Source organism: Natator depressus, chromosome 15 (genome assembly GCF_965152275.1).
Source record: "Natator depressus isolate rNatDep1 chromosome 15, rNatDep2.hap1, whole genome shotgun sequence".
Classification (NCBI taxonomy): Eukaryota; Metazoa; Chordata; order Testudines; family Cheloniidae; genus Natator; species Natator depressus.
In genome coordinates, this window is record NC_134248.1 from 2,255,309 (window position 1) to 2,358,473 (window position 103,165).

The 103,165-nt window shown below is 52.6% G+C and overlaps 2 protein-coding genes across 4 annotated transcripts; one reads left to right on the forward strand and one right to left on the reverse strand.

Annotated features, from left to right (window-relative positions):
• Positions 1 to 231: 231 nt before the first annotated feature.
• On the forward strand, positions 232 to 23,376 carry RASL10A (RAS like family 10 member A). The gene is given in 5 exon segments (XM_074972518.1): positions 232 to 280; positions 283 to 446; positions 20,979 to 21,033; positions 21,036 to 21,099; positions 22,870 to 23,376. Coding segments are annotated over 5 exon segments (603 nt in total). The 3' UTR covers positions 23,141 to 23,376.
• A 9,816-nt stretch (positions 23,377 to 33,192) lies between these two features.
• On the reverse strand, positions 33,193 to 69,544 carry GAS2L1 (growth arrest specific 2 like 1). Of its 3 annotated transcripts, none has more exons than XM_074972621.1 (6): positions 69,132 to 69,280; positions 67,377 to 68,051; positions 49,980 to 50,087; positions 43,610 to 43,706; positions 42,496 to 42,928; positions 33,193 to 36,324 (listed from the first exon to the last, which is right to left on the reverse strand). In XM_074972621.1, the coding sequence occupies exons 2-6, from the start codon at positions 68,025 to 68,027 to the stop codon at positions 34,665 to 34,667; spliced, it is 2,949 nt and encodes a 982-aa protein (XP_074828722.1). In that variant the 5' UTR covers positions 68,028 to 68,051; positions 69,132 to 69,280; the 3' UTR covers positions 33,193 to 34,664. The 3 variants fall into 3 exon arrangements, with proteins under 3 accessions (XP_074828722.1, XP_074828721.1, XP_074828723.1); XM_074972620.1 differs by lacking the exon at positions 69,132 to 69,280 and adding an exon at positions 69,296 to 69,544 and having other exon boundaries at positions 33,194 to 36,324; XM_074972622.1 differs by lacking the exons at positions 49,980 to 50,087; positions 69,132 to 69,280 and adding an exon at positions 69,296 to 69,544 and having other exon boundaries at positions 33,194 to 36,324.
• Between the last annotated feature and the right edge of the window lie 33,621 nt (positions 69,545 to 103,165).

Consider the following 103,165-nt stretch of genomic DNA (forward strand, 5'->3'; position numbering starts at 1 on the left):
CGCCGCTGGCAGCAAGTCGGGGCCTGGGGCGGCCTGGCGGATCCGCCGTGGGCACTGAGCTCTGCGGAGACACGTCCGAGGAGCGGCCGGCTGGGCTCGGGCGCTGGGCTCGAACTCCGGCGGCAGCCTGCGGGAAAGTGTCCTTGGGCCGGATCTAACCCCTACCCCCAGCAGCCTCACCTGGCTCCCTGGTCGGGGCAAGGGCGCTGCCCGAGCTACTGTGCGTCGATCATGGTGGAGACCTTGAAAGTGGCTGTTCTTGGAGCCCCAAGGGTGGGGAAACCGCCATCATCCGCCAGTTCCTGTACAACGACTTCACAGACACATACCGCCCCGCGGGGCCCTGGGACATCGACAGACCATCGCTCATCTACAACGGAAACATGTACGGCATGAAGATCATGGACGTCCCCTACTTCGCTGCCTTCCCAGCAGACAGCTCTCCCGTAGGAGCCCTCTGCCGCCCAGCCAGGCGGTGTGCGTGGGTGGGACGGGGACTCCGTGCGCCTGAGCTCTGCCCAGGCCCGCCGGCGGGCGTTGTTGGAGCCATAGGCAGATATTAGAGATGGACTCGCTCTGCTAGGTCCTATCTGGCCCATCCCTCCCATGGTCTGGTGCACGGGTTTCCTGAAGCATGTTTCAAGTGCTTTGTCCAGCCTGGTTTCAAGTGTCTGGAGCAACAGGGTTTCCGTCCCTTCTTGTGTAGCTAAAAGGGAAGAGTAGGTTGGGGGTGGCCGGGAGAGCAAGGGAGGCTGGTGGAATTGGGGATGCCCTTTGCCCTCTCCATCTAGACCCACCAGAGTATGTTCTGCAGCACATACATTGTAAGTAAATGTTCTTCTCAGGCTGGATACTAGCACACTAAGCCAGGGACTACAGTGTCTCACATCACCTTTCTTTTCATGTATTTAAAGTCACTCTTCTCCATGTAATTCATACCATTCAACCAAATTCTTTCTCCCTTACACTTCCTACTTGTCCTGATGACCTTGTAATCAATCCTTAAGTGGAGAAGTCCTGGACAATACTTTGTTCCACCCTACTTCAGCTTCAGAGATTAAACAAGAACTGCAGTCCATGTGGGTTCATGGGAAATGCTGTCATCCGTGGAGATTATTGACATTACTGTTTTAATATGAAGTTCACTATGTGTTTGGTTCCAAACAGTAGGGAAAGGTGGTTGTTTTGGGTATGAATGAACAAATCCTAAATTCGCTTGCCAAACAGGGATGTGCTGAATGTTTGCCATATCAAATTCCTGTACCAAATGGTGTGTGGCAAGCATTCACCTACACACACACATGCATACAAGCTGCAAAGTCACATGTATTACTGTTCCTATCATTAACCCTTTGCTAAATTTACTCACTTTACAACTCATCTTGCTTTGAAAAATCACATCCTAAGGGTTCAGCACACATTCTGGGCAGCATGTAAAGTCATTTGCCCCTACACACACACTCCACAGTCCAGCACACCTTTTAAGAGGACAGTGAGGATCATATCAGCAATTTGAGTGCACAGAACAAGCAACCAGACACCTTGATCCAATTTTCAAATACTTTGGGTGTGTTCGAGGTCCATTCTGGATGAGAAAAACTAGATGAGTGAAATCATAAAACACAACTTTGATGACTGCATTCATTCAGATTCACGGCTAAAATGGTTCTGAAGACAGAATTAGCAGAGTAAAGAACTGCACAGGGTTCAGGTGTCAAAATCCCCCTGGACAAATTGATCTGTAGGATAACATTGGCTAGTCTATTGATCTGTAGGATAACATTGGCTAGTCTATTGATCTGTAGGACTATATTGGCCACACCATGTCTGATCTTGCAGAAAAAAGAAGGCAAATTACTCTGCAACCGAAGGACCATTTGGATCTCGGTGAATAGAGATGAAACAGGGAGGTCGAAACACATAGGAACCAACCCCTACTCGAGTATCAAAGAGTCACTGCACTCCTCGCCTTGACAAGCTGCTTTGTGAAACCCGCGTCGGCGTGTTCAGAGAGAGGCAGTCGCACCTGAGGAGTCGTCCCTTTGGTGTGCAACTACTGCATGGCTCCACAGAGATTATGGGCCTGAGCTGCCCATTAAAAAGCTCTGCAGGGTTCCAGAGTAACTAGTCACAGCTGCTTGTGTAACTGCCCATCCCAGTAGGCATGATCTTGTAGGCCTCCAAGACTATGGCAATAAGTACAGTGTAATTGGCCCCACATTCATCACTACCTTCAGGCCTGCTTGAAAATCCTTCCTCTTGCCTTGCCTGCCCATTCAGACAAAGTTATCCTCCTGAAACACTCAACAACTTGGCTGGCTGACTGACCATCTCACTAGTTAGCTGGCCATGTACTTCAGGGATCAGCTATGTTGCCCTTCCTCATAGTAAGCAGCACCTGCACCACAAGCTGTTGATCCCAATGGATGGGTTTACTCACGGAGGAAGGCACTGCTCAACAGGGAGGGTTGCAGCATCAGCCCCCTAGAGATTAGACATCAGGTTTCATCTCTGTTTTACAAACAGCACTCACTGAAAAGCAGCCACCCCTGGGGTGACAGGCAGTAATGGTGCCAAAGCAGGGAGATTTTCTGGGGCAAACCACTTTTCTTTTAAGCAAAGTGTCTTGAGCTCATAAACACACAAGCAGAGCAAAACTAACCTTCTGGTCTTAAAGTCCAAAACAGCCCCTGTGATAAGCTTCTGGCACTCTTGTTCTCTCTCTCAAAGATGAAGGGCTTTCAGACACAGCCAGGAAGACAATCTGCCATGCTAAGGGGTGTGCTCTTTCTATCTGTCTGCTCCACTTACTAATAGAGGACAGTTTTCCTAGCCCATGACATTTTTTTGAGATTTCAAAAATGTCCATTTCACATCAGAGCATGGACTTGAACCTGGGTCTCTTAATGATGATCGATTGGCAATCCCTCGATTCCAGGGTGATCTCTACCACTGATTTACATATGGGTCCTGAGACAACTTGAACCTGGGTCTCTTGCAGCCCACATAAATGCCAGAACCACTGGGGGTTTGGCTGCTGTGGAGTGCGTATCTCTCAGTGTCTGCTGTTGGAGCTGTTCCACTTGGTAAAATAAGTAAATATTCATTGGGCCTGAAAGAAAGAGAGAGACAGACTCTACAGCCTGGCTTGGAGGAGGAACACGTGAGTGTCTAACCAACTGGCTCGTCTGGAGTGGATCTGTCTCTGGTTTTGACCAGACATTCCATCCTGGACCTGAAAAACCTTCCAGATGAATGTTTCATCAAAACTGATACGTTCCTGTGGAAAGTTACACTTTTGAACAGATCAGCATTTTCCAAGGAACAAAACCATTTAATCATAAAAAGCCTGTCTCTAGTCCCTAAGCCATCAAGCCAGTGCCCCGCCTGCCTAACTGCAGGGAGAGCCAAGAGAATGCAGAAAAGTACTAGCCAGGTACATCGTCCCTTTGTAAGAATGACCTCGACGTGTTGAAATATTCGAAGGGCCAGTGACTGGTGCCTGAAATAATGGTAGATTACAGGCGCTTTTTACAGCTGCTTTAAAAGATCCACTCCCAAAAGCCAGCGTGCTCTGCTTTGCAGGCTAACAACATGATTCATCCTGGGCTGCTTTAAGGAACTAGCTGGAGCATTCACAGAACCTTTAGCAATTATGGAAGAGAGCTCATGGAGGACGGGTGCGGTCCCAGGGGAGGGGAGAAGGACAAACCTAGCACCTATCTTTAAAAAGGGGAACAAAGAAAACCTGAGAAATTATAGACCAGTCAGCCTAACTTCAATACCTGGAAAACCACTGGAACAGATTATGAAACAATAAATTTTAAGCACCTAGAGGATAACAGGGTTATAAAGAATAGCCAGCATGGATTTGTCAAGAACAATCATACCAAACCAACCTAATTCCCTTCTTTGACAGGGTTACTGGCCTGGTGGAAAGAGGGAAAGCAGTAGATGTGCTAGATCATGATTTTAGTAATGCTTTTGACACAGTCCTACATAAGATTCTCATAAGCAAATGAGGGAAATGTGGTCTAGATGAAATTACTATAAGGAGAGTGTACAACTGGTTGAAAGATCTTTAGAGTAGTTATCAATGGTTCACTGTCAAACTGGGAGGGTGTATCTAGTGGGGTCCCACAGGGGCAGTCCTGGGTCTGGTATGATTCAATATCTTCATTAATGGCTTGGACAGTGGAGAGGAAGCTTATAAAATTTGTGGATGACACTAAACTGGGAGGGGTTGCGAGCACTTTGGAGGTCAGGATTAGAATTCAAAATGACCTTGACAAATTAGAGTACCGGTCTGAAGTCAACGAGATGAAGTTCAATAAAGACAAGTGCAAAGTCCTTCACTTAGGAAGGAAGAATCACATACACAATGACAAAATGGGGAATAACTGGCTACGCAGCGGTACTGCTGAGAAGGATCTGGGGGTTCGACTGGATCACAAAATGAATATAAGTCCCCAGTGTGATGCGAAAAACGCTGATATCATTCTGGGCTGTATTAAGAGGAATGTCGTTTGTAAGACCCAGGAAGTAATTGTCCTGCTCTCCTTGGCACTGGTGAGGCCTCAGCTGGAGTACTATGTCCAGTTCTGGGCATCACACTTTAGGAAAGACATGGACAAATTGGAGAGAGTCCAGAGGAGAGCAACAAAAATGACAAAAGGTTTAGAAAACCTGAGCTGTGAGGAAAGGCTAAAACCCTGGGCCTGTTTAGTCTTGAGAACAGACGACTGAGGGGGACCTGATAAGTCCTCAGACATGGAAGGGCTGTTACAAAGAGGAGGGTGATCAATCGTTCTCCATGTCCACTGAAGGTAGCACAAGAAGTAACGGGCTTAATATGCAGCAAGGGAGATTTAGATTAGATATTAGGACACTATTAGGAAAACTTTCTAAGCCTAAGGGTAGCTAAGCTCTGGAATGGGCTTCCAAGGGAGGGTGTGGAATCCCCATCATGGAAGGTTTAAGAACAGGCTGGACAAACACCTGTCAGGGATGGGCTCGGTTTACTTGGGCCTACCTCAGCACAGGGGCTGCACTTGATGACTTCTTGAGGTCCCTTCCAGCCCGACATTTCTGTGATTCTATGCCACATGCTTGATTTTAGTCCACCAAGTCTTATGTCTTGACTGATGGTTCAATAATGTAATGGTTTATTTGGCCCCATCTAGGCCTTGGTGTTAATGTTTTCGTCAGAGAGGTGCGGGGGACATTCATTTCCCCATAGATGCAGTATTGTTTCTGACTCTCTGACTGCAGCCCTTTGATCTGCTCATGGATGACTCTGCAGCACCGAGGGGTCAAACTTTGAGGTCTTTTAGAAAATGGGATCCAGGGAGAGAAAACAAACTCCACACCAAAGGGCTTTCAGGGAGTGTGGGTTCTGGCAGATTTATCTCCTCTCCTGGGCCCACTGCAGAGTTTGTTGTTAAGTTTTGAATCATAAAGAATGTTTTAAATCAACAGCCCTGTGAAGTAAGCACTTGGGTAGAGGTGAAAACACAACTGCACAACATACACACACAAGAACAGATTTTTCAAAAGCACAAAGGGCAGCTATGTGTTCAGTTCCCATTTGTGCTTTTGAAAATCTCCAGAGAATACACCTGTGCACACAAACAACACACCTCTACACATGCAAAGGCACACACAACTGGACACTGTCAAATTAGGCCTGAATAAAGACTGGAAGTGGATGGGTCACTACAAAAACTAATTTCCCTCTGCTGATAATCACACCTTCTTGTCAGCTGTTTGAAATGGGCCACCTTGATTACATTGGCCTTATTAGCACTACAAAAGTGATTTTTCCTCCCTTGGTATTCACCCTTCTTGTCAACTGTTGAGAATAGCCCACTTCCACCTTAATTGAATTGGCTCGTTAGCACTGACCCCCCCACTTGGTAAGGCAACTCCCATCTTTTCATGTGCGGTGTATTTATACCTCTCTACTGTATTTTCCACTCCATGCATCTGATGAAGTGGGTTTTAGCCCACGAAAGCTTATGCCCAAATAAATTTGTTAGTCTCTAAGGTGCCACAAGGACTCCTCGTTGTTTTTACAGACAAACTTGTGTGCATTCGCATACGTAAACATAAACATACCCCTGCACCCCGGTGCTGCAAATGTAAATACTTCTTGATTTCTGCAGAAACCTGTAGGCTTCTGATATGTGGGTCCCAGAAAGAGTCTTTCCGAGGACAGGATTTTATAGTGCGTGCTTACCAGCTTTAACAAGGCAATAGATCGTTACCGAAGACAATGTCATACATCAGTATGTCCCACATCATTCTAAATGTTTTCAAACCATTTCAGCCATCAGACTTCAGTGAGGCGTTTTACTCATCCCCAAATCTGCTACTTTATCCAAACAGAACAATGGCAAACATTCAAACAGCTCTGCCTGGGCATTAACATAAGTGCTGGAAATTCTATGAGCATTTCTAAAATAATAATAATAATAAAAAATCTGCTTTGCAGCTTACGTAGATGGTCCCACCCTGGCTTCCGTCTAGTTAGTTCACTAAAAGAGAGGTAAGGGTGCTAGCACAGCTGCACAAGGCTGCCTCACCCCCTGCTATGTATTGGCTTGTGCCACCCATACTGAAGCCTGCATCGTGCTCTCCTCACTTCTCTTTCTAGCAAGCTCGAGTACAGCTAGCATGCGTATGTCAGACACAAGCTGCTAATCACAGCTGCAGGGCAGACTTAACCTAAGGCCCTGCTTTCAGTGGCTTGTCACCTTCTGAGACTACCTTGCCTTTGAGGCTAATATTTCTTCTGTTTGTTCTCAACCCTTGGAGGCCAGAGTCCCTGAGCTAGCCTTGAAGATACTGGGGACCTACTGGGTCAAGGTTGAGGAACATTGATGGAAGCATGAGTCTCAAATAAAGCCCACTGAAGTCCAGGGGAGTCTTCCTGTTGATGTCAGCTGACTTTGGCTCAGGCCCTGTGTACCTGCACGGGTGCTGCACCCACGGTGTACTTGCACACAGGCCGCCAGCCTCCAAGGGTGAATTTCACCAGCACATAAATCCTTCTAATGGAAATGATCAGATACTAATGCAGAGAGTGGACTAGATGATACATCTGAGGGAAGGGAGCAGAAGAAGACTCCACCGATTGGAAGACATGAGATGCACTGTCCTAGGGATGGGGTTCCACGACCACCACTCCCAAGAGGAGGAGGAGGAGGGTAGTGGTGGTCAGGGACTCCCTCCTCAGGGGGACTGAGTCAGCCATCTGCCATCCTGACTGGGAAAGCCAAGAAGTGTACTGCTTGCCAGGAGCTAGGATTCACAATGTGGTGGAGAGACTGCCAAGACTCATCAAGCCCTCGGATCGCTACCCCTTCCTGCTTCTTCATGTGGGCACCAGTGATCCTGTCAAGAATGACCTTGATGGATCCCTGCAGACTACATGGCTCTGGGAAGAAGGATAAAGGAGTTTGAAGCGCAAGTGGTGGTCTCGTCCATCCTCCCTGTGGAAGGAAAAGGCTTGGGTAGAGACCGTCAAATCGTGGAAGTCAACGAATGGCTACGCAGGTGGTGTCGGAGAGAAGGCTTTGGATTCTTTGACCATGGGATGATGTTCCAAGAAGAAGGATTGCTAGGCAGAGATGGTCTCCACTTAATGAAGAGAGGGAAGAGCATCTTCGCAAGCAGGCTGGCTAACCTAGTGAGGAGGGCTTTAAACTAGGTTCACCGGGGGAAGGAGACCAAAGCTCCTGAGGTAAGTGGGGAATTGGGATACCAGGAGGAAGCATGAGCTGGAGAGCTCAAGAGGGGAGGACTCCTGCCTCATACTGAGAAAGCAGGATGATCAGCGAGTTATATTAAGTGCCTATACATAAATGCAAGAAGCCTGGGAAAAAAACAGGGAGAACTGGAAGTCCTGGCACAGTCAAGGAATTATGATGTGATTGGAGTAACAGAGACTTGGTGGGATAACTCACATGACTGGAGTACTGTCATGGATGGATACAAACTGTTCAGGAAGGACAGGCAGGGCAGAAAAGGTGGGGGAGTTGCATTGTATGTAAGGGAGCAGTATGACTGCTCAGAGCTCAAATATGAAACTGCAGAAAAACCTGAGAGTCTCTGGATTAAGTTTAGAAGCGTGAGCAACAAGGGTGATGTTGTGGTGGGAGTCTGCTATAGACCACCAGACCAAGGGGATGAGGTGGATGAGGCTTTCTTTAGGCAACTAACAGAAGTTACTAGATCACGGTCCTGGTTTGCATGGGGGACTTCAATCACCCTCATATCTGCTGGGAGAGCAATACAGCGGTGCACAGACAATCCAGGAAGTTTTTGGAAAGGGTAGGAGACAATTTCCTGGTGCAAGTGCTGGAGGAACCAACTAGGGGCAGAGCTCTTCTTGACCTGCTGCTCACAAACAGGGTAGAATTAGTAAGAGAAGCAAAAGTGGATGGGAACCTGGGAGGCAGTGACCATGAGATGGTCGAATTCAGGATCCTGACACAGGGAAGAAAGGAGAGCAGCAGAATACGGACCCTGTGTGACGATGTGACGCAGCAGGGAGGGGGGAGTGTTGACCTGGGAATGTGCCCTGGGGACGGGAGACCTGAGAGCCTGTCACCTGAGCCAGGAGGGGGAGGGGGAGGTAACACCTCTGCCCAGGAATGTGGAGGGAGGCTGCAGCAGGGAACCTGCTCGGTGGGTTTAGTTTCAGTTTGGGGCTGGGTGGAGGAACACAGGGAACCCCAGGGCTGGGGTCTAAGCTCCCTGCTCCCCCAGAAGGACTTCACTGAGGGGTCCTGGGTGTCCCCACAAGCTCTGTTTTGGACTGTGTTCCTGTTGTCCAATAAACCTTCGGTTTTACTGGCTGGCTGAGAGTCTCAGTGAATCCCAGGAAGAGGGGTGCAGGGCCTGGACTCCCCCACACTCCGTGACAACTGGTGGCAGCGGTGGGATCTACTGCACCCCGTGAACGGCGCTTCCTGCAGTAAGTGACTGGGGAACAGTAAAACGAAGGGGGATTGACGGGGACCAGGCGTGCTGAAGATTCAGAGAGAGACAGTTTCAGGGGGCGGTTAACCCCTGGGAGTGTGTCACCAGAGAGAAGGACTTTTGCAGTAACAGGGTCCCCCGGGGGATTGCAGCGAGCGGTCCCAGGGGCGGAGGAGTCTGCAGCTCGACCCTGGCAAAGAGGTGGTGACCTCAAGAAGGACTGGCACACTAGGGGCTTTTCCTGGAAACCGTGGACAGCTGCCCGGCCTGCGAGTGGCCAGCCGGGAGATGTACGCTAAACGCCTTAAGAGCGACCTGGTGGAGCTGTGCAGGCAGAGGGGGCTGCGCGTCGGGAGGTCCACCAAGGAACAGCTGATTGCCCAGCTGGAGGAGAGGGATCGCTTGGATGACCCGATCCCTGTCCCTGAGGGAAGCCGCCCGGCGGACGCAGCGTGGGCCCTGGGGCCTGACCAGGCTGGGAGGGGTCAGACTGCTGCCCAGGACACCCCGAGACCCTTCCTACCTATGCCTGGGGGAGGGGTTGTGGGAAGCCCAACGAATACCGAGGGCCCCCTGACCCCAGCAGCCAGCAGGGGATCCTCCCAGCGGAGCTCCCCATCCCTGGAGCGGATGCGGCTGGAATGGGAGAGGGAGAGGAAAATGAGGGAGCTGGAGGATCATGAAAAACAACGTCAACATGAGGAGAAACAACGTCAACATGAGCAGGAGGAGAGGGAGCGTCAGGAGAAGGAGAGGGAGCGTCAGGAGAAGGAGAGGGAGCGTCAGCATGAGCAGGAGGAGAAGGAGAGGGAGCGTCAGGAGAAGGAGAGGGAACGTCAACATGAGCAGCAGGAGAAGGAGAAACAAAGACAGCATGAACTGGAGCTGGCCAGGCTGAGGAGCAGTGGGGCCCCGGCTGCGGTGAGTGAGGGGGGACCCAAGACTGCAAGGAGCTTTGATAAGTGCTTCCTGGCCCAGCGGAAGGAGGGGGAGGACATGGATAGCTTCCTGACGGCCTTTGAGAATGCCTGCGAGCTGCACAGGGTTGACCCTGCAGACAGGCTCCAGTTCCTCACCCCCTTACTGGACCCCAAAGCCGTGGAGGTCTACAGCCGGATGACAGGGGCAGAGGCAGGGGACTATGAACTGTTCAAACAGGCCCTGCTCCGTGAGTTTGGGCTGACCCCCGAGATGTACCGGAGAAGGTTCCGGAGTCAGCGTAAAACGCCTGAGGTCACCTACCTACAACTGGTCAACAGGATGCAGGGATATGCCCGCAAGTGGACAGCGGGGGCCCAAACTAAAGAGGACCTGCTTGACCTGTTTGTACTGGAGCACCTGTATGAACAGTGCCCTTCCGACCTGAGGCTGTGGCTGGTGGACAAAAAGCTCGCGAACCCCCAGCATGCAGGGCAGCTGGCCGACGAGTTTGTGAACAGTCGGTCAGGGGGTAGCCGGGAGGAGTCCCAAAAGAACAGGCCCCCCCCGATGCAGAGAGAGAGTCACCATGGGGCCTCCCAGCGGGGAAATAGGGAGAACCCCCTCCAAAGGGGAACGCCTGGTGTCGGGCCCCTCCGACCCGTTCGGGGGGACCAACGTGACCTGAGCTGCTATCACTGTGGCCAGAGAGGCCACGTACGGGCCCAGTGCCCCGGGCTCAGGGACAAACTGAGCAGACCCAACCTACCCAGGGTTAACTGGGTAGGGACTCAGCTGGACGAGGGGCAGGCGACCCAGGAAAGGGGGGCTACCAGTTTGCCACCTGCTCAGGAGGGAAGAGTACCCCCAGCCAGCCCCGCCAGAGGGCTGGAGGCTCTGGACTCAGGGTGCTCGGTTTACAGGGTGGGTGCGGGGCTGTCCCTCCGGAGAGAGTGCCTTGTTCCCCTGGAGGTGGATGGGAGGAAGGTCAATGGATACTGGGATACGGGCGCGGAGGTGACGCTGGCCCGGCCCGAGGTGGTGGCCCCAGATCGGGTGGTGCCCAACACCTACCTGACCCTGACGGGGGTGGGCGGGACCCCATTTAAGGTGCCCGTGGCAAGGGTACACCTGAAATGGGGGACCAAGGAGGGCCCCAAGGATGTGGGGGTACACCACCATTTGCCCACTGAAGTTTTGATGGGGGGAGACCTAGAGGACTGGCCAAGCGACCCCCAGACCACCCTGGTTGTGACCCGTAGCCAGAGCCGGCGAGGGGCACTGCGACCTGACCCTGGGGAGGGTACCACACTGGAGGCGCGAGACCCTACTCGGGTGGGGAGGGAGCGCCGAGGGGCACGGCTCAGAGAGGCTGCGGCCTCAGACCTGGCCACGGAGGGGGAACCGGGCCCCATCCCTTCCCCAGCCGCTGAGTTCCAGGCCGAGTTGAGGAAAGATCCCTCCTTGCAGAAGCTCAGGGACCTGGCCGACCTCAGTGAGGGACGGACCATGAGGAGAGGCTGCCAGGAGAGGTTCCTGTGGGAGAAGGGGTTCCTGTACCGAGAATGGGCTCCCCCAGGGGAAGGGGAGTCCTGTGGGATCAGGAGGCAGCTGGTGGTCCCCCAGAAGTACCGCCGCAAGCTCCTGTCCCTGGCCCATGACATCCCCCTCGCAGGGCACCAGGGAATCCGGCGCACCCGGCAGAGGTTGCTACAGAACTTTTACTGGCCCGGGGTCTTTACCACCGTCCGGCAGTATTGCCGATCCTGTGACCCCTGTCAGAGGGTGGGGAAGGCCCGGGACAAGGGGAAAGCGGCGTTGAGACCTTTGCCCATCATAGAGGAGCCTTTCCAGAAGGTGGCCATGGACATCGTGGGGCCTCTCAGCAAGACGACCCGGTCGGGGAAGAAATACATTCTGGTGGTGGTAGATTTCGCCACCCGCTACCCCGAGGCAGTGCCCTTAGCTTCCATTGAAGCAGACACCGTGGCAGATGCGCTCCTGACCATTTTCAGCCGAGTGGGGTTCCCCAGGGAAGTCTTGACAGACCAAGGCTCCAACTTCATGTCGGCCCTGCTCCGGTGCTTGTGGGAGAAATGTGGGGTCCGGCATGACTGGGCCTCAGCGTATCACCCCCAGTCCAATGGGCTGGTGGAGAGGTTTAACGGGACGCTAAAGATGATGCTGAAAACCTTTATGAACCAGCACCCGCAGGATTGGGACAAGTACTTACCTCACCTGCTGTTCGCGTACAGGGAGGTGCCCCAGGAGTCTACCGGATTTTCGCCTTTCGAACTGTTATATGGAAGGAGGGTGAGGGGCCCCCTGGACCTGATGAGAGACGAGTGGGAGGGGAAGGCCACTCCCGATGGAGAGTCAGTGGTGGAGTATGTCCTGACCTTCCGAGAGAGACTGGCTGAACTCATGGGCCTGGCCAGGGAGAATCTGGCCAGAGCCCAGAGGAAGCAGAAGGTCTGGTATGACCGCACGGCGCGGGCCCGTGCCTATGCCACCGGGGATCAGGTGATGGTTCTCATCCCCGTGAGAAAGAACAAACTACAGGCCGCCTGGGAGGGCCCGTTCAAGGTCGTCAAGCAGCTCAATGAGGTAAACTATGTGGTGGAGCTGTCGAACCGGGCCCACCACCGCCGGGTGTACCATGTGAATATGATGAAGCCATATTATGCCAGGGGGAATGTGGTGTTAGCTGAGTGTGGTCAGTGGGAGGAGCAGGGAGATGACCCTTTAGTAGATCTATTCCCTGGGACCAGAGCTGGTTCCCCCCTGGAAACAATCCCCCTCTCGGATCAGCTCACCCCTGCCCAGCAAGCCGAGGTCAGGGGGGTGCTGCATCCGTACCGACAGCTGTTTTCCAACCAGCCTGGACGCACTAATCTGACTGTCCACCGGGTGCAGACAGGGTCGCACCCGCCGATAAGATGCTCCCCCTTCCGAGTCACAGGGAAAACTGCTCAGGACCTGGAAAGAGAGGTCCGGGACATGCTGGCTTTGGGGGTGATCCAGCCATCGGCCAGCCCTTGGGCCTCGCCGGTGGTGCTGGTCCCCAAAAAGGATGGGTCAGTCCGGTTCTGTGTGGACTATCGGAAGCTCAATGCCATCACTGTATCGGATGCCTACCCCATGCCCAGGCCGGACGAGCTCCTAGACAAGCTGGGAGGAGCTCGGTACCTTACCACCATGGACCTTACAAAGGGCTACTGGCAAGTGCCGCTGGATGCAGATGCCCGGCTGAAATCGGCCTTTATCACCCCTCTGGGGCTCTATGAGTTTCTGACCCTGCCTTTCGGCCTCAAGGGAGCGCCGGCCACCTTCCAGCGCCTGGTGGACCAGCTCCTGAGGGGGATGGAGAGTTTTGCCGTGGCGTATATTGACGACATCTGTGTCTTTAGCCAGACCTGGGAGGACCACGTGTCCCAGGTTAGACAAGTGCTGGACCGACTCCAGGGGGCTGGGCTGACTGTCAAAGCGGAGAAGTGCAAGGTGGGGATGGCTGAAGTATCTTACCTGGGCCATCGGGTGGGGAGCGGCCGCCTAAAGCCGGAACCGGCCAAGGTGGAGGTGATCAGAGACTGGCCCGCTCCCCACACCAAAAAGCAGGTCCAAGCCTTTATTGGGATGGCAGGATACTACCGAAGATTTGTGCCCCACTTTAGCGCCATAGCCACCCCCATCACTGAGCTATGCAAGAAGGGGAAGCCAGACAAGGTGGTCTGGACCGAGCAGTGCCAGGAGGCTTTCCGGGCGCTGAAGGAGGCTCTGGTCAGTGGCCCAGTTCTAGCAAACCCAGACTTTGACAAGCCCTTTGTGGTGTTCACCGACGCCTCCGACACGGGACTGGGGGCGGTGCTAATGCAGGAGGATGAAAAGGGGGAGAGACACCCCATCGTGTACCTGAGCAAGAAGTTGCTACCCCGGGAGCAACACTACGCGGCCATCGAGAAGGAGTGCCTGGCCATGGTGTGGGCCCTCAAGAAACTAGAGCCCTATCTCTTCGGGCGACACTTCACCGTGTACACCGACCACTCTCCCCTGACCTGGCTGCACCAGATGAAAGGAGCCAACGCCAAGCTCCTGAGGTGGAGCCTGCTCCTGCAGGATTACGACATGGACGTGGTCCACGTGAAGGGAAGTGCCAACCTGATAGCGGATGCGCTGTCCCGGAGAGGGGGCCCCGAACTTCCCCAGGTCACTGGTCACAGTGACCCCGCTCAGTTCAGTCTCGAAGGGGGGAGAGATGTGACGATGTGACGCAGCAGGGAGGGGGGAGTGTTGACCTGGGAATGTGCCCTGGGGACGGGAGACCTGAGAGCCTGTCACCTGAGCCAGGAGGGGGAGGGGGAGGTAACACCTCTGCCCAGGAATGTGGAGGGAGGCTGCAGCAGGGAACCTGCTCGGTGGGTTTAGTTTCAGTTTGGGGCTGGGTGGAGGAACACAGGGAACCCCAGGGCTGGGGTCTAAGCTCCCTGCTCCCCCAGAAGGACTTCACTGAGGGGTCCTGGGTGTCCCCACAAGCTCTGTTTTGGACTGTGTTCCTGTTGTCCAATAAACCTTCGGTTTTACTGGCTGGCTGAGAGTCTCAGTGAATCCCAGGAAGAGGGGTGCAGGGCCTGGACTCCCCCACACTCCGTGACACCCTGGACTTCAGAAAAGCAGACTTTGACAACCTCAGGGAACTGATGGGCAGGATCCCCTGGGAGAATAACATGAGGGGGAAAGGAGTCCAGGAGAGCTGGCTGTATTTTAAAGAATCCTTATTGAGGTTACAGGGACAAACCATCCCGATGTGTAGAAAGAATAGTAAATATGGCAGGAGACCAGCTTGGCTCAACAGTGAAATCCTTGCTGATCTTAAACACAAAAAAGAAGCTTACAAGAAGTGGAAGATTGGAGAAATGACCAGGGAGGAGGATAAAAATATTGCTCAGGCATGCAGGAGTGAAATCAGGAAGGCCAAATCACACTTGGAGTTGCGGCTAGCAAGAGATGTTAAGAGTAACAAGAAGGGTTTCTACAGATATGTTAGCAACAAGAAGAAGGTCAGGGAAAGTGTGGGCCCCTTACTGAATGAGGGAGGCAACCTAGTGACAGAGGATGTGGAAAAAGCTAATGTATTCAATGCTTTTTTTGCCTCTGTCTTCACGAACAAGGTCAGCTCCCAGACTGCTGCACTGGGCAGCACAGCATGGGGAGGAGGTGACCAGCCCTCTGTGGAGAAAGAGGTGGATCGGGACTATTTAGAAAAGCTGGACAAGCTCAAGTCCATGGGGCCGGATGCACTGCATCCGAGAGTGCTAAAGGAGTTGGCGGATGTGATTGCAGAGCCATTGGCCATTATCTTTGAAAACTCATGGTGATCGGGGAAGGTCCCGGATGACTGGAAAAAGGCTAATGTAGTGCCCATCTTTAAAAAAGAGAAGAAGGAGGATCCGGGGAACTACAGGCCAGCCAGCCTCACCTCAGTCCCTGGAAAAATCATGGAGCAGGTTCCCAAGGAATCAATTTTGAAGCACTTAGAGGAGAGGAAAGTGATCAGGAACAGTTAGCATGGATTCACCAAGGGCAAGTCATGCCTGACTAACCTAATTGCCTTCTATGACGAGATAACTGGTTCTGTGGATGAGGGGAAAGCAGTGGACGTGTTATTCCTTGACTTTAGCAAAGCTTTTGATACGGTCTCCCACAGTATTCTTGTCAGCAAGTTAAAGTATGGGCTTGATGAATGGATTATAAGGTGGATAGAAAGCTGGCTAGATTGTCGGGCTCAACGGGTAGTGATCAATGGCTCCATGTCTAGTTGGCAGTCGGTATCAAGCGGAGTGCCCCAAGGGTCGGTCTTAAGGCTGGTTTTGTTCAATATCTTCATTAATGATCTGGAGGATGGCGTGGATTGCACCCTCAGCAAGTTTGCAGATGACACTAAACTGGGAGGAGAGGTAGATACGCTGGAGGGAAGGGATAGGATACAGAGGGACCTAGACAAATTAGAGGATTGGGCCAAAAGAAATCTGATGAGGTTCAACAAGGACAAGTGCAGAGTCCTGCACTTAGGACGGAAGAATCCCATGCACTGCTACAGACTAGGGACCGAATGGCTCGGCAGCAGTTGTGCAGAAAAGGACCTAGGGGTTACAGTGGACGAGAAACTGGATATGAGTCAACAGTGTGCCCTTGTTGCCAACAAGGCCAATGGCATTTTGGGGTGTATAAGTAGGGGCATTGCCAGCAGATCGAGGGACGTGATCGTTCTCCTCTATTCGACATTGGTGAGGCCTCATCTGGAGTACTGTGTCCAGTTTTGGGCCCCACACTACAAGAAGGATGTGGAAAAATTGGAAAGAGTCCAGCGGAGGGCAACAAAAATGATTAGGGGACTGGAACACATGACTTATGAGGACAGGCTGAGGGAACTGGGATTTTTTAGTCTGCAGAAGAGAAGAATGAGGGGGGATTTGATAGCTGCTTTCAACTACCTGAAAGGGGGTTCCAAAGAGGATGCATCTGGACTTTTCTGTGGTAGCAGATGACAGAGCAAGGAGTAATGGTCTCAAGTTGTAGTAGGGGAGGTTTAGGTTGGATATTAGGAAACACTTTTTCACTAGGAGGGTGGTGAAGCACTGGAATGCGTTACCTAGGGAGGTGGTGGAATCTCCTTCCTTAGAGGTTTTTAAGATCAAGCTTGACAAAGCCCTGGCTGGGATGATTTAGTTGAGGATCGGTCCTGCTTTGAGCAGGGGGTTGGACTAGATGACCTCCTGAGGTCCCTTCCAACCCTGATATTCTATGATTCTATGATCATAAGAAACCCCTTAACTGACCCAGAGTCTCGACTGACTGTACATCTCAGTCAGGCTTCCCTGGCTCGGCAGCTGCTTTGACCCCTCCCAAACCAGTGGTGGGGAGAGGGGACCTCCCCTTTGGCTGTGAGTTTTAGTGGTGGTGTTGTTTGTTTTAAAATTGGAAATCAGTGTGAGAATCCATCATGCCTAGTGAGTAAGTAGGCTAGAAAAACCCACTGCTGGGCACCAGCCTCAGAGCCAGAGCAGAGTTGGGGGGGAATGAAGGGCTGGTCAGCAGGAATGAGGGAAGTGGAGCCACCACATTAATAGACATAAAGGCCTTACTTATTAGCAGGCCCTGGTGGGGAAAAACAATGCACTAAAATGGTTTGCATGGGGCTATCATTCTGTCTTCCACGTGCCTGTGAGATGAACAAACCATTCCAGCTCCATTCTCATTGTTAGCCCCCCTCAGCAGGATTATTGCTTCATTATGGACATGCAGGGAAAATAACTCTCTTCTTTGCATCTGGGGCATAGGAGGTATTTTCCTGCTCCCACTGGGGCTGGAGCATGTTTCATGGCTCTGATTAACGGGAGGCTTTCCCCATTCCCCGAGGAGCTGCTTTATTATTATAACTCCTTTCAGCAAAATTTGAGTCCTTCTCTGATCCTTCACTAAAAAGGCTTCTCCACAAATAGAAACACCATGGCATATGGCAGAGGGATTTGCTTTACCACCAAGTTTATTAAAATATATACTTGTTTTCTTCCAGGTATTTGCTGCAGTGAATGTCAATGCACAAAAGCAAGCTGGAGTTTGCCTTGCATAGCTTCCTCTGAGGGTGCAGGATGGGAGGTGGGTTATGCCCAGCTGGGTGCAAGGGCCAGCATATACCTGTCTGAACTCCAAAGCCAAGCTGTGTCTGTTCAGTACCTGAATGGGAGACCTCACAGTGGTGCTGGTGCGTCAGTAGATGGCGCTTTCACCTCTCAGCTGGTCTGGAACCAGCTGGGCACAGGGGCTGCTGTGGAAGCAACAGATGGATGAGATGTAGAACTGAGCCCCTGGCTGCTTGTGGTCACTACAGATCCCCTAGTTCTTGCTCTAGGAGCTGGCCTGTTAATCCTGACGTCCTGGGCTGTCTACACTCTGCCTCTCTGAAAGCCACCTGCAGTTTCATTGGATACAGGATTCTTCTACACTTCCTGTCCTAAACTGATTGTGATAGTGCTGTGTTAATTAACCAGCTGTCATGATCCACCCACCAAGTGGCTGCATTTCAGTAGTGGCTGTTGCGATTCCTGGACCTAGTCTGTAAAGTATTCAGAGACTCTTGGGTTAAGAAAATGCAACAGGCAGCATTGTCGTTCCACAGAAGCCAGGGGAGGTGCTGAAGGGACCGGGGTTGGGCTGCTTGCCGGAGCGGCAAGAAGAGAGCAGGCTGATGAAATGGGAGCTGGGGCGGGTCACTTCACTTCAGGTCACTTCTAGATGCAGCCTCACAATTCCAGCTATGCCCAGAGGAAGTTATTACCGGGTTTCAGGGAACAGACGGTTACCCTGGCATTAGGCACCTGTGGGAAGCAAAAGCCTGAATTAGCTGCAAACCAGAGATGTGTATGTATCAGCCATCTGCTCTGTGCCTTCTGCGGGGAGCTGTCTGGGAAGAGGAGGGTCGGACTCGGAAGGGGCTCGGGCCTCTCCCTGCAGGCTTCGTCGCACACGCCGAACTCAAATGACGACTCACGTTTCCTTTCATTGTCACTGTCATTGTCACTGTTTTCAGGCATTGGAGGCCATTTGACAGCTAGGAGAATAGGGCCTGTATGCCCCCACTCTTGCGTATTTCCTTAGAAGGCAGAGACTGGCCTGACCATCAAGAATGGATGGAAACCGGGTGTCCAGGCATCCGAGCTTAACTTGGCTTGGCAAGGGGCCATGGGGGCAGCAATGTTGATAAGCAGTGGCCAGCTGCCCCTTGTGATGAAGGGAGCTTGGAGAGGGGCAGGAGCCCCCCCATGATTCTGCTGCCCCCAAAACCCCTCATCACACCGACCCAGAGGTGAAAGGCCCCTTACACAGGAGTGATGCCTGAGATCCCCACTTGGGCCTTCTGCTCTCTGCTAGTCCCAGGGCCCTTCACCTTGGAGGTGAGTGGAAAGGGCTCCCACCACGAGGGGACAGGCTTCAGGCCTATGTGGCTCATTTGGCAGCAGGGGCTGGAGAGCCAGGGCATACAGCTTCCCAGTCAGTGACTAGACTCTGCCTGGCTTGATGCTGGTCCTGTGCTCCCTTCCTCGCTCTAGGTTTATTTAAAGGGTCAATCTCTTCCTCATGAGGTCACCCATTTAGTAGCCTCCTCCTTACCCCATCATGGGAAATGCTCTTGAAGAGACAGGATAATGCCCCCAGGGCAATGGCTCTCAACCTTTTGCAACCCTCTGTGGGTCATGCCCCTCAGGCTGAGAATGCCTACAGAGAGGAGAAGCGTCACTGATTGCAGAAGGTTAGACTTGATAACCCATATGACACTTCCCAGCTTCTACTTTCCATGGCTCATCCCACTGCTCTTTTGGGAAGCTGAGTTTTGTTCTGCATTCTGGTTTCCCATCCTTTCTCTGTGGTGATAGGATGGGCCATGCTTAGGGAGATGTTCTCCAGGGCCCAGCTGAATCCATTTCTATGGTTGCAATGCCCCTTGAATTGTTTCCCAAAGTCAAGAAGGACAGGCAAGCTAGGCCAAGTGAGTTCCAAGCAGTCTGTGCCCCATAACACACTTTCCTGGGCAGCACAGACAGCCCTAGTCATGATCGTTGAAAGAATTAAAGGCAACATCATGCTGAGTCTTCATCCATCCAATGAAATTTCTGATTAAAAGCACTGGTTTGAAAGTAGATGTGCATTTCTCATCTCTTCCCCTGATCTTCAAGGAGCCTCTAATTGAGTTTGAGTTGATTTCCTACCTTCTAAGCCACCATCAGGGAGAATATTCTCTCTGAAGAACCTGATACATCACAGTTGGTAGTGCCTCTTACTGGAGCAGCTTAGACCACCTGATGCTCCTGGGGTTGGGGTTTGCGTCACTGCACGTGGCCACCTCTAAGCACATGGGCGTGTTTCTGGGCAAGAAAAAAACCAATTGAACTCAGCTGCTGTGGCATGTAGGCCCGGATTGCATTTGGAGCCGCCCTGTTCAAGGGTGCAGAGTTAGATTCACAAAGTGAGGTTTTTTATTAACAGCTAAAGCCAACAACATGAGCAAACTGAAAAGGAACATCCTAACTCCTGCCACGCGCCCCTGACGCAACCCCCTCTGGCAAACTCAGCGGGTGTAAATCAGTGCACAGGTCCCCAACTGGTGTGATTCAATACTGATTTATACCAGTTGAGGCCTGGAGCCAAAATCATTACATCATCAGAACAAACTTTCATTGACTGAACACATCCCTGAGGGCAGAAAACTTTTATCTAACAATAAAGCAGGGTGACGTTTTTCAGACCGAACAGTGTTTGCTGGAAACAGCTGATGTGACAAACGTTCGATGGGAATGTATTGATTCCATTGAAACTTTGGGAAGCCAGGCAGGCAGGTCGATTGGTCAGGTGTCCTGGCTGGCTGGCTGATGGGTGGACGGCCTGACCAGCTCCATGGGTGGCCTGGTCGCCAGCCCTGCTGCCCAGCTCCTGAGCATTGTGGCCACTGGAATTTCTGGGATGTTGACATGTTGTTCCAATAGGAAATGAAACATCGACACCCCAGAATTTCCCAGAAAACGGGACTTCCCCTTTCCAGCCAGCTCTGATAGCAACTCCTGAGAGCAGCTCAGTGGTTGGGCAGGTGTCCCAAACATGCAGGTAGGTGTGGGGTTTGCATGCACATGCCGCTGTGACAGAGTAGGGAGGGGAGCCCAGGGCAGGGGTAGGGCACTCTCATGAGTCAATAAGGGAGTGGCTAATGGTTCCCCCGCCCCACCCCCATGAATCGCAGCCTGGGACCATCCCCCTGCCCTGGGCAATTCAGTCTCCAAGCAACACCCACCCCCTTCCCAACGGCCCCCGACACTGATGGGTGAGAGGGTCTAAGCAATCCAGGGCTCCCACACTGCCCACAACCCTCAGCCGTCCTTTCTGAGAGCTGAGGAGATCTTGGTCTCCTCCCCTTTGCTTGTTGAAGCCTCCCTGCCCCACAGTTGCCTTGCAGGGTGGGGTGGAGGCTGATGGGATGGCTCTCCTGCCCCCCCTCCCCCGAGCAGCCTGCACTCTCCCTCCCCCAGGAGTGGTCGGACCTGAAGTGCCATGGGCTGAGGAACACCAGCGCCTACGTGCTGGTGCCATCTGCAACCCCGAGAGCTTCGAGTACGTGAAGATGATCCAGCAGCAGATCATGGAGAACAGGTGAGTGTGGGGTGGGAAGTGGGGAAGCAGCTGCCAGCCAGGGGCTGGGGAAGCTGGGTGCCCCCCATGGCTCTATTTGAGCTCCCAGAGGGAGTGGGGGAAAGGGAAGGGACACAGATCCCAGGAGTTCCTCAGTGCTTAATTTGAAATGAAAAATATACCGGGGCTCATTTTAGCACCCGGGGCGAGCAAGCATATTTGCACCCCTAGAGGTAATGGGGGGGGACATGCAGAGTCACATGTCATCTGTCGCCCCCCCCCCCTTGAGTTCTGCCTTCCATTTAGCACAGAGGTTTCAAACCAGAGAGGACCTGTGCATGCTGCCTGGGGGGGCACAACCCTGGAACTGCTCAACTCATGCCTCCCGCGGGCAGCCCCTCCCTCCCAGAAAGCAGCAGCCCCTCCCTACAGCTTCCAGCTGTTCCTCCGGCTTCTGCCTCTCCCTGCCTGGCGCAGCTCGCCGGCTCAGCTGCCCCGCAGGGAAGGGGCCCAGCCACCCCATGTGCCCAAGCAATCGGGGGAGGCATGTCACTCTGCATGCCCCCCACAAGCCTCCCCTCCGTTTCAAACTGTCGTCTCCTGCCAGAAACCAGTGGGAAGCTGCTCTGGCCCCTGGTTCTCTGCACCGCGGGAGCTGGGGTGCTGCCTGGCTGCCCTCCCTGCCCAACTTCCCCACCGGCAGCCCCCACCCCCCCAGCACCTGCTATGATCAGCTGTTTTGTGGCATGCTGGAGAGGAGAGGAGCAGGGATGGGGCGCACCTGGGGGAGTGGGTTGAACTGGGCGGGAAGGGGCAGGAAGAGGCGGGGGGGGAGCTTCCGGAAGGACGGGGGCAGAGCAGGGGATTGAGCACCCCCGGAGCCCAGAGGAAGCTGACACCTGCTCCCCAAGCCAGCTGCCTCTGCACAGCTGGGCGCTCCCCAGGCCAGGTGGCAACACAGCTCTGAGCTCTGCCCCAGCGCGCTCCCAAAGGAGCCTGGTACTGGCCAGCAATGCCCTCTGGAGCCGGCCCCTGCCTGCAGAGCCTGGCTGCCAGGAGATGTTCCTCAAGGCACTCGCTTGCCACTGCCCAGGTGCTCCTGGCTCTGCTGCCTTCAGAGCTGGGTGGCTGGAGAACGGCGGTTGCTGGCCGGGAGCCCCGCGGTGCTGTGGCTATGAACTGCTAAGCTTAAAAGTGCTGGGAAGCCCTGGCACAAAATAAGCGCCAGAGATCCTCTTCCTGGGGTGACGCCACCAGCCCTAAACTCAGAGGCTTCTGATCTCTGCAGCCGGAGACCTGGCCAAAGCTCCCTTGTCTGCATCTAGCTCCAGGGCAGATCCATCTCCTTGGTCAGGCTGGCCGTGGGCCGAGACTCAGACGTCAGAATTAGCTCATTCACTTTGGGCGCTGGGGGATCACAGGTGGGTCCCGCAATTTATGGGGGGTGCAGATACTCCTAGTTCACCATCCTGGCTGGAGGAAAGAGGAGAGAAACTCTGGCTCCAGGAGGGGAGGTGGCTCTGTTTGGACAACAAGCTAGAGTCAGATGAGGGCGGTTGTGTAAAGACCTGTAAATAACAGCACATCACGGCTGGTGCTGAGGCCAGCTGGGGATGGTAGTGGGCAGGCCCCTAGCACAGTTTACACTGGCTACTGGAAGTTCTCTCCTCCCCCTCGCCAGGGCTGGCCACAGCTTTTGCTTGGGGTAGTCAGTCACTCCCCATGAGGCGTCTCTCAGACTGCTCCTGCCCCATGCAGCACTCCCTGATCTATGGGTCCTTTCTCCCACAGGGCAGGTGGCACCCGGGAGGCCCCCATCATCATGGTGGGGAACAAGTGGGACCAGCAGAAGCAGTGCTTCATGCCGCGTCGGACGGTCTCGGTGCTGGTGAAGAAGAGCTGGAAGTGCGGCTACATGGAGTGCTCTGCCAAGTACAACTGGCACGTTGTCCTGCTCTTCAAGGAGATGCTGAGCAGTGTGCTGGCCCGGGGCTGCAAACACCACCACTCCACTGTGCGCCTCCAGGGGGCGCTGCGCACAACCAGATGCAGCCTCATGTGAGACATGCTGCCAGCCACCTCCAGGGGGTGCTCCCTCTGCTCTGGGCATAGAGTGGGGGCGGGTTGGGAACTGGTTACCCATCGCCACCTGAAATGGGCTCTGTGTGCAGAGGGGACCCTCCCACCACCACCTCGCCTCTCCTGGCGCCAGGGGTTCCACTGTGTCATCGTTCTGGGCACCTGTGCCCCAACTTCTCAGGGACTGAGCACATGCTGCAGGCTCCAGAGCAGATGAGAATGGGGATGACCTGAGCGTGGTTGTGGTCCTCCTTATTTAAATGTGAATCCCAGGGCTGGCTTATGGTGCTGATGCGGGGCAGTGCAGGGGGGTGCTGAGGTTGCAGATATGATGGGGACAGAGAGTGGGGGGAGATGTGATCTGCTCACCCCCCTACCCTAAAGCCTCCATTGCTGAGTGCTGTAGCACCCAAAGGAGCTCAGGTCAGGTGCACGAGGGTTTTTGTGGAGAAAATCCCTACGAGGGAAAGTCTGCAGGGACTGAGCACATGCTGCAGGCTCCAGAGCAGATGCAAACAGGGCTCCATAGCCCCCCAGACACATTCCTTAGCTGTGACCATTTGGCCATCTGGTTTTAGGCCCATGTTGGGGTGAGGGGCAAAATGTTTTCAACAAAACTTTCTTTTACAAAATGTTGCAGCCTTTTCAACCAAACCAAACATGAGAATTTTGGTCAAAATGTTTCCTTATTTTATTAAACAATTTTTTTAATGTTTTGGTTCATGGGGGTGGGGAAAAAAAATCCCCGTTGCTGCCACTGCCCCTCCCCGCAACCCTCCCCTCTTGTTTGCTGTTGGAATCAATGAGGGGTAGAGCAGGAAGCCAGTGGACATGGCTTTTCTCTCCCTTCACCCCGACCAGTTTGGGGGGAAATTTTCGAAAATTATGTTTGAAAATTTCTCAACAAAATAAAATATTTTGTGAAAACCTTCAGTTGAACCAAACAATGGGTTCATTTCCTGTTAGCAGGTTTATGAAATTGACGTGCCCGGTGGGGAGCAGCTCCGGCTGCTGTGTTGGTGAGATCTGGTTCCCAGCAGCCGCAGCACGCTCAGGGCTGCTCTTTGGCCAGCGGGCCTGGCAGTGTCAGTGGTAGCCAGACAGAACCACATAGCTCCCTCCCGCTCCACCTCGCCCCACCCCAGTGACAGCACCAACCCTGAGCTTCCTTTCTTCCTGCGGAACTGCCTGCCAATATTCTTTTGGAGGGACAATGGGGTGATCAATGGGGAGCCAGGGCATGGAGCGTGGATTGCTGGTGCTGTGCTGGGTGGCTGGTAAGATATGAGCTCCTCCAGCTCCTCGCTTCCCCTGACAAAATGAACTTTCATGCAGCTGTTTTAAGGGCTGCTGTGTGGACTGTAACTGCTGTATGAGGCCTCGGCCTGGCCCCCTGTAGCAGGGATGGGGGAGGGATAGCTCAGTGGTTTGAGCATTGGCCTGTGAAACCCAGGGTTGTGAGTTCAATCCTTGAGAGGGCCATTTAGGGATCTGAGGCAAAAATTGGGGATTGGGCCTGCTTTGAGCAGGGGGTTGGACTAAATGACTGCCTGAGGTCCCTTCCAACCCTGATATTCTGATTCTATAAAAACACATGCCAATGACTTCCTAGTCCATGACTTGCTGGCCAAAGCTGAATAGTTCAGGCCCACGTGCACTTATCTAAAGCCCATGTGTGGGCTAAGCAACAGGGGCACCACTTCAGATTGGAGGAAGGGCACAATTTTAACCATGATTCCAGAGGCTACTTAGGCACCTGAAAACTCCAATTGTTAGCAGATAATAACTTAGCAATTGGCTGACAGGAGCACTGATTCCAATTCCTATATAAAGAAAACAGTCAATAAATATTAGACCCATTCAGCTCTAATACTAACATGTACTGACATCTTGTGTCAAGTCATTTAAGGACCCAGGTTAGGTTTGAAATTGCAGTGTAGGAGCTTACTCCGCACTGCGGCACTGGAAACAGGTGTAGAGATGTCTGGGTTACTTTCTGTTCCTTCGGCTACTCACTTTTTGCAGTTCAACAAGCTTGGAACAGATCATCGAACTTTTGGAAACATCCTACTAGGGCAAGGCCCCTGATTGTATACGGCGCCTGCCTGGGGCTCTAGGGGTGTCACCCCACTACAAATAACAGACGAGAAACTGGCTTTAGACAGGAGTGAAACTTGACCCTTTCAAGTCACTTTCACAGTATTGCCAACCCCAAATGTTCAAAAATCACGAGTCAGGGTCACCAAAATCAGGAGATTGGCTTAAAACCATGCGATCATGTAACTACACTAGATTTGGGTTCTTGTTATTGGCCTTCCACTTTGTGAGCCCTTAGGGTGCCTGGGGGTCATGTTTGGATGCTGTCTCCTCAGCCACAAGGGCTAGAAACTTCCTTTTCCTTTAAGAACGAAGGCTGAAATCATCACATGTCACTTGACTCCAGGAGCTGGGGCTTTAAGGAAAACAATAATTATCCTGAGACTCATGAGAGTTGGCAAACCTGCTGTCACTTCTGTTTAAAGCCTAGTGACTCTCCAGAAGACCCTTAGGGTATGTCTACATTTACCATTTAAAGCGCAAAAAGTCTCTTTTCTGTGCTAAAACCCTGGAAGCGTCTACTTGTTAATAGAAAAGGAGTACAGACTAACACAGCTGTTACTCTGAAACCTACACTTGTTAATGATTTTTTGCGGTGAAACTCAGAACTTTCACGGCAACAAGAAAACCACCTTCACGAGGGGTGTTCTGCTCTTACTGTTGTTCTTTTTGCACTGCTGTGAAAGTGAAGACATGGTCCACCAGCGTAAACACCCTTTGGCCTCCGAAGGATATCACACAGTTCCAAAAGTGACCACTCTGGCCAGCCTCTCCGCTGCTCAGACGCATGGACGCCCGCCCCTCCCCCTGTAAGCCCTGGGAAGTTTGACGCTCCCTTTCCGGGGAAAGCAGGCGGACAGCAGGAGGGTTTTAAAAATAATGTCATGGAAGGAACCAGAAAGTAATGGGGCTCCTGAGACATGACGCAGGGCAGCAGGGAGCACTGAGCAGGGACCCAGGATGCCTTCTGCTCACCCCCGTCCCGCGAGAGCTGCCCTACAGTGCTGCTCATCCGCGCTGGCCGTGTTGCTAGTGTAAATGCTCTCTGCCGCCTGAGGAGTTGAGGGGGTGCACAAACCAGCCTTTACTTTCACCTGCCCCCTCCCGCCAGCAGGTCTCACAGGAGAATATTTCAAACCAAGCAGCAAGAAAACTTCACATTTTAAAGTTAAGGAAAAAATTTCATTTTCTGAGGTATATCAGGGCTACTGCAGTCAGGAAAGGAAACTAAACAGGCACGCAAAAAGAAAAGGAGGACTTGTGGCACCCTAGAGATGAAGTTGCATCTGATGAAGTGAGCTGTAGCCCACAAAAGCTTATGCTCAAATAAATTTGTTGGTCTCTAAGGTGCCACAAGTCCTCCTTTTCTTTTTGCGGATACAGACGAACCCGGCTGCTGCTCTGAAGAGGCACGGGCACTCTGGGCAGCTCTGCCTCTTGAAAAAGAGTTGGAGGGTCAATTCTTCTAGTCCTTAATCAGGTAAAACTTCTGTTGCCATCAGCACCACTACTCATATATATGAACGTGCTTAATAACCGGACACTTCATACTTAAATATCTGAGCCATCTTAGCCGGGGCTCCACGCTTTATGCACATTGGTTCAGTGACTACATTTTCTGGCGTCTGTGCTGAGCACACAGATGGGGTCCAGTGAATAATACAAATCATGACAATAATCGTCCACGTTATGGACTCTCTGGATGCAATTTCTGTGCTTTGTTCTGGAATTGGCCTGAATTACAGCTGAAACCCAAAGAATCTGATGTATAATCACATCTGATACTCACATGGCGCTTTCTAATTCCTTCCCTTTCTCGAATGCCGAACAAAAAAATGACAAAACAAAATGGTTTTCAGTTAAACGTGCTGACAGCAGCCATTGCTGTACAACCCAGGATGGGGTAGCACCTGCCACCCTTGGGGGTTACGTGCTCTCCTCTCCTCTGACTCATTCTTTTGCTTTCTTCATCCTTCCAGACCTCTGTGCTGATTTTCATGCTGTCAACCATGACAGCCTTCCCAACTTCCTGGGACACAGAGAACTGCCACCTTGGTGTGCTCCCATCTATCAGAGGCCGCTCTTTGTGCGGCATGCAGCAGAGAGAGGCTGGTCTAGTGGATAGGGAGCATAGGCAGTGTGTGAACCCACGGCTGGGGGAGGCTAGCCCCACCCCGTCTGCCTGAGGATCCCCCTTCCCCCTCTCCGTCAGAGTTCAGAGGGCTCTGCCCCAGGCTAGCACTCCCCAGCCCGGGCGGACGGGTGGCGTGGCCCCAGCCCCAGCCGGGGCCACCGCCCAGGGGACTAGAGCCACGCTGAGCGGGAAGCAGAACTGGGGGCAAAGCGGGGGGGGGGGGGGGAGTGCCTTAAGGACAGAGTTTCAAAGCTTTTTAGCACCCAACCAGGCATCTAGTGGGGGGTTACAACTCACCGAACCTTCCTGGTACTTTTGAAAATCCCACTAGGCGCCTAAATACCTTTGAAAATCTGGCCCTAAATTTCTGTACAATGAGCATAACAGCCCTGCTCTACCACAGCGAGGGGCTGCCGTGCAATGGGTTAGCCATTGTGATGTGCTCAGCTACTAATGTGATGGGGCCACATGCTAGCTCTCCCTTAGTTTTGGCCCTGTCTTTTCACCTCCCTCCCTCCCCATCTCCCTCCCTGCTGCCTGTAACCTTGGCCGTATGCCTTCTGAGTCCCCTGCATTTTGGCTTCAAAGCCCCCTGCCCATTCCTGTTTTGCAGGCTCATCTAACGACTTTCAGCTCCTTAATTTACTTATCAGCCCTTTCTTAGCTGTTTGTAAACAGCAACCTGACTCCCTGCCCCCGGGGCACAAGCTGGGAGCAGCACCACTCTGCCGCAGAACTCACCTGCCACCCTCAGTTAAAAGAGCCCCCGAGGGCTAGGACTACCCCACCAGGTGGCCCCCCCCCATCTAAGGTACAACTAATCAGGTGCTGCTGAAGCCGTGGCACGGGGTGGCACACTAAGCCTGCCATGGGCCCCGCCCAGGAGCCCAGCCTGGTAAGTGCTGTGGGGGATTTGGGTTTTTTTGATGTTTTGGTGTGCCCCACAGCCAGCGTGCTTGTGGCCAAGCAGCAGGGTGTGCTGAAGGGAAGAAGGCAGAAATCTCTGCCGTGATGCAGGTGGGAGCTGGGCGGTGGGGAGGTGGAGGGGCTGGCTCAGACTGTACATGGGACATTGCCACGACAGCTGCCAGTTGTGGGGCTGGGCAGCAGGTTCGGCGGTGCTGTTAATGCAATGGGCCAAGGCCGTGGTGGATGTCACGGCCCAGCTCACTGAATGCACGCTGCTGCCACTGCGGCTGCTTTGCCTCCACCCACCTGCAGAACCCACTCTCGGGCACCCCCCTAATCCCCGGGCTGCAGTCATGCTTGCCACAGCCAGCAGGGGGAGCCCGTGTGTGAGGTCACAACAGCTGGAGCCCAGGAGGCACCATGCGGGTGCTGCATGGTTCCTAATGGTGCATTTTTCAGCCCTGAGCCTGCGAAAGCAGGGCAGGCTGGCACACAGGGCAGGGGAAGGGACCGTGGCACACTCTGCCCACCCGCGCACTAGAGCCAGTAACAGACATGCCCACTGCGAGAGCACCTGTTGTCCTGAATGAGCCCAAAGCACTGCCCAGCCAACAACTCTGGTGCAAAGACACGCTGGGCTGAGGCAGGGCACGGAGCAGGAATCACTGAGGCCTCTGCCGGGCGGCCACAGCTTTCAACCCAGCCAGGCTAGACGCCAAAGCCGCCAGAGCCGGCGCTGGCTGGTTGCGAAGGTGATGGCCTGACGGAAAGCGGTTCAGGCCCAGGGTGTGGGGGAGGGTGGCGGCGTAGGGGAAACCTTCGGTGCGCCATCTTGAAATGCCCAAACAACTGGGAATCCATCTCGGCTGCCCTTCTTCCCCGCTCCTCCGGAGTAGGTTCCCACCCTCTCTACCACGTGCCCTGTGAGCTGCGCCGTAACGGCCGGCCCAGCGGAGGGAAGAGGCTGCCCTTTGGAGTGGCAGAGTCTGGCGGTGCGGGCCGGCTGCTGCAGCCATGGGCGAGCACAGCGGGCACCTCAGAGGAGTACGCTGAGCACCGCACTCGAGTCATTGCTGGGGCAGAGCCGTCAGCGCCGGACCCCGAGGTCCCTCCTCACCTGTGGGTGCCACCTTCCTGGCTGAGGCCGGAGCTGTCCTAGCGTCGCGAGGGGCCTCGGAGCTGCAGGGCGGGGGCGTGGTCCATGGAGCCTCCATCCTCGTCCCTGGGCCCCATCCTAGGGGAGGGAACGTACCCGCCATCACCGCACCCTGCCGGGCCTTTACTCACCGTATAGCACCCGTTGTGGGGCCTCGCTTTGCCTGCGTTCCGAGTCCTTTGGTTCACCTCGGCTTCCCCGCGCTGCCAGCGGTTGGTGGTTTTAATAACTACCCTGGTTGTTTACACCCCCACAGCCTAGCTGGGTAGTTTTTAAGGGGCTAACAACAGCCCCGATGACAGATGCGGGTATGGGGACAGGCCTCTAGATTGGTTTCCACAGCGGGGCAGACTGACTCTCCCTTTGGCCGGGGGCTGGACTCGCCTTCCAGCTGCCTGTGGCTCAGTTTGGGGTGGTGCTGAGGGCAGAGGTGACTGAAGGGGTTGGGGAGGGGAGGGGTGCGAAACCAAATGTACTGCACACTGCACTGAACACGTTCCCCAGGGGGACCCTGGCCAGGGGAGGGGGGATGCGGGGTCATGGGGCCTTGGGGCAAGGCAGCATGTCATAGATAGGCAGGAGATATTGAGACCGGGGCAGGGGAAAGCATCTCTCATTCTCACTAGGAGTAGCTGCTCCCAGCCTTGGCCTGATCATGCTCCCCAGCCCGATTCTGGGCAACTGGTCCAGATCCTCCACTCTCGCGAGTTCAGCCCCCCTCCCCAATATTCCCATTGCAGGCCCCTCCCTCCACCAGGCTGGACATCCAGCCCCTGTGGTCAGGCCCTCACTCCTCCTAAGGGCTAGTCTCATGCTCTGCTCCTCGCCCGGGAGCCAAACTGCTGCACTTTCGGGGGAAGAGGGGGAGCATCAAACCCAGGAAAACTGCTACCGGAGCCGGGTGTGTTTGTCTGCCTTGACTTGTGGTATACGTTGGGGGGAGGGCTGTTGTTCTGGGGCCCGCTGGTTCCCTCACTGCTGTAGCACACCTGGCACTGAGCCAAATGGGGCTTGGGCATTGACTCCCCGCAATTTCCAGGGCCTGGCTTCCAAAACCAGAAATGAGGGCTGGGGCATCCCACCTTGCTTTGGGGGATGTAATGAGATGTTGGTTTGCAATATACTCTTCAGCCACTAGCTGTGTGCCGGACACAGGCCATGTGCACCCTGGTTAACAAAGGAGACAAGACTGGGACTTGAGTAAGGTGGAAGCCCTATTAGATTGCAGGGGGGGAGTGGGGGTGGCTGTAGTTTTTGTTTGTTAATCGCTCCTGTTTAAGGATTACTCTGGTTCAAAATAGGGGGTGAGGAGATAGCACAACCAGCTGGTGGAAAATTTAGTTGGCTTATCAGGAAAATGCCCCTAAAATGGGATGGCTTGGATGGGGGGAGGGGAGGGCACAGGCTGAAGCCCCATCCTTGGGAGAAAAGGCAGGGGCAAGAGGCATGGTGTTTGGGAGTCATTACAAAAGCCAGGATGTTAGGTACAAGGATTCCCTCGCGCCTCTTGCCCTTTCAAACATTAGCACAGGCAGAACGAGCTTCTCATGGTCAAAACAGCCAGGGCAGCAAGCACAGCTCACCCTGCCCCTTGACCCCGGCACTGCTGCTCTAGGTGTGCACACCCCCAAGGCACAGCGCCAAGAAAGCTTTCCTAATAGCGCAAACTGCCCCGCCCCCGTGAGCTACCTGCTGGGACACAACAGCACTTGTTTTACAATGTGGGGGGGGAAGAACTGGGGGTTCCAAACCCGGCCCTCCAGCCTGGGGTGTCAGCTACAGAAGGGGCCAGGTAGCTGGGGCTGGGCTCTTGGGGTCTCCCCCTCACCTTGTTGAAGATGAGGGCAGCTAGTCTGATAGTCAGGCCCAGCTGTTCTTCCCTCTCTGGGAGGGCACAGGAGGGGACCTGACCCATGGAACTTGTGTTCCCATGGCCACGTAAGAAGGGTCACCTTAGCTGGCCCCCGTCTCCCTCCCACCCCCAGGGGACTCGTTCCACACTCCAGCTCTCGGAGCAGCAGTTGGATCACGGGCTTAATAGTAGCATCCACAACTCGCCTTTCCGAGCACAGGAGCGTGGTGGAAGGACCTCTACCCACTGTCCAGCGCCCACTGCCCCTTGCCAGTTTACGTTTTAAAAATCTCCTCTCGACCTAGGACTGCCAAGGCAGGACTCAGGGAGGCAGAAAGCTGGGGTGGGCCAGGAGCAGCAGCATGGGACACGTTGGGCAATTGGCCTGCATCAGGCAGGACCCTCCTGAGATGCTGGCCTCTATCCCAGCAAGTAAATCCCCCCGCGCCTCCCCCCACTCCATCGCTTTATTTTTTGCTGTAGTTCTCGCCTCTGGCCAGCAGAGACCATTGTTCTGAGCCCTGGAAGCAGCCAGCCCTAGTGCTGCTTCCCCCTGGCAGGGACAGAGCCCCGGTGAGGAGGAGAAGTTGGAACAGCACCTGGAGGGGATGGAGGAATGACATGGGGGATTATCCCCAAAGCTTCCAGCTCCCTCGGGATGGAGTATGCCCCCTCCCCCCACAACACGGATGGCAGAACAATTTGATGGGTGGGAGGGGCGGTAGATTTGGAACATGGCTGAAGCTTGCCTAGATTACACCTTTAGGGTTGTCCTAGGGCCAGTTCTTCCAGCGCCCTGCCAATATACAAACCAGGACAGACAGGACAGGGTCATTATTTTTATTGGCCTTAGTCCTTCTACGGTCAGTTCCAGCTCTACGTTCCTAGGGCTGATGACATCGAGGGAAGCAGCAGCCTATGCAGAGTAGTTATATGTACACAGACACTCAATATATTATCTATAAATACAGATGTTATTAACAAACATACAGTACGTCAGGGTCAGTTAATGCTGGGAGGCCCAGTAGGTGCTTCCGAAAAGATGTGCAATACAGTTCGCTAACCCTCCCTCCACCCCGCCCGCCCCAAACCCAGAGGCAATAGAAAACAACCCTAACTCAAATAAAGTCCAACTCCACTGCCTTCCCCTCGGAGACTCTGCTGTGCAGCTCAGTCCCTCTCTGCTACAGCTCAGAGGAGGTGTGCCCCATCCACTTCACCCTCCCCCACAGCGATCACAACCCTGAAGAATGGCTACAGAGCCTCTTGGGTTTCAGTGCAGAATGATGGGGTGCCCTGAGCTGGAGATCAAAGCACTTTGGGGGTCAGAAGACCCAGAGGACATCTGAGGGTGTTCAATCCCAGACCCCCACAACAATTCTGGTCTGAAACCAAGGAAGGTCTAAGACCCCCAGGCATCACAGAATATCAGAGTTGAACGGGACCTTGGGAGATCATCTAGTCCAAGCCCCTGCTCAAAGCAGGACCAATCCCCAACTAAATCATCCCAGCCAGGGCTTTGTCAAGCCTGACCTTAAAAACCGCGAAGGAAGGAGATTCCACCACCTCCCTAGGTAACCCATTCCAGTGCTTCACCACCCTCCTAGTGAAAAAGATCCATCCTCTAGACCTAGGGGCGTTCCAAAGAGGATGGCTCTAGACTGTTCTCGGTGGTAGCAGATGACAGAGCAAGGAGTAATGGTCTCAAGTTCCAGTGCAGGAGCTTTAGGTTGGATATTAGGAAAAACTTTTTCACGAGGAGGGTGGTGAAGCACTGGAATGTGTTACCTAGGGAGGTGGTGGAATCTCCTTCCTTAGAGGTTTTTAAGGTCAGGCTTGACAAAGCGCTGGCTGGGATGATTTAGTTGGGGATTGGTCCTGCTTTGATGAGGGGGTTAGACTAGATGACCTCCTGAGGTCCCTTCCAACCCTGATATTCTAGGATTCTCTTTGGAACCCCCTTTCAGGTAGTTGAAAGCAGCTATCAAATCCCCCCTCATTCTTCTCTTCTGCAGATTAAATAATAATTCTTCAGCCTCACCTCATCAGTCATGTGTCTCCAGCACCCTAATAAATTTTTGTTGCCCTCTGCTGGACTCTTTCACATCCTTCTTGTAGTGTGGGGACCAAAACTGGACACAGTACTCCAGATGAGGTCTCACCAATGCCCAATAGGAGGGGAATGATCATGTCCCTCGATCTACTGGCAATGCTCCTTATACATCCCAAAATGCCATTGGCCTTCTTGGCAACAAGGGCACACTGTTGACTCATATCCAGCTTCTCGTCCACTCTAACCCCTAGGTCCTTTTCCGCAGAACTGCTGCCTAGCCACTCAGTCCCTAGTCTGTAGCAGTGCATGGAAGTCTTCCGTCCTAAGCGCAGGACTCTGCACTTGTCCTTGTTGAACCTCATCAGATTTCTTTTGGCCCAATCCTCTAATTTGTCTAGGTCCCTCTGTATCCTATCCCTTCCCTCCAGCGTATCTACCTCTCCTCCCAGTTTAGTGTCATCTGCAAACTTGCTGAGGGTGCAATCCACGCCATCCTCCAGATCATTAATGAAGATATTGAACAAAACCAGCCTTAAGACCGACCCTTGGGGCACTCCGCTTGATACCGACTGCCAACTAGACATGGAGCCATTGATCACTACCCGTTGAGCCCGACAATCTAGCCAGCTTTCTATCCACCTTATAATCCATTCAGCGAGCCCATACTACTTTAACTTGCTGGCAAGAATACTGCGGGAGACCATGTGAAAAGTTTTGCTAAAGTCAAGGAACAACACGTCCACTGCTTTCCCCTCATCCAAGAGCCAGTTATCTTGTCATAGAAGGCAATTAGGATAGTCAGGCATGACTTGACCTGGTGAATCCATGCTGACTGTTCCTGATCACTTTCCTCTCCTCAAAGTGCTTCAGAATTGATTCCTTGAGGACCTGCTCCATGATTTTTCCAGGGACTGAGGTGAGGCTGACTGGCCTGTAGTTCCCCGGATCCTCCTCCTTCCCTTTTTTAAAGATGGGCACTACATTAGCCTTTCTCCAGGGCTCCGGAATGTCCCCCTAAAAGCCAATTCACTTAAGAGATCTCAAGTAAAATCAAAACCACCCAGCTGCCCAGCCCTCCTCTGACCCCGGGTCTGGCCCCGCAAATGGAAGCTCCATCCAGAGGTATCTTCAAAAATAAAAAACTCTGGGGCATCTGGCCGCCCACCCCTTCCCAGCAGCAGCAGCAAGGCCAGGGCCACTACAGCAGCACATCCAAGGCAGCAGGTGTGGGACATGGGGATCTGGGAGCAACAGTGGGGAATGCTACAGGCTGGTCCCTCCATCTTGTACGAGTGCTACCAGTCCATCATGCCCAGGCATCCTCGTCTGGCCCTCTTGGCTCCATCTGGCCCTGCGGCGGCTCCATGAAGGAGGAGAAGACGCTGTGAAAGGCTCTCCAGGGCTTGTGCTCAGATGGGCGCTTGGGAGGGCTCCCCTTGGGTGAGGTGCCGGACGTCTTGTAGCTGAGCGGCGTGGGTATTTTGGAGGGCTTCTTATCTGGCTGACTGTCTACACGTGGCTTGGCCTTGGGCCGCAGCTTCAGCTTGTAGATGGAAGGCACTCGGCCTGGTTTCTTCGGGGACTTCTTTTGTCTCAGCACCACCTCCTGTGTCTGGAGTACATCCGGCAATCCATCTAGGGCTGTCTCACCAACAGGCCCCACCACAGAGTCCCCCTCGGTCTCCGTCAGCTCATCTGGGGCCGAGGGCCCCAAGTCTGTGTCTGAGCCTGCAAGCTCCAAGATGGTCCAGGCCGCATCCATGCCTGGACTGGAGACCTCTACTCCCTCGGCCACCTCCTGGAGGTCATTCAAGGCTGTGTAGTAGTTACTTTCATCAGAGGAACTCGAGAGAGCTGGCTTCCTCCAGCATGTGGCCGGCTCCAGGGCCACGTGGGAGTTCCAGCCAGAGCCATTCTGGAACTCAGTGTGGGCTGGGATACAGTTGGAGGCCCATGGGCGCTGGGATGCGGGGTTCCTCTTGGGGTCATCTTTGGGCCGCTCACCGAAGTCTGCCTGGAAGCCGTGCTTGCTGAAGAAGTTCAGCGATGAAGAGGAGGAGCTGGAGGAGCAGTAGGCAGAGTCAACGGCCCCTGGGTCTGGTGTGGTCTGCTGGAGTTGCCCCGCATCGTGGGCGCAGCCCAGGGGCTCCCCATCATCCCCGGCCAGCTCGATCATCTGGGAGTTGGCCAGGAACTCCTCCTCCAGGCACCGGTACAGCTGCTGCTCCTGGCTGGGGTCTAGGCACAGAGGGGTCCGGAAGCTCTGTGCCAGCTCCTCCAGCTCCTGGCTGAAGCTCTCAGACAGCTGTCTGGCCTGGAGGGTCTCCCCAGAGAGCCGCTCCCTCACAGGGACCCTTGGCTCAGTCTCACCTGCCTGCCACTGCCTCACAGACCCCAGCGTCTGCTGAGGTGCCCGGATTGAGGGCTCTGCCAGTTTGTTGGCTGGAAGGGACGCTCTGTGACTGGTGGGCGCAGGGCTCCTGGAGCTCACCCGAGGGAGGTGCCTGCGAGTTGGGCTCGTGGTCCTGGGGGTGGCTCGGCCAGAGTCTTGGCCATTCTCCTTCACCTTGTTGGCCCGTGCCCAGGAGTGCTGCCCGTCCTTCCCTCGGCTGATGAGCAGCACTGGCTCCCCGCCACCTCTCCCCTGGCTCCGCGGTCTGGGGCTGGGCCTGCCAGGTCTGTTCACCAGGCGAGGCCGGCTCCGCTCCTCTGGCTCTGCCCTCCTGGCCCCCACCGATGGCCTCAGCTCCAAGAAAGCCCCGCGCTCCCGTGACTGGCTGCGGCTCGAAGGCTGACTCTTGGAGGCCCCCTCGGGCATGTGCCTCCCCACCTCCTTCCTGCGTGCTGTTCGCAAGGCACGGTCCTCGCCACACCTCCTGCCCAGGGTGCCACTCTGCGTGGATGACGTGGAGGAGTCACTGTCTCCGGAGAGGCGTCTGGCTCTGGAGGGCAGCTGGTCTCGAAGTCTGGAACAGAGGGGAGGACAAGAAGGAAGGGAGGTCAGCGCCATCTGTGGCCAGGGCTGGGGAAAGGCACTGCATGAGGGGAGGGAGAGAGCCTGCTGGAGACAATACATTTCACTGCCCGTCAGGGGCCTCTGCTGCACAGGCCCCAGCCCCCTGGCTGGTGGCACCTCAGGAGGGTCCAGCACCTGCATAGCGGAGATACAAAGCTCCCTCCCCAAAGCTGGGGGTGCTGGGATCTGTCATTCTGACCCAGGCCCCAGCTCTGCCTTGGACTCTCGGCTCCTAGGGCTCACCTGCCGAGGGCAATGCAGCAAGCCGGGCTAGAGTTGGCCTGAGACCAGAATCGGGCCTGGCCGCAGAGCTGGCTGGAGGCTGGTGCTGCGTCAAGCCCCAGCTCGCACAAGCTGAACAAGAGGCCTAAGTGCTTTAGCACAGAGTTGCCAGGCGAATAGCGGCACCATCCCCCACCCAGCCCTCAGGAGGGCAGCCTCCGGCTCCACAGCAAAATCCGGTTCTCAGATACATCTGCCGGAGCTTTTCCCCTCCCCAGTTCCCCAGCCGGCAGCACAGAGCCCAGCCTCTCCGTCCTGGGCTACCAAACTGCCCCGCGGAGCGCTTCGTTCTCAGAAGGGAGAGAGAGAGGCGCCCCGGAATAACAGCAGCCCCTTCTCTGCTGATCCCTCCCAAGTGGAGCCAGCCGCATCTCACAGAGCCCACTGTCCATTCCAACACAGCCCAGGTCACCTGGATGCAGAAATCAAGTGCTCCACATTCCAGCCTGGGGAGGTTTTCCCCTGCTATGTTAAATGAGGCACATTTCCTTTCCTACCCAGGATTTAAACACAGGAATACAAAGGATGCAACATAACACAGCTAATCTTCCTGGGGCAAAGCCTTAGCCACTGTGCTTTCCTGACTTCCAATTCCTCCGTCTTACACTGAATCCCCCATCCACGCACCTTTCTGATTTATCCAACTAGCAGCACGTACAGCCTCCATCTGCAGGGCCCCCAGCTTGGGGAGGTTAGGGCTTTTGTCACTAACAAATGCTTCTAACTAAGCAGCCTTTAAAACTTTACTATTACATCAGCACCCAACCAAGATCTGGATCATTGCGCTAGGTGCTGTACAAACAGCTACGTGAGGCAGATCCTGCCCCAAAGAGCTTACAATCTAAATAGACAACGGTGAGAAGGGAAACTGAGGCATAGAGAGGGGATGCGACTCAGCCAAGGTCATCCCACAGCTCAGTGGTAGAGCCAGGAGTAGAACCCAGTCCCAGCCCAGCATCCTGTCCATGGGACCACACTGCTCCCCAGACAGACTCATAGCCTTTAAGGCCACTGTGATCATGTAGTCTGACCTCCTGCACATTGCAGGCCACAGAACCCCACCCACCCTCTGCTGTAACAGAGGCCTCAAATCCTGATTTAAAGACTTCAGGTTACAGAGAGTTCACCATTTACGTGAGTTTAAACCTGCAAGTGACCCAGGCCCCACGCTGCAGAGGAAGGCGCAAAACCAGCATGTGCACAGCTACTGACAGACACTTAACCTACAGGCTCTGAGTTCTGGTTTTGCCGGCCGGTGCTTTTGAAGAGGTGTGTGTGTTGGGGGGTGCAGGTGGGGGCACTCTGCCAATTTGGGGGGGGGCTATTTTCAGCATATTTATACACTTCTTTCATATTTAGTTATTGAATGGGTCTGTCATTGGTATCTTTACTATTTTAATAATGATTCAGTTGTTATGAACCACATAATTACCTTATCATGAATTACAGTATATTAAAATCATGGCAATCCCAAGCTGTCTTCACTAATGTCCCAGTTTAAAGACATTACGTCTCACTAGCTTTCTGGATGAAACGGTCAGCAATGTTATTCACATCTAGTTCCCTGGTATTGTCTTGATGCACGTTAAGGACAGCTACATATTCAGTTGGGTCTGTCCCATTGATGACTGGGGATAATTTGTAAGTCTTCTGAAGCTGGTGAATGAGCATTCCGCAGTTCAGGATCACACAGGAACAGTGAGAAGGATTCTTATGAATTTGCAGTACTGTGTGTGGAAGTAAGTATAACGTTGTGTAAGGGGACATGCTGGATACATTGTATATGAGAGGGCATGCCAAAACATGTTACAAAGTATCTGAGGGAGCACACGTAGGGACAGTTAGCTTTTGAATGGAGAAGCAATTAAGATAGAGCCAGCACGTCTAAGAAGCAGGCATCAGAATGGAAGGTGTGAAGGGCAATTAGTTAAGTTAACTGGAAGCTGTTAAAGGAGATTGTTAAGAGTGGCAGGTAATTGAAGATACGTGACTGGTCTCAGGGATCTCAAAGGGTGGTGACTAAAATCTTTTTTCTTCTTTTGTCTGTAACCTCTCTGTAACTTGTTCTCCAAAAAACTGTATAAATTAAGAGACACAAGCCCCACTCGGGGGGCTCACTTCTAAATGTATTAGCAGAGCAGCTTTGCTAATAAAACAGAGTGGTCTGATAAATTGTGAGTCTGAGTCAAACTTTGACATCTGGAAACATCGTGCTTCCAGAGTACTGCAAATGACTGCAAGTTCTCTTTCTTGAGTGGTAACAGTTAATTTAGGCACCATCATTTTGTATGGATAGTTGGGATTACGTCTTCCAATGTTCGTTACTTTGCATTTAACATTGAATTTCGTCTGCCATTTTATTGCCCAGTCACCCAGTTTTGTGAGATCCCTTAATAACTCTGCCCAGTCTCTTTCGGACTTATCTTGAGTAATTTTGTATCATCTGCAAACTTTGGCACCTCACTGTGTACCCCTTTTTGCAGATCATTTATGAATATGTTGAATAGGACTGGTCCCTGTAAAAGCCACTGGGAACACCGCTATTTACCTCTCTCCAGTCTGAAAATGGACCATTTATTCCTACCCTTTGTGTCCTATCTTTTAACTGGAGTGCCTGGCAATGCTTTCAGGATCATCTACGCATGCTTAATTTAATGACAAGCCTTTTGTTATCTTAATCACCCTGCCTCTGTTTATAAACAAACTCCCTGCCCCAAGGGTAGACCTTGTGAGCAGCACAGAACTCATCACATTCCACGCTCCAGCTCTTGCTCCTGGGTGTTGAGCACCCACTATTTTTCCCTGTGGGTGCTTGAGCCCCGGAGCACCCATGGATCTGGCACCTACGACTTAATCCACCTCCTCCAAACCTGGCTTGCTTTGTAAAGCTGAAGGAAGCTATCAAACAAGCCAAGTTTTAAGTCATTCACTCCAGCTATTTTCGAGTCCCGCCTCTGCAACTGTTCTGAATGGCACATGGAGTATTTTTATCCCACGCTCATATAACTCCTTCAAAAATAGGTGAGCTCAAGCTTTCCAGAAACGTTCACCTTGGAGCTGGGGGGGGGGGGGGGGAAATTCAGCCCAAGAGGAATTCTGATTTGGAGAAAGTTTCTAGCAACAGGAAAAGGAAAACTCATTTCAAGAATGCCTACTTCGATAGAGTCCCCTCTCGGCTAGGTGCTATTTAATACAAATACCTTGGCGGTAGTGATCTCTAACATCCCAGATTGCACGGGTGAGTCTGTCTTAGACACACACACACAAAAACAGGAAGCCAGCAGGCTGATCCTGAGCAAAGCTGATAACGAGAACTAAGAATAGATCTACAATGCAAGTGAGCTCCTGGCTGGTGGGGAGGAGAGCACTTGGTTTCATGACACTATAAACTTCCTGTGGGCCCAGTATTGTGGAAGCCCTGCCATGGGTGTCCCTTGGGGCCAGGGGCTGGATTCACCAGTGGGCAGTCAGAGCACAGCACTCCCAACCCCAGCACTCCAGAATGATGAGCCAGGCCCCAGACCACCAGGAACTGGCTCTGAAGTCACACAATGCTAAGAGAGAACATGTCTGGGCTCTTCCTTTGTCTTCTGATGTTAAGCCGTTAGGGGTCACATTTTCTAGCTTCTCTGCCACCATGGGGACTAGAAACTTGGTTTTACGATCAAGTGAAAGCCAAGATTCTCCCCTCACATGCTGACTCCCGGAACTAGGCCTTGGAGAGAAACCCCAAATCTCATAAGAGAGGGGGCCATGCAGAGGTGGTGGACCCGGCCCCTGGTCCCACTATCCCTGTGCCCTGGGAATCCAAGATACACTGCCATGGCTTTGTGCCCACTCTGATGGGATGGCAGGTCCTCTAGTACAGTGCTTTTCAAACTTTTTTTTTGGTGACCCAGTTGAAGAAAACTGTTGATGCCCATAACCCAGTGGAGCTGGGGATGAGGGGTTTGGGGTGTGGGAGGGCTCAGGGCGGGGGCAGAGGGTTGGGGTGCAGGGGTGAGGCTGCAGGGTGGGGCCGGGAATGAAGGGTTCAGGGTGTGGGAGGGGGTCAGGGCTCTGGGGTGGGGCTGGGGAATGAGGGGTTTGGAGTATAGGAGCGGGCTCCAGGTTTGGAGGGGGTTCAGGGCTGGGGCAGGAGGTTGGGGTGTGGGAGGGGGTCAGGGCTCTGGGCTGGGGGGATGTAGGAGGGGGCTCTGGGTTTTGTGGGGGCTCAGGGCTGGGGCTTCCTGCCTGTCCTGGCAGTGAGGACCGCGCTGCACCCTGGAAGCGGCCAGCAGCAGGTCCAGCTCCTAGACGGAGGCATGCAAGCGGCTCTGCCCGGCTCTCACCCGCAGGCACTGCACAGGTAGGGACTAGCCTGCCTTAGCCGGGCAGCACTGACAACGGGACTTTTAACAGCCCGGACGGCGGTGCTGACCAGAGCCGCCGCAACCCAGTGCCAGACATGCCATGACCCAGGACTGGGTCGCGACCCGCAGTTTGAAAACCACTGGCCTAGAGAGCAAGGCACTGTGGGCGTGTCCCATGGGATTCTCTTTGGGGCAAACTGGCCTGCAGTTGCAAGCTCCAGACATGGAGGGGGCAGGAGGGTGATCCTGGTTCAACACACAGCTGAGTTAAGGGGGTGTCTCATTGCTCAAAAGGGGAGCAGAGAATGATGGTCGGGGCAGCAAAGGGGGGCAGGCAGCTCCTGCTGGCCATGTGGGGGGCTAGAAGAGAGAACGCACCCGGGGAGCTTCAACGCCCAGCTCCGAACATCCAGGGGAAGGTTTGAATCTGCATCTAGATGTCTCTGCCTTGCCTCGGGACCGAGCGGAGCCTCACCAAGAGCCCAGGAGCCAGACCCACAGGGTCGGAGCACGTTGCTTTCAAGAGGCCAACGGCCCCTCCCTTCCCCAGCAGCCCGCGCGGGGCTGGAAGGTGCCCAGGGGGAGCGCTCGGCCTCGAGAAATTGTTATAGTTTGGGAAGTGGTTGCCATGGTGGCCGGCAGCTGCTCGCCTCCCGCATCCTGCGGCGGTTCCCAGGGCGTGAGTCAGTGGCCGGCTGGCTGAGCAGGCTGGTTGGGGAAGGAGCATCTCTTCCTCTGGGAGGGGCAGGTTTTCCCCTCTGACACAGAGGCCCTCCTGCCTACAAGGAGCCTGGAGTCCCCCCTCCCCCAAGTAACCACCCCAGCCCTACCTACCCTATCTTCCCCAGAATATCGGGGTGGCTGGGCAGCCACCATGTCACCCCCACCCACCCTGCCCCAGCCCCTCCTCCAGGGCTGGCAGCAAAATGTGCCCAGAAGACTGGAGATGCTGCATCGCTCCTCCCCTGAGAGGGCCAGGCTGGGGCCCAGACACACCCCTGGGAGCGAGGCCCCCTGATGCCCCAGGGTTAGGGAGGGGCAGAGCCATTTGCCCCTGGACAGCGCAGGGGATTCTCAGTGCACAGAGATGGGGAGTGTGAGTCTGCCCGTGGCACAATGGGGCGGCAGTCTATTACCTTCAGGAGCTGGGGGGCACCCTGTCCCAAGACACGCCATGTGTGGGTCTCACTGCCCCGCAAGGCAGGGGGTGAATCCTGGCTGTATTGCACGGGGGGAGAGAAGATCCCCAGCTACATCTGTACTCTGGGGACATAACTTGCGCCTTGCCCACACCCACAGCCTCTGCCAACTCGGGGGCATCGAAGGACACCTCCCTACCAGGCATTTTCCTGTTCCATTCCCTGGGTATGAACACACCAAGAGCCATTTCTCCCAGATCCCCTAAGTTTTGCCAAGTCAGCTGGCCTAAGGATGCAGAGACGGGTGGAGGGCGCAGTGCCTGCTTGGCATCACCTGGAACATGCTACCTGAGAGTGGTTGAAGCTCTCGGCTCAGATACGTCGCGGTGGGCCAGTGGTGTGGAGGTCCTCAAGGGACTGGAGGAGCTCTGGCCAGATGAGGGGACTGTGCCAGCCCTTGGGGGGAGCCCTTCCAGCTTCTCCTGCCTGGCATGCGATGCCACATTGGGGATCTGCCTCGAGGAGTCTGATTGGACAGACAGATCTCCTGCTCCCCTGGCCAGACGGCCAGACCGGTCCATCTTGGCCTGGGTCAAGTCCCCACCAGCTGAGAGCCGCTTATCCACTGTGCGGAGGGTCTCCGTTGGCCGGTTGGGGTTCATGCCTTCCGAGTGGCGCTGGGAGCTGGGGCTGGCAGCTCGAGGGCTAGGAGAGAAGCTGCCAGGAGCTGCCATCTTCTGAGGGGAGATGCCCAGGGCACGTGTCTGCATTAGACGATGCGCTGTGGAGGGAACACAGTCATCAGCATGTCGGCTCAGGGAAGACGCTGCAGTGGAGCTCACGGGGGCCTGGCCGGGATCAATGGGCTCCTCACACTCCCCATGACCCTCCCTCAGGACGGCTGCTAACAGGCAGCCATCCCCTTCCCCGCTGGGCCTTCCTGCTGCCTCCCCATCACCTCGTCCTGCTCGATCCTCCAGCGCTGCAAGCTCCAGTGGATGCCCCCAGCGGATGAGGAGAGCTGTACGTGTAGCAGGATTGGGCCAGAGACGAAGCCCTGGTCCCGGAGACCAGAGGGAGCATGAAAGGGAACTAGCCTTGGGAAGGAGCTGGTGCTACTGGCGGGGCCAGAGCCTCTGCCATGGAGGCCAATGGTCAGTCACAAGGGGTCGCTATTGCCGCGCTGCAAGGTCCTCTCCTCTCAGGCCAGCATGGGCCAACCAGGCTTGCCTCTGTAGGCTCGGAGGAGCAAGGTGCAAGGAGCAGTAACCAACTAAAGGGACTAGGGGTGGTAGAAGGGTCTGCTGCAGTGTCCCAAGAAAACTCATCCACAAATGAGGCTCCCTTGGAAAGGAGTGAAAGTGACTGGCATGCACTGTGAGTATGGGGTGGGGGAGTCTCTCTGGCCCCTGCCCCTCTGGTAACTTGCTGGAAGGGACGAGTCCTCTCCCCACACACTCACAGAGGGAAGCGCATCGGCAGGGATCGTGCTTGTCCAGATAGTGCTCCAGGGTATCCCATCCACCACCTACTCGCACCATCACGTGGCTTCTCAGCACCTGGCAGGGCACCAAAGAAACAACGCCCGTCAGGGTCATTGTGGCTCAGTCAGCTGGCACACCCACGCCTGTCTCGCAGCAACACTGCTCCCTCTCTCTCCAAGCAGGCCTGCGGTGGCACTAACTCACTGCTTACAGTATTACTATGTCTGGTTTTACCAGCCAGACTTTAGAGGAACCATTACATCCACTGCAAACATGCAGCCACTTCTGGGGTGTAACCTGGCAGCGCACAGCAACCAAACATAACACTGCAAAACAGGAAGTGCAAAAGAATGCTGTATCCAATTAAAGCTGCAGCAGGAATTTAGGGAGGTAAAATGCGATGACTCAAGCTAGAATTTAGCTGGGGCACTACAGTGATTATTTCTATAGTGTTTTATGTTCAAAGCACTTTATAATCATTTAACTAATTAACCCTAAATTATACTTGCCTATGTCACAGCACTATTACCGTCCCCTCTTTACAGAGAGGCCTCAGTTTCCCTCACTTGCCAAAGGCCACACAGTGAAAGAGTAGCAGAGTTGGGACTAGAACCTAGGACCTCCTGAGTCCTGCAGACTGTACTGCCTCTTGGCACCTCGAACAGCACAGCACCCGCTAACACCATAACAGGGCATTGGTTCAATGCTGACACCTCAGCACCACTTGGGTGTCCCTTCCAGGTCACCCTTCCACATGCTGACCAGGCCCAACTCTGTTTAGCTTGTGAAATTGGATGAGATCACAGCCACAGGTTGTTAGAGCCACCAACACCTAGCCTCGCCGGATGGTAATGCTCTCGTTTAAATAACGCCTAAAGTCTCAAGGAAAAGATCCCTGATCACGGTGGTGTTACTACACCTGTCCTCCCCTGGTCTTTTTCAGGGTGTGGAGGAAACAGCTTGGTTCAAGATTTCACTTCCTGCCATGCATTCCCCACTGGAAATCCCCATCCTGTTTGGGCTATTACAGTCGGTTACTGTGGGGAGGGCTGGTTGTAGCTCCCGCTGAGCTGTCAGCAGCAGCTTTGCGACTGCCTGTTATACAGGGTCACCCTGCTTGGCTCTCCCCACCATCCATTCACTATACCAAGCATTAGGCTTGTTCTACAGATGGGGAAACTGAGGTATGAGGTGAGTAGTTGAGCGAGTGACTTGCTCAAAGCCACAGAGGTTTTCAAATCCCAGCTCTGGCACAAAACTCCATAAGCTCTCGCTCCCAGTCCTGAGTTCTCACCACTAGACTGCACTTCTTAGTCCTCCCCATACGTAGCTACAGAGACCTGCGTTTACATGTACTTTCAGCAACAGGACCTAGGGCCACCTACAGCAAGGAGGTCGTGTAGTTAAGGCACCGAACTGGGACTTGGCAGATCGGTCTTCAATTCCCAGCTCTCCACCACTGAGTTCTTGTATGAGCTTGGGCAAGTCACTTCCCTCTCTGTGCCTCAGGTCCAATCTGCAAAAGGGGAATAATACTTCCCTATGTCCCAGGAAGGTTGCAAATTTGCTAATATACATAGATTCCAAGGCCAGAAGGGATCATTGAGTCTGACCTCCTGTATCACACAGGCCAGAGACCTGCCCCAAAATAATTCCTGGAGCAGAGCTTTTAGAAAAACATCCAGTCTTGATTTAAAAAAAACTGGTCAGTGATGGAGAATCCACCACAACTCTTGGTAAATTGTTCCAATGGCTAGTTACTCTCACTTAAAAATTTACACCTTATTTTCAAAATGAATTTTTCTAGCTTCAACTTCCAGCCATTAGATTGTGTTAGATCTTTCTCTGCAAGATTGAAGAACCCATTATTAAATATTTGTTCCCCATGTAGGTATTTATAATCTGTCATCAAGTCACCCCTTAACCTTCTCCTTGTTAAATTAAATAGATTGAGCTCTTTGAGTCTATCACTGTGAGGCAGGTTTTCCAATTTTTAATCACTCTCGTGGCTCTTCTCTGGCCCCTATTCAATTTTTCGACATCCTTGTTCAACTGTGGGCACAGGACGGGACACAGGATTCCAGCAGCGGTCGCACCAGTACCAGACACGGAGGTAAAACAACTTCTCTGCTCCTGCTCACAATTCCCCTGTTTATGCATCCCAGGATCACATTAGCTTTTTTGGCCACAGCTTCACAGTGGGAGCTCACATTCGGATAATTATCCGCCACAAGCTTTTTCATAGTCACTGCTCCCCAGCAGAGAGTCCCACATCCTCGAAGTATGGACTGCATTCTTTGTTCCTAGGCATATATATTTACAGGTAGCCGTATTACAATACTTTGCTTTCACCCAAGTTTACCAAGCACTCCAGCTCTACCTGAACCAGTGACCTGTCCTCATCATTATTTACTACTACCCCAATTTTTGTGTCATCTGTAAACTCAATTCTATATTAATCAGGTCTTGTATCAGCCACTCCATTACCTGGCTGGGTGCAACATCAGGCTGACAGGCCTATAATTACCAGGGTTGTCCCATTTTCCGTTTTACAGATTGGTACACCATTAGCTTCCTTCCAGTCTTCAAACCCCACAGTGCTCAAGGAGGCCAACATGAACCCTGATATAGGGACTTGCTGGACTTGAGATGCAAATACTTAGTGCGAGTGCAAGGGCAGCTGCAGCTCTCAAATCTGCAGAATTGCTAGAGCTGAAGTTTTTAACTACCCATGTTACGTTTGCAGTTCAGCTTCAAGGGCCAAAGACCCCGTTTCCCTGAAGAACAGGGTCCCCAATGAACCAGCACTACGTAAGTGGACTTGTTTCTGCAGCACATAGGATGCATTACAAGTATGGGAGGGCCAGCTGCTCTCCAAACCCCAAAAGCCAGGGGTCACTCAAAGCCTAGTTCTCCTCCCTTAAACTCACTCCAGGTGCCCCTGGCTGTACTGTGCGCTGCAACACCAAGACTCCACTCTTAGGAGACCCCGTTAAATGTGTCAGTGGGGAGGGAGGCATTTCACTGCCAGGGGAAATTTGCAACCCCGTATCCTGCAGGTGCCCAGATATTTCAACTCCTCCCCAAACAGCTCAGCACTCCCTCTGGGATGGGGCATGCCCTGATCTCAGAGATACAATGGTGGATTTGTGAATAACTAGTCCCAGGGATTAGGAAATGGAAATCCCATTTGAAATGAGAGCCCGCATGGTACCTTAACTACAAGAAAGGCTAGTCATTCTCAGCCCATGTATTACAGAGTGAGAAGATAATGCAGTGATGATCTAAACCTATACACAGTCAGAACCAGCATCAAGAGACAGAAGAGACTGGAAAGGAAACACTGAGACAGGAGGGATGGGGGGCGGGGGGAACATAAGAACGGCCATACTGGGTCAGGCCAAAGGTCCATCCAGCCCAGTATCCTGTCTACCGACAGTGGCCAATGCCAGGTGCCCCAGAGGGAGTGAACTTAACAGGTAATGATCTAGTGATCTCTCTCCTGCCATCCATCTCCACCCTCTGACAGACAGAGGCTCGGGACACCATTCCTTAGCCATCCTGGCTAATAGCCATTAATGGACTTAACCTCCATGAATTTATCTAGTTCTCTTTTAAACCCTGTTATAGTCCTAGCCTTCACAACCTCCTCAGGCAAGGAGTTCCACAGGTTGACTGTGCGCTGAGTGAAGAAGAACTTCCTTTTATTTGTTTTAAACCTGCTACCCGTTAATTTCATTTGGTGGCCCCCAGTTCTTATATTATGGGAACAAGTAAATAACTTTTCCTTATTTACTTTCTCCACACCACTCAAGATTTTATAGACCTCTATGATAAAGAGAGAGATAGAAAGAGAAAGATAGGAAGCAGTGTGCTTCAGACGACAGGGAACTGGACTTGGGAGTCAGGAGGCCCGCGTTTTATCGCTGGCTCTGCCACTGATCTGCTGTGTGACCTTGGACAAGTCATTTAATCCCTCTGTAACTTTGTTTCCCCTTCTGTAAGAGCTTTTCTCTGTCAAGTGCTTTGGGTTTTTTGAAAGAGATAACTACGGTCTTGTCGACAGTGGGATTTTAGCCATCAAAGCAAATCAGGTCTACGCTGGATGCGGGCTTGGACCAGAGCAGATACATCAGTGGCTAAAATCCTAGACAAGAGTTACTCTGACAGGTAGCAGCCATCTGAAGATCAAGCTACCGTGTGACTCAACACCCCAAGCTAGGGACTTTAGGTCTCAAAAATCAGGGTTTCTGCCATATTAACAGAAAAGTTTTTCATGGCGGTTCAAAAGTTTCCATGAAGACTCTTGACATAAATATATCCCTGCCTTGTGCGGCAGCCTAGGCCAGGGGGTCTCAATCTTTCCAGAGTACCGTATCTCTTGCAGGAGTCCGATTTGTCTTGTGTAGCCCCAAGTTTCACCTCCCTTAAAAACTACTTGCTTACAAAATCAGACATAAAAATACAAAAGTGTCATGGCCACTATTACTGATTATAAAATAAATTAATTGGAATACAAAATGTATTTACAGTTCAGTGTATAATATATAGAGCAATATAAACAAGTCACTGTATGAAATTTTAGTTTGTACTGACTTTGCTAGTGCTTTTTATGTAGCCCGTTGAGGCAAGTATCTCGATGAGTTGATGTACCCCCTGAAAGACCTCGAAGTACCCCTGGTTAAGAACCACTGGCCTAGGCAAATGTATGGGAGGAAACTGACCACCAAACAAGACACTAACCACTCTCTTCTCCTCATCCAAACTGAAGGGCAAAAAAAAAAAGGGGGGGGGGGTAGGGGAGGAGAGAGAAGTATTTAAGATTTGGGATAGTCTCACAGGTTTAATAATTTCAGGTGTTGTGAATAATGCAAAGAGGGTTTTATTTAAAAAATTATCAGTTTGAGAAGTTATTTAATGAACCCTAAATTAGTACTTATTATTTGTATTGCATTAGCACTTGGCTGTCTTGGAGATGGCAGGTGCATTGTGCTAGGATCTGTAGTACCGGATGGGTATTTGCTCAGAGATTACACTCTCTAAACAGACAAAACAAGGGGCAGGAAAAAGGAAATGTCACTATCCTGATTTTATAGGTGGTAAACTGAGGCACAGGGAGGGGGCACGGGGTTTGCTGATTTCTACGTCCAGAATCCCAACTCCTCCAGAGGCCCTTCCTGCCTTTGATACTCTGTATCCATGTGCGGGGGCCGGGCATAGCTTTTGGGTTCTTGTGGTTCCGGCCCTGAGCTGGGTCTCAGAACATCTAGGGCCCATTCCCAGCTCTGCTACAGACTGTGTGTGTGACCTTGAGCTGTGATAATGTTCCTGCTGGGCAACGCACCTACCCACTCCAGCCCATGAAATGCAGAGATGGAGGCAGGAAGGGGACTGGCCTCATGGGAGAAGCGGCCAGCCTTCTCCTGGCACGTTAGGCATGGACTGCCAGAGTGCAGGCCCCTTCTGGGTTGGCATCGTGAGGCTTGGGTATGTACGGCCCTAACCCAGCCAGCTCTGATGGCCATCAGCTGTGAAGAGCTCTGCTCATGCCAAGAAGGCAGCATGGCACCAGAACCCTTAGAGGCCTGTACCCTGTGATCTCCTCTATTCCAAGCTGCTGAAACAGGCCACTCAAGCCCAGTGTGCTAACATTTCTCCTGCTGCCCCCGAGCCACATCACCCTCAGCATCACTGCAAGCTCTAATGCCAGTCAAAAAGGCAATACTGGGCAGCACTGGGGAGGAAATAAACCTGGACGCGGTTAGCCATGTAGAACCAATGGCACCTTTCCAACTACTGCAAATCAAGTGTTTAGCAGGACAGGGGATCGTGGCCAGCAAAGAACCACCACATGAACTATGACCAGGCTAAGAGATCCCATGACAAAGACAAAACTTCAAGTGTCATCTGGCATCCCCCTTAGTCCAGCAGCTACCAGAGCAGAACAGTAACACGGAGCACTTGATAGCTGCTACGTGCGGTGCAGATACTAACCAACCCTCACAGCCTCTCCCCAGGAAGTGGGTTGGGTATTAGGATCCCCACTGTTGGGCTCATAGGACTGGCAATTTGCCATAAGGTCACCAAGCGAGCCCACGGCAAAGCTGAGATTAGAATTTAGGAATTCCTGGCTCCCGTCCTCTGCTCTGGCCACTAGACAACACTTCCTCTCAATGAAACAGAGCCCCCCATGCCCACAACCTCTCATAGCGATGTCTAGGAAAGAGAGGAGGGAGACTGGCATTCTATTATTGCTGGGGACCAGCTAGTCCTCGACAGAGAAGAGACAGGGGTGTGGGGAGAAGATGGGGCGGATTAGAAAGGAAATGGGGCTGTGGAGGATCTTACTCGAACAAAGATCAGCGCGTTGCAGTCTCCCACTTTATATTTACCCTCTGAGACTTTGATCATGGGAAACTGAGAGGGACAGGTACAGCAGCCCAGAATCTCTCGCACCTAAGAGAAGGAGGAAATTAAAATATTAAGGGTCAGTGCCACATACAGGAGATGAACCCCCAGCCCACAGCAGAACCAGGAGGTGACTGGACTCCCAGCTATACACAGCAAGAGTCTGTCTTCTTGAGTGACACCCAGAGCCACCATCAAGAGCAAGCCACGAGCACCCCCAGGAGGGCCACAGCCCCGCACCCACCTGCAAGTGACTCTGGCTACAGGCCTTGGGCGGGAGTAACCCAGGCTGATTTCGGAGACCTGGAGCAGATTGCGGATGTGGTGCCGGGGAGGAAAGGGAGCCAGGTCGGGTTTCTCAGCTTGCCTGGATAGGACTCTGGGTTCAGTCCGTGGGCGAGGAGGACCCAGGCTGGCAGGCCACCTTCTTTTGGACAGAGAGTTCTTCTAAGCAAACAAAGCAGTGCTGTACCACCCTGGCGCGGGCACGGTGATCTCATGCTGAACCACCCCAGCGCTATCACTGTACCAGGGAGCCCATGTTAGCCATGGTGCGCGAGAGGGTTACAAATCTACTACCTTCTAGTAACCCAAGGGGCATATCGGAGCCCCCATTACCTCAACACCTTGAATGGATTCACCCTCCCAGCAGCCCAGGGGCATAGACAGGGCTATCACCCCCTTACACAGACAGGACACAAGCAGAGACTCAGGGAACATCTACACAACTGGGCCGGGAGGGGCTATTTAATATTAATTTTTTTTTAAATGGAAGTTGAGAGTCTCAAGTAATCACAGGACTCCGAGAGCTGGGGCTTTAAGTAAAGCATCAAATATTGGGAGACTGGCACTTAAAAAAAAAAAAAAAAAAAACACGGTAGAGTTGACGACACTGCATCTGTTGTTTGGGAGCCTGGCAAGCATGCTCAGCACTTTCCATGCCTTCTCATACAAATTGCTTTGGACAGCAGCACAGACATTGTGCCCCTAGTTCCCACCACTTACACTTTCTCTCACATACTCACACAGGGCCCATTCACGAGCCCCAGCAGGGAGGGAGGGAGCCAAAGTTAAAGTGCTCAGCAGCCAAACCCAGCACACAAATACAAGTTTAGAACAGATAAAAAGGCAGAGATCCTGCAGCTTCAGCTCTTTTGCTCCTGAACAGTTACAAAAAATATTAACCTCACAATAGGTGGAAGGCAGCCAAGCAAGCCAGGGACAGCCAGGAATGGGAAATGGACACATTGTGCAAAGTCTAGCGCCTCCTTTATGAAAACTGCCCTTGATGCATTAGCTCTGGTGACCCTTGGACGCCTTGGTTACGCCAAGCTGAAAGGAGTGAGTTCCAGGAAGGCTTGTGTGGGGACAAGGTTCCCGGAGATCCAGCTCTCCATTTCATTCCCTTTCCGCCCTCCCCCCAGGCTCTTGAGGAATCATCCCCAGTCGCAAATCGATCTATTTCCAACCCATCTGGTCTCTCCGTGCTACTACTCACCACAGCCACATTGGTCACTGCTCCGTTGGGAGGCCACTCACTCAACAGTGGCTTGCAAATGATTCTTTTAATTGGGTTGGATTTTTCCAGCTTCTTCATGCTGGATAATCATAGGGTCGTTCAGCTCATATTTGCTCTTAGAGATCTCAGGACAGGATGGCTCGTTTCCCCTGCTTTTGCTTTTTGGGAGGATGTCAGAAGATACACAGTCTGAGCTCTTAGATGCTGTCCGAAAGGGCAACAGGTGCTGTATTGCTAACAAAGGCCTTGTCTACACGCAGGCTTCAATCCAATATTGGCCACTCTTGCCCTGTTATCAAAGATCTCACCGTATTTGATGTTTACTTAACACTCAAGCTCCTGGAATCCCGTGATTACATGAGAATCTCAGGTTCCAGTTAATAAAACAAAAATGTAAGTTTCCAGCTGTCAACGTGTCGGAGAAAAAGTTTGAAAATGTGATCTGGATGTGACCCAAAGGCTCCACAAACCAGGAGGCAAAGACACAGGCCACAATATTTAAATAACTGTATGACTTTCAAGACAATCTCAGGGGCTTTGGAGACCCCAGCTCAGGATTTTGGAACACATGGGGACAGCAATCCTGTAAAATCAATTTAGCTAGACTAGTGCAAACTGGTGCCACTCTGCTTTCAGTTAGCTTTAAACATATCCATAATTGACTCCCGCTATCTCGAAATAAGGCACTCACACCAAAGTAAGTGTGTCCACACAGGGGCTGGCAGCAGGTTAAGTACGCTGGTTTAAGTGCAGTGTTCTCAGGCAGATGAGCCCAGTCACCTTTAAAGTGCCCCAACCACCAGTACCTGGGGATTTTGAGCTGGAAGATGCAGTTTACCTAAATCACTCAGCTAGGAAATGGGCCGAGTTCAAACAAAAACACAGATAAGAGAGCAATCCCACCGCAGGAAGGGCCTCTGTCTCAATCAACACAGCCTGCCATCAAGTGTCTGCAGCAGGTTCTCTGATTTACCCTGGCTACCACTACTTCCTGGTGCAACTTCCCCTGGGAAAATGTAAGGGACAGCAACCATCATTGCCCAGAAACTGACAACCCCTTGGGAACAGATAGTGGCACATGGAGGAGAGGGATTTTGTTGCTAATTAGCAATGCAAAGCACTGAGCCTGACTCCATACTGTCATGCTAGGGCACGTGGCATTCCAGTGAGACTGGACAGGACCTATGGAGTCCCTCTCGCCTCAGGACTTGCAAACCTCTCCTCCATCTGGAATCCCAGCTCCCAGAGCTCAGCACCGGGGAGGGACAGTTCCCGCGGGGGAGGAACAGCCAGCCAGCACTGCCGCCCCGCTCCTGCAGCCCAGAGTAGAATTATTGCGAGCGCTGGTGGAACCATTCCCAGATTGGCCCATATGGGGAGGGTGGAGCATCTGTCCTCCAGATGGAAGTGTGCACCACGGGGCTGATTGATCACCACCGTGACAGCTGCATTCCACTAGAACAATGGGGGGAGTTTTGTCTGGTACTTCCCCCACTGAAAGGGCTCCCCGCAACAGGAGAGAGCTTTGCTGAATTCAGAAACCAACTCAGCTCTCGGACCACAGCCTTGTCTACACCGGAGCCTCCAGCCAGTGACCTGTAGCGGATCTAGTTGCACCAAGGCGGAAGGGCAGAGTCCTGCTAACGCTACCCAGGGCGCCAGGGAAGGTTACCGCTGCTTGAAACCAGGGCAGGATGTGCTGCTACAATCTGGCTCTTAGCACCCTTGCTGGTTTGCACTACGGGTTGCTGTCGGTTCACTGAAATCAGGGCAACCCCAGCAGAGGTCAGGCCGTAGCTTTCCTGTCAATTTCTGCATGGTACACTAAGCAAGGTGGAAGGGAGGGAGAAACTGTTGTTGTCCTATTTTTAAAGGCTTGGCAGGTGCAGGGAGGCCACTGGGCGGCTGTGCGAGTACCTAGATTGACAAAGCTTCACTGCTGAACACAGGATATTAAGAGACAAAATCCCCTGTCAAGCTCCATCTAATCCCCCGTGCTGCAGAGGGCCGCAGCTGGATGTGGCGAGCTGTGGGGCTCCAGGCCACCCCCAGCCCAGCGCTCCCTCTCCACAACGGAATTACGCTGCAGCCGGCTCAGCCCACACATGTGGCACCGCTGGCTGGCTGGGCGTCCTCCGGGAAGGCGAGCGTCCCAGCACTGCCACGGAGACTGGCCCTCAACAGCTGTCGGCTCCGGGCCAGAGCCAGAGCGTCAGGGAGAGGCTGGTATTTATAGACCCTTCGAGACAGATCCCAGAACCCAGGGTGAAGTCTGCTGTCATCTTCCACACGGGGGGATGGAGCGCTGTGACATGTAACACAAAACAGATTTCTTACCACTCAGATCAAATGGGACCAAAATCCTCCTGGCCGCAGGCAGCTACAACTTAGCCCCAGCACCGTGTATGAATTAACGCAGGGGGCAGCTTGTGTCCCACAGAGCCAGGAAGTTCAGCAGAGAGGAAGGGCCCATGGCGGGGCGGGGGGGGGGGGGGGGGGCGCCTCTGTACCACCTCAGCAGCTGGGCTGATGCAACACAGTGGGATCCGTCCTCCTCTCCTCTGGGGAGCTCCACTCAGACCAGGGCCCTCCTCCCTCTAGACTGCAGCTCTTCGGGATCATTCACTTCAGTCCCAAGAAGAGGGTTCTTCCCCACTACCACCCGCTTCCCATTCCCAGCCACTTGCCCACTGACCTGCGGCAGTGACAACCGGACTTGGATTTCCCAGCACGTTCTGTGGGGGGGGCGGGTTGTCACAACCCCCGAATGCAGATCTGCTTAGCCAGAAGGTTCACAGCCCCTCCACCCCCTGGCAGCATCTGGGGTGCGAAGTACATGGGAACATCACTGGGGTCTGGCCCTACTGCCCCCACCCTGGCAAGACTCAGCCGTGTTGGCAGAGTTCTACCTGCAACTTCTGGTTCAACTCCAATTCCAGGGGCCACCCTCTGCCCTGAGCCAGTTACCATGTTTGCTCAGGTCTAATAGCCAGACGGGGCTCCCTTCGGAGCCCATAATGCTTCTAAATTAGATTGTTGACAGTCTGAGGAGCAAGCCATGAGCCAAGGCGAGGACCACTTGGGTGCCCAGACAAACAGGCGCAAGAGCCTGAATGCCTAAGAGATCCTCGTCCCCTGAGGGATTGGCTTAGTACTGCCATCCCCAGGCTGGAGACCCCTGGGAGCATGGACTCCTTCCCTTCAGCCAAGGTTCCCACATGAAGTCATAGGCAATTTCCTGTCTGGGACTCTTTCAGCCGAGACCCTCAGCCTTTGATGCCAGAGGAACCAGTTGCTCTGGAGGATGTTAAATAGCTCGTGGCTCTTCCCACACAGGCCCCAGTGACCTTGGTGAGTGGTCACCCTCACGCATACTAGTGTGCTGCACTCCACCCCAGAGCTGGCTGCTTTCTCAGTAGTGCAGCATGTGTCTCGCCAGGTGGGGAAGGAGCCAGACCTGTCACACTTTCCATGCTGTAAATCCAGAGTACCTTTTCCAGCTTAATGAAGGTTTCATGGTGACAAACTCAGAGTACAATTGGCTGCCAGGAAGCAGTGATTTAGCTACTTCCACCTGGCAGAGACACTAAACCCGCCTCCTCCCCCACAAGGGCATGAGACTCACTGCAAAGGGAGAGCACAGAAGGAAAGAGAGAAGCCCAGGAACTGTCACTTTGCCCTGGGTACCCAGCTCCCTCCCAGCCACTCTCAGGGTGGCACAGACTGAACGGACCCCCGGGGCCAGCAAAGCAGAAGGGAAGAGAGGAGCTGCTAGTGCAGGGAAGCAGCAAGATGCACCTAGTAAGAAGGATGGTTTCCAGCACCAGAGGGCATGGTCTAGCACCATCGTCTTGGCCCTGTAAAACGCCATGTGCCCTGCAGGGAGAAGGAGGCTCGCTCTACAGGAACTCAGCGTTATTCAATGGGAGTCAGCCAGCAGGGTGCAAAGGATTTTAAAGGGTCAGGATGGGTTGATTTCACAAGCACAGCTCTCCCGGCCTCCATTTTCCACTTTGCTTGAGCAGGGAGAACGGAAAGGGTCATGCAGGTCACCAGACTGATTGCTCTGGCAACCTGGATATACCAAGGCAAGGGTGATCATACCCCACACTGGAAAGGGGGCTTGCACGCACACATCCCCCGACGGTGCTGTGAATTCCATGCCAAAGCAAAGGGCACTGCGAGTGCAGTGGAAGCAGGGGAGCCAGTCCTGGACGTCTCAGCCCAGAAGCACAGAGTGGGGAAGGAGGCGGGGGGGGGAACAGCAATTGTGACAGGGCACGTGTCAAACAAGGGAGTCATTGAGGGGGGGCTCTGAACTGTCCCTCTCCCACCCCCAGTACAAAGATCCCAGCTATGGAGGATCCAGTTTCCTAAAGCATCTAACGTATTTAGAGGGCACCAATCAGCACAGCATTGGGGCACTGTGAAGCCAAGCAGGTGGGAGAGGAGCCGCAGGAGCCCGAGTCACCTGCAGGACTCGGGCCAGAGGAAGAGAATCCCCAGGAAGAGAGACTGTGGCTCAGCTGGGGACAAGAAACTCCTGCCACCTTCCCTATCCCAGGAAGCACCTGGTTAAGGCGGAGGAACTGACGCAAAGCCGTCCTTCGGGGCAAGGGGAAAGCAGGACGGCTCACCTCACCGGGCTCAGAGACATCTGAGAATGGGAATGAGCGACAGGGGACGGATCACTTGATGAGGACCTGTTCTGTTCATTCCCTCCGGGGTACCTGGCACTGGCCACTGTCGGAAGACAGGATACTGGGTAGACGGACCTTTGGTCTGACCCAGTCTGGCTGTTCTTATGTTCAGACATGTGAGCGCTGCTTGATGGTCACCCTGAGAGAGGTGGGACAATCCTGCAAACAGCAGGTGGGTTCAACATCTGGAGCAGCAGCACCCAGTACTGGAGCCAGCGTCCAGGGGTGGGACTAGAACCCCCAGCTGGGCTAACACAGGCCTGGAAAGGACCTCCAAGAGGGGAGCGTCCAGTCCCCTGCTCGCGCAGGCAATGCCGCCATTTCATGCCATGCACTAACTTCTCAAATGCCATCTTAAAATACTGGCGCCACAGCGACGCTCTAGGAGCGGAGAGCACGACCGTAACCTCCTCCACCAGAATCCAGGGCAGACGGTCAGCGGACAGCCGGTTAACCTCATCAGTAAATGGGCACAAGTCTCCTGTGACGGCTGGGCACTGCTTCCCCCAGCCCCAAGCAGCGCGCCCAGCTCTGCAGCAACCTGTCAGCACACAGGCAGGTAGAGCTCTTTGGCCCTGGGTCACAGTCCTGATCCCTCGCTCCACAGCCGCTTGCTAAAGCGGGCTGTGTTTATCCGCAGGGTGTTAACGGCTCTGCTGTTCTCTCACCATTCTTCTGCCAGTGCCACATAACCAGCTATCCCGCTAACACCACCTCCTCGAGCTCCTTTGCCCCCACCTACCACCCACGGACTCTCCATTCTGCTTTCCCCAGCCACGCAGCTGCCAGCTGATGGCTATATTTGGGAAGGCAGTTTGAAACATGTCTGAATCTCAATGGAGAGAGAGAGAGCGCGCAAAGTTTATGGCACAGATTACGTAGCAGCCTGCCTCGCTCTGCCCACAACCTGGTGGGCTTTCTAGGGCACCTCTATAAATCAAAGCCTTTCAGCTCAAAAAACACTTTACCATGCAGCGAAGAATTTACCCATCCCCATAATGCACCCACCTCTGGAGTAGGTCATGGCAGCCTTTTAACAGCACACAGCAACACTAGCTGACAGATGAAAATAGGAAGCGCAGAGGAACGTGATCACCAGCTGAAAATGGAAGTGACGATCTGGGAGCAGTGCATTTAGTAGGCAGAGTTTGGTAACAGATTACCAGAGCTTGAGGCACGAATCAGAATCAAATTCCCCACCTGGAGGCGGTGAAGAACGTAACATCTAATGTAGGTCTGAAAAGTGGGCGCGCACAGGGGCTGAGCAAACTGCAGCAGCTTTAGCTCATCTGGAGAACGTGCCCCACAAAAGGTCTGGACCAACTCCGACCCCGCCCGCACTTCAGACACTCAGGTGAAGATGTCAGACACAGGACACTCAGTGAGTGCTACCACACAGCTCAAAGGCAGCTCGAGCTGGAGCCAGACGGATTTTCTCCCAGTCCTCAGGGAGCCAAGTTGCTCTACATTAAACCCTCCATCCTTCCGTAAAAGCCACATGAGCAGCACCCACCCTCGCTGGAAGGACCCCGCCCGCCTATGCAGCAAGGCCCAATTCTGTAGCGATCCCTCCCCCCAGGCAACAGGCTGGACAGGATCAGTGTGTCTCTCCCAGCTCCAGCCAGGCACCTAACCAAATGCAGCCTGATTTTCACAAAACCGGAGCCCCCCTACGTCCCACCAAAGCCAATGGGAGCTGCTGAATGCTCAGCACCTTTCACAGCCCCGCCACTTCGGTGAGGTGCCCAGAGAGAGAGTGAGGCGCTCACCTTTGAGCCCGCAGGGTTTGACAATCAAGCACATACAGATCAATCATAGCCCAGCACGGAGGTGCTCTGGCCCACCGCATGGACGCTACTCGGGGACCACCGACACGCCCAGGAGTGCGCCTCTCACGGCAAGATTTGACAGATGGGTCCGACCCACCGAACTCAGATCCAGGCTTCTCCAGACTCGGACAGCACCTCACTGCAGTCCCCCAACCCTTTCTTTCTTCCTTTTCCTCTACCTGTCTCTGTCCCTCCAACCCCAAACCTCTCCATTCAGTCCTCTAATCCCCTTCCTCTCTTCCTCAGTCCCCCCCCCCCCCCCCCCATCACCAGCAAGTCAGCTGAGGCCGGGTGGCAGAGCTGGTTCCCCTTGTAGCTTTGCCTGAGCTGGAGCCCCTGCATGGTGAGAGCGATGAAGGCCACTGAAGAGGCCTGGCACAGTGCGTGCCCAGTGGCCCTGCAGCAGCCATACACCACATAGGGCAGAGCTCCCTATGGCCTATGCTGCATTTACAGTTTCACCAAGCAGACACTGGCTGCCACTCCATCATGTGTCATTTCCCGGGGCCCAGCACATGCTCTCCAACTCCCCTCTGGAGCCCCCAACCCATCCCTCTCAAGCCTACAGCTCTCCAGCCCAGTAGCATTGCGCTGGATTACCAAGCAGGTCTGGGACAGGAGGCTAAGCAAACCCTTTCCTGCGAACCTGAGGCACTCCACCTACTCCAGTGCAGGCTGGGCAGCAAGAGAGCGTTCTTGTCACCCGGCCTGCGAGACAGACATCGGGTTTTCCTGGAGCAGAACAGTGATGCCAGGTGCTGCTGGCGCCCAGGGCTTTTCTGTCCACAGTAACAAGGACGTGGGGTCAGCCTGCCAGGTGAAGCATTCTGCCCCATCAGTCATACTGCCCCTTTCCACAGTAATACTCCCCTTTCATTGCGTGGGCTCTGCAACCCCCACTGCAACGTAGGTACTATCCCCATTTTACTGACAGGGGAAACTGAGGCACTGTGGGGCTGCAACCTGTCCGTGCAGTGAGTTCTGACTCCCACCGCCTGTGGTAACCACTAGAGAACGCCACCGTCTCCAGCTGCTGCTTGCTGAGACTCTCAGGACTAGAACAGGAGCGAGCATGAGCAGACACACAGGGTCAGTGGCTGCCGCGAGGTCTGTACACACAGCTCTGGGACTGGAAGCAGCCTCCTGCAGGAAGCTTGCTCTCTGCTCCACGCTCCGCCCCACTTCTCATGATGCCCATAAAAGCCCCGGGCATGTCACACGGCTGGTCATTACAAAGCAGAGAAAAATGTATTTAGCCAGCTCTGCTTGGAGGAGGCTTCTTTAAATCTCAGCACAACAGCATGGCCACGTCTCCTCTGGGAGCACAGACGGGCAGGGACGCATTGAAACCCCGTTCGGTCACCGTAGGCAAAACCGTGCAGCCAGCCGTACTCTGATCGCTCCTGCTAGCCTGGGGGTGGATCACCCCCTCCCAGACCCCTACCCTGGCCTGGGGGTGCAGTCACATCGTCGCACAGCAAACACCCCTTTAGACCTCCCCCCCGCCCCTGTGAAAGAAGTCAGCCAATGAGTGGCCGCAGCAGCAGAAGTCCCCAGTGTGCTCCAAGGTCACCCCCCACCCCAGCAAGCTGGAGACTTAACGCGGAATGGGGGCAGGGAAAGGGTTTACATTAAAAAGGTCTTTGAGATTAGGGAGTCAGGGGAGGTCAGGTTCCCCCTCCTGCTCACCAAGGCTCTGATTAAATGATGTCTCAGTAATCCAGACACACACACCCCCTCCTCCTTGGGACTTCAGGACTCACCAACAGCAAATGGAAATGGGCACACGGGCGGACTCTCAGCTCGTGCTGTCTGCTGGGGGCACCTCTGCTCCAATCATGCTGCCAGCCCTGGGTCTCCCGTCTCCTCCAACGTCCCCGTCCCCTTCCCCTATTCCGAGCCCCTCCTCTACTTCTCCCTCCCTAGCCCCCTGCCCCCCACCTCCCTCCAGGCTGTATCAGACCCAAAGCCAGTGCTGGAATGCAGCTGCCAGGCTCTGGGCTCCCAGCCCGAGGGGAGCTCCCCAGCCCAGCCATCCCCTTCACAAGCAGAGCTGGGATGCCTGCTCGAGCTGCTGGGGCTCAGTCTAGCCTCCAGAGTGCTCACGGCCTAGTGCCCGCCGCAAAGGGCTCAAGGGAGAGAGCAGAGGCCTCAGCGATCTCTCACCATGGCCACCTCAGTGCCCTTGCTCCTCTCTGTGCACTGCCAGTCTGCTCTCTTGCACTGACACTTGGGAAACTGCCCCATCTCTCTTGTGGGACAGCAGTGCAGAGCTGGACTTCCCCAGCTGCAGTGCACCTCCACGATCATGGGGCCTGGGGACAGCCAAGGCTGCTGGGTGCCCCTGGGGCAATACCCTGTGTCGCTGCTGCCCCCTCACCATTTTCCTGTGCCCCCGCTAGCCGTGCCCTCCTGGGAGCTGACCCGACCCCACCAAGTCCAGAAGGGATCTTGTGTGTCAGTCCTCCAGAGGCCAGGCCAAGAGCAGCCCAGATGCCTCCTTAGCTCAGTGGAAGCCCCCTTGGAGCAGTGGAACCCGGGGCCCCATGGGCATGACCCAAACAGCACACTCCAGACCAGGGACCTTGCATCTCCAGTGGCCCACTGTGGCTGGCAGGTGGGCACAGCGGGACAGTCTGTGTAGGGCCTCAGAACCCCATGCAGGCCTAGCACGGCTGTGCCGACCATGCTCCTGGATCTCCAGTTGCCCCATCACCAAGACTCTCGTACGAACTGGCTGTTGGAGCAGCTGCGAGCTCCTAGCGCACACAGCTGCCAGGTCCTGAGCCAGCAGCCACTGGCTGGTAGAAAGGCTATAATCTCACCCTGCCCTTTAGAGAAGAAAAACATCTTAAATTGGTGCGGAGACAAGAAGTGGGGAAGTCTCTAAGGGAACACTGAAATAGACGGGAAAGCAGAGCCCTACCGCCAGGCGTGGAGTAAATAAATTGAGGCCCTCACTAGACGACCAGAGTTTGCTGCCCTTTCCTGCTCCTGAAGGCCAAGATCGCCTCATCTGCCTCATGAGGTTCCTCTCCATGCCTGTTGGCAGGGAAGCAGCAAATATGGTGCCCAGACTAGACACAGCACCCTCTCCTGCTAAAGAAAGCTTCTTTCCCACCAGGCCTCAGGGTACCCCCACTTAGCAATGCCAGGCGCTCCCCCTTGGCAGCAGGTTCCTACGCCTACTGCCTGCTGCAGGATGGCCCTTCGTGGGGAGTAGGGGAAGAAGACTGCCAGCCAGCATTGAGCTCCACAGGGTCGCTTGCAGGGCCCCAAGAAAAGCCTGCCACCACCTGTGGGTGGCCGTCGCATCACCATAGAGCCAGGAGGCTGATGACTGTCTCGTCATCGGGGCAGGGCCTCATGGTCCCGTTACCCAGCCCCCAGGTGTATTCCAAGAGGCGGCAGATCTAGCATGGGCAATGGGAAGCCAGTGTCCCGTTCCCTAAACACTGCACTTCTGCTCCCCACGGCAGAGAGGCGCAGCCCTCCTGCACTCGCTGCATGCCTGGCAAAAGCGGCACACACACACCAGTGGCAACAGCGTCTGTGGGCGGCCAGAGCGAGGCCGCAGCACGCACAATGCCATTAAACCCCCACCACCGCTAGCCACCAGCCTCTGCCGCAGCCCAGCTGCGTTAGCCCTGCCAGCCATCCCCCCGCAAGGCCGGAAGTTGCTAGAGGGACATCAGCACAAACGCACAACCCACCATTACAACTATAAAACACTTGACAAGGAGCAACTCCGGTCGCTTGGCCGGCTGCTCCCCAACCCTGCAGCGAATGGAAATCGGGTGAGGAATCAACAGGATCCATGGTGCTTTCGGCTGGGAACAGGAGGCAAGACCCAGCAGCTCAATCTGGAGCCAGACAGATTTTCTCCCAGTCCTCAGGTTGAAAGCACGTTGCTCTGCATCCCTCCATCCTTTCATACTAGCCACATGACAGCACCCACCCTCACTGGAAGGAACCCCGCCGGCATATGCTGCAAGGCCCAATTCTGCAGCGATTCCCCACTCCCAGGCAACAGGCCAGACAGGATCAGTGTGTCTCTCCTAACTCCAGGCAGCTTCATTACACCAGTAGAGAGCAGAGCTGAGGGAGGAAACAGCAGCTGGGACATGGTTTCCTTAAACCCAGTATTACATGGCCCAGCCCAAGCCTAAGCCTCAGAGGAAGGATGGTCCAGTGGTTAGGGTGCTATCCTGAGATTTGGGAGACCAGGGCTCAATTCCCTGACCTGGCACAGATTCCCTGTGTGACTTGGAGGGCATCTCTCTCTCTGGGCCTAAGTTTCCCCTCTGTACTCTGGGGAGAACAGCCCTGTCCCACAGGGGTGTGTAGGGATACATCCATTATAGATTGTGAAGTTCTTGATACAGCGGTGATGGGGGCCAGAGAAGAACCATAGATACACCCCACACCCTGCAAACATGCCCTGCAGCAGCTGGCATCCATTTAAGCCCCTCCCAGCACCCAGAATGCACCACATCCCACCGAAGCCTTATCAGCGCCCAAGAATACACTAAGCAAAGTCACTGCCAACAAAGAGAGGAGCTGGAGGTTCCCGGGTTATGGCTGGGCAGGCGGAGAGCGGTGATCACTACAACTAACGGGCTAGGAGGCGTGCACATCCTGTCACAGCTGCCGCTGGCCCTGCCGCGAGGATGGGCGTCTCATCCACCCACGGTGTCTGGGCTTTGACTGCAAGCTCTGCCGAGCAGGGGCTGTCATCTAGGATAAGTCAAGGGGGCCCAGCAGAGTTGCTACTATAAGGACAGGACTCCATGCCCAACACCCTGGGTACAGGCCCAGCAGCAAGGGCCGACCCCTCTAGGGTCAGATGAACAGTTCCATCCCTGCTTCATCTCTAGGGGAGTGCATGGCGCGACCCCAGGGATGGAGCTCTAAGGTCCCACCCCTGCCCTCACTTGCTTCTGCAAATCTCTCGAGCGGAGAAGCCAGGGTGGAAAGCTCACAAGAGAGCAGGCTTGCACCCACCATGCCCTCCTGCTTGCAGCCTGGCTGGGAAAGCCCTGGCGAACAGCTTCCCCGTAGCATTTCTGCTTCTGACCAGAATCAGGAAGTACCCAGCCTCACGTGGGAGCAGTGGCATTTGGCAGCTATTAGATCACAGGATTTGTACAGAGACAGATTCCCGAGTGGAGACTGCTTGGATTCAAGGACAGCTCCTCTTAGCCCCCAGCCCAGGAGCCGCCAGATGGCAGAGGACATCAGTGTTCCACTCCTGGCTCTAACACCAGCTCAACCTTTCACCATGCTCAGGCCTTGCCCTGTGCCTCAGTTTCCCCACTGGGCCGGGAGGGTTGATTGCTGTCTCTGCAGATGTCAAGTGCCGAGGCCGAGCCACGCGCAGGCCCAGGAGCGGAGCAGGGCGCAGGGTTGCACTTGGAGAGCAGCATTAACAAGCTCTGGGTGTGCCGCAAGCACATTCCCTCCCCAGTGAGTGAGACTCGCCATCCCGGGCCATGCCAGGTGAGAGCATCACAAAACCCCACGGGCTGCCCCGACCTCGCCGCTCTTCCTGTCCACGCCCCAGCTCCTTCCAAGCACCAGTCGGGCCGGGTGGCTGCAGTGCTGGGGACGAAACCTTGGGCTGGGATTTGACTGTCCCAGAACTGCCAGCAGTCCCGGGAAACTGCAACTGCCATAGCTACCCTCATCAGCTGGCCCTCCCGCCCCTTCCCACAATGCAGTGCGCTCTGGTTAGAAACAGCCCCAAAGCCCCCTGTTCCCAGCAGCACTGCTAAGCACTATGGGATAGATGCCTTGGGAGCTCCAGATTAAGGAATTTTGGGGCCCTGAGTAATATGGAAATTGGGGGGCCCCGCACCTTTCATAAACTAGACAGCAAAGCACTCACCACATATATCCCTGCCCACAGACCCCAGAATGCCCCCCTCCCCACCCTACACACAGGCCCCCAAATGCCTCTCCCACTTCACATGTATCCCACTACAACCCTCCCTTAACTCCCATGTATCCCCACAGCCCTGACATACACCCCACTCACTGCAGTCCCCAACATCTCCCATTACTCACCCCACTGCTCCCACCATCCCCACCACCCTTCAACATTCCCCAGCCTCCCAATCCTCCCTAACTCATGCCCCCAAAGGGCCCACTCACCCCACAGCCCACCAACAACTCAGCCCCAACCCCCAGGACCTGCCTGGACCTTCACCAGCACAGTGCGCGCCCCCATCTCAGTGCTTAGCTGCTGTCCCAGGCTAGAGTGGCTGGACCCCATGCAGCCACCCAGCAACTGTGTGTGCCCCCATCGCTCCCTGTACTCACATGGCCCAGTGCTGCTCGGGTTTGATCCACAACAGACGAGGGGCCAGGCCACACTGAGCCAGCAGTGTTATGAGCTGGCGCACGGGTCGCAGTGCTGCTCAGTTCTGGGCTCTCTCCCCTGGGATGCGGGCCCCAGGCCAGCACACCAAGTGCACATGGGTTAATGTGGGCCAGCCTGGAATGCCCAGGCCCACATCAGAACAGTGCTGTCAGGACAGAGGGCCCCTCACACTACCAGAGCAGCACAGAAGGCCTTAAACCAGGTGGAACCGGCCCCCCTAGGATTCCTCCTACACAGGGACTTCCCCAGGGCAATCCAGGCTCAGCACCAGCCCAACTTCCAGCCCTCAGGTAGGGGTCAGCCCTGAGGAGCAATTCACTGAGAATCAGGCTCAGCCCCCCGGGTGTGACACACAGACCCACTGCAAGGGGGAGAGAAACCAGGGTTTCCCCAGGCTGACTCCCCTGCACCAGCCGCCTCCTCACTTAGTAGGGCCTCTCCCACGAGCAGGCCCCAGAAGTCTGCACACTGCTCTCCCTGCCTACAGCCCCTGCACAGCCACTCCCTGGTTTGCTTTGTGAAATGGGCGTGGCGCACCTTGGGAAGAACTGGAATTTCTGCATGTTTCCCCTTGAGAAGCTATAAAGCAAACTCCGGGTCTAAAAATAAAGCCAGTGATTTATCCAAGGGCTTAATTTCAGCCTGTGTACTTTGGGAGAGAGAGACTGCTTCGGCAACCACAGGGCCAGCTCTGAAAGCAGCATTCAGGACCTGCAGCTCCCGGGGCTGGGAGATACTTAGAGATCTCCGTTTGTCATATTCCCTCGGCTTCTGGCTCCAGCAGAACCCCACCAGCCCCTGCTTTCCACCCTGGCCCGGCACTAGGCTTCGAACAAAGCCCAGGCTGGGAGAAGAGCTGTTTTCTCAAGATGGGAAAATTTGTGATGAAGCTGCAGCTGAGCAGAGAGAATCCGACGACAAGGGTCTCATCTCCCAGGGCGGCCCTAGGCCTCCATTAGAGACGGGCACTGGCCGCACGGCTCTGACCCACAGCCTGGCTTTGCCAGAGCTTGCTGGGATGTCAGGATGTTCCCATCAGTGGGTGCCAGGAGTCCCTTTTGACAACTAATAAATAAAGCAAGCAGCAAGATCAAAATCCTCACAGATAGAAAAGGTACCAAGGGAACCAGACGGGTGATTACACACGTCAGATTTTCCTCTAAGGGGAATCACGTCCCTCACCCACACGGACAACTTTCCGGGAGGTATCTGGCTTTGCTATTGGACCACTTTGCCCTTTCAACTGAGCACACCCCCGGGTGGCACGTTAACAGCTTTAGAGCCTGCAGCCCTTGTCACTGGCTAGAATGAGACCTACTCGCCCCAGGGGCGGAGAGGTGGCGAGGAGAGGAAATAGTACTGGCTCCCTATACGAGCCCATACTCCAGCATGGTTGGCCCTCTTTGCTACATTTGACTCAGCAGTGAAATAGTTAGAGACACCGAAGTCAACTTAAAATGTGGCCCAAAATGGCAATCCTGAAAAAAGCTTTATAAAAGCCCAGAGACCAACAGAAATGCTGCCCCACTCAACACACGCTCCAGTGGAAAATGCTGCCTTTGTTCCACAAGCCAGTCCCTGCTGCCTCAGGCACCCAAACCCAGCAGCAAGAAGAACTGGGAAGCCAAAGAGCCACCTGCACTGATGTCCAGCGTCTGAGAGAGGGGAAAAAAGCAAACAGACCACAGATAGCACATTTCACTTTCACTCATCTAAGACATCATTAGTCACAGAGACAGGAGTTTGCTTTCAATGCATTTTTAAGGTGGCACTGCCCCTTTACGGATGCTGACACTTTGTCATCAGGTTTCAGAGTTAATGCCACAGGGAGATGGATGGGAGAAATTCACGGCAGAGCGGTTTCTAGCATCAGGATCCGCCAGCGCTGCTTTGGAGCCCATGCAGAATGACTGCTTCCCAGACATAAGGGGTTAACAACTTAATTTTTAAAGACAGTGAAAGTTTAAACCCTGCCAGAACCATTGGTGTGGCCAGAGAATCACCGGTTTGGTACATCCCCACATACCAGCTCAGTCCAACACCCATCCCCGCAGACCGGGTGGTGGCACCGCACACTTCCCCGATGCCCCACTCGGCTGCAACCACGGCTCACGCTTGGCCTGGCACACCCATCCCTGGGACGGGAAGGCTCAGTCAGTGCCATGGACTACCCCATCCTCTCTGCCCAGCGGGCCAGTCACAACGGAGGTTTGTTAGGATGCAGACAACTCCTGCCCTCCCCATTCCCATTTCACATGGGTCACCACAGTGCCATCAGAGGGGCAACTTCTCACCAACAACTGGGGCCAGTTCCATCTGCCCATTGGAGGTGGAAAGCCCTATGCTCCCCCATCACCAAAGCCTCCAAGCTACACAGCACTCCAGCCTCCATATTTGGAGAGATCTCTGTTCGAACTCTTCCCCCGTGCTATCCGAGGTCTGCCTGCCATGATCCTCCTCAGTTATAACTTAGATAATTTTTTCACTTCAAGGTCCAAGAGACACAGACACGGTTTTCATCTCGAGGCCAAAAGACCAAAAACGTCAAGACACTTGATCATGGCCTTGGATAGGCCAAGAGACTACTTAATACACCACGTGATAGTCCCCTTCCCACCCTGGGGCCAGCACATCTTTGTGGGTGGGACTGGGGACCAGATGGGAGAATGAACCAGGCCTACAGATGCTCTAAGCAAAGAGAGTAGAAATAAATTGGGGTGCGAGGAAATGTAACCACTGGTGGGTGGAGAGAACCAATGCCTTCCAGTTACCTCCTCCCCATACAACGCTGAAGTGGCTTAGATCACTAGGAGAGCCACATTGGGTAATGGTGGGAGGAGAGGGTCTCATGTTGCTTGTAAGTTACCTGGGGGCACACAATACCAACAAAATGGAACTGTCTCTCACCAGCTCATCCAGGTTCTTGAGGTCACACAAGGAGATTCTCTGCGGCCTGCTAGGGTAGACAGGTGACTCAGGGCCCAGGTCTTGGTTATCCTCCTGGGTTTCCAGCCCCCCATAGGCTATCTGATCCCTCATTTCCTCCTCAATCTCCTGCTCCATCTGGATCAGCATGGGGGCCAGCATCCCAAACTTGGAGCCCCTCCTGGCGACCTCCAGAAGGCACAGGACGAAGTTCTTCTCATTCTTCTTCAGCACCAGGTCATTGGTTTCGAACATCAGCACATCCTGGATGCCCAGGTCCTGCCGGCACCACTGGATGAAATTGGAGATGTTGTCCCTGGCGATGAAGGAGCCAGGCACCACATTCTTGGCCTGGTAGACAACCTCATTCTGGGGCACCCTCATGTGGGCAGCAGCTTCTGGGTGCTGCTGCTGGAACTCCAGAGCAATGTGGTTGACGTTGTTGGCATGTTGGCAGAGATCACACCCGGTCTCCAGGGTCTCCATGAAATTCTCCACCTGGACATCCCAGCCATAGAGGATGTTGAGCCACTCAGCTAGGTCCTCCTTCATGGCATAGAGATACTCCTCACTGGACCGGAAAGGCCGGATGCTCTTGGAAGCTGCAGACTGGATGTTGCTCAGCTCAGCCATCTTGCATCCCGTCCCTGGGCGTCACTTCAGCGAGAAGATGACGCACATTAGAGACAGAGAAAAGCAGAGAAACTCCCACTCCTCCCTCACCTCTCCAGTGAGTTGGAAGCCACGCCCAGCTCCTCCTATGTAGCAGACAAGTCCAACAATGGGAACAGATTGCATCATCGGGATCCAGATGCCAGCTATTGAGTGGAAGTAGCATGGTCCCATGGGCAGGGCTGGTGTCACTTTGGGCGAGTTCCTTCCCTTCCCCTCTCTGTGCCTCAGTTTCCCCAATCTGTAAATTGGGGGCTGTGAGGCACATCCCACATGCATGAAGCGCTTTGAGGTCTTGGGACCTGATTTCCAGGAGTATTCAGCAACCCTGAATCCCACTTACTTCATCTGAAATTGCAAGTCCTCTGCAAACAGGGCCCATCACCCAGTATCTTTAGCTCAAGTGACACCCTGAAGCTTTCGTCTCATGGCCCCTTCCCTCTGCTCTGCCCTCATTCCTCCTGTTGGGGCGGGGAGACCATGCAGGTCAGCAGACTCTGGGAATATTTCCAGCCCTTGGTCATCAGTTATTTTTTAACTAAGGGAACAAGGAGCCAGTCACCAGCCATTGAACAGAGGGGAGACACCCCTGCGGCCAGGCCTGGCCTGCCCTGAGTGAGGAAGTGGCAGGAGCCAGTTGGGTTTCAGGACCGTATTCACCGGCTCCTTTCAGGTGCCTAACAAGCCGCTCTGGGCTGCAGCCCTTGTGCAAGGGTGACTCACCGCCGGCCTTCACCAGCCGCCAGCTGAGCTGCGGCCCGTATCCAGAGCTCGGAGGGCTTGGGCCTAGGGGGCCTCGAGGCACTTTTCCGAGCGGGGGAAGGAGGGGTGCTGCATCCTGGCCAAGCACGAGGAAGGGCCTTAGGGAAGGGCCATGCAAGATACACCCGGCAGCTGCAGCGGAGCCCTTTGCGAAGCACGGAGCTCAGGAGCGGGCTGCCGAGTTCCTTTCCCCAGCCAGACCGAGAGGCAGCCGCTGGAGCTGCCCAGCTCCCCGCAGGAGGGGCCGCCTCTCCCGGCGCAGGGCAGGGCCCAGGGAAGGGGAGAGAGGTGGGCGCTGCTCACCTGAGTCACCATCCTCCCTGCCCCTCTCCCCCGCCGGCGCCGGCCGCTAGCGATCGTCCGAGCAGCCGGGGCAGAGGGAGCTCGGCCGGGGGGGCTCCACGGGCGGGCGGCGGGGCAGAGCCGCGCAGCCTTAGGGAGCCGGGGCTCGCTGGAGGGAGACTCACCCTCGTCCTCGCCGGAGCCTCCCCCGCCAACGCCTCGACGAGGTTCAATCCGCCAGGGCTGAGCCTCGCCCGGGAGCAGCCCAGCGCCCGGAGTTTCCCGGGGCCAGTTCGCGTCTGTCCCCGGGCGGGCAGTTCGGCGGGGCCCGCTCGCTGTGGAAACTCCCCGCTGCCCTCAGCTCGCCGCCGGCTCCAGCCGCCAGAGGCCGGGGGGACAAAGGCGGCGGGCCGCCCACTTGGCTCCGGAGCCGGCCCGGGCGGGGCTGCGCCCACAGTTAAAGCGCCAGCGCCGCGTTCCGCCCGGGCGCGACTGGCCGGGGGCCGCATTGTGCCGTGGAGGAAATCGGGGGATTTTCAGCGAGTCCCGGGATGGGCGCGGGGCAGTGACCTGTGCTGGGCAATAGCCAGAAGCCGGGTTAAATCCCTTCTGTGGCTCCCGGGGAAGGCTCAGTGGCGAGGGCGCAATGCCCTGCCTGCAGAACCGGGCTAGTGGCGGCCCCGATCCTGCCACCTGCTCCGCGCCAATGGACCCTCTGTGCCTACGGCTAGTCTGCGGGATCGGCACCGTGCCACGACCTGGGGACTTTGCTACGGCCCCTTGAGACCTACAGAGGAAAAGCCAAAGATGCAGCAGACTGGGAGTCAGGAGACTCGGGGTCTATTTTCAGATCTGCTGTAGAGTCGCTAGGTGGCCTTGTGCCTCAGTTTCCCTAACCCTAACCCTGGGCAAAATGATATGTGGCTTTGTAATACGCTCTAAGGTCTACCGCTGAAAGGTGCCACTGAAGTGCTGAGTGTTATTAGAGATATAACTATTAGCACAATATATTCTAACAGTGATCCCTGGCTTGCACCAAGGACTTGAACCCAGCTGTTTTGCGCAGTTGCAGAACTGGCATTTGCAAGATCTAGTTTCTCTTCCAATTTAAAAAAGAAAAACAAGCAAAACACTTCTCCCTGGAATCTCAGTGTCAAGAAGGCATCTCGGGTTTGTTAAGGATGGCCAAGCTAGGCATCAGTTTTGAGCTAGGAGCCTGCCATGAGGTTTCACCTCAGCTGGGCTCTTAGGAACAGGTCTCCCACCCTGAGGTTACAAAGGTTGGTTCTGGACATGAAGAGGCTATGTCTTTAAGATATTAAATGATCTAATTCTTCCTGCCTGTGACACAGCCGTTCACCATTATTTGTCAGCCCTGAGTCATGATCTCATTGTCAAGTTTAAATATTTAATCGACTGGCAGCTGCACAAAGAACTCTACAGCAGTTTGCAAGTAAGAGCCAATGTTTGAAAACAAGACTCAGTTGGGAGCTTTTGTAAAGAGGAGAGAAGCTGTGTTCTTGAAGGGAAGGTTACTTCCTGTAACTGGAGGTTCTTTGAGATGTGTGTGCCCTATCTGGATTCCAAATGTGGGTGCGCATGCACGCCTTGCGCCGGAGCTGATCACGGTCGCGTCCGTTGATCCACACGTGCATTGGGTGTCAACCGCATGGCATGTCCAAAGCTTTAAGAGGCTACGCGTGTCAGTGCCACTCCAGTTCCCTCTTACCTGGAAGCAAGGGAACTCACAGCAGAGAGATGGAGGGCGGGATTGGAATCCAGGCAGGGACCACACATCTCGAAGAACCTCCAGTTACAGTAACTAACTTTCTCTTCTTCTTCAAGTGCTGGTCCCTAGGTGGGTTCCAAACATGGGAGAGTAGCGAGCAGTGGTCAGTGAGGAAGTGGGCGGGAGGGCTCTGTAGGATAGTGTGTGACCGACTGCTGCATCCATTACAGTGGCAGGGGTGATGGCGTAATGGGCGGAAAAGGTGTGGACGGAGGTCCAGGTGGCTGCTCTACAAATGTCATGCCACGAGACAGCCATGAGGAAGTCCAACGTAGCAGTATATGCCCGCGTAGAGTGGACTGTGACCCCCAGAGGCGGGAGACACAGGAAAGCGCACTCCAGTTGTCAGTACACCAGCTGATCCATGGAGGGAGTCACTGTGAAGAGAGTGCGTGACCCTGGCAGCATTCAGCAATGGTGATGAAGAGTTGAAGAGACACACAGAAGGGGTGGGCACGCTGAAGGTAATAGGCCTTAGGGTAAAAGGTTTAGGGTGGAAGGTTGGGAGGTGCACACTCTGGTTAAGGTGGAATGGTCAGGCCACTTTGGGGAGAAATTTGGGATGGAGGCGTAGGGAGATCTTGTCCTCATGGAAGACAGTGAAAGGGGGATCCGCCATCATGGGCACCAGTTCACTAAGGCATCGTCCAGAGGTGACAGCCACCAGAAAGATTACCTTCATGGAAAGATGAGTGAGGGAGCAGAGGGTGGTGGTTCAAAGAGCGGCAAGGATGAGATTAAGGAGTTCCAGACCATGGGGAAGGTGTTGAAAAGGCCACAAAGGAAGCGGGAGGTAGCAGGGTGGGTGAAGACGGAAAACCCATCCACAGGGCGAAGGACGGCACTAAGAAGGCACCATGTGGATGCAGAGGAGTGGGCAAGGCCTGATCGGCAGAGAGAGAGAGAGAGCGCAGATAATCGAGGATGATGGGAATGGAGGCAGAGTGCAGGGGGTGTTGGTGGCACTGTACCCAGATGGTAGAATGGCGCCATTTGGCTCGGTAACATGTGTGAGTAGATGGGTGCCGGCTCTGGGTAAGGATGTTGCGGAAAGGAGAGGAGCATGCATTGTCTATGCATGAGCCCCATCCAAACCCCAGGCTTTGAGATGGATTGGGGTGTTGCAGCTGGCTCTTCGCTGGTGTAAAGAGATGTGGGAGGTCCAGGAGATGGATCGGAGGGCGAGTGGAGAGATGTTGGAGATCCGGGTACCCGTACTGGCGAGGCCAGGCGGGGGCAATGAGGAGAAGAGTTGTGTGGTCGTGCTGCACCTTGCGCAAGACTTGGGGAAGCAGGGGAATGGATGTAGCATAGCAGAGGCTGGTGGTCCAGGATAGGAGGAGGGCATCACCCCAGGAGCCCTGGCTGAGGCCTCCCCGGAACAAAAGAGGGAAAGCTAGTGATTCTCTGGGGTGTCAAAGAGGTCCCAACGCAGTGTGCCCCAGAGACGGAAGAGGGACAGAGAGTGGGGTTGTGAAGTTCCCACTTGTGTTGGCATGGAAAGAGTGGCACAGCATATCCGCCAGGGAGTTGCTGGTGCCCAGAAGGTGAACAGTCTGTAGTGTAAGTTGTGTGAGAGGCACCAGTTCCAAAGGAGGATGGTCTGTGCACAAAGAGAGAGGGATCGAGCTCTGCCTTGTTTGTTTATGATGACCACTGTCATGTTGTCGGATAGCAGATGGATGTGGTGAGAGTGGAGAAAGGGCAGAAAAGTTTGGCAGGCAAGGCGGACGGCCTGCAGCTCCAGGATGTTGAAGTGCATCCACACTTCCCTGGGTGACCAGAGGCCTTGAGCTGCGTGGCTGTCCAGATGAGCACCCCAGCTGACAAGGGAGGCGTCTGTCGTGAGGTGGTGTGAGGCATCAGGGGTGTGAAAGGGATGCCAGCCAGGACTGTGGACGGGTTGCACCACCAGGTGAGAGGTGAGGACCGATGGGGGGATGAGAACCAGCTTGCTGAGATGGCTGGAGTGTGGGTTGTAGACAGAGTGGAGCCAAGGCTGGAGACAGGCCTATGGTGTAATTGAAGTGCAGGCCGCCATCCGGTCCAGTTGGGAAAGGCATTGACGGGTGGTGGGTGGCGGCAGAGCTGCACAGGGTGTGGTGAGACCTGTGGAGCAGCCGGAAGGAGGGAAGGCATGTGCCACAACAGGTCCATGGAGCTCCTATGAAGGTAAGAGAGCGAATAGGGACGAGGACGGATTTCTCCTCGATGCAGATTCCCAGGGCATTGAAGAGGGAACGCAGGGTTCGGATGGTAGCCAGAAGACTGGTTCGGGATGGTGCCATGAGGAGCCAATCTTCCAGATAAGGAAACACCAAGTGACCTAATTGACACATGTATGCCACCACAACAGCAAAGACCTTCATGAACACGTGGGGGGCCCTGGCCACAGTAGGGGTGCGGGACAAGTTCTATGGCGCCTTCCACAGGAGGGTGTTAGGATACAGATAGAAAAGGAGAACTTGTGACACCTTAGAGACTAACCAATTTATTTGAGCATAAGCTGTAGCTCACGAAAGCTTATGCTCAAATAAATTGGTTAGTCTCTAGGGTGCCACAAGTACTCCTTTTCTTTTTGCGAATACAGACTAACACAGCTGCTACTCTGAAACCTGTCAGGATACAGATATTCAGGCCTGCCTGTAAAGGCCTCTACTTTAAGAGCTTAGGTGTATTTTTATCACTTAGCTAGTTACAGGGGTATAAAAACAAAAAATCAAAATCACAGTCTGCCTGAGTATGGGCCTTCTCTCCCTAGGACAGTCTGAGGCCTCGTTCTTAGGCTAAGGCCTTTGGCTAAGCAGCAGGGGCAGCCATAAACTGGGAATCCTACGGTCACATCCTCACATCCCAAACCAGTCACATTGAAATAAGGTGGCACTGGGCCCTTAGGAAGACAATCCTGCCCTGATAGTGCCCATCACCGGCAGATAAAGAAACAGATCTTAAGATAGTTAAAGAAAACTTAGTTTGATACCATCCTGAATGGCAAGAAATCCCTTATCAATGGTTGCTGCGTGTTTTGTCTTTATGGCCCCTACTTTTCTATTGTTAATCTGGCTGGTTCTCTAGTTGTTTCTGTTTGATGTATAACTAATTTTGCTAGGTGTAAGTTAATTAGGGTAGTGGGATATAATTGGTAAGAGAATTGTTACAATATGTTAGGACTGGTTAGTTAAATTTCTGTAAAATGATTAGTTAAGGTATAGCTGAGAATATTACTATAAACTGGGGTCAAACAGGAAGTGGGGGGGAAGGGAAATTGGAATCATGTTTGCTAACGGTGGGGGGAATGGGGAACAGGGACACAGACAAGGCTCTGCGGCGTCAGAGCCGGGGATGGGGGCGCGGGGTAAACGCTCTGCGGCGTGGGAGCCGGGAAGGGGGGTGCGGGGTGAATGCTCTGTGGCGTGGGAGCCGGGAAGGGGGGGCGCGGGGTAAAGGCTCTGTGGCGTGGGAGCCGGGAAGGGGGGGGGGGCACGGGGTGAATGCTCTGCGACGTCGGAGCCGGGAAGGGGGGGGCGCGGAGTGAACTCTCTGCGGCGTGGGAGCTGGGAAGGGGAGTGCAGGGTAAAGGCTCTGCGGCATGGGAGCCGGGAAGGGGGGTGCGGGGTGAACGCTCTGCGGCGTCGGAGCCGGGAAGGGGACACTGGGGAACAGACTCTTTTGGCATATAGAGAGAAGCCCGACTGGTGTGAAGGGTTTCGGAATATGCTTGCTTGGAAACTATGGACTCAATCGCCATGAGATGAAACAAGGGAAATGACCTGGCTGAGTCACTCCCATGTTTGCCCAGGTGCCCGATTAAAAGAGCTCCCAGGACTACGCTGACAATGGCTACCAGTCATAGTGCACTGTCTGCTGCCACAAGGCAACGAGCTGCTGCTGTGTAGCAATGCAGGACCGCGTCTCCCAGCACCCAGGGACATATGGTGCCAGTGAGCTGAGCGGGGTCCGTGCTTGCCGTGGTATGGCATCTGCACGGGTAACCTGTGAAAAAAGGCGCAAAACGATTGTCTGCCCTTGCTTTCATGGAGGGAGGGAGGGAACAGGGGCCTGACGATATGTACCCAGAACCACCCGCGACAATGTTTTAGCCCCATCAGGCACTGGGATCTCAACCCAGAATTCCAATGGGCAGCGGAGACTGCAGGAACTGTGGGATAGCCACCACAGTGCAACCTCCGGAAGTCGACGGTTGCCTCGGTACTGTGGACACACTCTGCCGACTACATGCACTTAGAGCATTTGTGTGGGGACACACACAATCGACTGTATAAAAACACTTTCTACAAAACTGACTTCTATAAATTTCACCTAATTTCGTAGTGTAGACATACCCTAACTAACAGACAGCTCAGAACTAGAGGAAAACTACGAACAACGAACAGAGAGCAGTTCTCTTAGTGAGCTAAGAGCATCAAGGAACAGAGATTCCAACTCTGGCCATGCAGCGGTAAGAGGGAACTGGAGCGACGTCGACCTGCGCAGCCCCTTAAAGCCTCGGACACGCCACGTGGTCAACACACGACACACGTGCGGATCAACGGCCACGACTATGAACAGTGCTGGTGCCGGCGCATGGCGCGCATACGCACTTGCATTTGGAATCCACATAGGGACCAGCATTTGAAGCAGCAGCCCTGGGTTATTGTAAGTAGCTTCTAGGAGAGGTTGTCTTGCCTAGTGGATGGAGCGGGGCCCAGCCTAAGGATTCCTGGGTTCTAATCCCAGCCCTCCCACCGGCTGAGCAATCTCAGGCTAAAACTCCCAAAAAGGGTTGGTAGTTGGGGCGGGTGAAAAACCTGGGGCCTGATTCTCAGAAGCTCCTAATGCCCCCCAGCTGCACGTGAGGCCAGGGGGAGCCTACACTCAGCAGCACCCCTGAAACTCAGACTCACATTGAGCACTCAGAATGAAGACACCAAAAACAATGTGGCTCCATACCCTCTCGGGCCTCAGTTTCCCCATCTTCAAAGGGGGATAATACCAACCCCCAAGGCTTTATAGAGAACTATGATGGGAGGTGCCAAGGGTTATTATTATCTGTTTTCCCAGTTCCTTTAATTAGGTGACATGCCCAAGGAGCCTGTGGCTGAGCCAGGAACTGGAGCTGCATCTCCAGTGTGCCAGCCCAGGACCCTTCCACGAGACCATCCTCCCTTCCAGCAAGAGGTCACCACTGTGAGGAAGTTCACGCGCTGGGGTCTCACCACCAGCAACTGGGCAGAATGACAGGTGTCAGCACCACTGCCTCCCAGATCTCTGTGCTCTGTTGCCAGCCCTGTTCCCCTATAGGAGCAGGGTAGGATGACAGTACAGCTCGAAACAAAGGCCAGGCTAGAAATCCACAGAGAAAAACAACTCTGGTCTGCAGAGCCCAGAGCTAAAGCAGGATTTACTTTCAGCCAGGAGGAAGAAGGGCAGATAGGCTGGGAAAGGCTGCCACCTCCTGGTTGTTATGCCAGGCACACTGGATCAAGGGGAGCGCAGATCTCAAGCTCTTTCAATGGTCTGTCCAAAAGACGGTCAATGGAGCCTCCCTTCTAGGCAAGCACCTGCCAGCCTAGACACACAGACAGGTACGTATGGGCACAGGGAAGGAGTTTTCCATGCTGTGGAGTGACCCAGTAGTGCAGTGCTGCTGAATGGATTTGGAAATACATCGGGGTTGTCTTTTGTTGAAGATCCTTGCACTATTAGCAGCTAATTAACCCCCTGCCCAGGCTGTCAGGGATGTGAGCTCGGCCAGCTTTAACCTTGTACCTTAAAAACAGGAAAAAGAAAAGGAGGACTTGTGGCACCTTAGAGACTAACCAATTTATTTGAGCATGAGCTTTCGTGAGCTACAGCTCACTTCATCAGATGCATACAGTGGAAAATATGATGGGGAGATTTTATATACTCAGAGAACATGAAACAATGGGTGTTACCATACACGCTGTAACCAGAGTGATCAGGTAAGGTGAGCTATTACCAGCAGGAGAGAAAAAAAAAAAACCCTTTTGTAGTGTGTGACAAAGTTCCTGCTCTACCTTGGTGGGTCTTGTGCTTATTGGCAGATTTGCTCGCCTTGGAGCTTCACGGCAGCCCTCAGCTTGGCCGTTTTTCTGAACCCACAGTCCAGGTCAACTCCTCCTGTGTCTGACCAGGAGTTGGGAGGATTTGTGGGGAACCCGGGCCCGCCCTCTACTCCGTCTAATTGTATTGAGGGAGACCATGGATGATTTAGTTGGGGATTGATCCTGCTCTGAGCTGGGGGTTGGACTAGATGACCTCCTGAGGTCTCCAACTCTGATATTCTATGATTCATGCAGAACTTCAACTTCACCGTGAGCTTGTTGAATCCTCGCAGATCTAGAATGGGTCTGAGACCCCCCGCCCTTGGCCTTGGAGATTGGGAAGTATCAGGAATAGAATCCCTTGCCCCTGAGCTCCCGAGGAACCTCCTCCACTGCTCCCATGGCAAGGAGCGCCTGCACCTTCTGGATAAGGAGTTGCTCGTGAGAAGGGTCCCTGAAAAGGGATGGGGAAGGGGAGTGGGAGGGAGAGTAGGAGCAGAATTGGAGACAATATCCCACTTCCACCATACAGAGAACCCTGCGGTCTGATGTTATTTGGGACCATGCAGGGTAGAAGTGGGACAGACTGTTCAAAAAACATGGGAAAGGATCTGGTGTTGAGACAGATGCTCTGTCCTTGGGCGTACCTTCAAAATGTCTGTTTTGAGCCAGACGAAGGCTTAGTTGGGACCTGGCCCTACCCGGATGGGGGATGGGAAGGCTTACACCTGCCATTCCTACCCCTGCAGCTGTAAAAATCCTGCCTCAGCCAAGGCGGATACGGTGGCTGTTGCAGCAGTTGGGGCTTAAAGGGCTTTCGTTGGGTTGCTGGGGTATGTGCATAGCCAAAGATTTCATTGTCGCCCTGGAGTCTTTGAGGCTATGCAGCCTGGAGTCAGTCTGTTTGGCAAATAGGCCCACCCCGTCAAAGGGTAGGTCTTGCATAGTTTGCTGAACCTCAAGCAGGAGTCCCAAGGCCCGCAGCCATGATCTACGCTGTATAGCTATCCCTGAGGACAAGGTGCACTCCGCAGAGTCCAGTGAGGCCTGTAAAGAGGTCCATGCCACTGCCTTGCCCTCCTTGACAATTGCCCCAAACTCCTCCCTGGACTCTGCTGGTACCAGCTCCCTAAACTTCAGCATAGAGTTCCAGGAGTTAAAACTGAACCTGCTCAGGGTTGCCTGCTGGTTGGCAATCCTGAGTTGTAAGCCCCTACGTGGAGTAAACGTTGGGTCTGAATAAATCCAGGAGCTTGGCATCCTTAGATTTAGGCACTGGGGCTTGCTGACCCTGCCTCTCCCTCTCATTTACTGCCGACACTACCAACGAGCAAGGCTGTGGGCGTGTGAACAGGTAGTCGAACCCCTCGAAGGGTACAAAGTACTTCCTCTCCACACCCTTAGCGGTGGGAGGGATGAAGGCCGGGGTCTGCCAAATGGTCTTTGCATTGGCCTGTATAGTTTTAATGAGGGGTAGAACAACGCTGGATGGCCCTTCTGGTGCCAGGATGTCGACCACAGGGTCCTTGGGCTCTTTCACATCTTCAGCCTGCAGGTTCATATGTTGTGCTATCTTGCGGAGGAGTTCCTGGTGGGCACGGCTATCTATAGGGGGTGGCCCTGAGATGGAGGTGCCCGCCACCACCTAGTCTGGGGAGGATGACGAGGATGCTAGTCAGGGAACTGGGTCCTATGGACCGTCTTGGTCCTTGGGGAGCTCCTGCCCCACCTCTAGCTCCGTGCCAGCAATTCCGGGGTCGGACGCAGGAGCTGGGTTGGGTTCTGGAGGAGGTGGCATGGCCACTGACTCCTCTGCATCCCTAGGGGTGGGGCGACTGGCCACTGCCTCCGGCACCCTAGGCTCGGACGCCACTGAGTATGAGGCTTTGGACTGGGCACCCTGGACCTGGTGGTATGCCGATGGGGTCCAAAATGGCCATTGCGCTGGCCCTGGCCCTGCACCGATGTCAGGTATCTCCGCACCAACTTGTGCAAGGGCTGCTGCGAATATTTGGACCCCATTTCCAAGTCTGAAGAGCCAATACGGTGCTGATACGAACATTGCCAAGATGGAGACCTACTGCCCTAAGGTGATCTGCACCGTGAGCTGCAGCACTGGTGGGATCTGGATTAGTGCCACGAGTCAGACCGGCACCACGAGTGCAACTGGCACTGGGACTCCGAGCGGTACCTCCTCTCCGCAGGCTGAGTTGGAGGGCGGATCATCACCAGCTTGCCCCAGGACAGCACCGCCCGTGGTGGTATTGGAGGCTGAACGCAAAGGGCCGGGGACCTGGGTGCTGTCATTGCAGTAAGATCTCTGGTGGTCTCAAAGGTGTCTGGGGTGGAAGGCAGTTCTACATCCTCCACCACTGGACCCAGGGAGTCCAAGTGCACCAGACTCAACAGTCCCCCTCGCGGGACCAAAGTCATTGGCACAGATTCCAAAAGTTTCGGCGCCGGGGGCTCCTCCCTGGGACACACCCCATTGGCTGACTCCAATGGGGTGGGTCCTGAAGTGGGGGAACCACTCCTCCCTTGCTTCCGGTGCCGCCTCTGTGCCAGTGAATGGGATCAGTGCGGGGGAGGGACGGTGCCATGGGTCTCTACCATAGTCCTTTCACGGTCCCACCTCTGCCACTGCCGCCAGGGCCCTGAGCACCGAGGAACTTGGCGCCGGGTCCTGCTGCGCCGATGCGGGTCGTGGTCTAAGTGCCGCCTCCATAAGGAGCTGCTTCCATCTAAAGTCCCGCTCCTTCTTGGTTTGGGGGTGAAAGCCCCTACGAATCCTGCACTTTTCTGACTGATGAGCTTCCCCCAGACACTTTAAACAAGCGTCGTGAGGGTCACCCATTGGCATGGACTTGTTGCAGGACTTGCAGGGCTTGAACCCCTGGGACTTAGGGAGGTAAGTTCCCCAAGGAGAATGCAGTCTGGGTGGAGGGTAAACCACACAACCCAACAGCTAACTACTAACTAGACCTACAATATCTAAGAACTAAACAGCTACCAAATACAAACAGTCTGAAAGAGAAGCTAGAGAAACCTGGAGAACCTGCTGAGCAAGTTCCAACGACCACGGGTGGTAAGAAGGGACTGAGGAGGCACCGGGTCGGCAGGGTCACATATTGAGCACCATGAAGGCGCCACGCCAGGGGGCTCCACAGCCGACCAGACGGGTGCTGCAAGGAGAAAACTTTCCGATGACCGTGCATGAGGTGCGCACACACCTAACTGGAATCGATCTGAGCTACCACTCGAAGACCTACTACTAAGGCTAACTGCAACAGCTACACTACACGTTCTACAGAGTTCGTATGAACAGAGAACGAGAGAACACCAGCCGAAGCAGCCGACATTCCAGCCCCGTCACTGGTGGAAAGAAGGAACTGAGGGTGGGAGGAGCTGGCAGCGCCCTTTATACCGTGGCATGTGCGCGCCGCTTCAGGGGGCACCAGAGCTGATCCACTACAGATACTGCTGAGGGAAAAATTTCCAGCACCGGAGCATGTGGCCAGCATACCCACCTAATATGGAATGGACACGAGCAAGCATTCGAAGAAAGAAAGGATACATAAGACAGAAAATATAATGCTACTATATAAATCCATAGTAAGCCCACACCTTGAATACTGTGTGCAGTTCTGGTTGCCCCATCTCAAAAAAGATACATTAGAACTGGAAAAAGTTACAGAGAAGAGCAACACAGATGATAAAGGGGGTGGAACAGGTTCCGTATGAGGAGAGATTAAAAGGACTAGGACTGTTCAGCTTAGAAAAGAGGCGACTGAGGGGGGATCTGATAAAAGTCTAGAAAATCACAACAGGCGTGTGGGGAACGTGAACAGGGAAGTGTCATTTACCCCTTCATCTAACACAAGAACCAGGGGTCACCCAATGAAATTAATAGACACCAGATTTAAAGCAAACACGAGGAAGTTCTTCTTCACACAACGCACAACTTGTTGCCAGGAGACGTTGTGAAGGTCAAAAGTGTAACTGGCTTCAAAAAAAACATTACATAAGTTCATGGATAGGTCCATCAATGGCTATTAGCCAAGATGGTCAGGGACACAACCCCATACCCCAGGTGTCCCCAAGCCTCTGATTGCCAGATGCTAGACCGGATGACGGGATGGATCACTCAACAATTACCCTGTTCTGTTCATTCCCTCTAAAGCACCTGGCATTGGCCATTGTTGGAAGACAGGATGCTGGGCTAGATGCACCACTGGTCTGACCCGGTGTCACGTTATTGACTTGAACTGGGACCATATAGAACATGGTTGCATCCAAGGTCCTGTAGTGGCACCAAATCTTATATAAAGGGGGTCAAATGAGGTGTCTAAGATAAGGTTATGGTTATGTTATCTGTATATGTGTATCATTTTTATAGTTGAATTTATGAATATTGGCTCTATACTGTCTGCATTTCAAACTTATGCTCTGCTTCTGGTGGACACCCCAGACAAGTTGGTGTCAGCTCTGCCTAGCCTGCTGGATGGCCCATTAAGGACCATCAGCTATACAACTGAGCTACTGAGAGAAGGCAGACATGCCTTGGGACTCAGCAAGGTTTCCAGGGCCCTGCCTATGGACAGAACTCTGAGGTTTTTCCAGGCCATGGGATGGACAGCTTGTCTTTGGGACAAAGAAAGACCAACCACATGGTAAGAGAATATAAAAAGCTGCTGCAGCTCCTCCATCTTGACTTCAATCCTGCTCCATACCTCTGGAGGGACTTTGCTACAAACTGAAGCTTTGAATCTAGGACTGAATGACCCCTCCCAGCTGGGGATGTTCTCCAGAGACTGGATTTGAACCTGCAGTTTATTCCATCACTGCTACAAGTTTGAACCAAGAACTTTGTCATCACTGTATGTCATTGATTCCATTTACCCAATTCTAGCTCTCATCTCTATCTTTTTCCTTTTATGAATAAACCTTTAGATTCTAAAGGATTGGCAACAGCGTGATTTATGGGTAAGATCTGATTTGTATATTGACCTGGGTCTGGGGCTTGGTCCTTTGGGATCGAGAGAATCTTTTTTCTTTTACTGGGGTATTGGTTTTCATAACCATTCATCCCCATAACGAGTGGCACTGGTGATGATACTGGGAATCTGGAGTGTCTAAGGGAATTGCTTGTGTGACTTGTGGTTAGCCAATGGGGTAAAACCAAAGTCTTCTCTGTCTGGCTGGTTTGCTTTGCCTTGGTGTGCACAGAAACCCCAGCCTTGGGCTGTAACTGCCCTGCTCTGAGCAATTTGTCCTGAATTGGCACTCTCAGTTGGGTCCCACCAGAACCAGCATTGTTACTCCCGGTATGGCCTTCTTATATTCTAGATGCAGTCACACAAACACAGTTGACAAACATTTGTGTTGTGACAGATTGCCATGTGGATGCTGCTCAGTCATGTAGGTTGTAATGGGTGCCATGACTTGGTTACTAAAACACAGCTGTACTTTGCAGTGTAGACAGAACATTCAGCACACAGGGCTTTTATACCTGGTTCTGCTATGTCACACCCTGCGCTGATCATCATATGCCCCCTCCCGCCCATGCCTACCAGCTTCTAGGCAAATCCAGAGCACTAACAAGCTACAGTTTGCTTTCCATGTCTTTCTTTAAGTCATTCACCCATCTCCCATCATCACTATAATCCTTCTGCTATTTTCTCCCTTCCTATTTACTATGGTTAGTCACAAGCAAATCTATTGGCCCCATTGCCTAATGGATCAACCCAACATAACTACACATGTCTACAATCACCAAGTCAGGCAACCCAGTTACAACACACCATGGCTATCCCCTGATCTCTTTATCACTGTTACATGTTATGCAGCAGATGGCACCTAGCCATAACTGCGTAATTGGGCAAAGGCTTGGACAATCTGGGGTTTTTAGATGAGGTTATGGGGGCAGAGTTTGGTCTGGTCTACACTATTGTTTTTAACCCTGCTGTTTCCAGGTCTTCTGGCCTGGTTAGAGTTGTAGCACAGATAGAGCCTTAAGACACTAAGGCCTAGATCCTCAGAGGAACATAGGCGCCTACTTAGGAGCCAACAAAATCCCATTGGTTTCAATGGGAGTTAAGTGCCTAAATACCGTTTTTGGAGTTAGCAGAGTAACAGCCCAATCACCAGTTCTTATCTTCAGTTGCTCACTGCTCTGTGGAGTTTTTCCTCAAATCCCTTGAGCACACATGCCATCATCTTTCATCCTTTTTGCTATTCCACATACAGATGCAACTTTGGGGATGACTTTCCTAGCATATTAAGCTTGCTGGGTGAAAAACACTGTCCACACCAATAGCATAACTAATTTAAAGCTTTAATAAGAACATTTTAGGACAATATATTAGCATCTCAATCAAGCACAGAACATAAGTAAAGCAGATGTAGCAGGATAGTATAATGACCAATTATGGTGTCCTGGAGCACAGGTAGGCTGTTTCTGTCATCATCATACTGGGTCCAATCTGGTGTAAGACCTGTGTTGCTCCACCCCCCTTTGTTAAACATACATCCTTTATACTTTGTCTCGGAACATCCCGTAACAGTTGTAAATTATTAAAACTACCTCATCTAGAAACATTCCATTCTAAATATATTTTCTAATACATTTTACTTACTCTGCTAACACCAAAATTGATACCTCCTGGTCTATTTTCTTAAACTATGTCTTCATTATTTCTTACAACAGCTGCCTTATTGTTACTTATCTGCTTCTTCTGGCCTTGGAGTTGTTGACTAGTTTTGTCCAGTCTTTATCCACCCTAGAAAGCTCTATATCTGGCTAGCAAATCATACGTTTGTCTGTTTGCTTCACCCTGGTATCTACACAGACCAAGAATCCACTGTAGATAAGACACAAACACAGCCTTTGAAAGCTGTCAAGACATACAGAAAGCAGAAAAGTGTCCTTTTACATTTTCTTATAACAATATATAATATCTGCTTACCTAACTGTAGCTAATACACATTTATTGAACAGTTCATTATACATTTCTTTCCAAGCTCACTTTGCAGATATAAATGGATACAGAAGGCAGGGAAGAATCAGGCCCTTTGTCTTTGAAGAGTAGAGGTACGCTGCAGGCAAAGGGCAAGTAGATCAGCCTGTCTGTACTATATTTAGATCACTAGCTATACCCCAGAGACCCCACCTCAACCTAACCTCTCACTCTGACTCAACCGTATCACACAAATTCCTCTACCTCCAGGCTAGCTACCGGGCATCATGCTGTGCCATCAAGATACTGGCTCATCATAGCACCTTGCAGTGTCAAATGCTCTAGGCTAGACGTGCCACAGCAAGCCTAGCAAAGAGTGCTAGAACAAGGAATGCTGGTACAAAGAGAGTAGTAAGACCAACATGGCTTGGTTTGGGGTTCCTCAGTGAGCAGAGGTGGTGAGCTGGAGATGAGTTCAAAAGTTGGTGTTTTAGGAGAGTCAATGAATAAACATGAAAACTCTCAATGATTATGCAGAACTGAGAGCTTTGATCTTTCTCTCTGTTGCAGTACCAGCAGATGACATTATGTTAAAGCCAGCCCCTGCAGAAAAACACACAGCACGGCCCTGCTTGCTGCCGTTCATCTCTCAGCCCCTGCGTTTGCATGCTAGTTTTATTTACAACAAACAGACACAGCTTTTCAATTATTAACCAGCAGCAACAAAGCCTTTCCTGCACAGACTGGCAACAGCAGAAGAAAGGCCAGGAAAATTCTCTCCATTACGCTGTTTTGCCTACACAATGCCCCCCTTATTAGGAACCCCTTTGTAGCACAGCACATTGGTTTTATAGTAGATTCCTATTTAGATAGCAGTTTAGGCTGGTACTTTTCAAAGGAGCCTGTGGGCATTAGGCACCCACCTCCCCTTGAAATTCAGAGGGAGTTGGGGACCTGACTCCTTTGAAAACCAAAGCTTTAGTCCTTCTGTGACTGAACAGAGATATTAATGTTTCTAAGCGTATGAACATAAGAATGGCCAGACTGGGTCAGACCAAAGGTCCATCCAGCCCAGTATCCTGTCTCCCAACAGTGGCCAATGCCAGGTGCCCCAGAGGGAACGAACAGAACAGGTAAACATCAAGTAATCCATCCCATTGCCCATTCCCAGATTCTGGCAAACAGAGGCTAGGGCCACCTGGCTAATAGCCATTGACGGACCTATCCTCCATGAATTTATCTAGTTCTTTTTTGAACCCTGTTATAGTCTTGGCCTTCACAACATCCTCTGGCAAAGAGTTCCACAGACTGACTGTGTGTTGTGTGAAGAAATACCTCAGTTTGTTTTAAACCTGCTGCCTATTAATTTCATTTGGTGACCCCTAGTTCTTGCATTATGAGAAGTAGTAAACAACACTTCCTTATCTACTTTCTCTACACCGGTCATGATTTTATAGACCTCAATCATGTCTCCCCTTAGTCATCTCTTTTCCAAGATGAAAAGTCCCAGTCTTATTAATCTCTCCACAGCTGGAAGCTGTTCCATAGCCCTAATTATTTTTGTTGCCCTTTTCTGAACCTTTTACAATTCCAAAGTATCTTTTTTGAGATGGGGCAACCACATCTGCACGCAGTACTCAAGATCTCTTTGTTGAGTGGTAACAGCTAATTTAGACCCCATCATTTTATATGTATAGTTGGGATTATGTTTTCCATTGTGCATTACTTTGCATTTATCAACACTGAATTTCATCTGCCATTTTGTTGCCCAGTCACCCAGTTTTGTGAGATCCTTTTGTAGCTCTTCGCAGTCTGTTTTGAACTTCCTTATGCCTACAGTGCATGGTTATGGCACTGTAGCTGTGACACCATAGCAGAGATCAGGGATTCTCAAACTTCATTGCACCATGACCCCCTTCTGACAACAAAATTACTACATGACCCCAGGGTGGGGGACCAAAGCCTAAGCCCGCCCAAGCCCTGCTGCCCCAGGCGAGGGGTCAAAGCTAAAGGGCTTCTGCCCCAAACATGGGGCCTATAACCTGAGCCCCACCGCCCAGGGTTGAAGCCCTTGGGCTTTGGCCCCGGACGGTGGGGCTCAGGCTTCAGCTTTGGCCCCAGACGGTGGGGCTCAGGCTTCAGCTTTGGCCCCAGCAAGTCTAAGCCAGCCCTGGTGACCCGATTAAAATGGGGTCATGACCCACTTAAAATGGGGTCCCGATCCACTTTGGGGTCCCGACCCACAGTATGAAAACCACTGGCATAGATGCTTCCTACATTGAGGGAAGGATTTTTGCATTGATGTGGTTAATCCACCTCTCTGAGAGGCAGCACCAAGGTTGATAGGATTTTTCCACTGACCTCACTCTATCTATAGTAGGGGTTAAGTTGACCTAACTATGGTGCTCAGGAAATGAAATTTTGCACAATCCAGAGTGATATAGATAGGTTGATCTCATTTTAAAGTGTAGATCAGACCTACATGCTAAGTCAAATTTACATCACATTTAACAGATCAGCCTGCCACAGTCAGAACTGCTAACTCTGATCAAGTTGTCTTAGGATATGCCTACACTATGAAATTAGGTCGATCCCATAGAAGTCGATTTTTAGAAATTGATTTTATACAGTCGATTGCGTATGTCCACACTAAGCGCATTAAGTCGGTGGAGTGCGTCCTCACTCCTGTGACTAGCATCAACTTACGGAGTGGCATACTGTGGGTAGCTATCCCACAGTTCCCGCAGTCTCTGCTGCCCATTGGAATTCTGAGTTAAGCTCCCAATGCCTGATGGGTCAAAAAACATTGTTGCGGATGGTTTTGGGGACATGTCATCAATCGCCCCTCCCTCCGTGAAAGCAACGTCAGACAATCATTTCGCACCTTTTTTCCGTGCAGATGCCATACGACAGCAAGCATGGAATCCGCTCAGCTCAGCATCACCACTGCTGTTGTGTCCTGGGTGCTGTTGTCAGCAGACGGTGCAGTAGGACTGCTTACCATCATCATACACTGCTTCTGCTGCAAGTCTGCCTTCCTGCTCCCCAGCGACGAGCTTTTTTTGCCTCTGTTTTCACTAACAAGGTCAGCTCCCAGACTGCTGCGCTGGGCATCACAGAATGGGGAAGAGATGGCCAGCCCTCTGTGGAGATAGAGGTGGTTAGGGACTATTTAGAAAAGCTGGACGTGCACAAGTCCATGGGGCCGGACGAGTTACATCCGAGAGTGCTGAAGGAATTGGCGGCTGTGATTGCAGAGCCCTTGGCCATTATCTTTGAAAACTCGTGGCGAACGGGGGAAGTCCCGGATGACTGGAAAAAGGCTAATGTAGTGCCAATCTTTAAAAAAGGGAAGGAGGAGGATCCTGGGAACTACAGGCCGGTCAGCCTCACCTCAGTCCCTGGAAAAATCATGGAGCAGGTCCTCAAAGAATCAATCCTGAAGCACTTACATGAGAGGAAAGTGATCAGGAACAGTCAGCATGGATTCACCAAGGGAAGGTCATGCCTGACTAATCTAATCGCCTTTTATGATGAGATTACTGGTTCTGTGGATGAAGGGAAAGCAGTGGATGTATTGTTTCTTGACTTTAGCAAAGCTTTTGACACGGTCTCCCACAGTATTCTTGTCAGCAAGTTAAAGAAGTATGGGCTGGATGAATGCACTATAAGGTGGGTAGAAAGCTGGCTAGATTGTCGGGCTCAACGGGTAGTGATAAATGGCTCCATGTCTAGTTGGCAGCCGGTGTCAAGTGGAGTGCCCCAGGGGTCGGTCCTGGGGCCGGTTTTGTTCAATATCTTCATAAATGATCTGGAGGATGGTGTGGATTGCACTCTCAGCAAATTTGCAGATGATACTAAACTGGGAGGAGTGGTAGATACGCTGGAGGGGAGGGATAGGATACAGAAGGACCTAGACAAATTGGAGGATTGGGCCAAAAGAAATCTGATGAGGTTCAATAAGGATAAGTGCAGGGTCCTGCACTTAGGATGGAAGAATCCAATGCACCGCTACAGACTAGGGACCGAATGGCTAGGCAGCAGTTCTGCGGAAAAGGACCTAGGGGTGACAGTGGACGAGAAGCTGGATATGAGTCAACAGTGTGCCCTTGTTGCCAAGAAGGCCAATGGCATTTTGGGATGTATAAGTAGGGGCATAGCCAGCAGATCGAGGGATGTGATCGTTCCCCTCTATTCGACACTGGTGAGGCCTCATCTGGAGTACTGTGTCCAGTTTTGGGCCCCACACTACAAGAAGGATGTGGATAAATTGGAGAGAGTCCAGCGAAGGGCAACAAAAATGATTAGGGGTCTAGAGCACATGACTTATGAGGAGAGGCTGAGGGAGCTGGGATTGTTTAGTCTGCAGAAGAGAAGAATGAGGGGGGATTTGATAGCTGCTTTCAACTACCTGAAAGGGGGTTCCAAAGAGGATGGCTCTAGACTGTTCTCAATGGTAGCAGATGACAGAACGAGGAGTAATGGTCTCAAGTTGCAATGGGGGAGGTTTAGATTGGATATTAGGAAAAACTTTTTCACTAAGAGGGTGGTGAAACACTGGAATGCGTTACCTAGGGAGGTGGTAGAATCTCCTTCCTTAGAGGTTTTTAAGGTCAGGCTTGACAAAGCCCTGGCTGGGATGATTTAACTGGGAATTGGTCCTGCTTCGAGCAGGGGGTTGGACTAGATGACCTTCTGGGGTCCCTTCCAACCCTGATATTCTATGATTCTATGATTCTATGATCCGTTCTGGTCCTCCTGGGTGCTGTATAACTGCTAACTGTCATCATCCACCGCTTCTGCTGCAACTCTGCTCTTCTGCTCTCCTGCAAACGCCATATCATGGCAAGCATGGAGCCCACCTCAGCTTACCTTCACCACTGCTGTTATGAGCATTGTAAACACCTTGTGCATTATCCTGGAGTATATACAGAACCGGGCTAAGAGACGCCCGCACAAGGAGGATTTTGATGAGGACATGGACACAGACATTCCTGAAAGCACGGGCTGTGGCAATTGTGACATTGCGGTGGCAGTGGGGCTGGTTGATACAGTGGGATGCCGATTCTGGGCCCAGTAAACAAGCACAGACTCGTGGGACTGCATAGTGTTGTGGATATGGGATGATTCCCAGTGGCTGCGAAACTTTCACATGCGTAAGGCCACTTTCCTGGAACTCTGAGTTGCTTTCCCCCACCCTGAAGTGCAGGAATACCAAGATGAGAGCTGCCCTGACAGTTGAGAAGCGAGTGGCAATAGCCCTGTGGAAACTTGCAACACCTGACTGCGACCGGTCAGTCGGGAATCAATTTGGAATGGGCAAGTCTACTGTGGGGGCTGCCATGATCCAAGTAGCCAATGCAATCATTGATGTTCTGTTATCAAGGGTAGTGACCCTGGGAAGTGTGCAGGTCATACTGGATGGCTTTGCTGCAATGGGATTCCCTAAGTGAGGTGGGGAGATAGACAGAACGCATATCTCCAGACCACCTTGCCAACCAGTACATAAACTGTAAGGGGTACTTCTCAATGGTGCTGCAAGCAGTGGTGGATCACAAGGGACGTTTCACCGACATCAACGTAGGATGGTTGGGAAAAGTGCATGACGCTCGCATATTTAGGAACTCCGGGCTGTTTGAGCAGCTGCAAGAAGGGACTTACTTCCCAGACCAGAAAATTACCATTCGGGATGTTGAAATGCCAATAGTTATCCTTGGGGACCCAGCCTACCCCTTGCTTCCATGGGGTCATGAAGCCTTACACAGGCAGCCTAGACAGTATAAGGAGCTGAGCAAGTGCAGAATGGTGGTAGAATGTGCCTTTAGATGTTTAAAAGCTTGCTGGTGCTGTTTGCTGACTAGGTAAGACCTCAGCGCAACCAACATTCCCATTGTTATTGCTGCTTGCTGTGTGCTCCATAGTATCTGTGAGAGTAAGGGGGAGACATTTATGGCAGGGTGGGAGGTTGAGGCAAATTGCCTGGCATCCAGTTTTGAGCAGCCAGACACCAGGGTCATTAGAAGAGCACAGCAAGGTGCACTGCGCATTAGAGAGGCTTTGAAAACCAGTTTCATGACTGGCCAGGCTTTGGTGTGAGTTGTGTGTTTCTCCTTGATGCAAACCCGCCCCCTTTGTTGACTTTAATTCTCTGTAAGCCAACCACCCTCCCCCCTTCAAAATAAAGTAACTATTGTTTTGAAACCATGCATTTTTTTCTTTACTAATTAAAAAAAAAAGATAGCAGACAAGGCAGCTGGGGTGGGATGGGGGAGGAGGGAAGGACGGACAAGGCCACATTTATTGTAGCCACACTAAAAATCAACAAACTGTTTGAATGACAGCCTTCTGTTGCTTGGGCCATCCTCTGGAGTGGAGTGGCTGGGTGCCCAGAGCCTCCTCCCCCGCATTCTTGGGCATCTGGCTGAGGAGGCTATGGAACATGGGGAGGAGGGTAGGCAGTTTTATACAGTGGACGCAGGGGGAGTCTGTACTCTTGTTGGCTTTCCTGCAGTTCCAACAGATGCTTCATCATGTCTGTTTGCTCCCCCATTAGCCTCAGCATCGCATCCTGCCTCCGCTCTTCACGCTCACTTAATTCTTTCCTGGCCTCTGCCACTGAATGGCTCCATGCATTAAGCTGTGCCCTATCAGTGCGGGAGGACTGCATGAGCTCAGAAAACATGTCATCCTGAGTTGTTTTTTTCGCCTTCTAACCTGCGATACCTCAGGGATGGAGATGATAGGGGGAGCATAGAAATATTTGCAGCTAGGGGGAGATAAAAAGGGAGAGTAAAATTGGGTTGGATTCATACGTCTTCATAACATGTGGGAATGTTTTCAAACTGCAGCACCCCCCTTTCCCAGAGCAAGCAATGGGTTGGGTTTCACATTTAAAAGGAGGTGCTGCAGTATTCGGGTAGATGTGCAGCACACACATACCCCACCCCACCGTGTGGCTATTCTCCTGGATCATCCCTTCACCCCTCCCCCCCGCTGCGTGGCTATTCTCTGGGGTGATCCCTTTTAGCCAAGTGCAAGGAGCCCAGCATGAACGGAGTTCTTTTACTGTTCCCTTACAAAAATTCCCCTATTTCAACCAGGTGACCATGAACACTATTGCTTTTAAACCCTGCACTGTAGTTACAAATGTGCACTCACCAGAGGTGCCTTCTCCAGCTTCAGGGTCGGGGATCCCGCCTTGGGATGGTACTGGCTCCAGGGTGATGAAAAGGTCCTGGCTGCCGGGGAGAACAGATTCACCGCTTGCCTGCTGCACATTCTCCTCCTCTTCATCCTCCTCCTCTTCCTCATCCACAAAATCCTCCGTGCGGCGAGAGACTCCCCCCTTGCAGGTGTCCACGGACAGGGGTGGGGTAGTGGTAGGGTCCCTCCCTAGAATGGCATGCAGCTGTTCATAGAAGTGGCTTGTATGGGGCTCTGACCCAGAGCGACCGTTTGCCTCCTTTGTCTTTTGGTAGGCTTGCCTGGATCCTTAACTTTCATGCGGCACTGCTGTGTGTCCCTGGTGTAGCCTCTTGTCCAACATGCCCTGTGAGATTTTGGCAAATATATTTGCATTTCTTCTTTTGGATCGGAATTCTGCCTGTACAGATTCTTCTCCCCATACAGAAATCAGATCCAGTGTCTCCCTTTTGGTCCAGGCTGGAGCTCATTTGTAATTCTGGGACTGCATCGTCACCTGTGCTGCTGAGCTCGCCACGCTGACCAAACAGGAAATGAAATTCAAAAGTTTCTGGGGCTTTTCCTGTGTACCTGGCTAGTGCATCGGAGTCAAAAGTGTTGTCCAGAGCAGTCACAATGGAGCACTCTGGGATACCTCCCGGAGGCTAATACCGTCAATTTGCATCCGCACTATCCAAAATTTGACCCAGCAAGGTCGATTTTAGTGCTACTTCCCTCGTCGGGAAGGAGTACAGAACTCAATTTTAAGAGCTCTCTAGGTTGACGGAAGGGGGTTGGTTGTGTGGAAGCGGTCATTTTTAAATTCACCTAACGTGGCTAAATTTAACCTAACCCCGTAGTGTAGACCAGGCCTCAGGCAATACAGAGTTGAAGGAAGAGTAGGGAAGTGTCTTCCATGCACTGAAACAGATGTGAGAAGCTTGACTGAAGTCATAAGGGAGAACAAATGAATTAGAACACGTGCCTGAGCACCAAAGTTCTCCCATCTGTTTCCAGTTTAGAATTTAGAACCAGAACGTTCTACCTGTGTCACCTTGCCACCTAGCACTTGTAATGAAAGCAGCAGCTTGTGAAGTTTTGATTTTGGGGTTCCACACATACACAAAGGTAGATGGCAGAATTGAGTGTGATTAAAGAAATAAAACTGCTAAGGTCCAGTCACCCTGCTCTTCATCACTCCAGTTTATAGAGACCACACTCCACCCGTAGAGAGTTTCAGATACAAAGTGCTTTATGTAATAGCATAGGACAAGTCTCTTTCCCTGCTTAAGTGTTGCCGAGGTGACGTGCCGGCTGTGCTCCTGCTATCTTTTCAATCAGTTGTGGAGAGCAGAGATGTTGGCCCCAACTGTGGCTATGTCTACAGTACGAGCTAGGGGTATGATTTCTCAATGAGCTACTGCGAGTACACACAGCAGTGTAGCCAAGACAAGTACAGACCCCAGGTGGGTTTGTACGCAGTGTGGCTCAGCTGTGCTTCCTCTACCGCTACCCATTCTACCTCAGCTACGCTAGGCTCGTGCATGCATGTGTACAGAAATGGGGAAACTACGCAAGGTAGGAGTGTGGCCTCAATGGTTCCCAGAAATGACTAACGCTCAACTTAGCACACTAGGTCATCTGTAAGTCATACCTGTCAGGAAGGGTTAATTCAACTCTAGTTCTCTCCAACTTCCAGATGGACTATGTCATGGGTGGGACTCACCTGACCTGCTGCAGGGGGATCTGGCAGTGGGCCCAAAGAGAGGGTTACTCACCTGGCGCATTAACTAAAGTTCTTTGACCTGTGTCCCCCTGTAGGTGCTCCATTTTAGGTGACTGTGCACTCCTGCACCTCTAATCAGAGAATTTCAAAAGCTGGGCCACACATGCACTCTCCCCATCTCACGCCTGCAACTGCAGTTAACTAGCACTGTGCAGTCTCCCCACCCCCAAAGTTCCTTCTGTACCACAGAGGACTTAGATAGAACACCAAAGTAGAGGGGAGGAGGGTGGCTAATGGAGCACCCATAAGGACACATCTTAAAGAACCTGTTACTGCACAAGGTGAGTAACCCTCTCTTCTTTAAGTGATGCCCCTATGGATGGCTCCGCTTTAGATGACTGCAGAGCAGTGCCCCTCAGGGGGAAGGAGGGGCTTCGGAGTTAGGTCTGTAATTGACGATAAGACGGTGTGTCCCAGCCAAGTGTCGGATGCTGAGTCCTGGTCAATGACAGTGTTGAACAAATGTGCGAGATGATGTCCAAGTAGCTGCTTTACGTATGACAGCGATAGGCATGTTATTCAAGAAGGCTACTGATGTGGTGGTGTGTGTTCTGACCCGTGATAGGGACTGTAGCTCATGTTGACAATAGCAAAGTTGGATGCAACCTGAAATCCTTTTGGAAAGTGTCTGCTTAGATATGGGTCTGCCTTTAGACTGCTCCGCAGTGGAGGGAAATAATATAGGAGTTTTTCTGAATGGCTTGGTCCTTTCACAATAAAATCATAGAATCATAGAATATCAGGGTTGGAAGGGACCCCAGAAGGTCATCTAGTCCAACCCCCTGCTCGAAGCAGGACCAATTCCCAGTTAAATCATCCCAGCCAGGGCTTTGTCAAGCCTGACCTTAAAAACCTCTAAGGAAGGAGATTCTACCACCTCCCTAGGTAACGCATTCCCGTGTTTCACCACCCTCTTAGTGAAAAAGTTTTTCCTAATATCCAATCTAAACCTCCCCCATTGCAACTTGAGACCATTACTCCTCGTTCTGTCATCTGCTACCATTGAGAACAGTCTAGAGCCATCCTCTTTGGAACCCCCTTTCAGGTAGTTGAAAGCAGCTATCAAATCCCCCCTCATTCTTCTCTTCTGCAGACTAAACAATCCCAGCTCCCTCAGCCTCTCCTCATAAGTCATGTGCTCTAGACCCCTAATCATTTTTGTTGCCCTTCGCTGGACTCTCTCCAATTTATCCACATCCTTCTTGTAGTGTGGGGCCCAAAACTGGACACAGTACTCCAGATGAGGCCTCACCAGTGTCGAATAGAGGGGAACGATCACGTCCCTCGATCTGCTCGCTATGCCCCTACTTATACATCCCAAAATGCCATTGGCCTTCTTGGCAACAAGGGCACACTGCTGACTCATATCCAGCTTCTCGTCCACTGTCACCCCTAGGTCCTTTTCCGCAGAACTGCTGCCTAGCCATTCGGTCCCTAGTCTGTAGCGGTGCATTGGATTCTTCCATCCTAAGTGTAGGACCCTGCACTTATCCTTATTGAACCTCATCAGATTTCTTTTGGCCCAATCCTCCAATTTGTCTAGGGCCCTCTGTATCCTATCCCTACCCTCCAGCGTATCTACCTCTCCCCTCAGTTTAGTGTTGTCAAGGTTCTTCCCCCACTCTGAACTTTAGGGTACAGATGTGGGGACCTGCATGAAAACCTCCTAAGCTTACTTTCAACAGCTTAGGTTAAAACTTCCCCAAGGTACAAATTAATTTTATCCTTTGTCCCTGGATCTCCACTGCCACCACCAAACTCTAACTGGGTTTACTGGGGGAAACGTAGTTTGGACACGTCTTTCCCCCCAAAATCCTCCCAACCCTTGCACCCCCACTTCCTGGGAAAGGTTTGGTAAAAATCCTCACCAATTTGCATAGGTGACCACAGACCCATACCCTTGGATCTAAGAACAATGAAAAAGCACTCAGTTTTCTTACAAGAAGACTTAATAGAAGTAAAGAAATCCCCTCTGTAAAATCAGAATGGTAGATACCTTACAGGGTAATTAGATTCAAAACAGAGAATCCCTCTAGGCAAAACCTTAAGTTACAAAAAAGACACACAGACAGGAATAGTCATTCTATTCAGCACAGTTCCTTTCTCAGCCATTTAAAGAAATCATAATCTAACACATACCTAGCTAGATTACTTACTAAAAGTTCTAAGACTCCATTCCTGTTCTATCCCCGGCAAAAGCAGCATACAGACCGACACAGAACCTTTGTTTCTCTCCCTCCTCCCAGCTTTTGAAAGTATCTCGTCTCCTCATTGGTCCTTTTGGTTAGGTGGCAGCGAGGTTACCTTTAGCTTCTTAACCCTTTACAGGTGAGAGGATTTTTCCTCTGGCCAGGAGGGATTTAAAGAGGTTTACCCTTCCCTTTATATTTATGACAAGTGTAATCTGCAAACTTGCTGAGGGTGCAATCCACACCATCCTCCAGATCATTTATGAAGATATTGAATAAAACCGGCCCCAGGACTGACCCCTGGGGCACTCTGCTTGATACCGGCTGCCAACTAGACATGGAGCCATTGATTGCTACCCTTTGAGCCTGACAATCTAGCCAGCTTTCTATCCACCTTATAGTCCATTCATCCAGCCCATACTTCTTTAACTTGCTGGCAAGAATACCGTGGGAGACAGTGTCAAAAGCTTTGCTGAAGTCAAGGAACAACACGTCCACTGCTTTCCCCTCATCCACAGAACCAGTTATTTCGTCATAGAAGGCAATTAGATTAGTCATGCATGACTTGCCCTTGGTGAATCCATGCTGACTGTTCCCGATCACTTTCCTCTCCTCAAAGTGCTTCAGAATTGATTCCTTGAGGACCTGCTCCAAGATTTTTCCAGGGACTGAGGTGAGGCTGACTGGCCCGTAGTTCCCCGGATCCTCCTCCTTCCCTTTTTTAAAGATGGGGACTACATTAGCCTTTTTCCAGTCATCCAGGACTTCCCCCGATTGCCATGAGTTTTCAAAGATAATGGCCAATGGCTCTGCTATCACATCTGCCGACTTCTTTAGCACTCTCGGATGCAGCGCATCCGGCCCCATGGACTTGTGCACGTTCAGCTTTTCTAAATAGTCCCAAACCACTTCTTTCTCCACAGAGGGCTGGTCACCTCCTCCCCATGCTGTGCTGCCCAGTTCAGTAATCTGGGAGCTGACCTTGTTCGTGAAGACAGAGGTAAAAAAAGCATTGAGTACATTAGCTTTTTCCACATCCTCTGTCACTAGGTTGCCTCCCTCATTCAGTAAGGGGCCCACATTTTCCTTGACTTTCTTCTTGTTGCCAACATACCTGAAGAAACCCTTCTTGTTACTCTTAAGATCTCTTGCTAGCTGCAACTCCAGGTATGATTTGGCCTTCCTGATTTCACTCCTGCATCCCCGAGCAATTTTTTTATATTCTTCCCTGGTCATTTGTCCAATCTTCCACTTCTTGTGAGCTTCTTTTTTGTGTTTAAGATCGGCAAGGATTTCGCTGTTAAGCCAAGCTGGTCGCCTGCCATATTCACTATTCTTTCTACACATCGGATGGTTTGTTCCTGCAACCTCAACAGGGATTCCTTGAAATACAGCCAGCTCTCCTGGACTCCTTTCCCCCTCATGTTATTCTGCCAGGGGATCCTGCCCATCAGTTCCCTGAGGGAGTCAAAGTCTGCTTTTCTGAAGTCCAGGGTCCGTATTCTGCTGCTCTCCTTTCTTCCCTGTGTCAGGATCCTGAACTCGACCATCTCATGGTCCCTGCCTCCCAGGTTCCAAACCACTTTAGCTTCCCCTACTAATTCTTCCCTGTTTGTGAGCAGCAGGTCAAGATGAGCTCTGCCCCTAGTTGGTTCCTCCAGCACTTGCACCAGGAAATTGTCCCCTATGCTTTCCAAAAACTTCCTGGATTGTCTGTGCACCGCTGTATTGCTCTACCAGCAGATATCAGGGTGATTGAAGTCTCCCATGAGAACCAGGGCCTGCGATCTAGTAACTTCCGTTAGTTCCCGGAAGAAAGCCTCGTCCACCTCATCCCCCTGGTCCAGTGGTCTATAGCAGACTCCCACCACATCACCCCCCTTGTTGCTCACACTTCTAAACTTAATCCAGAGACACTCAGGTTTTTCTGCAGTTTCATATTTGAGCTCTGAGCAGTCATACTGCTCCCTTACATACAATGCAACTCCCCCACCTTTTCTGCCCTGCCTGTCCTTCCTGAACAGTTTATACCCATCCATGACAGTACTCCAGTCATGTGAGTTATCCCACCAAGTCTCTGTTATTCCATTCACATCATAATTCCTTGACTGTGCCAGGACTTCCAGTTCTCCCTGCTTGTTTCCCAGGCTTCTTGCATTTGTGTATAGGCACTTGAGATAACTCGCTGACTGTCCCTCTTTCTCAGTATGAGGCAGCATCCCTGCCCTCTCGCGCACTCCTGCTTGTGCTTCCTCCCGGTATCCCACTTCCCCACTTACCTAAGGGCTTTGGTCTCCTTCCCCCGGTGAACCTAGTTTAAAGCCCTCCTCACTAGGTTAGCCAGCCTGCTTGAGAAGATGCTCTTCCCTCTCTTCGTTAGGTGGAGCCCATCTCTGCCTAGCACCACTCCTTCTTGGAACACCATCCCATGGTCAAAGAATCCAAAGCCTTCTCTCCGACACCACCTGCGTAGCCATTCGTTGACTTCCACGATTCGACGGTCTCTACCCAGGCCTTTTCCTTCCACGGGGAGGATGGACGAGAAGACCACTTGCGTCTCAAACTCCTTTATCCTTCTTCCCAGAGCCACATAGTACGCAGTGATCCGCTCAAGATCATTCTTGGCAGTATCATTGGTGCCCACGTGGGCACTCCATCCGCTTTAAGGTGGAAGGTTGTGATCACTGCCAGGTGTACTATAAGTGAACCCATTGATCAGCTTAAAAATCAAGCCTAAGTATGTAGTCCAGGACTATCAATAGGGTAGAAGTGGTGGCGTTGATTTGTTTAACCACCACGTGTGGAATCTCTTCCATTTGTGGAGGTATGTTGAGCATGTAGTTGACAGTATGCTGTTTAACAAGATGTCTTTGACCTCCCTGGAGCAGATCGTCTCCTCGCCTTGGAATCATTGAGAAGCCAAGCTCTTAGGTGGTGTATTTTGAGGTTTGGGTGTATGGTCTGGCCTGCGTCCTGTGACAGGAGATTTGGAAGAAGTGGGAGGATGCGCGGTGGGCATTCTGACATCCGTCGTTGGTATGGATACTAGGTTTGCTTGGGCCATACGGGGGCTATCAAGATGATGTTGGCTTGGTCAATCCTGATCTTCTGTATGACCCTGAACAGCAAGGTGGTAGGAGGGAAGACGTACATGAGAGGTGCATCCCATCAGATGAAAAAGGGGTCACCTCTGGATCCTGTCCTGCTCTGGAGAAAAATGTTGGGCATTTGCTGTTCTGACTCGTGGCAAATAAATCTATTGTGGGGAAACCTCATTGCTGAATTATGCTCCAGGTCACTCATGGTCATGGGAGAACTTTCTGCTTAATATGTCCATCATGATGTTCTGAGATCCCAGTGGGTAGGCAGCTGATACGGTGATCTGTTGAATGCACCTTTTCCACAGTTTCATAGCCAAGGTACACAGGGAGTGACCTCGCCTCTCCTTGTTTATGTGGAACATGGAGGCCACATTGTCAGTCATAATTTGTATGGTTTTGTTTTCGATCAGAGGCAGGAAGTGTGCACAAGCATTGGGAACTGCTCGCAATTCCAAAATGTTTATGTGCAGGGTTGATTCTGAAATAGACCATCTGCCCTGTACTGAGAGATTGTTTAAGTGGGCACCCCAGTCCAGCAGGGAGGTGTCTGTTGTGCTTATCATTTCAAGGGGAATCTGTAGAAAAGGGACGCCTGCACAAACATTGTGCAAGCAGGTCCACCACTGTAGTGAGTCCTTGACCTTTCGTGGCATGCTTAGAGGTTTGTTCAGACTGTATTGTGTGGGATGTATACTGTCCCGAGCCACCCTTGCAGGCAGCGCATGCATAGTCTAGCTTGTTTTACGACATAGATGGTCACCGCCATGTGCCCTAGTACTTGAAGGCAGGTACTAGCGGAAGTTTGTGGACTGTTCACTGTAGTATTGATCTAATTCACTAGGGCAATGAACTTGTGTCGTGGTAATGAGGCTTTCAACTTCCAGTGAATTTAGGTGGGCCCCCAATGAATTTGAGTTCTTGAACTGGTTTTAACATTGATATTTGAAGGTTTATTGTAGACCAAGGTTTATAAAGAGTGACATTAACAGCTTCTTCTAGAAGGAGTGCCTTGAGTAATCAATTGCCTAAATATGGACATATCATGACCCCTTGCTTGCATAGGTGGGCCACCCCCACTGCTAGAACGTTGAAAAACACTCGGGGAGCCATGGAGAGGCCAAAGGGCAGTACCATGGATTGATAGTGGGCCTGCCCCAAGGCAAATCAGAGAAATTGCCTGTGCGCTAGGTGTATGGCAACATGAAAACGTGTCTTCACAAGGGCTACAAACCAATCCCCTGGTTCTAGTGCTGGAACTATTGTTGTGTTTTGATAAATTTGACATCCTGAATTGTTTTGACAAATTTGTTTAGCTTCCTGAGATCTAGGATGAGTCTCCATCCCCCTAATTTTGTCTGGGTTAAAAAATAATGGAAAGAGACCCTTCCCTCTGTGTTGTACCAGCACTGATTCTACTGCACCCAGATGTAGAAGGTGGTCTACTTCCAGTCTCAGAAGGTGCTTGTCAGAGGAGTCCCAGAAGAGGGATGGGGAAAGAGGGTGGGTAGGGGAGATGGAGATGAACTGGATGGAATAGCTGATCTTGGTGATTTCCAGTACCCATTTGTCAGAAGTGATGGTTCGCCACTTTGGGTAGAATGGTGCTAGGTGGTCTGTAAATTGATGGATAATGGTTTTAGCAACGGTAATTGGGGGAGGTCTGTCAACCCCCACCCCCCCGACCAAACCTAATTTAAATGTTTTGATGTCGGTTGCTGTGATGCAGTGGATTGAGAAGAATTTGATCTACGTTTGGATGGTCTTTGTCTGCGTGGCTGAGGATCGTACGGTCTCTGGTTCTGCATGTAGGGCGCCTGTCTTGAATGTTGTAACGTGTTATATCTGCCTTGTTTCCGTTTAATTGCCGATGTATAGATGCCTAAAGATCTGAGAGTGGCTCTCGAATTCTTTAATGTATGAAGGGATTTGTTGGTCTTACCCATGAACAATTTCGGACTTTCAAATTGAAGGTTCTTTACTGTGGATTGCACCCTCCCTTGGAAACTCCTACAGGTGGAGCCAAGAGGCTCAGTGCATTACAATGGCGGTTGCATAGACCACTCCACCACGTCTGCAGAGTCTAAACATGCCTGAAGGGCTGTTCGAGCCAGGTGGTGTCCTTCAGAGATGAGTGATGAATTGCTTTTTTCCCCTTCAGGTATGAAATCAGTAAATTTGGATAATTTGTGTGGTCGTATTTCACCACCAGAGCTTCATAATTGATGATTCTAAACTGTAATATTGCAGATGAATAGGCCTTGCAACCAAGTAGATCCAATCTCTTCCACTCCTTTTCATAAGGGGTGTCCCTGGAGTAATGTTGCCAACCCGTTCATTAACTGCGTCTACCACCAGAGAATTTGGCTGGGGGTGTGAATAAAAATTCTCATTCTTTCAAAGGGACTTTATCTGCCCTTTTACATGTAGGTGGGAGGCCTGCCAGACGGTTGTGGCAGGCTCCATGTTGCATCATTTATAGGAAGAGCGATCTTGGAGGTAGTTGATGTTCAGAGTATGTCCAACAGCCTGTGCTGTGATTCAGCAATCTCCTCAAGGGGTATTTGGAGTATGTCAGCTACTCCTCTTTTAAACAGTTCTTGGAACTGTTTGAAATAATTTCCGGTAGTAGGCAGAGGAGGCATGATGGTCTCATTGGGTGAGAAAGAGGTGCTCGTTGCAAAAAAGCTTCCTCAAAATTCTGTTCATGGGAGACGTCAGATGCTGCTGCTGACATTGGTGGGGAGTGCCTACTCATTTCCCTGGGAACATTTGGGGGTTTGGGGTAGTACTGTCTGTATACTGTCCATGGGTCCCAGTACAGCCATTATGGTGGGAAAGACACCGGTGAAAGTACTCATTGGTGTCCTTACCACCCCCTGGATATAAGGTCTGGGATGGTGTCTAGCAGGGGTAATTATTTTTTGTCAAGGTCTAAATTTCTTGGTCAAAATATAGTCAAGTTCCAGACCCCAGAGAAAATACAAAAATAATAAAAAGATTTTGTGGTCCATTTAAAAGCATCTGGCAGTCCAGATTTGGCCCATGGTCCACCTATTGACTAAAACTGGTGTCTAGGATGCTCTCATAGTTCAGACCTTATACTGCCTTGCATAGGTGAGGAGTGTTGGGATAAAAAAAAAAACCTTCCCCTTCCTTGTCCTCCTCGCTGGAGAAAGGAGAGTCAGATCTAGTTGGTAGTGAGAGTATCAGTACTGAGGAGACAGGACTCCGGTGCCAGGGTCACTGTTAGGTCCTTATATGCAAGGAACTGCATTTGTTGCAGTGCTGAGAATTGTTGCAGTATCAGAATTGGTGCCAATGTCAACTGCACCAAGGAAGACATAGTAGCCTTCAGTGCCATTGCATGTGTTATGCACCAGAGCCAGAAGGTGGCGCCAGTGCCTGAGATGTTGCAGAGGCACTCAGTAGTATTTCATTGGTGTGGCCAGTGCCATTGTGGAAAGGTCAGCCTTTTCTCTACCTTCCGTTTTAGAGCCTGTCAGCTTCAGGTCTTTGGCCTTAACGGTACTGGCGGTACCAGATGTCTCTGCCAACTTGTAGGTACTTAGCGGTGGCGCAGTCAGTACCAATGCTGTAGATCAAATTGAGGAATGGCTTTTCAACCTGGTCTTTGTAGGAGGAGTGGTAGCTTTCCTCTTCACGTCTTTCAGGAGACAGGTCCCTCCCATGCAGAGTTGAGGAGGGAGGTCTGTCACAAGCCGCATTCAGCTATCAGTCGCCAGGAGAAGTTTGTGATCCCAGGTGTGAGGCTGGACGGAAAGACTTCTCCATGAGAACTGAGTTTTAGTTTAAGGCCCCTTGTTTTTCTTGTGTGGGCCTTAACGTTATGGCAATGAGGAAGATTACATGGGCGCACTATAACACTTTCACAACCATATGCATTAGCTGACTTGGTGATGGTATAACAGCAAGACAATCTGTTACTTTATCACAGTTATAAGGTTTATGTAGGGATAAATACACACACACATACACAGAAATGCAGTCACCTCTTCCTGAGGGAAATGAAGAGCTACCACTAACAGTCTGAGGTAAGGAAATATCTCATCTGACAAGACAATTAAAATTCCCTCTCTGCAAAATGAGATGGGATTTTTAATCACCATAAATAGCTGTGGTCTCAGTTCTAGCTCTAATAGAAATGGCTCTGTCCAGCAGCAAAGCACCCAACTATCCCCAGGCTGGACTCTTGAGGAGTTAGAAGAAAGTGTCACTTACAGAAACTTGTTAGAGCACCTGTATTCTTCCTCAGATGCTTGCCTGGCACATAGGAACACATACAGGGCCGGTCACTAATCTGGTGCTTGTGCTATGTGACATGTTCTTGGATTTCTCCACCAGCACTGAATCCTACTTTCCTGAGAGGCATCCTGTCTTGGTTTTATATATATGTCCCATCTCTGTGAGATCAGAAATAATTAAGCCTGGAGAGCACTGCATTTCACAGAAACAGCATTCTGGCAATGAGTGCAAGTTGGTCATTTTGCTTCTAGCCTATTTTGTGACGTTTGAGTCTGCATGTTTTGTTTTATTGATATGTCACAGGCACATGGTATGGAAGACCAAGCTCAACCCTTTGATATTATTCAATTGGTTGTGTTATAAATTAGTTACAATGGAGACCGAATAGTGTTTCCTGTTCAGAGCCTGTATTCACAGGGCACCTGCTGTTTCAGTGTAGTAATCTTGCTTGAACTTTCAACCCACACTGCCTGTATTACTTTCAGAGGAAGATTTATTACTCAAGATGATTTCATTTACCCTTCCAGTTCATACAGTCCTACATTTCTACTTACTGGGCTGCCTTGTCCTGAATGTTTTCAACAGAACACTGGTTCTTGACTTTAGCAAAGCTTTTGACACGGTCTCCCACAGTATTCTTGTCAGCAAGCTAAGGAAGTATGGGCTGGATGAATGCACTATAAGGTGGGTAGAAAGCTGGCTAGATTGTCGGGCTCAACGGGTA

Coding starts and splice junctions, on each gene's coding strand:
- GAS2L1 (XM_074972621.1), bottom strand. CDS start 68,027: ATGGCTGAGCTGAGCAACATCCAGTCTGCAGCTTCCAAGAGCATCCGG. Junction 42,929..43,609: donor CTGCCGATGCGCTTCCCTCT/GTGAGTGTGTGG, acceptor TTCCCTCCACAG/CGCATCGTCTAATGCAGACA. Junction 36,325..42,495: donor AGAGCTTCAACCACTCTCAG/GTAGCATGTTCC, acceptor CCTCTGTTCCAG/ACTTCGAGACCAGCTGCCCT.